General features: G+C 38.4%; 1 pseudogene; it reads right to left on the bottom strand.

The window, feature by feature from the left end:
* Positions 1-37,864: 37,864 nt before the first annotated feature.
* Positions 37,865-120,891, bottom strand: LOC118834296 (annotated as a pseudogene).
* Between the last annotated feature and the right edge of the window lie 23,288 nt (positions 120,892-144,179).

Below are 144,179 nucleotides of genomic sequence, written 5' to 3'. Positions count from 1 at the left end.
ATTAATTAAGTTGGGACATTTTTTTTTAGTGTTTTAGAATGCTAAACTATTTAACTGTCTTTGATTAAGTCTTACTAGGTACAAAACCCCAGGCCCAAAGCCCTAATTAGTAGATGCTAAGCAAATGTGGGTGTGGAGCCCCTGGGGCCCTAAGGGGAGTTGCTAAGACCAGAACCAAAAGTATGCTCCTAAGTTCTGGTCACTCAGATGACATTTGATGATGTCCAAAGACTGTATAAAAAGAGAGAACAGAGCTATTTGCTAGAGGCTCTCACTCCTGGAGTAGTGTTGGCGTGGGACTCTGGGCAGCTGCTCTAAGAGCCTCCTGGCTTGTCAACCGGGATGTTGATTTTTTTTTTGGTAACTATGAATTGTGATTTGGTCTGTTTATATTGTGTATGTTTGTAATTTGTTTGTATTTGCTCTGAAGTTCAGGCTGCTGGCTTTTCCTCCTGAACTAAGTGAGTTTATATGTATGTGTTGGATTAAAGTAAGATTGTTAACCCCGTAATGTTACTTTCCTTAGTAAAGCAGATCAAAAGAACCTGTGCTGGCAGTGTTCTTGTTGTCGGGCTTGTGTTGGTCTTTCACACCCATGTTAGCTGCTAGCCAAATTGTTGCAACACCATCCTAACCTGGTCTCTTCTTACCTTTCCACTCTTTTTAGACTCTATTGCTTTCCATGTGCTAGATAATCTGATGAGATTGATCTTGCTTTTCCTTGTATGTGACACTTTACCTTTGGATGCCTTGCCTTTTCACATAGATCCTCACCTGCATTCCTAGCTTTCTGGGCTTCTTTCAGGTCCCAGTTAAAAGCCCACCTTTTGCAAGAAGCATGCTCTGGCTGTCCTTAATGCTAGTGCCTATTCTCTGAGATCATCTCCAAATTCTCCTGTCTATATACTGTTTATACTAGTTATTTGCATGGTTTTTCCCTATGGATTATGAGTTCCTCGAGGGTAAGGGCTATTTTTGCCATTTTTTTTTGCCTCAGCACTTAGCGTAATTAGCTTGTCATGTTAGAGGTAATTAATAAATTTTTGTTACCTTGACTTTGTTTTTAAAATCATCATACAAAAATCCACATTTACAAAACAGCGTGGCATAGGGCAAAGCTTAAGTAAGCTTTATGCCAGATGACCTGGGTTCAAGTTCCGTGAACACCATTTATTAGCTGGTAGACCCTGGATTAATCATTTGCTCTCTCTGAGTCTCAGTATTTTCTTTTTCATTTATGGTGAAAAGCATTTGAAATAATGGGAAAATATCATGTAAATGTCTATCATTATTGTTATGATCATTAGATAAAGTAGAGAGATTTTTCATAATATAAATTAAAAAAAATTGATATTAAGAATTCTTTGTATTAATGTATTTATCTCCTCTCCTGTAATAGATAGTAAGCTCCTTGAGGGCAGGAGCTGTGTGATGTATATGCCTGTATATCCCACTGCTGTAACACAGTCATTTTCTGCTTCCACTAATAAGCATTTAATAAATATTAATTGAATGAATGAATAAATGAGGATTCCTTAGTACATTCAAGCGTCTGTGTTTTCTTTGGAATTTTTTTAGGAACTTATTGGTTGTATCAAATGAATCACACTAAAGTGGAATGTAATAAAGGGGAAAAGGGTGGAGGAGTGAAGGACTTTAGCCCCGAGCATCTAAAAATCAAAGAAAAAGACTATGGTATTTTCCTCTCCAAATCTGGCTTTACCCATAGCTCTACTTCCCAACCCCCACCCAAGTGGGAGGAGCTGAGCAAGGGGGTTTTTATGTTAAGTAGGCAGGTGCTCCCTTGCCTTGAGGAGGTATCTTTATAAGTGGCTCATGCATTTCAACTCCTGTTTTCAGATGAAACTTTCTGGCACCTAAATTGGACAGCTAAGAAGGTACTTACTTCCTTGGGTGGTCAGGTAATTTCTCAGTTTCCACTTCTGCTTTTCTCTCAGGGTACACCAAACCATTTTAAAAAAATCACCAAGAGCATTTATACTTTGTAGTATATAGTATGAGCTCCATTAACCAGGATTCTTGAGTGGTTAAGGCCCAACATTGCACTTTGAATAGAAACACAACCCAAGGAAACAAACTCAGGTCATAGATTTAATTATCAAACACACACCTTCCACCCATATCATTGGACACATTTTATGTAATTTTCCATATCCATTGGATACTCATCACTAACATGTTTAATGATGATCCCTGAGGCCTTAATGTACCCATCATCAGAGATATAATAGTATTTGCTGAACTCCACTTACAAAAGCAGGAAAAGGGACTCATACATTTTAGGTAGTCTTTCAGCAAAGATAGCTGAAACACCTTCAGTAAAGAAAGGAGTTGTTTTTTGTTTGATGTTTTATTACTCAATCAACAAAAATTTGTTGAGGAAGCACTTACTGTTTGCCCTGCAGAGGTTTTCAACTAATGGGAAAAGAACATTGAACTTAGAAGTAGAACATCTACGTTTGATTTCTGGTACAGATATTTCTGGCACCTGTTTGACCATGGGCAAATCACCTCACTTCTTGGAACCTCAGTTTCCCCGTCTCATAAAAGGAAATAAGAATACATGGATTATATAGTTCACAGATTTACTGTAGGAGAGATTCTCTGTAGAACTTACAACATTATACCAATATGAGCTATTATTTTCATTCACTTAACCAGAAAATCAGATCAGCCATACCCTCCCCTCCACCCCAAGCATTCTAGGTAATTAAGTCTGTGTTACAAAATACAGTGTTCTGCTGAGTAATTTTCACAGACCCATTAATTTCTTTATCACCTGAAGAATTAATTTAACTTCTGTAATTACGACTTAAGAATTGGTCCTTTTACCAGCGTGGATAGTTTCGATAATTGCTGTGGTCAATCTCCACCTATTCCAGCCAAAAAAAAAAATCATCCACTGGAAGCTAAAGTTCTGGTGATTAGACTCTCTAAGGATAAATAGATTTTTACCTCCATTATAATAATAGAGTCCTTCACTGGGCTTGTATTCAAACTTCTAACTTTGTCAAAAAAGCCAAAACATGGGCTTCATTGATAAAATCTTTTATAATACAGGTCAACTTAGCCTCACAAAGAGACTTTGAAATTTATTGGGGTTACTAATAATTTACACTTTCATAACTCTTTATTGTTTGCACAGAAATTTCCTTTTTAAAATACTGTAAAGTGGGTATTATTATCCAGATGTATGCTGATGAATCATCTGAATTTTTTTAAAGACTCAAGAAAAAACAGAAAAAAAATGAAAACACTAGTATGCATACACACTTTTAAGCTTGATATGCATTAAACTCAATTCTGGATAATCAACAAAACATAAACAAAGCCTTGATTTGTAGCAATTGTGTTGGTTTCTGAGATGTAAGTACTTACAGTGAAAATTTAACAATTGGTTCTCCCAAGCAAACTGGTTAAATCTGGTTCCAACATGCCCCTGCTATTTCTCCCAGTTGGGCAGATAAAACCACTGAGGGCTAGACAACGAAGTGACTCGTCCAGTCAATGTATGAGCTAAGAGTGGGAGCCAAGATTCAAAGTCAGGATTCCATTACCAGTATTTTCCCCACATAAGTCTTTCTAATTTTCCCTTCTTTATGAACTAGGGTTATTTTGTAAAATTGGTGAGCTAAAATTTTAAGATTAATTGGCTTTCTGGGACTAGGCCCATCAAGAAAATACATCATGAGATAACAATAAATTTTTTCAAGAACTTTGAGTTTATGCTATGCGAAGACTGGCTAAAGTAACAGGGGGAATTTAGCGATGAAAAGATTGGGGTTGGGTGGCAGGGAGGGGAGGGGGAGTGGGGAGGCGATGTCATCTGCCTTCAAGTATTTGAAAGGATATCATGTTAAAGTGGGATTAAACTTGTCAAATGACATAAAACATATAAGGTGCTTTGCAAACCTTAAAGGAAAGGAAGGGAGGAGCATTTATTAAGTGCCTGCTATTTGCCAGGAACTATATTAACCACTTTGCAAATATTATCTCATTTGATTGTCACAACAACTCTGTGAAGTAGGCACTATTATTATCTCCAGTTTTACAGTTAAGAAAAATGAAACAGACAGAAGTTAAGTGACTTGCCCAGCATCACACATCTAGTAAGTGTCAAAGGTTAGATTTGACCTCTGGTCTTCCTATGTCCAGACCTAGCACTCTATCCACTATGAACTCATTGTTGTTCAGTCATTTAATCATATCAAACTCTTTGTGACCCCACGGTCCATAGAACACCAAGCCCTTCTATCCTCCACTGTCTCTCAAAGTCTGTCCAAGCCACATTTGCTGTTTCCGTGATACTATTCATCTCATCCCCATTGTCATCATCATTATCATCATCCTTCTGGGGTCCAGAGAATAGAATGAGAAGTAATAAGTGGAAGTTGCCAAAAAGCCAATTGGGGATCTATGTAAATTTTTAAGAATTTTTAAACTAATTATAAAATTATTAATTTACTACAATGTGGAATGGATTGCCAAGAATAAAATGACCATTTGCAGGGCATGTTGTAGAAGGAATGATTTTTCAGGTATTGGCTATACTCAATAGCTTCTGAAATCCTTTCCAGATCTGAGAGTCTAAGGTTTTATTATTGTCATATCTCTTTGTGGTAAGTAGCACTGCAAAAACAGAATACTCTTGACTACTGTGTAGTAGAAAAAGCTTTGAAAGTCCGAAGATGTGGATTCTAGCCCTGGCTTTGCCACTGGGTAGCTATGAAATCTGCAGCAAACAATTGCTCCTTTCTGATTCTCAGGTTCATCTTCTGTAATATGAGGGGGGTCACACAGGATGACCTTTATACCTTGCATACGCTTAATGAATGAAGTTGGATTGTTCCTAATCCCATGTGGGTGAAAATCACTGAGAATAAAGGGAAGAGAAGGTATTCTGGGAGAAAGGCACAAGAAGAGAAGGCTATGCATGGCATTATCAATGTTTAACCATCTTGTTAGAGATAATATTTGTAAATATTTGTGAAGCAATTTTCAGAGTGCATGTCACATAGTAGGTGCTTAATTAATGCTTCCCCTTTATTACATGAATCTTTTGTGCTTCCGCATTATACTACAAATTAAAGCCAAATTTTAAACTGCCTTGTTGGAATTGCTGAAATATAAAATTTAAGTCATAGCTACCCCTAGAAGACTATCAGCTATTTCTTAGAGAGGTCAGATTGTCTTGTTTTTAATTATATCTTCCCTGATAAGAGGCCATGTGGTATAATGGACGGAATGGACCTCAGAACTAGGAAGACCTAGCTTCAAGGCCTGCATTTGCCATAAACTGTGTGATTCTGGGCAAGCCTCTTAAACTCTCAGTATTCTGGGAAACTTTCTAAGACTATGAGTTTCAGAAAAAGGGCTGAACATTTCTTCCCCGGGGGAGTTCTTAGGTCCCATCTCTATTTCCTATATCTCTGCCTGTTTTCCCCAGTAAGTAACAGAATATTGGATGTTTGTGCAGTAAAAGTTTGATGATTGAATGATTCAAATTAACATTGATTTTATAAACCATTCTAATACGCCACAAAAAGGAGTGTGTGTGTGTGTGTGGCGGGGCGGGGGGGGGGGGCGGCATTAGCAGTGGTTCACACAAATGTTCTATCTTTTGTCTTCCTTTATTCACAAATTTTAGAAGTAAGCTTCTATTTTAGTAGAGAAGGGGAAGAGATAGGTAGACAGGGAATTCCAAAGTAACAAACGACCTCTTAATTTCCAAATTCAATATATCAGAATGACCTTTTCCCAATCTTCAAACTCCTTGACTTAAAAAGATTTTTATTGCTATCTTTTGTTTCAAAATACCTAGATTCTCCCCCTCCATTCCTCCTCCTCTCCCTCCCAGAGAACTGTTCTTTATGATTAAGATTTTTAAAAATTAAAAAGAAGAAAAATAGGGGAAAATCAGTAAAACTGATCAATACATGCAAAAGGAAGTCTGACCTTGTATGCAGTGTTCTACATCTGTGGACCCCTCCTTCACAGCTACAAAATCTCAACTTTAAAAAAGAAGTGTTATTGATGCCTTTTGTTTTCATAGTGTATTCTTTTTTGAATATACTATTCCTCACAGCACTACTCAGTTTATCTTACCTTATAATGAACATTACAAAAATTAGTTAAGTAAAACCAACAAATATATCCACTATGCCTGAAGACATCTGTAGCATTCCATACCCATAATCCCTCAGCTCTTCCAGTGAAAGAAATGAGGTACAGTTCTTTTGTCTTCTCTTTTCCAGAGGCAAGATTAGTTATTAAAATTATACAACATTGAGATTTGGGCAGCTAGGTGGTGAAGAGTATGGACTTGAAGTTAGGAAGACTTGGGTTCAATTAGAGCTTCAGATATGTACTAGCTATATGACCCTGGGCAAGTCACTTGTCCTCTCTGTGTGTCAGTTTCCTTTTCTGGAAAAATAGGATAATGATAGCCCCTATATCCCAGGATTGTTCTGAGAATCAATGATACAACATACGTTAAGTGCTTTGCCAACTCTAAAGAGTTGCTAGTTTTCCTTTTCTTTCCTTTTATATTGTTGAAATCATTGTGCCTATTATTTTCCTGATGTCACTCAATGAAATGAGCATCTGTTCATGTCTCCCTATGTTTCTACAAATTCCTCATATTTATCCCTTTAATAATGCAATAATATTTGATTACACTCATGTGTCATGATTTGTTTTGCCATTCTTCCTTGACTTTTATAAAGCCCTTGTAGTATTACAAAATTTGATTTTCTTTCCTCTTTATTTGGTTTCCATGACACTGCTGCCTTCTCATTATCCTACCTGGTTCATCTTTATCCTTTTTCTCCTTTAAATATATGTTCCCAGGCCTCTGTGTTCAATTTTGTTCTTTTTATTCTGTCTGTCCTCTCCTTTAATGATTATAGGCAGTGTCATGACTTCCATAGTAATTTCTATGAAGATATCTTCCAGATCTATACATCCAGACATCCTCTTGCCTCTTAGTTTTTCTTTCCAAATTCCTAGAGGACATCTCCTCCTGAGTGTCCTTCTCATATCTCAAACCCAACTTATCCAAAACAAGACTCATCGTCTTTCCTCCAAGCCTGTCTTTTCTCTCAATTTTCCTCTTTTTGGTTGGTAGCTCCCATCTTCCTGGTTCTCTCTCCCTCACTTTAATTGCCACTCGGACTGTCCTCAAGTCACCACCAAGGTAACGATTGATTTTTGTCCTTTTGTCTCCATACCCACTCCTTCCATCCTAGTTTAATCTCATCCCCATTTACCTGAACTACTGTTGCAGTCTCCTAATTGCAATTCCTACATCTGGTGTCTTCTCTCTCCAGATCCTACTTCAGATATAGCAGCTAGCAGAATAATAAGTCTAGTGCATGGTGCTTGTCATATCACTGTCCACTATCAGAAGCCTTTAGTGTTACCTATTGCCTACAGTAGTCATCATCAAAGTGGAGGCTGGGCCCTCTTCATGAGCAGAGATATCATTACCAGAGGTTGTAATCAACCAATGAGAAGGCAATAAGATGAGTTGAATCCCACCCTCTCTATAACAGCCAGTTGTGGGGTTTGTCTACAACATAATCACATCTTCCTTCCACAGGATTATCTCAAACCCTGCCCCTATCACACACAAACACACTGCCCCTTACCTCCAATGCAAATCCTTACCTCCCCCCTCCCCCCACCTCATTCTGCTAGTTCCCACAGGCCTTGAAGCTCCTCCCTTCCTCCTTCTAACTGGAGAGGGTAGACAGTGGAGAGCTTCTCCTATAACCTCCCTTTAAGGAGGACTCCCGGTCAACCATCTCCCTATTTCCCACTCACTGGACTCCTCCAGACTTTAACATGCTTCTGAGGCAGGTACCCTCCCCTTTTCTCCCCTACCCCAACCCTGTCACTTCTCAGCTTTTTTTCATGTGCTATCTTCCTCCATTAGATTGTGAGGTCATTGAGGACAGACCCTGTCTTTTGCCTTTCTTTGTATTCCTAGTGCTCAGCACTGTGCCTGGCATGTAGTAGACTACTTAATAAATGTTTATTGACTGACTGACTGATAACCACCATTAACCAGCCCTTTCCCTGCTCCTTCCCTGAATATCCAACTCCTTCTTCCTCATCACTTCATGGCTGCAGCAGCCACTCCTCCACACTAAGGACCAGTGATCATTGAACAAGACTCCTGCTGCCCTTTTATTTTGAGCTAGACAGAACTAGTTACAAAGGAGTATGTGAATATAATTTATATATAAAGAGGTATGGGGATAATTTTAAAAATTTGATTGATAGGTGTGCATAAACCAGATGTGGAGACCCCTGTAGATGGGATCAAATGCAAATAACATTCACCAGCTAAAGTCTGGTTCTAACCCTTATTTCTTCTACTTCTGTTCTTTGGCATGGACAATCATTTCCTTTGAATGGTACCACCAGATGTGGAGATAGTAGTCTCTCACCACAATGAAGAGGAAGCATGTTCTTCCCTCTTCAGTGTTCCTGCCCTGGGGAAAAGTCCTAGTGACTCGGATTTACTTACACATCTGGTCTCAGGCAATGTCATTCAGTCTGTAAGTGACTGAGCCAGATTTGAACTTAGGTCCTTTGACCCCAAATTCAGTGCTCTTTTCGTCGTATCTATAATCCCAAGGGAGAACATCCTAACCATCAGAGATATTCAAAAGTAGAATGGGACACCATGCTGGGGAGTGGGTTCTCCATTGCCAGATGTTTTCAAACCAAGTTTGGATAACAACTTCTCGGAAATATTATAGAGATGATTTCTGAATGAGCACTCACCTGTCATTCAGCAAATCTCTTTTAAAAATCCTGCAAATCTTAGTGATTCTTTGTCAAACCCAAGTGTTCTGCTTTCCAATCTGGCACCTTTTCCCTCAGGGCAACATCCTGGGTTTCCTTTGACAGATACACAAAACCAGTAGATTTTTATGGAAAAAAAGGAGAGGTCGGGTAAATCCATGATGTAGGGGAAATACCTTGTAGAGAATTAGGGATGGACAGGGAGAGGTACAATGTTTAAAATTAGCTTTTTAGGGAAAATGGAGATCAAAAGGTATCAGGAAGACTGGGGTGTGTGTGGAGAGAACAAAGATAATATCTAAGATCACCCAGGAACTTGGTAATTGGCTTCCTGGGTTGTAACACCCACAGGGGTGGGAAGGGGTGGAGCTGAGAGGTGGAGGACAAAGCAGCAGTGAGGAAGGACTGCTATTCTTTATTCTGATCCACCCTTCACCCTTTGTCTTCTCTGTCTTTTCTCCCTTTGAATCTCTCTAATCGATTCCTCTACTGGAGGAAGCCTCTTCACTATGGCCCCTGAAGTTTCCCAACCAAGCGTTTCTCCCCCACTGGACCTGGAAGCCCTATGTGAAGGTGACTGCTTTGGGAAACAGCCATTCAGTTCAGGGAGCTGAACTGACACCAGAGAGGCACCGGACCAGAAAAAAGCAATGCTCTCCCCACACTACTCATAATATTATTCTATATTTATTTTATATTTACTCATTTTTGAAAATCGTGTTTGTTCCTGGTTGAATGAAATTTTTGAGAGCAGAGACCATTTTGTGTTTTGTGTTTAGACCTTCAATGCTGAGAATAGTCACTACTACACAGTAAGCACTTAAGAAGTGACGTTAGACTATGTCTTTGTTTCTGGAACTCAAGCAAATATTGACAAAGCTCTCCAGCTTCATCAAGCTGAGTTCCAGTCTCTCCAGTCAGGTCCATAAGATAGGTCTTTGGAATTTCTACATTGAGCATGGTGATCAGCCACAGTTCATAATAACGCATGTTACCAAAAGATTGCTTAGGGGAATTTGAACTAATAACTATTCTGTGTCCAGGGCAAACAACAGATGCTTATGAGAGAGCCAGTGGGAATGTTTAAGGCTTCTTTTTTTTCTTTTAAATTTCTTTTTTGTTTAAATGGGACACTAAATATAGACTGTGCTTTCAAGTTGATTTCTAGAGTAAAACACAGCTTCCTGCTTTCTCTGAAAAGGTCCATGAACTCTTAGCTGGGAGGCCACTCACTTAACCAGGGGGCCCCTAGAACTGTCATTCGTGGGCAATGATTCAGAAGGCAACAGGTCCAACTAGTTTTTCAAGCGACCCTTGTAGCTCTTTCTATGTTACTCACAGAAGGGCCTCTACCACTAGAATAAGGCTTTCCTGACATACCCACACCCACATTCCACATCTTTTCTGTAAATTAACATGCTACATTAGTATATATGCATGTGCCTGCAGATCTCCATTTATATGTACTGGTGAGGTGTTAGGTTTTTTTTTTAATGAGATCATAGAGATTGTTTTACAAATCATCAGTCAAAAAATTTAATTCCCCAGACTTTATCTATGTCATTTACAAAAAATACATCATCACCACCACCATCATCATCATCATCATCATCATATTTACTAGTTTAAAGCCACAGACCAATCTTTGTGAAACTCGACTAGCAAGTTTCCTGCCATTTGGCATTGATCCATCGGTAACTATACTTTTGATCAAGTCTTTTTGGCAATTGTACCAAATTGATTGTACCTATCATATTCATAAGAACATAGATCCAGAATTGGGAAGGACCTCAGAGGCCATCTAACCCAAGCCAAATATTTTACTGATAAGGAAACTGAGGCCAAGTGAGGTTAAACAAATTGAGAATGGGAAAAGAATAAGCATTTATATAATGCCTACTATGTGCCAGGCAGTGTGCTAAGGGTTTCACAATACCATCTCACTTGACCCTCACAACAATTCTGTTAGATAGGTGCTATTATTATCCCTATTTTACAGGAGAGGAAACTGAGACAGACAGAGGCTAAGCAATTTTCCCAGACTTGCCAAGCAAGTTAATGTCTGATGTCGGATTTGAATTCAGAACTTCCTTACTTTAGGCCCAGTGCTCTATTCACTGCATCACCTAACTACTTCTTAGGTCACACAGGTCACACAAGCAGTAAGATGCAAAACCAGTATTTGAGCTTGGTCCTTCTGACTCCAGAGTCAGTTTCCTTACCACATATAGATCATACAGTATCACTCCATCATGTCCACAAGGAAGACATGAATAACTTGGATAGACGATTCGCTGAATTCTAGATATACAATATCAGACCTATTGACTGATATCCAGACCTATTAAACTTATCAAAAAAGGAAATAAGCATGACCTATTCTTGATGAATTCAGGTTGGCCCTTCATCCCTTCCTAAGTGATGACTAACCTTCACTTTAATAACTAGTTACAGAATGTTGTCAGAAATCTAAGTCAAGAAAACAATCATTTATTAAAAGCTTATCATGTGTCAGGCACTGTGCTAAGTATGAAGGATACAAAGAAAGGCAAAAATGAGCCCGTAATCTCAAGTTGTCTCTACTCATCCCCTTCTTTGAAAAATCAATTCTTTCGCCCTTCTCCAGATTTATCCTTTCCTTCCTGTTTTCTATAATATTTCAAAGACAACTGTCAAGGATTCAACAATCACATTTAGTGATGCCTGCATTTTCCTCCAAATTCTGATGAACCACGTATTTAGTAGTACATTCCAAAAATTTTTTCGGTGATATAATTTAAACTAATAACATACTGTCCTTACCTTTTCATTTTGAAAATTAGAATAGCATTTGCCTTTGGTCACCCAGGTGCTAACTCTACTATAATCATGATTTCTCAAAGAATCCTGATAATCAAAATGAGATGATGCTACAATTCTTTAAACACCCTGGAAGGTAATTTGTCTGGACTTGATGACTACATTATTTTAACGACTAGGCACATTTTTAACACCTTATACTCTATCTGGGACTTCAAATTCTTTCTTTAAAATTTTTTTCTACTTTGCAATGTGAATGCTGCTTTCATTGCCGGAAAAAAATGAGAGATAAATATCAAAAAGGTACAAAATGTCCAAGTTAGAAGGACAGATGTCACAAAGTCTAACATGCTGCTTGAATTATGAATCCCCTCTACAACATGTCATGCAAGTGGTCATCCAGCTTAGTCTTGAAGATCACGATTAACAGGAAACTCACTCCCTCATGAGTCAGCTCATTTTACTTTTAAGCATTCTTATTTGTTAACAAAACTACTGTTTATATTGAGAATAAATCTGCTTCCCAGTAACTCCCATCCATTGATCCAAGTTCTGCCCTAGGGAGATCACTGTATGTAGACAGGATCTAAATTAGTTAGAGCCACACTCTTAAATTGTTGCTGGAGAAAATAAAAGTATATAACACAGTACCCTCTAGAGCAAAAAACTTTTATTAAAACTAGAATACTTGGGCATTCTACATAATGCAGAGTTAAGAATACCAGACCTTAAACTTAGCCTATAGTCTCTGTCATTTCTTTTACAACTTGTATCTTATATAGCTAACATTTATTATAATGCTTACTTTGTCCCAGGCACTTTACTAATTTTGACCTAACAATTACCACCAAGAAAAGAGAAGTTCTCTCCAGCCACCACCACCATTCATATGTAGAACTATTGGTTACAGCAAATGGAGAGATTTTGAATGCTGTAGACAAGTTCACTTTCCAGGGGTGTTCACATAGATGATGAGGTTGATACATGCATTGCAAGAGCTAGCTTAGTGTTTTGGAGCCTCTGAAGTAAAGTGTATGAGAGAAGAGGTATTAAATTGCCTACCAAAAAGAAGGTCTATAAAGCCATTGTGCTGACCTCATTGTTATATGCCTGTGAAACCTGGACAGTCTACCAGCCCTATGCCAAGACCTGAATCACTTCCATTTGAATTGTCTTAGGAAGATTCTAAAGATCACTTGGCAAGATAAGGTACTGGATACTGAGGGCCTTTCTCAAGCTGAACTGCTAAGTATTCAAACTCTAATGCAGAGAGTGTAACAACTATGGGCTGACCATGTTGTTCAAATGTTAAACATACCATTGCCTAAAAGACTATTTTACAGAGAACTCACACAAGGCAAGTACTCACGAGGAGGTCAGAAGACAAAATAAAAAGGCACTCTCAGGGTCTCTCGTAAAAACTTTGGAATTGATTGTGTGATCTGGGAGACACTGGCACAGGACCACCCAGCATGGCATGTCCTTATCAGAGAAGGTGCTGTGCTTTATGAGCAAAGCGGAATTAAAGTAGCTCAAAGGAAACATGAGATACACAAATTCAGAGAATCCACCCCAAATGTTCACATGAACTATTTATGCCTAACCTGTGGTAGAGCATTCTGAGCCCATATTGGTCTATCAGACACAGTTGGACATGCCATAACTGGACTTTAACATAGTGATGTCATTTTGGTCCTCTTTTAGAATGGACAACAACCAACCAACAATTCATTTCAATGGTTATGAAAAATATAATCAATCAAGCAGTGTGGACATTCCCTCAACACTTTCTCAGTTGTGTTGTTATTTTAAACTTTATGTTGTTGTTTATTATTGGATGGTCAATTTTCTGGTAAGGAACCCTTCCAAACTATTTCAGTTTTTGAATGACGGTACCCTACTGCTTCCATACTCAAAATCTCTACCAGATCTCGAACTTGTGGCTTAGCCTGTTAAGAATCTGGGTCACCTCCATATAATAATGAGTCATCAGAGTAAAATTTTAGAAAAATTATACACAGACACACACATATACATACACATGCATGCACATTCATGAACATGCACACACGTGTGTGCACACAAATGTGTATTTTTAATTACAACACAATTTAGTCTATAAAGTGCTGGGCTTAAAATCAGAAGCTATGGATTCAAATTCCCTCTTCTCCATCACTAGCTCTGTCAGTCAATAACAAGTCAGTCAACAAATATTTAATAGGTTAATCAGTCAATCAACATTTATTAAGTGCCTATTATGTTCTAGGCACTATTCTGAATGCTGGGGATATGAAAAGAGTCAAAAGATGGTCCCTGCTCTCAAGGAATTCACAGTCTAAGAAGGGATATGACATGTAAACAAATATGTATCAACAAACTACATACAGCATAAACTGGAGATGATCTCAGGGGGAAGGCAATGGCTAACAACAGGTAGACCAGCAAAGGTGTCTGCTGAAGGATACTGATTAGGATTTATCCATTGATTCATAGACAGATTTGGATATCTGTCACTGGAGGGAGTTCTCACACTAGAAGTTCCCTATGCTGACAAAACCACAGATTTTTCTTGTAGTCATGTATATATACTGACACATAAATGTACATGTATTTATTTCTAGTTCATAGAATAAAATAATATCAGAGTTGAAAAATATAGGTTATTTAGTTCAAATTTTTGACTAAAGCAAGTCATCCTTGATATGTATATAAGCACATATTTATTTTTTTCAACTAGCACGTGGCCAGCATTGAAGTCCAGAAAATTTGTCACATACACAGCAATGCATGGCATACATTTTTATCTTGAAGTAGAAAATAAACTGGAAGCCAGGAGGAATGCATGCCTCAGTAAGTTTAGTAATTGATCCCTGACCTTGCTACAAAGTGCCTCTTTGATGCTTCTGTTCCAACCAAAGCTAATTCCCTTCATCAATGAGCCGGGATAATAAACAGCAGTTATGTCAGTCAAGTAAGGATACATTCTCTCCTGTACATTTGAATTTTTGCTCGACTTGGCATTTTACCAAGTATTGTGAATCAGAATATTTTACTAATCCTTTCTTTCTACCCCCATGGTAACCCAAATCATATTATTTTAAGATTTGAATATTACTTTTCCTCCATCTTTTTTGAAATGAAGAAATCTCAAGGTTTCAGATACAGTCCTGGCAATAGTCTGTTGTTGAAGGCCAGACTAGGTAACTATCCAGAGAGTCAATAGCAGCAGGCTAGCTCTTAGGGGATGAATTCTTTTGGCCATGGTAACCAAAAGAATAAAGGAAACAAATGATGCTCAGTTCAAAAAAATCTCCCTTCTATAATAATGACATGGTTAAAAAAAAGAAATGGACAGAAGATGAAAAAAATCACAGTTTTTAGAGTCTATAAATATGAATCTGACCAGTGTCAGCCCAAACATAGGATCTTCATCCAGTCATCACTGAATTAATTGGGAGATTTGAATCTTATGAATATTGACATTCTGTTTTTGTTTTTTTGGTTTTTTTTTGGCAGGGCAATTGGAGTTAAGTGACTTGCCCAAGGTCACAAAGCTAGTAAGTGTGTCAAGTGTCTGAGGTCGAATTTGAACTCAGGTCCTCTTGGCTCCAGGGCTGGTGCTCTACTCACTGCGCCACCTAGCTGTCCTGACATTCTTACTATAAATGAAGTCAGAAGACATAAGGAAATGCTAGCTAATTGGAAGGGTGATTCCTAGAGAGGCGAATAGTTGTCACGATGGGTTGTATCCTGTGCTCACACACAACCAGAAACATAACTTCATGACACAAGTATTCTTATTGCCTCAAACTACTCATGGTGCTTAGGTACTAACTCAGTTTATTAAAGTTAAAGAGGTAAAGAAATTATGGATCTTCTGAGGAAAATCAACTTGTGTTTTAATACTTGTTTACTTTAGTATAGAGGAGGACAGGGGAAAACTGGTCAGAAAATATTCAGGATTAAGAAATGAAAGCAGCTTTTTTGATTATACGGTCACATATCCATATAAATTCTTGGCTTGGAACTTGGATTGAACCGGACCTCAGGTTGCTGTGACTGCTGTCAAATAATTCAGCTTCTCAGAGCCTCAGTTTCCTCGTCTCAGAAATGAAGCTAATAATATCTGCAGTACTTGCCTTACAAGGTTGTTGTGAAGAAATATTTTTGTGTGTCTTACATGGCTAGATTAAGGTAAGATATTGTTGTTATGTGGTAGAAGGCATGGCATATAGTGAATTCTAAACAACACCAAACAAAAGTAAAAATAATAACATCTTAATAGGCAAGAAATGATTGGGTATTGGCGGGATTCTTTCTGAATCAGTTGTCTTTGTACACTAGGTCATTTTCCTATTTAAAAAGATCAAATAACACCAACTTAAAATAATGTCTTCTATCAGAACTAGATAAAAAAAAAAAAACAAAGAAAAAGAACCCTATTGGTGCAAAACAAAACAAAACCAAAAACAAACCCAAACCAAAAACATAGGTAAGTGGAACATAGACATGACCTACGCATAAACTGCCATTATTCCCCTTGAAGTTTATCTATGATAAACTTGATGCTCTGGAGCATCAAAATTTGGGGTGGTCCAAATGGCAACGGAGAGATGAATGAAGGGTGCAAGTTGGGTAAAGTACGTTACTGACAATGACTTTCCCATAAAGTAGTATGTAGGCTCATTGAGTGCAAGAAATGTTTAGTTTTTGTTTTTGAATTCCCAGTAACTAGAATAGCACTTGATCTATATATCAAGTACTTAATAAATGCAAATTTACTTGAAGAAAGAACATAAGAGATGTCATATAAAAGAGGCATAGTTGGAAAAGGAGATGTAGCAGGCAGCAAAATTGAGGCAGAAGAGCTGGATAGCTCCAGTGCTTCTTTGCCTGTCAAACTTTGTGCCCTTAAAAGACTCATATGAAGGCCTACAACTCCTCTACTAATGCCAACAAGATTTCCTAAATCAATCTGAGCAGAAATGATCTTTCCTTCTTCTGAATGCCTCAAATCCTTACTGGTACATAACATTCTCATGACATAAATATTTTGCTTCTATTGGTAGGCATTTGTATATATGCCTTAAATCTCCTATGCAACTGAAGGAGTTATGAGAGCAGGTATTGTCTTTATATTCCCCCAGAACTCCATTTATTATTAAAATGAATAATAATAGTGAAATAATAGCTTATGTTTATATAACACTTTAGGGCTATCAAATTCCTTTACAAATATCTCCTTTGAGACCTACAATTGACTCATAAATTAGAGAGTGCCAATATGATTTCCATTTTAATTATTAAGAAACCAAGGGCCAGAAAAGATAAGAAACAAGTTCAAGGTTGTGAAATTGGTAAGAAAGAGGTCTGGGGCATTAACTCAGGCTTTCAACTGGAGTGTAATTGGTCTTTCTACTTCACTAGCATAGTACCTGGCACATGGTAATTGCCTAATAAATGTTAATCAATTGATTGATATTGATTGGTTAGATCTTGGCTTCTTTTACAGTACATCATAACTGGATTAGTGCATTTGTATACATCTGAGTCCTGTAGGCAATCCTCCAATATTGAGCCTTGTTTTCATTCATTCATACATACGCATTAATATGTTCCTTTGTTAATTTATCTATTTATTAACCTATTCATAACTCACTTTACTTACTTGTATGCTTACTTATTTACTTATTTATTTGTCTATCCCTCCATTCATTCATTTATCTATTTATTTCTTTATCTATTTGTTCATTATCCATTCATTTGTTTGATTATTTACTTATTGAACTTCTCAGTATAGTATTTCCTTTACTAGGCCAAACTGTTTCTCTGTGAATTCTGAGAACCCACCCAACAACTAATATTACTATATAATCAGCGCCTGCCAAAAAATTCTCATACTTCTCTAACCTCAGGTCTGAAAATCAGTAACCAAAGAGCTATTGATAAGTGATAAAGTTAATAGATTTTTCAAAACTAAAGAACCAGAGAACTTTCATATTTACTTAGCCTGGTTTCAGTGCCTTTCCTGGTGAGACATAGTGCTAATGATAATTTCATCTTAGCCTCTTGGTCATTCTGCAAGTGTCACAAGAAATCATTCTGCTACTAACTGTTAAAAGCAGCAAGCAGGGCTCATGGCAGTTGGGTAACTGTACTTTCTAAATTAATCACATTAAATGAATTTTGATGATAAATAGTAGGATTCTTATCAGCTAATGTTTCACTTAACATCACAGTATATGTTCTTCTTGCCCTGTGGATCACCTACATACATATTCTCCAACTTGAGCATCCACTATCAACTGTGAAGGGTGGGAATAAAATGTCATTAGGGGCCCTGGCAAATAAATGTCTCCCCCAACCCCTAATTGCTTAACTGTACTGGATAAATCTTTAGCAATCCTTCTATCCATCCATCCATCCATCCATCCATACATACATACATACATTCATCCATCTATCCATCCACCCATCCATCTACCCATCCCTGCAAAAGTTAATTAATTCAAGAAACATTTATTCAACACCTGCTAAGTACTATGCTAGGCCTTGGAACATACATAGAAATAAAGTAAAACTGCCAATGCCTCAAGTAGCTTACACTCTCCTGGGAAAAACCATAACACTGATAAGGCCAGATAAAATATATACAGAGTAAATGCAAAGTAACCTTTTTGAGAACAGGGTATAACAACTAACTAGGGGTAATAGGAAAGGCCTCCAATAGCATGTGGCACCCTCAGTTGAATCTTGAAGAGAGCAAAGGATGCTAAAAAGGGGCAGCTAAGTGATGAAATAGATAGAGCACCTGGCCTACAGTCAGGAAGACCTGAGTTCAAATCTGGCCTCAGACATTTACTGGCTGTATGAATCTGGGTAAGACACTTAACCCTGTTTGCCCTAGTTTCCTCATCTGTAAAATGAGCTGGAGAAGGAAATGGCAAACCACTCCATTATTTTTGCCAACAAGACCCCAAAATGGGGTCATGAAGCATCAGATACAACTGAAGATGACTGAACAAAAACAATAAGGATTCTAAGAAGCAATGATTGAGAAGGGATTGCATTCCAAGCTTGGGGAACAGCATATGTAAAGGCATAGGATTCCAGATAGGCCTCAATTCTTTCCAATTGCAAAGTGACTTTTTCTATTTCCTTTTACTCTTAATGTTTTCTTTCCGGGAGTACCTTCAACAAACACTCTTTACATCTTCTAAGTACTTAGTTATTTGCATATTGATTTTCTCATTAGAATATGAGCTCTTTTGGGGGGGGGGGTGAGGTTTTTATCTTTCTTTGTATACCAGACATTGAGGTCTTTTCTCTAAATAAACTGCCAAGCATTTAAACTCTAAAGAAGAGGGCTCAACTATGATGGGCTGGCTGGTTGTTCAAATGCCAAAAAAACTTTTATGGATAACTCACACAGGGCAAGGGCTCACATGGTGGTCAGAAGAAGCAATCCAAGGACACTCAAGGTTTCTCTTAAGAACTTTGGAACTGATTGTGTGACATGGGAGACACTGGCACAGGACTGCCCAATGTGGCCCTCACCAGAGAAGATGCTCTGCTTTATGAGCAAAGCAGAATTGAAGCACCTAAAAAAGAAATATGAGATGCACAAATTTAGAGAATCCATCCCAAATGTTCTCATGGAATATTTGTGCCCAACCTGTAGTACAGCATTCTGAGCTCATGTTGGTCCAATCAGTCACAGTTGGAGGCACTGTCACTTGACTCTAACATGGTGATGTCATTTTGGTCCTCTTCGAGGAAGAAGTACAATAACCAATGTAAACTTAATACAATCCTGACTGACTGGGGGTTCCTCAGCTTGATTCCTATTCTTGACTCCTACTCCAGTGGACTGATCTAGTTTGCCTTCTCTAGGCACCAGCTTCTACTCTACCATGTTAATGTAATGCTTCTGTTCCTAATTTTCTGGTATATTGGTATTTATTATGTGTCTACTCTGTCATTAATTCTGTTAACTGCTTTGGAAGTCTCATCACCTCACTCTCTGCTACTACCCTTTGTTGCTTACTTATGCAATATAGCAACTCAGATGAATACTTAGACCTTCCTGATAACTAGAGCACAGACTCTTCAGATTCTGCCAAGCAGAACAAAAAAAATTCCTTGTTGGAAAAGAAACCAGAAGTCATCTTGTCAAAGATGAAGCTGGGCAGGAATCCCTTCCTCATGACATAGAGGCTGTTAAAAGGCACGTCTCAGGAAACCTCCAAAAGCTTCATTCCCCTGTCTGTCTTGCAGGTGTCAGCAACAGCATTCCCTCCCTGCCCCAGGGAACATAATAGGACAATAGTATATGATATAAATATAGTAGCAATGGTGATACTATACTCAGCACCTTTTCTTCAGTGTGACAGCATCTATCTGAGGAGCCAGGGTTGGACTTTCTTTCACTTTGTCATCCTCAGCCTATAATAAATATGCCCTTCACAACTTCCCTTTATACCATAGGCAGTGGTGAGTATTTGCGGAAGAATGCAAGGCCAAATAAACCTCAGAACATCTGGAGTGCTTCCTGACACCCCCACATACTCGTGTGTGTTGTGTGTGTGTGAGTTCATGTGTGTGTATGTGTGTGTGTGTGTACCTTTCTAGGAAATGACTGAAGACCTATGTTCTCTTATCTTTATCTGTTCTGTCTGACGTTTTAAAATGGTTTTGTGTGTGTGTGTGTGAATTATTTCCAGTACTTTTGAGAGTAGTTAAGATATATGGAAAGAAAACTGTTAGGTTTTCTGTGGCTGTCTGTTTACTTATTCAACTTGGAGGCACCATGGTTTATTGGATAGTGTGGAATCTGAATCAAAAAGACCTGGGTTCAAATCTCAGCTTCCATTCATCTGCTGTGTTTTTCTCCAATATGCTTTTGACTTTGCTAAAGCCTTAGTTTCATTATCTGTCAAATCGCTATAATAATAGCCTGTTGTTGTTCAATCATCTTTTAGTTCTGTCTGACTGTTCGTGATCCCATTTAAGGTTTTATTGGCAGAGATGCTGCCATTTTCTTCTCTAGCTCATTTTACAGAAGAGGAAACTGAGGCAAACAGGGTTAAGTGACTGTGTGTCCAGGGTCACACAGCTAGGAAGTGTCTGAGGCTGGATTTGAACTCAGAAAGATGAGTCTTCCTGATTCCAGCACTCCATCCACTGTGCTACCTAGCTGCTCTTTAACAGTACTAGCATTGACCATTGAAGACTTAGTCAGAGGATCAAATAAGATAGTGTGTACAAAGTGCTTTGCAAACTTTGAAGCACCAAGTATATACTATTATGCACACAGATGGACATTTTTATTTCATAACCCAGACAGAACAGCATTATTAAAAAAAACAAATTCAGAGCAATTGTTGAGTTTTTATGGAAGACATGTTTTCGATAGGTTATATGCCTCCTCTACTTTTTTTCTCTTACCTTCCTAATTACATAATTAACCTGATACATTATTTTTTTACACTGCATTTCAGTGGCTATAAGCTTACCAAAGACAGGGGAAATGTCTTTTTCTTCTTCTTTGGGTTCCCTAGAATGCCTATCACATGTAGGGATGCACTTAATAATTGGTGGTTGCATAAATGAACATCCTTGCATATATATGTTTTTCTGTTACAGTTGCTTGTGGCTAGAGATATCTGCTTTCATACTTCATCCCTGCATCAGATTGCAAGGCCTCTGAACTTGGCAACCATGTTTTCTACTCCTGCTATGATTTCTCACAGTTCATAGCTTATAACACACTTCTCTGAACACTGAGATTCCTCAATAAACATTGTCAGCAGATAGATGTTCCAGGATGAGTACAAGAGATGGAATAATAGCTTATTGCACCTTCAAATTAAAAGGGACCTTTCAGGGCCTTCTGGTTCATCCTCTTCCTTAATGGAGGAAATCCTTCTAAAAGATGCCTGAATACTGATCAGTCAGCCCCATGATTGAATAAAGGATGTCAGGGCTGTCCAAAATACAGCCCATGAGCTGCATGAGGCCCACAGTGCAATTTTATGTGGTCTGCCTGTGGGTTTTAATTTTCATGAGTGAAAAAATAAAATAATCATTTGTGTGGAATGCGTATTAGATTTTTTAATTCCATCACTAATAAATAATCTCATTGATGTTAATTTTGTTTAGTGTTTTTAAGCAGTATTATAGACACAACATATCATATGGAATTTTCAATCGATCTGTGGGATGCATTTTATCTGTATGATGCAGACTAGTCAGTATGCACCTACCTTTATACTGTTGTACTGTCACTTTGTTGTTTTGTGTTTGCTTTTGCTCTTCACGCCTTTGCCTGTCATATGGATGACTTGAGTTCTCCCACTTTCTATTAGTGTACTGTATTTTTTATTCTGGGTGTGGCCCTTGAATAATTATTTTATTTTGATGCAGCTGTAAGAGAACCTAAGGTTGGACAGCCCTGAAGTAAGTGATAGTTAACAACTGTTCAAGGCAGCCCTTCTTTTTTTTACTGGTTCTTAATTAAATTTAGTTGTAAAAAGATCTTTCTTATACAGATTCAAAATCTGCCTCCATATCACTTTCACCCTTTAACCCTAGTTTAACCTTCAAGAAGCAGAGAAAACATGTTTATCAATAAGAAACACTTTATACCTTTTATATTAAGTACTACGCTTCATCCAAATCTTTTCTCCAGAAGCAATCGTTTATCATTTGAGGATGCCAGTGGAGAGTTTTGGTTTGTTTTGGGTGTGTGTCCTAAGTACTAAGGATACAAATTAAAGCAGAAAACAATCTTGGCTTTCAAGGATGACAGTTTAATGACAGAGACCACATGCAACCACCTATTTACAAACAATTGGAGAGAATTTCAAAGGGAAGAAACTCAGAGTTAAGGAGGATTGTTTAAGGCTTTTTGCAAAAGCTTGAACTTGAAGGAAGTTGGGGAAGTCAGGAGGTAGAGTGGAGGATGGATATATTCAGCACAGTGGGGCAGCAAGTAAAAATACACAAAACTAGGAGACAGAGTGTCCTATGTGAGGAAGAGCAAGGAGGTCAGGGTCATTGGATGTTAGGGTATGTGGAAGGGAGTAAGTTAGGAGAAGACTGAAAAAATAGGAAGGGACTATTACAAATAGCTTCGAAAGCCAAACAGTATTTTTTCCTTGATTCAGGAGATAATAATGATCCATTAGTGTATACTGAATAGGGTTGGGGTGACATGGTCAGACCTGCACTTCAAGTATATCAATTTTACAGTTCAGAAGAGGAGAGACTCAAGGCAGGGAGATCAACCATTAGGCCATTTCTATAGTCCAGGCATGAAGTGATAACGGTCATATCATTAACATGGTATATATACATGTATGTATGTATGTGTGTGTGTGTGTGAGAAAGAGAGAGAGAAAGAGAGAGAGAGAGAGAGAGAGAGAGAGAAAGAGAAAGAGTCTCACCTAGGACTTCGTTTTGGACCTAGAGATTAACCCTTGATGAAGAACATCAGGGAAGTTAACTATGTATTCTGATAAGGCCACATTTGGAAATACTTTATTGACTTTTGGGTGTTTACTATCTGTGTGTGACCTTGGGCAATTGATTTAACCTTTATGTCCCCTCAGTTTCTTCATCAGTAAGATAAGTTTGTTGAACTAAATGACTTCTCAGATCTTTTCTAGCTGTAGTTCAATGATTCTTTGATACTTAAGATGCAGTTATCCAACCACCCAGTTGAAGAATTCTAATGATGGAGAATTCTCCACTTTTCTACTAAAAACAACTACACTTTTTGGTAGCTCTGTTGGGCTGAAATTTCCCTTTAAAAATTTTTCTATCCATCACTTTGAGTCTTCTTCTCTGGGTTGAAGCAAAAATAAATCCCATCCATCCACCTTGAGATATTTGAAGACACTTATCATACCTACTGTAAGTCTTCTCTTCTTCTGGCTAAGCAATACCAGGTCCTTCAAAAGATTCTCATGTGGCATGGTTTCTAACCTTCCTCAATTCCAGACTGTATTGTCGGGATGAGTTCAAACTTATCAGTAACACTCTTTCAAAACTGCAGTATACAGAACTGAACATAATACTCTGAATTTGTTTTGATCAGAAAAGACTTCCATTAGACTATCACCATCTTATTCCAGTCAACTACAGCTCTATTCATGCAACCTAAGATAATAATAGCTTTTGTGGCTAAAACCTCACATTGTTGACTCACCTTAAACTTGAATTCCATGAAATACCCTAGGTCTTTTACATATATATTCATGTCTATTCACTTTGATCAAAATGTACAGTTGAATTTTCAAAGCTGTGTTAGACTTCATACTTTATCCTAATTCAAATTCTTATTTTACTTCTATAAGAGGTCTTTAGCAAGAGACTCTTTCCTTTCACAGATACTCAGCATTAGATTCCAAGCTTGTGCCAGATATATATTCTATGTTTCATTCCTTGTTCATTTCTCCAATGGGTGGGGACTTAGATTATGCAAAACAAAGTGAACCAACTGTTTTTGACTTCTGCCTTTAAAAGATAAAGCCAAGATAGCATGTGAAACAACTGAACATGTGCTACGTCAGTGACTTCTGAGGTTCCTTTTCCAACTCTGAGATTCTATGACTCTGTTAGTAAGAGGGAGGCTTCCAGGTGTAGCGGATGGAGCACTGCATCTGATGTCATGAAGAGATCAATCTTAGACATTTAGGAGCTATGTGACTGAGCAAGTCACTGTTTGCCTCAGTTTTCTCACCTGTCAAATAGGGAAAATAGTAGCACTTCCTTTTCAGAGTTGTTGTGAGGACCGAATGAATTAATAATGGTAAAGCACTTAGCACAGTGCCTGGTACCTAATAAGTGATATATAAATATTATCTGTAATTAACTATTATCATTCATTCCCTGACTTTGTACCACCAGAGCCTGCATCCCAACTTTTCTATTGCATGATACAGCACAAAGAGTGTTGAACTGAGTATAAGGGACTTGTTTTCCTGTATTTATTCAACAAGGACTTACTGAGCACTGTATCTCATTGTATTAGGTGCCAAGGATGAAATGATACAAAGACAACAGCAAAATGACAAGACAACAACATAAATAACAAAACAGCCTCTGCCTTGAGGGATCTTATAATCCACTGAGGAGCCTTGGTTCTGTCCACTGAAGTTCTGCACCCTTGGCCAAGTCATTTTTGAACTCTTCAAGTCTCAGTTTCCTCATCTGTAAAATAGATATAACTATCCTTATTCTACCTTCCTATTTGAGAATCAAATGCTCCTTTAGTCCGGGGTTTCTATCTTTGTTCCCTCAATCCCTGGTATTGTATATAATACATGCTTAAAAATATGTTTTTAATAGAATAGAAGAAAATTAGGGGAGATCAAATATGTTAATATGCTCCTAAGATAAAAAAATCTTTAAAATATTTTAATATTTTATGAATTGGAGGAAAAGGTAGACGACATAGAATATAGTACTCAAAGACCTCAACCCTTCCCCATCCCCTCCATCCCTAGAGTGGTGAGAAAGCTAAGATTAGCATTAAAAGCCTTTATTCAGATCATTAAACCATACTACAGAAAACAATTGCATTTCTTTGAACTGGGCTTTTGTGTGTTAGTATTTTCAGAAGCCACAGAGTCTTTTTTTTTTTCATTTAGGAAGTGACGGCCCTTCCTGAAATGTCACCTGCTTGAAAGGTTACATTAGTCGCTTATTGGTCCAGGCTTTTTTTTTTCTTTTTTAGGTGGTGGTGATGGTGGTGGTAGAGAAAGAATGAGGATCTATGCATCCATCTCACTTCCAAGCAATCATCTTGCATACAACAATGGAGTTGTGGTGGAAAGAGCAGGGGTTTTGCAGTCTGAACTCTTAGGTTTGAATCTAATCTCTGCCACCAAATCTGTGTGTAACCTTGAATAAGTAACTGAAGACTGTGTACCTTGGTTTTCTCATTTGTGAAGTTAAAGTATTGAACCAGATGGTCCCCAAGGCTTCTAGTAACTACAAATCCTGTAAGTCCTATGTATATCCTCATGGAGAGAAGTTATAACTCTTTCGAGTTGAAAATTCTGGTATCATACAGGCCCTGGAATTGCTGTATAAGTCACCTGATGGATATTGTCTTATTTATCTATAAAATAGGGGTCATGGACTATTCCAAAACTAAACAGATGTTCATCATTTGAGAACTGAGACACTACTAGTTGTCTGTAGTGCCTGTTATTATGGAGGATGCAACTCTTGCTATCTTGTTTTCTCTGTCTACTGGAACAATGATTTTGCGTCAGTCAGCATAGTTATTAAGCATTTATTAAACACCTACTATATACCAGATACTATGGTGGATGCTGGGGATACAAAGAAAGGCAAAAGGCAGGCCTTGCTGTCAAGAAGCTCAGTCTAATAAGGGGAAACAACATGAAAACAAACAAGATATGAACAGGATGTTCATATATATGAACAAGATATGAATAGGCTAAATTGGACATAATTAACAGATGGAAGCCATTAGCACTAACTGGAATCAGAGAAGGCTTCCTACGGAAAGTGAGGTTTTAGCTGGGATTGAAGGAGGCCAGAGGAAGTCAAGAAGAAGAAAAGAGGAGAAAGAGAATTACAGACACGGGGGATCGCCAATAAAACGGCACAGAATGGGGAGATGGTGTATCTTCTGTGAGGCCAGAGTCACTGGACTGTAGACTATGTGGTGGGGAGTGAGGTGGAAAGAGGCTGGTTGGGTAGGAGGGGGCCAGGTTTAAAGGACTTTGAAAGCCTAACAGGATTTTATATTTGATCATATATATGATAGGGAACCAATGGACTTTACTGAATATATGTGTGTGATATGGTCAGACTTTTGTTTTAGGGAGAATAATCTGATAGCTCAGTGGATAGACTGGAGTGGGGAAGAGACTTGAGACAGGTAGACGAACTAGCAGGTTATTACAATAAATAGTCCAAGCAAAACATGGTGGTGGCCTGCACCAGGGAAATGACAGTGTCAGAAGAAAAAAGGAGTATGTATGTGAAATGTAATGAAGGTAAAATTGACAGTCTTTAACCATAGATTGGACATATATGAGAGAAAATGAGGAAGGCCTTTCTCATCCAGAAGGCAAGGAAAATAGAAAGCAACATCTTTCCAAGTCTAACCCTAACAGATCTAGCTTGAAGAGAGTAGAAGTCTGAAGCCCATGAGAAAATATTGAATGGTTTAGTCTCTAGGAGAGATGCCTAAACCAAGGTGCTAAGTTCCCACATTTAGACCTGAAGAATAGTAGAAACAAATTCCAAGAGGCTGAAGCATTCATCCCTATGACTTTGTCAAATTATATCCACCAATGGAGAATACAAGAAAACATCTGAGAATGAAGTTAAGAAGGACAAAGTGATGGTGATATGTAGAACTAGGCTTAGTTTTGAAGACCATTCATTGAAGATTGTAAATTTCTTTTGTAATTTGTTATTGTATCCCCTCTTTGAGGTAATGTGATGTTGTGGTCAGAGTGTTAGGCCTGGAGTCAGAAAGATGTGAGTTTAGTCATGCCTCAAATACTTATTCACTGTGTGACCCTGAGCAAGTCACTTAAATTCCTTGGTCTCAGTTTTCTCATCTGTAAAATGGGGGGCTTAGACAGGATAACCTCAAGGGCTCTTCCAGCTTAAAGTCTGTTATTATATGATCACAAGTTGCAGACAAGGTACTGACCAGCACTGGCACTAGCAGTTTTTCATATCAATTAAATCATAGGTACAATCTAAAATAATGAAAATAATAACAATCATCATTATCATCATCATCCATAATGATCCATCAGGACAAAGGAAAATAACTATGTTCTCTCTTGAGTCCTAATCCAGGACATGAGAAACCCCATTCAGACAAGACAATAGTTGCAGAAAGATACCAACCAGAAAAAGGGCCAGGGAAAGAAGCTCGGTGATTTGCAGGTGGAAGAAGGAGGAGACCCCATGGGATTGCAAGAACCCCATTCTCCAAACACCACAGATATGCATAGAGATTTCCCTCTAGAGAATTCATTATCATAACCAAAAGTCATCTATATTTCTATGCTTCCGGGACCTGTCACTTAGTTGGGTGTGGGTACTCCCTCTGCTATGCAGATGACAGATTCTGCGTAATTTAATCTTGCTATGGTCAAAAGATGAATCACCCTGTGGTGAATTTGGTGGTGAACCCCTACAGGCTTATTAAAGCCTATTTTCAACAATGCACATGAAATCATTCCATCCCTGAGACCATATAAGCAGAGCCTTGCTGGCTTAGTAGAAGCTGACAGGTACAATGCTCTGCTGGCTTAGTACCTGAGCTTCCAGGACACCTGTCTCACAGGATGAGTTCATGAGGATGATCCTCATACAACATAAAAACTTATTCAGTATTGTTTCATGCATATGCATAAGGAGCAAAGGCTCTATCCAGGCATCACTAGATGTGTTTGTGCCTTTTATAAGTGTTAGAATCTCAATTCCAACACTAGCTATGTAACCTTTAGTAGGTCACTTTTCCTCATCTGTAAAATGAGGGAATTTGCACCAGATGATCTCTAAGATCCATTCCAGTCTATGCAAAAGAACAGATGCAAGTGGCATAGATTGCCAGAGTTAGGAGAGATGTTACAATGTGAAAGCTAGAAACTTAGTCAACAGTCAACAAGTATTTATTAAGCATCAACTATGTGCTATCAACCATACTAAGTGCTAGGGAGACCAAGAAAGGCAAAAAATAGTCCTTGTTCTCAACAAGCTCTCAATCTAATGGGGGTGACACCATGAAAAAACCTGTACAAATAAGCCATGTGGAAGATAAATTGGAGGTAATCAATAGAAGGATGGCATGGGCGTTAAGGGGTACCAGGAAAGGTTTCTTATAGAAGGTTAGATTTGCTGGGAGTTGAAGGAAACAAGAGAAGCCAAGAGGCAGAGATAAGGAAGAGCATTCCATGAATAAGGGACAGCCAGTGAAAAATGCCTGGAATTGATGGATGGAGTATGTTGTTGAATTAACAGCAAGGAGGTCAGAGATTAGTGTTATTAAATTGTGAAATAAATGGGTAAGTTGGCAAAATAAGGTTTAAAAATATTGGAAAAGAAGGAGGAGGTCAGGTCATGAAGAACTTTATACAGGAATTTGGAGATTACTTAGCCTACTTCCTCTTACTTAACACATGAGGAATTGAGACCCAGAATGTTTTAAGTATAAGTATTAATAGTAGAAGTTAGGTGTTTTACATCTCAGGCATGTTCTCCAATCACTACATTTGAATACCTCCCCTTCTTGCATTCCCATTTTTGAGTGGCTTAGAAAGAAGTGGACATGAACTAGGGTATATAGAAATCAAGACAGAACACTACTTAGTGCAGGGATAGAGTATTAAACTACAAGTCAGGAAGACCTAAATTTGAATCCTGCTTCAGGCACTTCCTAAGCTGTGTGACAATAGGCAAGTAATTTAACCTCTTTCAGCCTCAGTTTCCACATCTGTAAAAGGGAAATAATAATAGTATCTACCTCACAAGGTTGTTGTAAGGATAAGATGAGAAAACATAGGTAATGTGCTTTGACAACCTTGAAGTGCTACATAAATGCTAATTATTCCAATGAAAACAAATAAGCAAGGAAAGACTAATTAAGCATTCACTATGTGTCAAGCACTTATGCTAAATGTTGTGGATACAAAGGCAAAATTGAGCCATCTCTCTGGAATTTAAATTCTGATAGAGAAACTAACATATACACATGTAAACATATAGATAATATATACAAGATGGACATGAGGTCATTTGGAGAAAAGAGTGCACTCAGGCAAATGATTAGGAAATACAAATTAAAGCACAGCTAGCTCTTGGTGCCTGTGGGACAATGATAAGATGTTGGCTTGAAATTCATAAAAATGTAAAACTAATATTTTGTATTTCTCTTTCCTCAAGCATCAGTCACATCTGCCTCTAGACCTCTCATGGCAGAGCGTTTTTGTTGTTGTTTTGTAGACGTCTGGCTGTTTCCATTGTGCACGTTGCCTAGAATGAAGATGTACCCATGACTGCTAAATGGAGTTGGGTCAGTGTTATCAAAAGGCTGAGGGACAGCCCACAGCTCAAGTTCAGTACTTTTATCCATTGAATATTAAAAGAACCAGAAGGTCCCCAGACTTTTGGGTTGATTACCATGGAAAGACACTGTGAAGCGTCACGGTGAGAAGCAGGTTGCAACTGCATCATTGGAGAGAATAGATGTGCTGATAAGACAAATCCATTGAAGCATTAAATTAAGAAAAAGTGGTACTGCCCTTCATTTCCCCTTTTTACTTACTTTTTTTTGGAGGGGAGGATAAAGGGGAAGCTACTAGTGAACAATGGGGCACTAAAATGCTGAGTAGAATGGATGAGAAGAAAGCAAGAGATCTGAGTGGTCTGGATGAGCTAGATAAATAGTTTTGCAGGAGGTAAAAGTTGCCCTACTAAGCCTTCTAGAGCCAAAGGATTAAAATGACAGTAATAACAGGCTGAGGATTTGGTGTAGGTGTTTCCTGCCCAAATCACCCCTCCTGGACACTGCCTATTCCACAAACTGTGAGACTCAGTATATCTGCCAAGGAATTACTTATAACTTAGATGAATTTGACTTAGTACAAGATGCATTGCTCCATGATGTAGTGAGATTTCCATCACTGAAGTTGTTCAAGTGAAGACTGAAGGACCACTTGGGAATGTTGGAGGAACAGTGCATTCCTACATGGCAAGAGCAGGGAAACCTGTGGCCTTGAGGCCACATGTGGCCTTCTAGGTCCTTGAGTGTGACCTTTTAACTGAGTCCAAGTTTTACAGAACAAATTCTTTAATTAAGGGGATTTGTTCTGGAAGTTTGGATTCAGTCAAAGGATCGCCTTTGAGGACCAAGAGGGCCACATATGGCTTGAGGCTACAGGTTCCCCACCCCTGCTCTATGGCATGAAAAATTGGACTAAATGACTTCTGTGATCCTTCCAACTAGATACTATAAATAGAATGACTTAAGAAGGCATTAACTGCAAGTATTTGAAACTAGACATGAAACCTTTTCTCTAATTAGGGCTTGGATCTATATTTGTTTTTAAGTGTAAGATGGCATTTTCCATTCCTTTCTCAGAAATAAGGTTTCCAGGACAATTTGTCAGAGACAGTGGGAGGTGAAGCAAAGTCATTTACCCAGAGACTGCCAAGGTGCTCTCCCATTGCCTTAGAAACTCCAGGAGTGAGTCACCACCATGCAGATAGACACATACCATACTCTTCATACTTCTTCCCTCCCCAGCCCTAAACTGACTTTAAAAGGTCTGCTTAGAAATGAGTACTAATAACAATACTTTGAATGTTTTCTAATGCTTTATTTTTGAGGTTTTTTGAGGTAATTTGAATTACATCATAAGAGAGTTAGTCATGCTGTAGACCCCCAGATTGAAATCCTAGCACACCTTCCCTAAGTATTTTTGCCAATGTACTTGGAGAATTTGTGGTTAGTTGTAGAGGAATAATAGAAATACAAGGAACTATTCTTGACTGAATCCTTATCTACTGAAAATCCAGTTATGGTTCCTGTCCAGAGTTGGTATAGGGCCTTAATATATCTTTCTTTCTCTGATATAGAATGAGCTATAGATGATCAATTGAAAGAATTGGGAATATTTAACCTAAAGAAAAGAAGACTTGAGATAAAGCTTGAGAGAAGATTTTGAAGGGTGTTCACATATAATAAATGGATGAAAGAAGGAATGAATAAAAAAAGAAATCTTTATTAACCACTTTTCTGTGTGCAAACCATAGTAGAAGAAGGATTGAATTGTTATGCTTGAGGTCACAGATCAGAATTAGAAACAATCAATGAAAAGTTAAAGAGACAGATTTTGGTTGGATGTAAGAAAAACCTTTATAATCTCAAAGTAGGATAGGTTACATCAGAAAGCAGTGAATCTCCCTTCCCTGGAGGCCTTTGAGTGAAGGCTGGATGTTGCTTTGTTAAGGATGATGAATTGAGGGAAATTTAGGTAAGGAGAAGGAAGAGGCCAGCAGCTGCCGTTTCTATTGTTCTCTATGGTTTACAAAGTAGTTTGCACACATTATCTCATTTTATCCTCACTGAGACTTTAAAAGGCATAGGATCATATGTATTAAAAGCTAGATATGACTTCCTTCCAGTGGATCATCTGTTCTATTGTCCTCATTTCACAAATAAAGACATTGAGGCCCCCAAAGTTCTCTAATATCAGAGAGGTAAAAAGTAGCAGAGCCAGTATTGAAACTCTAAGCTCATTGCACCAAACTGCCTCTGTGAAGAAGTGTTATGATTTTAGCCATTTTGTAGATGAGTAAACAGGCTGAGAGAAGCTGTGACTCACCCAGGAATGCACTGCTACTAAGTATCTGAGGTGGAATTCAAACTCACATCTTCCTGAGTCACTTCAGTGACTTGTGTGGTTCCTACCTACACTGGGATTCTGAGGTAGAAATAAAAAGAGAACCATTTGCTGAGTTCATTTATCATGCTATGCTACTGGCCAAATGAGCAGCAACTCAGTGTCATAGGACTAGGGAGAAGGTTGACCAGAAGGATCAATAGCAGGGATGCAGGAGAACAATATAGATCTAAGCCAAGCAAGGAGTTAAGTTCAACTAAATCAGGGGAAGCAAGAAAGACCAGGGAAGCTATCTCCAGTTTTGCTAAAAACCAGTGAATAAAGTCCCAGGCCTGAAGTCAGGAAGACTCATCTTCACGAGTTTGATCTGGCCTCAGACACTTACTAGCTGTGTGACTCTGGGCAAGTGGCTTAACCTTGTTTGCCTCAGTTCTCATTTGTAAAATGAGCTGGAGAAGGAAATGGCAAACCATGCCATATCTCTGCCAAGAAAACCCCATATGGAGTCATGCAGAGTCAGGCATGACTGAAATAACAAATTCAACATGTAGAATTGTATTACCATATCATAGAGTTAGAGTTGGAAGGGACCTTCAAGGTTATCTAGTTCAACTCATTTTTATTGTTGATAAAACTGTTAACAGCAGCTCAAAATCATATAGTTCCTTAAGTCTTACAAAGTTCTTTATAAATAAGTTATATAATATATGTTAACTCACTTGATCTTCACATATATCCTGTGATTTAGATGTCAGTATTGTTCCCGTTTTACAGACAAGAAAACTGAAGCTCATAGGGATTACATTCCTTCACTATGTTCACACAACTTTAAACCCAGGTCTTTCTCACACCTGCCACCTCAGAGGATTCAATTTAAGTAATAAAGTAGCCCAGATGACAGAACAGAGGTCTGAGCCTAGATTTTCTGATTCCAAATCTAGAACTCTTGCAAAATTTCCATATTTCCTCTTTATGATATCATTTCAGAATCTGTAATAGTTATTTTATTATTGTTGATGTTTGTAGTAAAATACCCAAGTGAGTATTCATTAATAGCCCTCTTTAAATATTTAAATGAGTGGTTCTCAAACTTTTTTGATCTCAGAACCCTTTACACTTTTAAAAATTATTGAAGTCCCCTTCAAAAAGCTTTAGTTTGTGTGGGCTTCATCAATATTTATCATATTAGAAATTAAAACTGATAAAATTTTTAAAAATTTTTAATTAAATAATAATAAACCTATTACATGTTAATATAAACTATATTTTTATGAAAATAGATATATTTTCCAAAATAAAAAGATTAGTGAGAATAATGGCATTATTTATTTATTTTTCCTTTTTTTTATTTAATATTTTGAGTTTTCAGCATTGATTTTCACAGGAGTTTGAATTACAAATTTTCTCCCCATTTCTACCCTCCCCACCACTCCAAGATGTCATATATTCTGATTGCCCCATTCCCCAGTCAGCCCTCCCTTCTGTCACCCCACTCCCTGCCATCCCCTTTTCCCTTAGTTTCTTGTAGGGCAAGATAGATTTCTATGCCCCATTGCCTGTATATCTTATTTCCTAGTTGCATGCAAAAACTTTTTTTTTGAACATCTGCTTTTAAAACTTTGAGTTCCAAATTCTCTCCCCTCTTCCCTCCCCACCCACCCTCCCTAAGAAGTCAAGCAATTCAACATAGGCCACATGTGTATCATTATGTAAAACCCTTCTGCAATACTCATGTTGTGAACAACTAACTATATTTTGCTCCTTCCTATCCTATTTCCCTTTATTCAATTTTCTCCCTTGACCCTGTCCCTTTTTGAAAGTGTTTGTTTTTGATTACCTCTTCCCCCTATCAGCCCTCCCTTCTATCATCCCCCCCTTTTTTTATCTCCTTCCTCCTTCTTTTCTGAGGGTAAGATACCCAATTGAGTGTGTATGTTATTCCTTCCTCAGGTCAAATCCTATGAGAACAAGATTAACTCATTCCCCCTCACCTGCCCCCTCTTCCCTTCCTAGAGAACTGCTTTTTTTGCCACTTTTATGTGAGATGATTTACCCCATCCTATCTCTCCCTTTCTCCCTCTCTCAATATATTCCTCTCTCATCCCTTAATTTGATTTTAAATTTTTAGATATCTTCCCTTCAAATTCAACTCATCCTGTGCCCTCTGTGTGTGTGTGTGTGTGTGTATGTATATATATATATATGTGTGTGTATGTATGTATGTATGTATGTATATTCCCTTCAGCTACCCTAATACTGAGGTCTCATGAATTATGCACATCATCTTTCCATGTAGGAATGTAAACAAAACAGTTCAACTTTAGTAAGTCCCTTATGATTTCTCTTTCTTGTTTACCTTTTCATGCTTCTCTTGATTCTTGTGTTTGAAAGTCTGATTTTCTATTTAGCTCTGGTCTTTCATCAAGAATGCTTGAAAGTCCTCTATTTCATTGAAAATCCATATTTTGCCCTGAAGTATTATACTCAGTTTTGCTGGGTAGGTGATTCTTTGTTTTAATCCTAGCTCCTTTGACCTCCAGAATATCATATTGTAAACCCTTCAATCCCTTAGTGTGGAAGCTGCTTCATCTTGTGTTATCCTGATTGTGTTTACACAATACTTGAATTGCTTCTTTCTGGCTGCTTGCAATATTTTCCCCTCGATCTAGGAGCTCTGGAATTTGTTGACAATATTCCTAGGAGTTTTCTTTTTGGGATCTTTTTCAGGAGGTGATGGGTGGATTCTTTCAACTTCTATTTTACCCTCTGGCTCTAGAATATCAGGGCAGTTCTCCTTGATAATTTCTTGAAAGATGATATCTAGGCTCTTTTTTTGATCATGGCTTTCAGGTAGTCCAATTATTTTTAAATTATCTCTCCTGGATCTATTTTCCAGGTCAGTGGTTTTTCCAATGAGATATTTGACATTGTCTTCCATTTTTTCATTCCTTTGGTTCTGTTTTATAATATCCTGATTTCTCATAAAGTCACTAGCTTCCACTTGCTCCAATCTAATTTTTAAAGTAGTATTTTCTTCAGTGGTCTTTTGGACCTCCTTTTCCATTTGGCTAATTCTGCCTTTCAAGGCATTCTTCTCCTCATTGGCTTTTTGGAGCTCTTTTGCCATTTGAGTTAGTCTATTTTTTAAGGTGTTGTTTTCTTCAGTGTATTTTTCAGTATGTTTTTGGGTCTCCTTTAGCAAGTCATTGACTTGTTTTTCATGGTTTTCTCGCATCCTTCTCATTTCTCTTCCCAATTTTTCCTCTACTTCTCTAACTTGCTTTTCCAAATCCTTTTTGAGCTCTTCCATGGGCTGAGACCAGTTCATGTTTGTCATGGAGGCTTTTGATGTAGGCTCTTTGACTTTGTTGACTTTTTCTGGTGGTATGTTTTGGTCTTCTTTGTCACCAAAGAAAGATTCCAAAGTCTGAATCTGAATATGAGTCCATTTTTGCTGCCTGGACATGTTCCCTACCAACTACTTGACCCTTGAGATTTTTGTGGGTGTATAACTGCTTTTAGAGTAGAGAGTACTTTGTCCCAAGCTTGAGGGGCTGTGCTGTTGTTTTCAGAATTTTTTCTGCACAGCAAGCTCTGCCACACCAGCACTACTCCTTCCCCAAGAACTGCCAACCTCGGACCATGACTCAGATCTGAGCAGGTTCTGCACTCCAGCTCTGATCTGCCACTTAATTCCTTCCACTGGGTAGGCCTGGGTCCAGAAGCAACTGCAGCTGTAGTTTTGTAGCTGCACCACCTCCACTGCCCCCAGGGCAGTGGCCAAACTGTGAACTCTTTTCACTCTTTCCACGCAGTTTTTTCCCACTAACCTTCTCCATTCTCTTTGGTGTTTGTGGGTTGAGAAGTCTGGTAACTGTCACAGCTCACTGATTCAGGGCACTAGGACCTGCTCCTCCTGGCTCCCCATCTGGTTGGTCTAGGTGCAGCCCACTCCACTCCCAGCTCCGTGAGATAGACCTTATGCAGTGACAATCCAGGCTTTCCTGGGCTGGAGCCCTGTTTCCCTCTGCTATTCCATGGGTTCTGCAGTTCTAGAATTCATTCAGAGTCATTTTTATAGGTGTTTGGAGGGTCCTGGGGGAGATCTTTAGGCCAGTCCCTGCTTTCCAGCCGTTATGTTGGCTCTGCCCCCTTATTTCATTTATTTTTGCAAATCTTTTTAATGCCTGGTTTGATGGAAGGTACATTCTTGTGTCTACTTCCAAATTTACTCTATTAAGATATGTTGTCATGGTTGAAGTATATGAAGAAAGTGCAGGCTCACATAGATATGTAGTTGGAAAAGCAATGAGTTTTAAAGCAAATAGCTTCTCAATATTTTATGGTAATAGTTTTGACTTTGTGGATTCCCTGTGTAAGAGTCTTTGATCCCATGCTATGAGAAGTACTGGTGTAGAGCATCTTAATAAGCAACACAAAGACACATCAACTTTAGAAACTTACTCCCCTTGTTTATACTAACATTTCTCACAATTATGTCCATCATCACCTGTGCCATTCCATTTCACATTGATTCAGCTTGTCTTACAATGTCCAAGCCTAGATATCTGAAAAAAGATTCAGGATGTGCCATTGTTATGTTCAACCACTCTTCCATTCAACAACTATTAATCCATAAGCATCTTCTATGGGCAAAGAACTGTGCTAACAGTACTAAGATGAAATTTTCGGGGTACCTTTTTGCACTTCAGAAAAACTAAGCTAAAGTTTGGAAGGGTCAGAAGACCTTGAAATGTACAGAAGTGGTACGGTGGATAGATTATTGGAGCCTGGAGTCAGGGAGATCTGAGTTCAAATCCAGCATCAGACACTGTGATGATAATTTTGATATCACCTATTCAAATTAATCAGCAACTATTCAGTTCTTTGTGATTTCATGGGTAACAGTGATTGTATTCGTGAATTAAGCAGAATAGGATTAAGTTTAAGTTATCTGTTGAGAGCACCTTGGAAGTGTTTAGTTGTCCTTATCACTAATCAATGTAGATCCATCAGCACTGAGTGGTTGAGATGCATTGTAGGTTGACCCATAAATAGCCTTCAAGGCATCATAAAAGCACTTTGGATTGTTAGTGTTAGCATAAAATTGAATTTCATCAGCCTTCTTACTGAGCCAAGAATCCTGTACCTCTCTAAGCTTTGCTTACACTTTACTTTTGATGGAATTAAATTATGCTTTCTTAGAGTTGTTTGAACTATCCTGCTGATAAACCCTGTGGAGTTCTTGTTTTTCATTGAACAGCTTCTGAATTTCCCCAACATTTTCATCAAACCAGTCTTGATGTTTGTGAGTATTCTGACCAAGGTGAGCAAACGCAGGGCTGTAGACCACATCTCCGAAAGTTGGCCATTGCTTTCCTGTTTCACTGTTGCCTTAGTGTGCTGTCTCAACTTTCCTTCCAAGTTAGTAACAAACTGTTAACACATGGAAAAGTGTTCTAATGTGTTGGCATTCATTCTTCTGGTGGTCATTTTGCCTTGGGACTGCTGCTTTTGTTGAATGTGAATATATAGTTTGGAGAAGATAAGTCTATAATTGGTCCAGCACTCTATACCACACATTGCCTTCATTACTCTCACATCCTGTTTGTCCCTTCTCCTAACAATTGCGTAATCTATTAAATGCCAATTTGCTGTGAGGGTGCATCCATGAAGTTTTATTGCATTTAGGTAAACGAAACACTGTTGGTGTTGAGAAGGTCATGAGATACAGAAGTCTTCAGTAGTAAGTGACCATTGCTGTTGCTGTTCCAACTCCACTCCTCCCAGGACCCCCTGCCATGTCTGGTAGTCTGAGCCTACTCTATAAGCTTGTTCTCTTTTGGCACACTGATGATAAGGGTCTTCAGGTCTTCATAAATTTTTTCTTTGACCTCATCAGAATTTGTCTTGGTGGGAGCACAGGCACTGATGATGGTGGTGTTACATTTTCCTGCAAGTGACAATTGCATTTTCATGAGTCTATCATTCACTGCTTTTGAAAGGCATACAAGTTTGTCCACTAGGTTAGTTTTGATTAGAAAAGCTATACCAGCTTTACATGCTCCCCTTCAGTGTGGCCACTCCAGAAAAATGTATATCCACCCCTGAATTCAGTAAAGTGGCCTTCATTTGCCTTGTTTCACTCAGTGATGCTATTTGGATGGGATACTTGCTAAGTTCTCCCACAGCAAGAGCTGTTCTTCTTTCAGGTCTACTGAATTTTGTGTTGTCTATAAGTGTGTGCACATTCCATGTGCTGATGGTGAGTGAAATCACGTTTGCAAAAGTTTTTGTATGCTTTTTTGTGTTTTGACCACAGGCTGGGATCCCCACTTGTCATGGTAATCAGGCCAGAGTTGGGTAAGCAGACTATTTTTAGGGCACCTTTTCTAGTCCCTTCCTCACAGCAGGAGGTGAGCAGTATGATCTTTAAAAGGCTGCTCAGACACTCAAGGACTGCCGAATCACACTTCTACTTCCAGTGAGAAGATGACCTTATGCCCTGGGTTGCCTGTGTACAGGGTTGTGGCTAAAGCTCCCATTGTATCTGTACCTGCTGCTTTGTCATTTACCTGTTGCTATAGGACTTTGAGTTAGGTAAAAATGGTAAAATGGTATGAGTGATGTCTTTTGATTTGTGCATAAATTATATTTAAGTGAGGTAGAATTGCACAAATTCAACAGCCTCACTCTCTTCCAGAGTCATCATAGTCCATTGGCAGGACAGAGTCAAGATGACTGCTGATGGCTTGAGATGCAGTGGATGACCTTGGTCTCTTCTATGTCTAACCAAGCTATAAGCACTCTACAATGCCTGCTTCAGCTGTCTTCGGGGCCATTGGAACAAATCTGCCCATTCCACCAGGGGAAGTCTTCACATGCTTGAAGTAGATACTCCCTTAACTCACTGACAGGTTTGAGACCTTAGTTAATCTCAACCTAGTTTAGCAGATCTACTGAAATGGTTTGCTGGGGTGTGGCCACTGTGGAGCTTTTTGGAACAGTGAGAATTAGGTGAATCAGGTGGACAGCAAAGTAGCTCTGAAAGCAGTCTGAAAAGGGCTTGGGAGCCCTCATACCACAGGTACTAGTCTTCCCTAAATACACATTATACCCTACTAGGATCTTATGACTTATGGAAGGCCCTGAGATGTTGTTAAAAGAGTCTTAGGACTGATGGAGTATAGTCTCTGGGAGCCCCCTTGAAGTCTCCTTGAATCTTCCCACTTGATATGGAGTTTGCCTGAGGCCATAAGCCCTTCATTACCTTAGGCCCAAATCTCTTATTACTCTTAACCCAGCCTAGCCCTCCATTGTCTGTTACCTCTGGATTGCCTCTGGCAATTTCCCACCCTCCTAAATCCCATTTTTTGATTCCTGAAGTCTGACCTCTAGTCATCCCAGTCCCATCAAGATGGACCTTAGACTCCTTCTCAAGACTCTCCCTAAAACCCTCATCCCATCACCCCAGAACCACCCCTAGATCCCTCCCACAGTCTTTCTGTGTATAAGATCCATCTTGCCTCCATGAAGATGATCAGATTCAATCTAGTTGAGCAGATTGAATCTGGCCCACTTGTCAATGTGAGCGTTACAAATGGTGAGATTTCTTAAGACCTCCCCCAATATGGCCAATCTTTTATAAATTTTTCTCTTTGGCTATAAGAAGGCTTGGGCTGAATTCATTTGAGCAGGACCTGGCACATCTGTATTTTAGGGTCCTGAGCACCCCTAAACCCCAAACCTCAACATATGGTTCCCTGACCATGACAGAACCTTTGGAAAGTCCCAGCTGAGATAACCTAGAGTTGGTAGCCTGTAGAAGCGAAAGGCCTGTTGACAAAGTGGTTATGATTGATGGACATGCCCCTCAACCAATCATAGAGTCTTCTCCAATCCTGGTATTAACTAATAATGAAATTGTATTGCCTTATTCTATTTTTAGTGCGCTCTCAATCTGTGTAAATACTGTGTACCCTTAAGCAGTAGGGGTCCCTGATCATGAGGAAGATCTTGGACCCAATTAATTTGGGACCCTGGTCTCCCAAATAAATTGATTAATCATGCTTGGAGCTCTCAATGACTTTTGTTACAGATTGGAATTTTCTGGCCCATAACGCTTATGAGCTGTGAAACCCAGAGGTTTGCTTCATTTTCCTCACCTGTAAAATGTGGATAATAAAAGTAGTCACCTCACAAAGTTATTTCGAGGATCAAATGAGATAATAATTGTAAAGCACTTGCCTGGCTCTATTCTATATGAGTGCTTTTTCCCTTCTACTTCCCTCCTTAATGGGTAAACCCTTTCCATTGTCAAGGAAATACTGCAGACTTTAGAAAGTGTCAGAGGTTTAAATAACTCAATTGCATGTGAAAAGGTCAACTGAGACAATGGAGCCCCTAGAGCTTAGATTGCCTCTATACCTCTGTCACCAACCAGGCTTCTGCAGGAGACCTCAGGAAATCTATCTGGCTTATTACCACAAGTAAGAGTGAGGTCTTTCCTTGAGGGAACCTATGCAGAACACTGGAAAGTTTATCAAACAAAGAGGGGTTAGACCTTTCCTACCTCCTTCCTGAAGATGACCAATTTCAGATATTAAACACCAAGGAATAAAAGCTTCTGCCAATTCTAGCAAATATCTATTGCTCTTGATGAAAAAAATACTTATACCACTCTAGCTGAAAAGAGTTCTGTAGCTCATAGCAAAGGGAAAGGTTATAGGAGGTGAAGATTGTAACTCCCCATCAAAGAGTGAGCCAAGGGAGTCTTGAATAAATTGCTGATGATTGGATATGTACATGTGTGTGGAAAATTAATCCCATAAGAAAAATACTATATTTAGTCAGGTGACCTAGGCCATATCCCTACTACTTGCTACCTATTTTGCCTTGGGCAAGTCATATCCTTTCTAGATTTTCATTTCTTCTTCTGTAAAATGAAGTATTTGAACTAGATGACTTTTATGTTCCATTTTTTCCTCTAAATCTTATTATCCTATGCATGAAAGTATAGGAGGAAAGAGAGACTTAAGACAGGATACTCCAGTGGGAGGCTATCCCAATAATTCAAATTGGTAGAAATGAGGAATTGCGTTAGTAATGGTGGAAACAAAATCCAAGGTATGGATTCAAAAGCATGAAAGAATCACAGAATCTCAGAGTTGGACGGGACCTCATAAATCACATAGACCAACCCATAACCAAACAAAAACTCACTGAACAAAAATCAGTAGGATGAAAATTATGGGAATCCCTGGATAAAGGGATCTGGGGTCATCATAAAATGTATAATTGGGAAAGGAAAGAATTCTAGCTATAGTTTGATATGTACCTTATATTTTAAGTGAGTATATTTAAATAGGTTATAAGAAAGAACGTGAAAAAGACAGATTTCCTAGCCTGGGGGAAAAATAATAACAAAAGAAAGAAAATGGAGTCTGAAAACTATGGGCAATAATTTTGACTTTGGCTCTTAGTAAAATTCTAGAAAATTTTATTAAAGAGAAGGTTAAATATCTAGAAATAGAAACAGTGATTAAAAAAAGCCAGCATGGCTTCATCAAGAACAGGTCATGCCAGGATAATCTCAAAAAAAAAAAACCCCAACAATCTTAATAGCATACTAGATGAGAGAAGTGCTGACACATACCTTAACTTAGTTCATAGGACCCTAGATTTATAGCTGGAAAAAAAAAAACTTGGACACTCTCCAGTCTAGTACCATCATTTTTACAAATAAGAAAACCAAGATTTTGTAAGGTTAAGTGACTTGCTCAAGATCACAGAGAGAATAAGTAGAAGAGCTGGAATTCAGTCTTAGGTCCACTGACTCCAAGTCCTGCATTTTCCATTCACCATGAGACTCTCAAGCTATTCTTGTGGACAAACTCAAGATATGGGCTACACAATTACACATCTGGGTGGATTGAGAACTTTCAATAACTAGACTGAAAGTCATTCGTAGTTTGTCAGCAGCCTGGATGGAGGGCACCTGTGGTATGTCTCAGGGATCTGTGGTTGGTACTGTGTGGTTTTAACATTTTTGTGAATGATTTGGATTGGCAGGTGGCATATTTACCAAACTTTCAAAGATTCGTAACATCCATTTGCAAAAATAGCTTGACTGATTTAGGGGTGTATTTTATGGTTCTTACATTAAGTCAAGAAAAAGACATAATGAATTTTTTATTAAGGGTCCACATATACCAATTTACTTGAACACTGAAACCTGATTTTAGACATTTTTTTTTTGCATCATGGGCAAACCAGCTGATGAGCAGTGCAGCACAGAGTAGTGAATTTGGAGTCAATAAGGCCTGAGTTAGAATTCTGCCTCACAAATATATTAGTTGTATGCCCAAGAATAGGTTCCTAAATCTCCTTGAGCCTCTGCTTCCTTAAGTATAAAATGAGATTAATTTCATAGGGTTGTTCTGAGGCTCAAAATCAGATAATGTACATGGCAGGCCTTGAATTATTCTTCAAATGACAGCTAATATGGCTCAAAAAAGAGTAGTTACTCTGCACATATACTCAATCTATGGAAGGACACCACTGAGAAGGGCCCTTTCAGCTACACGCTGGTCATTGAAAACCTGGGACCACATATTATCAAAGGCAGTTCTTGTATTGATGCTAACTGATTCTGGTCATCGTCTCATGTTTCTAGCTCCCTTTCTCAGTCACCAGCATGGTTTCTCTAAGTCATTTTATTGGGATTGGCTGTTCAGTTCACTTCACTTCAACCTTTGTGTCTGTTCTTAACTTCCCTTCACACCCCTTGCCACCACTTGGTTTTGGTGGCTCAGATGAGTTTAAATGTCCATAGACAGAATAGAACATTGGCGTCTCTCAAAGGTGTCCACTCTCTCAAAGCACAGAAATACAGAATTTCCTTTAGTTTGAACACCAAGGAAGAACCCATAGTGAGTCACAATGACTTTTGCGTGAGTAACAGGAGGAGCTAATAGCTCTGTGGGTTTGGAATAGTCTCTGAGTTTTCCAGTAAAATTTCCAATTTGATATAGCATCTGAAATGCACCTTTATGATGCTCCAAAAATCATAAGTACCAGTGAAACTCATACTGTCTTTTGTATATGCTCCCAATCACCACCCTATAGACATGATCAAGGCCACTGACCCCAGGATGCCAGCTGGTTTCCCTTGCCTTTGCATTCTTGTTTCCTACGCTGACAGTGCATATGCTGTATTGAGGGGGCATGTGGTGCTCCCCACTGCTTCCATATGGTTCTGTTTACCAGAAATCTTGACATCTAGTTAAGTAGCCAATAACAGTTTAGAAATATGAAAGCTTGTATCAATGGACCAGGAAATCAATCCCTTGTGTTCAATACCACTATAATCTCTCCTGTGATGAGCATCTGCCTGATTACAGTGTATGATTGGATGTACCCCCAAGAATTTAGCTCCTTCTAGAGCTTACCTGCCCTATATGGCTCATAGGATAACAGGGTTACAGATTTAGAGGAGAATGTGTCTGTATAAAAGCCACCTGGTTCCACCCTCTCATTTACAGGAAAACAAGGCCCAGAGAGATTAATTACTTACCCAAGGTCACAGAGTTAGCCTGAGACAGATCTGAGATAGAATTTGAACCTAGATCTTCCGGACTTTAAATTCAGCCTTTTATCCATTTTGCTACATTCCCTTTTAACAGATTGACTCTAAGTAACCTTACTAAGAGTAGAATCCCCGGAACAAAACCAAACCAAAACAACAAACAAACAAACAAACCCATCTCCTCCCAGTTTATGAATTACTCCTTAGATTAAAAGTTACCTGGAAAATGTCTTGGACGCAAGTTTAGAACAATGACCCGCAGGTGGTAAGTGCCTAGTAATTGCTTCTTGACTGAGTGGCACCCATGCTGCAATGGATAAATACTAGCCTTGTAGTTAGCAAGCCTGGCTCTTTTGTTCTAATTTGTCACTTGTTAATTGTCTGACCTTGGACCAGTCACTCAAATTCTTTTAGCCTTGGCTTCCTTATCTGAAAAAAAAAAGAGAGAATCATAATGATAGCATACATACTAATCTCTAAGTCATTGTGAGCAAAGCACTTTGCAAATATGAAATCACTATTGAAATGTGAGGTCTTATCATTATTATCATATTAGAATGTAATGTTATATACATCATTTTATTATTATATTATCATTTTATTATTAATAAGAATTTATTACACATTCTAAAAGGAGGGGAATTTTGATAGACAGTTAATTTGATCCTCAATTCTCAGGGCTTTCCTCCTTTAATACTCAAAGGTAGGGGTGGGACAAAACTGGCAAAACCTTCCACTATCCTTTGACTCCACTTGAAAAGATTCACAAGACCATGCTATTGAGTAGCATGCAATCTAATTCAACAAAGATTTATTATTCACCAAGCATGGGCAAGGTCCTAGGGACTCAAAGACAAAAGGAAACATTCCTAGTCTTATTCCTAATAATGTTGCAGAGGCACCCTGCATTTCTGACTAACTCCTGTTTTCTTGGCTGCTGGCTACCAGCATGGTTCCATTAAGCCATCTTGATGGGATAGGCTGTTGCGTTCACCTCATTTTGACCTGAATAATGTCTTTGTGTCTGTTCTTAATGTCCTAGCCCACCCCTCCCTCATCCCAGTTTTGGTGGCTCAGATCCTTATATCCTTTTCTCCCCAAGCCAGCTGCTTCCAGAAATCCCAGCTAGGAGAGATCATTAACTTTTTAAAGCCACATAGAGGCCACTGAATACAATGAAGCTTAGTGTCCCTACACCCTCTCTCTTTTGGTGGTCTCATCAACTCTGGAGAGTTCAATTATCGTTTCTATGCAGAAGACTACCATATCTACTAACCCAGCCCTAATCTCTCTCCTGAACTCTAGTTCCCCTAGAGTCAACTGCCTATGGACTTTTCCTATTGGAATTCAAACTTAACATATCCAAAGCAGAATTCATTAACTTTTTCCCCAAAACCTTTCCCTCTTCTTAATTTTCCCTATTTCTGTTTGAGGGCAAAAATCCTTCCCATCAGTCAGGTTCAAAATCCTAGAATTACCCGAGGATTATTCTTATTCTTTCATCCTCCATATTCAAATAATCACCAAGTTTTGTTAATTCTATTTCTATAGCATGGGGCATCATCCCCTTCCCTCTACTAATAGGCTACTTATTACCATAACTTATTGTCCAGGCCCTCATCACCTCACATCTGGACTGTTGTAGTAGCCTCCTAACTGGTCTCTCTACATCTAGTCTCTCCTCTCTCCAATATATTTTCTGCAGGGAAATTCCTAAAGTAAAATCCAACCAGGTCATTTCCCTACAGGAAAAACAATATTAAAATATTTAGCATTTATATAGCCCTTTAACGATTACAAGTACTTTACAGGTGTTTGGCAGCAAGGTGGCCCAGTGGATAGAACACTCAGCATGGAATCAGGAATACCTGGATTTATACTAGGACTCAGAATTTGCTAGGTGTAAGAATCTGGGCAAGTCACTTCACCCTGTTTGCCTCAGTGTCCTCATCAGTAAAATGATCTGGAGAAAGAAATGGCAAACTACTCCAGTATCTTTGCCAAGAAAACCCCAAGTGGGCTCTCACAAAGAGTTGGAAATAACTGAGCAACATTACAGGTGTTGCCTCTAACCCAATGAGATAACTACTATTTTTTTTTCAATTTTACAGATGAGGAAACTGAGACTGAGAGGTTGTGACTTACCCAGGATGAGTCATCTAGTAGGTGCCTAAGGCAAGAATTGAACCCGGCTTTTGCTGACTCCAAGTCTAGATGGGTTTCCACTGTAACACCTTGTAGACAAACAATTCTAGCAGCTTCCTATTTTCTCTAGAGAACAAATACAAACTCCTACATTTGGCATTCAAAGATCTTCGCGCTCTGGCTCCAGCCTACCTTTCTAGACTTAATACACACTGACAAAATGGGCTATTTAATGTTCCTTGTATATAATAACATCACTGGCTTCAGTTTTTTTGCATGGGCTATCTCCCATTCCTGGAATACTGTTCTTCCTCATCTTTGTGTCAAAACCTCCTTAGTTGCCTTCAAAATTCAGCACCAATGCTACCTCCAGGGTGAGGCTTTTCTGGTTCACCAAGCAGCTAGTACTTTCCCCTTCTCCACCCTAACTTGCTTTATGATAATTTTGCTTTAATTATGTCTACATTTTCTACTTGTTTGTAGTTGTATATGGTCTCTCCCCTTGCTGCTTTTTGATTGATTGACTGACTCAGAAAAGCCTTTACCAAAATCAAAAGAAAAAAAAAAGAATGAAAGAAAGAAAAAAGGAATCTGGGGTAAAGAATGTTCTTGTTATTCATTATTATTGAAAGTGCTAGCTGATGACTCCCCATGAAAATGAAGGAAAAAAAAGCTCTAAGGGTAGTTAGAAAGTAGCTAAATCATTTCCAGTAAAACCATTGATAGGAAACAGATAGAAGACATCTTACAAATACTTAACTTAAATGAAATAGGGAATTTAGCACAGCGGTGGAGGCTCTGGGAAATTGTCTGTACATTTCAAGAAACACTGGTGCTTATTTACAGAGCTATAGAAAGCCAGGCATCTGTCAAAGTATTGAAGAAAATCAAAATTGGTGCTGATTCTCAGTGACAGAAAAATGTGATCCTGGTAATTATGGCATAATTATGATGCACTAAACCTAATTTGAGTAGCCAGATAAAAGAAAGCCTGGAAAACTATCTGGAGGAGAAGAAACAAAATCCATCAACTTTTCAAGGCTAATGGAACCACAGGAAATAACAGGATTGGGCTATAGAAAACCAATCATCCTTGACAAGCTCAATTCCCTTTGTATTGTTTGGATAGAAATATTAAATTTGCAGATGAAAGAAGATATAAGAAGTGTTTTCAAAATGTTTGACTCCAAGTCTAAGGTGGCTATTCTGGGTGTTTTATCTTGTTACCTCTCTAGACATCAATATTCTTAAGGCCTATACTTAAAATATATTTTTCTGCATATTATTTGTTACCCATGCACTTACATTACTATGGAACAAAACCAATGGAGAAAATGAGTTTTGTGATCCTTAAGAGAGGAAAGCTTTATTTTGCACATCAAAGAGAATATCCTGACTGTGAGAACTGATTGACAGGAGAGTAGGTTACCAAGGGAACTTGCAAATCTCCTTCTTTGTAGACCCTTTAAAAAACAGCAGAGATGCTTATCTGGTTGGGGTGATCACAGAATTTTAGGGTTGGAAGGGACCTCAGCGGACATCTAATCCAATCCATATCTTAAAAAAGATTCCCCCTTTCACAATACCTAGGCTCTTTTGGAAGCTCTCCAGTGAGAAGAAACCTGCTGTCTTTTAAAGTAGTAGGTTCCATTTGAGAATGTTCTTATTATTAGAAACTTATTCTTCATATAATTATGTTTTTGTCTATTTCATTAAGTATTTCCCAAATATATTTAAAGTTTTTCAAAAATATTCATTAAAAAATTGAATTCCAAATTCTCTCCCTCCCTCTTGCCTTTCTCCCATTCATTGGGAAGGCAAGTAATATATCAATTATGAATGTGAAGTCATGAAAAACAAAGTTCTATGTGAGCCATTTTCAAAAATCACACAAAAAGCAAAAAAAAAAAATAAAATGGGAAAAAAGAATGCTTCAATATGCACTCAGAGTTCATTAGTTCTCTCTCTGGAGGTGGATCCTCTGGAATTGTCTTGGATGATTGTCTTGATCAGAATAGCTAAGTTGTTCACAGTTGATCATCATTGCAATATTGCTGTTATTGTGTACAATTGTTCTGCTCACTTCACTTTGCATCAGTTCACATAAGTCTTCCCAGGTTTTTCTCAAACCATCTTGCTCATCATTTCTTTTAGCACAATCACATTCCGTCATAATCACAAACCTTAGCTTGTTCAGCTATCCCCCAACTGATGGGCAGTCTCTCAATTTCCTATTCTTTGTCACCACAAAAAGAGTTCATATGTATATATATATATATCTTGTATATAGTATATATTGGTGCTTTCCTTTTTTCTTTGGCTTCTTTGGGATATAGACATAGTAGTGTATTATTAAACCAAAGAGTATGTACAGTTTTATAGCCCTTTGGACCTAGTTTCAAATTGTTCTCCAGAATGATTGGACCAGTTCATAAATATATCAACAATGCATTATTGTCCCAATTTTTCTGCATCTCTTCCAGCATTTGTTCTCTTCCTTTTCTGTCATTTTAGCCAATCTGATAAGTGTGAGGTGGTACTTCAGAGTTGTTTTAATTTGTACTTTTCTAATCAATAATGATTTAGAGCATTTTTTCATTTGATTAATGATAGTTTGATTTCTTCTTTTGAAAAATGTCTAGTCATGCACATTGTTCATTTATCAATTGAAGAATAGCTCTTATTTTTTATAAATTTGACTCAGTACCCTATAAATTTGAGAAATAAAGACTCCATCAGACAAATTTGCTATAAATTGCCAACCCTCCATTTCCTGCTTTCTTTCTAATTTTGGCTACACTGGTTTTCTTTTTTAATTTCATATAATTAAAATTAGCCATTTTACTTCTTGTAATCCTTGTATCTCTAGTTTGTTATGAACTCTTCCCTTCTCTCTAGATATAACAGGTAACTTTTACCATGTTCCCCTAATTTACTTATGATATCACCCTTTATGTCTAAATTATTTATCCATTTTCATCTTTTTTTTGTATGTAGTGTGAGATGTTGCTCTATGACTAATTTTTGCCAAACCATTTTGCAATTTTCTCAGCAATTTTTGTCAAATGATGTATTCTTGCCCCCAAAACTTGGATCTTTGGGTTTATCAAACACTAGATTACTTTGGTCATTTACTACTGTATATTGTATTTACTCTATTTCACTGATTTACAGCTCTATTTCTTAGTCAATACCAGATTGTTTTGATGATTCCCACTGTAATGTAGTCCACATTTTGTAATTCCCACTTGTAATCTAGTTTGAAATCTCATACTGCTAGACCACTTCCTTCATATTTTTTCTTGATTCATTTGACATGCCTGATATTTCATTTTTCCAGATAAATGTTGTTGTTATTATTAGGCTTTATAATTTTTTTCGTAATTTGACTGGTATACCACTAAGTAAATTAATTTTTTTGTAAATAGTATTTTTTCCAATTATATGTAAAGATAGTTTTCAACATTCATTTTTTATAAGGTTTTGAGTTCCGAATTATTCTCTCTTTCCCTACCCCCCTCCCCAAGATGGCAAGCAATCTGATATAGGTTATACATGTGCAACCATGTTAAATGTATTTCTACATGAGTCATGTTGTGAATGAAGAAACAGAACAAAAGGGAAAAACCATGAAAAAAGAAAAGAAAAAAAGGTGAAAATAGTTATGCTTTGATCTACATTCAGACTCTATAGTTCTTTCTCTGGATGTGGATAGCATTTTCCATCATGAGTCTTTCAGGATTATCTTGGATCATTGCATTTCTGAGAATAGCTAAGTCTATCATGCTATCAGAGTTAATCATTGTACAATGTTTGCCAAGCTGTTAATTGCTTTTTCATAATTTTCTTGAATTGCTTTGAATTCTTTTCCCATTTTCTTCCCTACTACTCTCACTCGATTTTGAAAATCACTCTTTAGCTCTTCCAAGAATTCTTGCTGGACTTGTGTCTAATTCACTTTTTTTTTCCTTTGAGGCTTTGTTTGTAGCTATTTTGACAGGATGGTCTTCTCTTGAGTTTATCTTGATCTTCTCTGTCACCATAGTAGTTTTTATTTTCAGATTTGTTTTTTAGTGTTTGATCATTTTTTCCAGCTTATTTTCTGACTTTGAACTTTATATTAAATTTGGACTTTGTACTCAGGATGAAGATAGAGGTGAGTCCTGTCCCAGGCTTCTGGATTTTATTTTTTTACTGATGTTTTCAGAGCTAGTTATGAGACTTTGAAAATTTTCAGTGCTTCCAAAGTCATGTGACGTTGGGAGAGGTATTGTCATTTTTCTTTGTCTGTGCTCTGTTTCTTACTGATTAAGGTCCCTTGACCCCTTAGGATTTAAATACTGCTCCTCAGAGACCCTGATCTCTGAGGCTAAGAATACTGCTCCTCAGGAACTAGAAGTACTTTTCTCTATCCTTGAATTGTGACTGAAAAGTGGGTATAGGCAATGGAGTTTCCAAACAGCATCCTAGTCCCATGTCCAGTGCTAGCAGGAGTCCCCTATAATCTCTTTTTGACCACTTGTTTGATCCCCTTCTCACCTCTGACCTAACAACTATAGGAACTGCTGCTTTTTTCATTGCCACTACCTAGTCCCACCACTGATATTGCATCTGCATGGGCTCTGGGCCAGCCACCACCCCTGTGATCTTTCCTTCTGACCTCCTAAGGTGTTTTGGGCTAGAATATCTTACTGTGACCCCTTGTTGGCACTTCCACTCCAGAATTCTATTTGAAACACTATTTTAAAGTTATTTGGAGGGCAATATTAGAAGGGCTCATGTAAAGCCAATCAGTAAGTGAAAAGATCTTTCCCACCCATTGAATAGGGTTCAAGTGGGGCCAACAAAGAGATGCATGATTAGAGAGAGACCCACACCCTTTCACTAATTAGGTATGAAACCCCAGGCTGGTTAGCAGACTAGTTTGTGAGTTTGAAAGAGGTGGGAAGCCCTCAGAGCCCTAAGGGGAGTTGCTAAGACCAGAGCCAATGGTATGTGCCTGAGTTCTAGTCAATCAGATGATGGCTAAGGACTATAAAAAGAGAGAACAGAGCTTGGAAATAGCAGAAGCTGCAGAAACTGAGAAGCAGAGGACTAGAAGCGAGAAGCTGAAGAAACCAAGAAACAGAAAGCAGCAGGATTCAGGAGCCCAGGGCCAACTTCTAGAGTGTACATAACAGAAAGTGCTGAACACAAGAAGGAGTTTTGGAAATTGGAGTCAGCAGAGCCTCAGGAGAGAGAGTGCTGAGCAGGAACTTAGGATTTGTTAGTGATTTTCTTATAGGAAGGCCCTAGCATTGAGGGGAAGTACAAGTATGGTCTGGCTTGCTGCTATAATATTTTGTTGTAATCTCCTTGTTATGATAGTGAGGTGGGCTTATTGGTTTTGGAATGTTGTTGCCACCATATTGAATTGGGGGCATTGGTCCTTGGGTCTGATCCTTTGGAGTCTAAATAAATGTTATACTTTCCTCTGCCTTCTACCTAGAGAATTCATTATATTCTGTGATTCTGAACCATTCAGGCATTCTCATAGGCTTCTTCAAGGTCATGAATTTTGCCTTAATAATATAGCTCAGCTATATTGCTTCCTCCACTCTTCCATCTTGGCTCTGACCCAGAAGTCTTCTATCATGACTTTATTATGTTTCCATGGTAAGCATATTACTTTTCTCTAAAATGTTCTATTTTTTCTTTCTTTCTGGGTTTTCTGTAGTATATTACAGAGAAAAATAGCACTTATTCATTTGTATTTCTTCATTGCCAAACAAACATTCTCTACCACACTCCTCCTCCATTATTGGATTTTACCACATGACTATATCTTCTTAATTAAAATGTGTTTCTCACCTCCTACTTCTATCACTTTTCCCATCCTGCTTCTTTTAAATATATTACCTACCTGAAGCCATATTCCATTCATGGATCTTATCTCACCAAGTTTCTAGGCCTTTTGAAAATTTCGGTAGATAATTTTTAGAATGGATCTGTGATTTCATCCATGTAGGAAAATCCTCATCAGAACATTTGCTCTATAAATGAAGACTTGAAACTTAACTACTACTTAAAGTCTTAAATATTTGCCTAGATGTCTGAGAAGTGAAGTGATTTAGTCAGGATCATACAGCTAGCATGTATCAGAGGCAGGATTTGAATCCAGCCCTTCTCAACTCTGACATTAAAGCTCTCTATTAACTATGCCATATTTTGTTCTAATATTCTTTTATATTTTATCTTTACTTTTTCCTTTACTTCACTTTCTTCAATCTTCTAATCTATTGAATTAGGTCATATTCCTCTTCTCCTTCTATAGATACCCCTACCACATTGAAGCCATTTTATGATTGTTATCATCATCATCATCATCACCGCCATCACCATTATCATCATCATCACCATCATCATCAACACTATTATGGAACACTTGATTGTACCTAATACCTGGAAAATGGAGATGCCTTCTTTCAAATCCTTTTCCTCATCTTTATGGGACATTATCATACTTCAAATTGAACTCTGAAAGCAATTACTTGGCTTTGGAAGAAATACAAATATCAAATCAACCCTCTAAATGAGTAGTTCTTGTACATTTTAGTCATCAAGATCCCTTTATACTCTTAAAAATTATCAAGGATCCCCTCTCTAATATTCTGTGTGGGTTATGTTGACATTTATTCTATTAGACATCTCTTTGTATTTTTGTGATATTTTGAACTCACAGACCCCCTAAAAGGATCTTTAGTACTCCTTAAACCAAACCTTGGGGACCCTGTTGCTCTAAGATTACTGTAGCACTGAACTTATCTTCCATACAAGATCTCTTTAAATTGAAAGGGATGTTTCAGGTCATCTAGACCCCTCATTTTATAGATAAGGAAATGGATTTGAGTGGAATCATGAGAATTTATGTTCATTTGGATACAACCTTTAATGAAGCTGACTATTTTCCCCCTTTTCATATAGTAGTGGCCTAAGGAAAAAAGGGTATTCCATTAAAATATGCCTTCTGTGGACTTATCTCTCTGTTCTTTCCATTTCACATATTTTTGGAGGTGCTGTTTCTGTTATTATCTATCAAAACCAATACTCAGGAAAATTTTGATATACCTCTTCATGTTAAAGTAAAGCATATTGCTCTTGCAATCAGAAAACTTAGGTTTGAATCCAGGCTTTAGCACTTCTACCTATGTGATGCTGGATGAATCACTTCTCTCTGACTCTCAATGATCTCATCGGGACAAAGGAGCTCATAATTCACTCCCTATCTCACAGCCTTGTTAGGAGGAGAACAACTTGTCAGTCTTAAAGAACTATAGAAATATGAGTCCTTGCTACCATTAACTCAGCCAACATAAGGTGAAGGTGTAAGAGGATGACAGCTACTAAAAATATTACCTCTTCTTGGGATTTTCACCTTGGGCTTTTAACAGGGAATAGAGAAATATCTCAAAGGAAGCATCTTATCTCTAATGATGGAATCCCCAGCAGAGAATATGGTTGGGATGTAAGGAAAGCCCAGGAACCTTCTCTAGAATATCAATAGGTGGTCACCTATTCATAAATTTAGCCATCATCCTGGGGGAGACTAGAAGAGCTTAAACAAAAAGTAACATGGTGAGTAGCCTTCTAGCAACATTTATCAGTTATTCAAAGTATATGAAATACTAATCTCTGACACAGATAAAAATATACATATGATAATTTATTAGAGGACAGAAAGATGAATATGGAGTCAGGGTTCAAAACCTTAAAGGTGAAACTTACTGGTTATGTGAGTCAATCCTTTGACCTTCCTGTAAAAAGGAAATTTGTTGGATGTGGGGTGGATTGTTATGTGGAAAGTGTTTTGTCAATCTTAAAGGGTCATATAAAATTAAGTATATAAATGCCTTTGAAAATTTTAATGTCTTAGATGAATGAGTATAACAGAGACTTCTACAAACATAGGCTTTGCAAGATCATAAAGGCCCAAGGATGGGACTACGGGATGGCCTGCTTTATATTTTTCAGGGATGATGCCTGTTCTAGACCCCAGACACAGACTTTTGGGTTATTCTGTGAATGAGGCCATCAGAATATCCAGGTGGGGATTTCCAAAGGTTTCTGAAACCTAAAGAGTCCAATAAGTCTCTGGGTTTCTTATATTGTGGAGTCAGCAGCTTATTCTGGACTGTGCCCAGGATTGGTTTTCCCCACCCAACATATTCCTCCAAACTTGACTGAGTGGACTAGACCCTGGATTTTCTTAAAGTTGATTTCCTACTCCTTGTTGTACATATTGACTACCATCTGGTAAGTACTATTCCTGGTACAGATTTCTAGTATAGATTTCATGTTGAGGAATCTTATGAGATCATTGAAGAAAGCTAGAATAGGACTAGATTATGAAAGGCCTTGACTGTCTGTCAAAGGACTTTGAACTTTATTTGTTAGTGCCTCTGACATGTGGGCCTCATGTGGCCAATATAAGGAATGTTCTAAACTAAAAGAGTAACAAATACAAATGTAAAGATAGTTCCTGCCCTCAAAGACATTACATTATAAACCAGAAATTCACCCCAAACGAATCCACTTTTGGCTAGAAGTTTGGATCAATTTACCTAGTATTTACTAGCTTACATCTCAATATGGAGTTGAGGCAAGGAAAATGAATTGAGGCTAGGTGACTTGTGACATCTATAGATCTATAGATCTAGCCCATCAATGTAAGTCTAGATGTTTATGAAATCTTTCATTCATTTGTTGAATAACATTGTTGTTGTTTTTTTTAATGTCACAGAGAACTGTTCTAGGTGCTGGGCTGCATATAAAGTTTATATACAGTCTCTGACCTCATGACTTTTATAGTCCAGTGTGTTTGTGAGGGAGAGGTCAGAGAAAACACATAACTATATGTAACATTGATACTTTTCATATATCACATCATGTCATGTCATGTGTTATATTAATAATATAATATGGTAGTCACACTAATATGTTATATTAATCATGTTATAGGATAGAAGTTGAAAATGAACATTACACAGGGGGCAAAACTAGGGCATATCCAAGGGCAGAGATTAGTTCACTTACATTATAGTATAGATTTCATGTTGAGGAATCATATGAGATCATTGTAGAAAGCTAGAATAGGACTGGATTGTGGAAGGCTTTGACTGTCTGTCAAAGGACTTTGAACTTTATTTGTTAGGCACTAGAAAACCACTGAAGAGTTCTGAGTAGAGAAGTGACAGGATCAACTCTATCTCTAAGAAAGATTATTCACTGTGTCAATGGTATGAAGAGGAGATGGCAGAAAGTCTGTCTTACACCATCATCTGTAAACCTAACATCATCATTTTATTAAAATAAATAAGTCCAAGGACAATAATAAGGATGAGGTTCAGAGGGAAACACAAATGTCAGTTGACAAGCATCTATCAAGCACCTACTGTATGCCAAACACTGTGGTTAGCATTGGGAATCTAAAAAAAAATTTAAAAGGCCAAAAAGCATGATCCATTCTAATGGAAGAGATAACATTCAAACATCTATCTATCTATCTATCTATCTATCTATCTATCTATCTATCTGTTTCTCTACATCTACATCTCTCTCTATTTATCATCTCTCTATCTTTCTGTCTATCTAAATATCTATTTCTCTCCCTATCTCTCTATTACCTGTCTAGAACTATCTATCTATCTATCTATCTATCTATCTATCTATCTGTCTATCGAAATATCTATTTCTCTCTCTATCTCTCTATTACCTGTCTAGAACTATCTATCTATCTATCCATCTATCTATCTATCTGTCTATCTAAATACCTATTTCCCTATATCTACATCCATATCTCTATCTATCTATCTATCTATCTATCTATCTATCTATCTATCTGTCTGTCTGTTTGTCTGTCTACCTACATTTAGTCTGAATGGGACATAATCTCAGAGGGAAAGCATTAGCTCTGAGAAGATGGAAGATGCACCTCCTGCATAAGATAAGATTCAAACCAAGTCTTGAAAGAAGCCAGGAAATCCAGGAGAAAGAGATGAGGGAAGAGAACCTATTAGGTATGGGGGGCAGCCAGTGAAATGCAGGGAGTCTGGAGATGGAGTATCAGATACAAAGAAGATCAAGGAGGCCAGTGTCACTGGGACATGGAGCACATGGAAGAGAGTAAAGGAAAAGTAAAGGAAAATTGGACAGCATTGGAATTAAGATACTAAAGTTGTTTGTATGTGTATGTGTGTGTGTGTGTGTGTGTGTGTGTGTGTGTGTGTGTGTGTGCATATGTATGTGAAAGAGAGAGAGTGTGACCTGGTGAGTACTGAACAAACCTCTAAGTCAGGACAACTAGGTACAAGTTCTATCTTTGACATGCACTGATTATCTTTCAATTACTCAGTCCCAGATAATTCTTTAAGACTACAAACCATAGAATGAGAGTTTATCTGAATTTGTGGAGTGAGAGTGCTTAGTGAGAGAGCCTTACACAGATGAGACATTTTCCACAGGTCTGGGAAAAATATGTGTGTGTGTAGCCAGAATGGACTTTGTTTTCTTTGAATGACTCAGCTCGCCTCGTTGAGCTTCCCTGGATGCTGGGGCTTGCTCTTCCGGGGCAGGACCAGAGCTTCCTGTGTGATGAGTCATGGCACTGGCTGAGGGGAGGTGTGTTAACGTGGTCTACGCTGGGGGAGGGGCCAAGTCAAGAACCAATCGGCCCTGGTCGTTCAGGCGGCGCTTGATGATGTCAAAAACTCTATAAGAGGGGAGAGGACAGCTTGAAGATCCTCCTTTCCTTTTCCGGTTGGAGCCAGAGACACCTACAGCCGAAGCTGAGCTGCCGGTAGCAGAGCTGACTAGAGGCTAGTGGGTAATCTTCTTACCGTAGAGGGGAAGCATGTATACGATTTTGCCTTATACCATCTCGCTTCTCTGTGGCCTCCTGGTTACTCTTATAAGGCGGACTTATTGGGCCTGGAAGCTTTTGATGAAAATATCAAAATGGGGACGCTGGTTTGTGGGCTTGTTATTGTGGAGTGTAAATACATGCTTTAGTTCTCCTGCCTTCTGCCTAGAGAATTCCTTATATCCTGCGGTTCCGGACCTTTTAGGCACATATGAGATTCTCTTTGAAATCATAAATTCTGCCTTCCTAATATATTTGGCGACGAGGTGGATGGGATCGCTAGATATAAGATCTCTGTTCAGAAGCAGAAGAACTTCAGAGGAAGAGATGAATATCCCAGGGTGGGAGGATCCATTTTATTCCTCCTTAGCAAAGGAATTGGCTAAAAAAGCCGGACCCTGTGAAAACTGGGAACCAAGGCTACAGAGAGGAGATCCTAAGGATTTGGAAAGGTGTTTACAAGAGGTTGGGATTCAGTCAGGGGCATCACTATCTAGGCAAAGCTGGATAGTGTTATCAGCCTACTGGCTAGTATATGAAAGATTGAGATTAAGTGAAAGAGATGGGGGCACTCCTACCCCATAGCAAGAACGGGAATCTCAGATAGCAGGAGAACAAATTGCTGCTCAAGAACCCGCTGACCCAGATGAGAACTTTTCTATTAATGTGGCTAGGAGCAACAGGAGGCCAAATAAGCCAAGAGTGCATCCCAACTCAGCCCACACCAAGCCTGACTGCCTGCTTTGTCCTTGCCATGGTGGCAGGGGAAGCGAGTGGGGGGAAAGTGAGACAGTGTTAGGGGCTGAGACAGAAAACGCTACTAGGGTTCAGGACATCCCTCGCACAGAGAATGGGAGATGGTTAAATACTCAGACAAGCGTTCGTCCCGTAGAGAGGAGGAGGACAGAAACCAGAGGTGGCAATTTAGTTACGAGGGAATTTCAGGAAGATTTCTCACCACAAGAGGTCGCAGATATTTTGAGTAGATTCAGCCAAAGAGTAGGAGAACCATTAATATCTTGGATGGTAAGGCTCAGTGATCAAGGGGCCGGTGGAATATTAGTAGATAAGAGGGACTGTATGAGATTCATAGGTATCAGCCACAATCCTCTAGTTCAGCAAGCTTTTAGGGAACATCATCAGCGAGGAGATGATGCTAGCAGGACTACTCTGTTGGCATTAGCTGCTGCAGGATGCAATAAGAGATATACTAATGATTCTATGTGGCCCACTGAGCACAGACCCTGGTATTCACTTAAAGATTGTATCATGAGACTGAAGGAGGAGGTAATGAAGACTGCTATTATGACAGGAACTGCAGACAAATATTACAATGATCCCATAGGAATCCCTCATAGGAATTTAATCATTAGGACAGCTCCCCCTGCTTATAAACAATTAATTTTGAATCTGTTACTTGGGGAAGTAGGGAGCCATCTTACAGAGGTGATAAATAAGATTTTACAGTTACATGACTTAGGAGACTGGGGAAGGGACAGATCTCCTCGAGAGAGAAGGGTGAACAGCCAGCAAACTTGGCGCCAAAATGGAGTGACAAGAAAAGAAATGTTCACTGCTCTATTGAGAGCAGGGGTAGGTTTTGAAATGATAGATGGCATTCCAACCAATGAATTGTACAGGATGTACCGAGATAAAGGACTCGATAACAGGAGAGATAGGGAAATAAGAACTGCTCCTGCAAATGCTACAGATGGTGAACCTTTATACCCAAGTGAATCACATGCCAGGGAATACTAGGAAACAGGCCAGGCCCCAGCCCAAATTAAGGAAATACGTAAGCTGGATTGCAGACCTCACATTAACTTGACCATATATTGGAAAAATGGGTCAAGTACAGTAACTAGGGCATTAATAGACACTGGGGCTGAGGCCACCCTTATCTATGGGAATCCAGACAAATTCAGCCATGGAACTCCTATTACCATCACAGGACTAGGAGGGACTGAAATATCAGCCAGACAAGTTAAATTGATGATGAAAATTGGACAGTTGCCCAAGAAAGAATATAGTGTGGTTATTGTGCCTATTTCTGAATACATCATTGGAATAGACATTTTGAAGGGTATGACCTTAAATTTACCTGAAGGGAAATACCAATTTGCTGTGAGGAAAATAGGCATTAATGCAGTCTTAGTGGGGAAAATCAAGATGGATCCAATCACTTTGCCCGAACCTTCTGAAGTAATTACTTTGAGGCAATATCATGTGCCAGGTGGGCAAGATGAAATTGCCAACACTATAAGAGAATGAGTTGAGGCAGGAGTGTTAGTCCCTACAACTACTCAATGGAACAACCCTGTCTGGCCAGCCCGAAAGTCAGATGGGACATGGAGGATGACAGTAGATTATAGACAGCTGAACAAAGTGACTCCTCCCTTGTATGCTGCTGTTCCAGACACGGTTACTTTAATAGAGAGAATACAAAAACATGAAGGGACTTGGTATGCAGTTATTGATTTGGCCAATGCCTTCTTTATGATCCCAATAGACCCCAAGCAATGGAACCAGTTTGCTTTTACTTGGCAAGGCCGACAGTATACATTTACACGCCTGCCACAAGGATATATTCATAGCCCAACTATTTGCCTCAGGATTGTAGCTGAGCATTTGGATGAATTGAAGCTACCTGGTGTACAGCTTACACATTACATAGATGACATCATGATACAGGGAAAGAATATAAAAGAAGTGGAGGAGAGTTTAGCATTATTAACTGACCATATGAAAAGCAAAGGATGGGAAATCAACCCCGCAAAGGTTCAGGGGCCAGCTCAAACTGTAAAATTCTTGGGGATACAGTGGAATAGAGGACTGCGAGAAATTCTCCCACAAGCTCGACAAAAAATTCAGGATTTTCCCACCCCTACTAATAAGAAAGAGGCCCAAAAGTTCATAGGGCTATTTGGTTATTGGAGACACCACATCCCACATTTGGGACAGATTTTAAAACCCTTGTATAAAGTCACCAGAAAGAAATATGAATTCGATTGGGGCCTTGAACAAAGTAGAGCTTTTGAGGAAGCAAAGGCTGCTATACAATTAGCTCTGGACTTATGGCCTATGCAAAATGGGCCAGTGGAGTTACAAGTGACTGTACAAGATGACTATGCAAATTGGAGTCTGTGGCAGAAACAACAGAGCTGAAGTGTACCTTTAGGCTTTTGGTCAAGGAAACTGCCCTCATCTGGAGTGCAGTATACACCTTTTGAGAAGCAGCTGTTAGCTGCATATTGGGCTTTAGTAGAAACTGAGCAACTAACCCTGGGTCATGAAGTGATATTAAGGCCTGGAATTCCAATTATGACTTGGGTAATGAGTACCCCAGCTTCTCACAGAATTGGACATGCACAAGAGGCGAGCATAGTCAAATGGAAGTGGTATATTCAGAATAGGTCCAGAGCAGGCAAAAGTGGAGTTTCTGCTTTACATGAATCGGTGGCGAACATTGGCACTGAGAGAAATGAAAAACCCATTGAATCTAAGCAACAGATGGTGTCATCCTTAGTGAAATGGAATAATGGGTATGACGGACTAAGTGTAGAACAGAAGAAACACGCTTGGTTTACTGACGGGACAGCAAAATATTTAGGACAGAAGAGACATTAGAAAGCAGTAGCCTATAACCCCTATACTAGGTGAACTCTGGAAAGTTCTGGGATAGGGGGAAGTAGCCAATATGCTGAACTGATGGCAGTACATCAGGCCATCAGAATGGAGAAGGGAGGACAGTGTCATATATTTACTGATTCATGGGCGGTAGCTAATGGATTAGCTACTTGGATGCCTATATGGAGGAATGAGAATTGGGAGATTCATGGCAAACAAGTTTGGGGTAAAGAGTTATGGGAAAATATATGGGACATGTCTTTGGTTATGGATTTGTCAGTTTTTCATGTTGATGCTCACGCGACCCTGACCACACCAGAGCGTGAGTACAATGCACATGCGGATCGACTAGCAAAGATTGCCACTGAATGTATTGTCCCTACTCCAACTCCAACTGATGACTTAGCCTTAGCGAGATGGGTCCACCAGACTGCTGGCCATTTAGGGGTCCAGGCCACCCACCGATGGGCACAAGATCGAGGTATCAGTATCTCTCATGCGTTGTTAAAACAAATAACAGAGGGGTGTTGTATATGCCAATTAGAAAAAGAACGAACTCTTCCTAGGATAGTAACTGGAGAAATAGCAAGGGGAAAAGTTCCAGCCCAAATTTGGCAGACAGATTATATTGGCCCACTACCCCAGGATAAAGGATGTAAATATGTATGTACGTGTGTTGACACCTATTCAGGTGTCCTAGTGGCTTGTCCTTATAAGGATGCAACTCAGAAAAACACCTGTAAAACCCTAGATATTGTAAGTTTATACTATGGAACCCCAATGCAGATTCAAAGTGACAATGGGTCACATTTCAAGGGCAAAGAAGTGAAAAGATATTGTGTGTTGAATAATATAGAATGGATATATCATATTCCATATTACCCACAAGCATCTGGGCTGATTGAAAGAATGAATGGATTGTTGAAAGAACAGCTGAGAAAATTAAGCTCTAATAATTCATATCTACATTGGAAGGATAATTTGTCTATTGCCTTACGTAATTTGAATAATAGGCCCTTAGGGGGGAGTACACCTCTAGCCAGAATGATGACCCCAAATTTGCAGATTAGAGAATAGCAAACACGTGAGATCCAAAATATTGAATTTTGGACTGTGAGGGAAGATGTCCCCCTACCATGTCCAGGAACACCTGGTTCGGCAGGATATGATTTACATTGTATAGAGAATTTTAGGTTGAATAGGAAAGAGATAAGAAAAACCCCTACTGGAGTATGTATGAGAATCCCCAAGAATCATTTTGGACGGATATTACCTAAACCAGGATTAGCAGCTCAAGGAGTACATGTATTGGCTGGAGTGATAGATTCGAATTATCAAAAAGAAATTGTTGTGACACTCCAGAATTTGGGTGAAAAACCTGTACAATTTGGTAGGAATGATAGGATAGTTCAAGTGATTATTATCCCCTGTGAAAAAATACTCTTTGTGAAAACTGACCCTCCTCCCAGAATAACTACTAGAGGGGCAAAAGGGGCTTGCTCCATTGATAGAATAAAGTTGGGAGCTAAGGTATGGATAAAACGGAAGCCAGATGATATTCCAAAGGCTGCAGAAGTCATAGCCCATGGGAAGAACAACACTGTAACAGTTGTCTATTCAGGGGAAGATAATTACCAAATCGTGCCCCTGAACCATATATTTTACCGTGAATAGGGGTATAATATTAGATTCACAGACCCCACAGGTATGGCTGATGCTGGTAATTGACACAAGCCACTCAGAGGGAAGGTGACTTTGTGTGATTAACGGATGAAAGCTTGTAAATCTGGGGAAAGTCTGGGAGGACAATCCTAGTCTATCTAGGATGGGATCCTCCTGGTTTCCCTTGTACATCTGGGGAAAGGCTGGGAGGACAATCCTAGTCTATCTAGGATGGGATCCTCCTGGTTTCCCTTGTACATCTGGGGAAAGGCTGGGAGGACAATCCTGGTCTCCATCTAGGGTAGAATCTTCTTGGCTTAGTTTCCTCATTGTGTTCTGTTTAAAAAGAAACATTTCCCATCTGAGTTTGGCTCTGATATTGGATCTCTGCATAACTGAAATTTCAACTAAACTGGAGATGATTTTATTTGAAGGATAATAGCCCACACTTGCCTACTCTTTTTGTTCTCTGTTTTAGTTAACCTTGTCGCTAGTTCTGTCTCCTGCAGGTTTAAGCACCCTGCAGTTTCCGGTGACTACCTAAGCACGTAGCATTCTTGGAATTCCTGCCAGCTCACTAAAGAACTGAACTCTGGAATTGGACTCTTTGGGGCAGGGACACCTCTACATTCAATTTCAGCAAGAAGAAGCTATGGAAAATGAGACCTTCACCCCTTACCCCAAGATTTTGAGCCCCAATTGTTTGAGGGGGGGATGATGATAGTATTCTGTGTACTTATTTTGTGTTATCCTTGCTATATTGTTTTATTGTTATGATATTATTGATCCTATGTAATGGATACGAAGATCTAGGGGTGGACATTTGAATTATTAATAATTACTTTGAGATGATTGATTGAAGAGATTATCTGGCTGGGATCTAGGGGTGGATCACATTTGAATCGTAAACCAATATTTGGGAATGTCACTGAATGATATGTTTTGCTTTATTGTGAATGATATATTTTAGTTTCCTGCATAATTGGATCACAATGTTCTAGGATATATAATTTAATTTGAATTATGATTGGATTGTGCATCCTAGAACATTGTGAGGGGTGGAGTGTAGCCAGAATGGACTTTGTTTTCTTTGAATGACTCAGCTCGCCTCGTTGAGCTTCCCTGGATGCTGGGGCTTGCTCTTCCGGGGCAGGACCAGAGCTTCCTGTGTGATGAGTCATGGCACTGGCTGAGGGGAGGTGTGTTAACGTGGTCTACGCTGGGGGAGGGGCCAAGTCAAGAACCAATCGGCCCTGGTCGTTCAGGCGGTGCTTGATGATGTCAAAAACTCTATAAGAGGGGAGAGGACAGCTTGAAGATCCTCCTTTCCTTTTCCGGTTGGAGCCAGAGACACCTACAGCCGAAGCTGAGCTGCGGGTAGCAGAGCTGACTAGAGGCTAGTGGGTAATCTTCTTACTGTAGAGGGGAAGCATGTATACGATTTTGCCTTATACCATCTCGCTTCTCTGTGGCCTCCTGGTTACTCTTATAAGGCGGACTTATTGGGCCTGGAAGCTTTTGATGAAAATATCAAAATGGGGACGCTGGTTTGTGGGCTTGTTATTGTGGAGTGTAAATACATGCTTTAGTTCTCCTGCCTTCTGCCTAGAGAATTCCTTATATCCTGCAGTTCCGGACCTTTTAGGCACATATGAGATTCTCTTTGAAATCATAAATTCTGCCTTCCTAATATAGTGTGCATGTGTGTGTGTGTTTATACACACACATATACACATGTATGTGTGTATGTATGTATAGATTTATATACATATGTATGTGTATATATATGCATAATGAGAGATATGCAATTTATACATGTTAACTCCTTGTAATATTTCTTTGACATGAGAGGAAAATAACAAATATTATTTCCATTTTCTAGAAGAGGAAGTTGATATGGACAGAAGAAACTTGTTCAATGTCTCACAGCTATTTAGTAACGAAGCTGGAACTTGAACTCGGGTATTCTGGGTTGTAGGCCAGTGCTCTACTGACTTCTTCATTTGTCCATATCTAAAAATACTGGACCCACAGTTAGTGAGGTTGAAGGGATCTCAATGAGCATCTCTTCCAAACCATACTCACAGTTCCTACTAACCATTGTCATTTAGACAGATCAGGAAGGTAGGTAGACAGGTTGTCCAGACAACAAGCATTTATTAAGTCCTAACTATGTGCCAGGCACTGTGTTAAGCTCTGCAGATACAAATATAAGAGAAAAAGAAAAGATAGTTCTTGCCCCTAGGGACCTTAAATTCCAAGGGGAGAAGTCAACACATAAAAGGGAGTCCCAAAGAGGAGGTGAGGGAGAGGATACCTGTGGTGGAGGAGGGGTGTTGACAAAATCTAGAGAGTCAGTCAGAAGCACATTTGGGAGGGGAGGCCTGAAGGGCCTGTCCTGGAGGCCCTGAAAGAAAACACTAATGGGAAAAGGGGGCCAACATGGCAGAGAAATATTCCAGGTCAAGAGCCCAGATCCTGAGGGAGGTCCTAGAATGAGAAGACAGCCAAATCATGATGATAAAGTCCGTCGAGTCAGAGAAGCACAGTCAGGAGTGAAACGAGACCTAGGAACATGCACGATAGGTGGAGAAATATCATTGTCATCACCTTTATTGTTATTCTCCACATCTTTTTATCTTTCTTATCTGCATAATTTTCATCCCCATCATGATCATTTTTAGTTTCATCCAAAAGGGAGCATCTTCTATGTTTAGGGTATCGTGTGAGTTACTATTGATACAAAAAACTGTAAATGCTCATTGTCTTAAAGGATAAGACAGATAAATATCAAAGCAAGATACCATATGCTAATACAAAATGAGTGGTGTGCAAAATAATGATAAATGCAGAGCTGTAATAAAACTGGGGCATTTGGGAGTATTCCCCTCCTTGGTCATCTCTTATCTCCAGCTAGAAGTTTCCTCTACCTATCCTCCCCTTCACTGTTCACATATGGGTGGGGGATTTCTCATAAATTACAGCATGAGCTATAGCATCTTATTAACATTTGAAGGTCAGAGGATCTCTATGAATCTTTAAGACACTGAGTTGATGCTTTACAAATATGATCTCATTTGATCCTCATGATAACTTTGTGAAGCAGGAACAACAGTTATGCTTATCCCCATATTACAGGGGGGAAACTATAGTCTCAGAAAACTGAGTCTCAGGCAGTTGAAGCACTTTACATATGTAGACATAATTGGTAAGTATTGCAGCCAGGCTTTAAACCAACATATTCCTGAATCCAACTCCAGAACTCTGTCCAATTAGTTATGCTCTCTTTCTGTGACAAAAACTTACGTGCAATGTACAAACCCACACACATAAATATTATATTTATATAAAATCAGTATGCCAATTCACATATGTATAAATTCAATGTTAACTATTGTTAGGCTGATTGTAATACTAGCAAGTAATTCACTTTGAGTTTTTCTCCTTTTCTCCAATCAAATAAATCCACTAGGACCAAGGAGGTATTTATAAAATGCTTTCTTTTTTGTTGTTGTTGTTGCTGTTCTAAGAAACTGTGTTTCTGGGTTTTGCTTTCTTTCATTTCTCATCATGAAAAGACTGTTCCCCAGAGCCATAGAAATATAAGAAAGGACATCCTTTAAAATTTTACTGATTTTTCCACTTCTGTGTTTTTTCTTCCTTCAGGCTAGTGATTTCATCCTCAAAAATAAATGCATTGAATATTAGATGATATGGGGGGAGGGAAGTACAGAATGGCTATTATTGGTGTGACAAATGTGGATCTTAGTTCTTAAGAAAAGTTAGGTATGAAAAAAATAGTTCCCAAGTGGGACAGAAAATGTTAAGATCCACAAACCCTCAAAAAATGGCTGATATCGTTTCCTTTTTGAAATAACACTGACTTCACTGGCAAAAAATTGCTGCTGGAAAAGTATGGCTGATTTGGATGGAAATTTTAGAAATTTGAGCCTAGGAAACTCCTTGGCTAGGGTTTGTCCATGATGCAATTTTATTAGATGGGTTTGGGCTTTCCTTGTCTCTTGGGAAAGAAGCTCACTTACTGTCTCCTACACTGGCATTGCTGAAAAAAGAAAAGGTATCTTTTCTCTAAGCCAGAGAATTCAAAATATCCTTTAAAAAAAGGAAGTGCTCTCCCTCCCTCCCTCTCCTATCCCTCCTCCCTTTATTCTACTCTTTTCTTCCTGGCCTTCTCCTTGGCTTCACTTCAAAAGCAGTCTGGAAATACACAATGCCTTATGATTCTAAAATTATCATTTATAAGCAAATTCAATTTGACCAAAGATTGTTAAGCACCTACTATGTGCATGACAAAACAAAGACTGAAAAAGGACATAGAAGCTTACATTCTGGTATTCCTCCTCCTCCTCCTCCTCCTCTTCCTCCTCTTACTGACTAACCTTTTTATAGAGCTTTAAGGTTTGCAATACACTTTACGAATGTCATCGCATATTATCCTTACAGCAGCCCTGGGAGAGAGGTACCATTATTATTCCTGTTTTACAGGTCACAATAGATTACAATATACAGAAAACTGAGGCAGACAGAAGTAAGTGACAACTAGTATCTGAGGCTGGATTTGAACTTGTCTTCCTGACTTCAGGCCCAAAGTTCTACCTAGCTGTAATACATATGAATACATATACATGTACATATATATATATGTATATGTGCATAATTTATATAAAATATACATATAATATGTAAATTATGTATGTATAACATATATAATATGAATTATATGTAAATATGTTATAGAATATAGTATAATATATAATAGATATAAATTATATATGTATTCATTGCTGTGGATATACATACTTTAAAGCTCTATCCTGGTCTCTCTTCTCTTTTGTTCCTATGCTTTGTCCTTCTATTGGTGATCATATCACTTCCTTGGATTTAGCTATCAATTCCATGAGATCACTATCAGATCTGTATTTCCACCCCTACTCACTCTTATGGGCTCATCTCACATGCCAACTGCTTGTTGGACACACTCAACAAGAAGCTCTATAAATATCTCAAACTCATCATGTCCAAAAGTGTAATGATTTCTTTGCTCCCACCCTGTATCAGTAAGGCAAGATTCATGATATCGATGGTGAACATGATTATGTCTGTATCATTTGGACTCACAAAATATGAGACTCTATATAGAAGGCAGAAGAAGCAAAACATTTATTCAGATGCCAGACGATCAAATTCCAAAACCAATAGTTTCAATTTGACAGCAACAATTGTATCCCAAAATCAGTAAGTTCACTTCAATGTAACAGCAAGGAAATTAAAACACAATATCACAAATACAGGTTGGCCATCCTGTAACTTTCCCCTCTGCTAGTGCCTAACTATTTGTTTGCCTGTGTCCTCTCCTCCCATGGTTCTGAAAGCCCTTCCAGTTCTCCCTCTTCCTGTCTCTGCATCTCTCTGTCTTTCCATTTCTGTGTTTCTGCAGTCCTCTCTCTCAGTCCTCCCAGTTCTCTCCTCCTCCTCCTCCTCCTCCTCCGCCCGTGCTGCCGCCACCGCCACCACTGCTGCTTTAAGGCTACCTTCAGGGTATACATATACACTCATTTTATGGCCTGAGGGCTTCACATCTAATCCTCAAAAGGGTGTGGACCTAGGGCTTAGTACCTAATCAGGAAAAGGGTGTGGGCTTTCCTACAAGTAAGCCTCCCCTAATCAAGCTTCCCTTAACTAGCTCTACCTGAGTCCCATTAAATGGGCTGAGAAGATCTTTAATCACATTAACACTATACTCCTGCAACCCAATTCTATTCCAAAGTTTTCTATTTCTGCTGAGGCTAGCAGTATTCTTCCACTCATCTAGGTCTGTAACCTCATTGTCAACTTGCTACTCTCCCTTTGGCCCCCAGTCTATCATTTACCAAGTCTTGTTGATTCCAAATTCACAATATCCCTCAAATCTCTTCCCTTTTCTCTATTCACATGGCTACCACCCTAGTTCAGGTTCTCAACATCTCTTGTCTTGACTGTTGCATTGGCCTTGGAATTGGTGTCCCTGGCTACAGGCTTCTCTCTTTCCTCTCTAAGACATCTTCCATACAGTTGCAAAAGTGATGTTTCCAGGATGCAGTTTTATCCATTTGAGTTCTCCACTTTAAAATTTCCAGCAGCTCCCATGTGACATTTAAAATCTTTTTGGTCTGGCTCCATCCTTCTTTTCTATGATTATTATACATTATTCTCTTCTCTATATGGTACAGTCTTGGCTCACTTGCTCTTTCCTATAAATGACATATTATATCCCATCTCCATGTCTTTTCATAGGTTCTTTTACATGCCTGGAGGATGTACCCTCCTCACCTCCACCTTGTAGAATCCTTACCTTCCTTTAAAGCTTAGATCAACTGTCTATATAAGGCCTATTCTGATCCCTCTATTTTCTAGAGCCCTTTCCCATAGAAATTACACATCTACCAATACACACACACACACACACACACACACACACACACAGCTTTGTACATATTTTGTATTTACTTGACCATGTCCTTGTTGATTCTTCTTAATATTCCTTCTTTCCCCCAAACAGTACCAAGTTCCTTCCTGGCAAGGACTGTTTCTTTCCTCCCTCCCCTCTTTCTTTCTCTCTTTCTTTCTTTCTTTCTTTCTTTCTTTCTTTCTTTCTTTCTTTTTTTTCTTTCTTTCTTTTCTTCTTCCCCTCTTTCTTTCTTTTTTTCTTTCTTTCTTTCTACCTACCTACCTACCTACCTACCTTTGTATCCTCAGCACGCAGCAGAGTTACTGGTATGTAGCTGTGTGGGTGAATGAATGATACAATCAGATTGTACGGGAAGCTCTAGGCTAAATCTGAAATACATATTCATCCTCACTAAGCCTCCCCTATTCTAGGCTTTAGAGCAGCACAAACCCATGGACAATGAACTTAGATAACTAGACAATATGTCACAATCTCCATAAGCATAACACAAGGAAAATACATCTACTAGTCCTGTCATATGAGTATGCCCTACCCTGGTGTCTACTCTTGAGCCCTCTTTTGTCATCAAAATATAGGCTTGTTTAGTCATAGACAGAACAACTTTTTCCCCCTCTTCCCAGCACTTCCTTAAATATTCTGAGTAGTGATAGAGCTAGGTAGAAATATCAATGTAATCAGTACTTAGCATAGTCCTGACATAGTGAGAAATTCATGGGAAGGTTTTAGTGCATTCTTTGTGTGGCACCTTGCTTTTTCCCATCTGTTTCAACAATCAGGCTAGCAGCTTCTGTGGGGGTGTAAGATCCACCCACAGCCAGCACCCAGAAAGCTGCCAACAGCACAGGTTCTTTTGATCTGTTTAACTAAGGAAAGCAAGGTGAAAGGCTTGACAAGCTTACTTTAATTCAGCACACAAATATCATTCACCTAGTTCAGGGGAAAAAGCCAGCACCCTCAACTTCAGAGAAAAATACAAACAAATTACAAACATCAACAGACAGACCCAACACAGTTCATATTTACCAACATCTAGGTTCAGCCCGGGAGCTGAGAACAAGGGCTGACCCAGAGTCACTCTCACCACCACTGCTGTGGGGAAGTGGGACTCTTTGGGCAGGGACAGCTCTACATCCAATTTCAGCAAGAAGAAGCTATGGAAAATCAGACCTTCACCCCTTACCCCAAGATTCTGAGCCCCAATCGTTTGAGTGGGGGTGAATGATGATACTGTTCTGTGTACTTATTTTGCACTATCCTTGCTGTATTGTTTTATTGTTATGGTATTATTGACACCCATTTCCTATGTAATGGATATAAAGATCTAGGGGTGGACATTTGAATTGTAAACAAGTATTTTGGAAATGATTGAAGAAATTATCTTGCTGGGACCTAGGGGTGGGTCATGTTTGTATCATAAACAAATATTTGAGAATGTCACTGAATGATATGTTTTGCTTTGTTGTGAATGATGTTTTAGTTTCCTGTGTAATTGGATCACAGTGTATAATATGTCAATGTATGTTCTAGGATACATGGCTGATTAGATTATGTATCCTAGAATAAAAGGTGGAGTGTGTTGGTAAGCAAAATGGGCTCCTTAGCACTTAGTTCAACAAGTGCCCTTGAAGAGTTTGGCTTTTGTTTATTTTGAGTAATTCAGTGTATTTTATTGAGTCTTACTAAGTGCTAAGCCCTAGGCCCAAACCCCTATTAGGTGTAAAACCTATGTGGGTATGGATTGGTAACTAAGGTGGGGCCCAAGGTGGGCTAACTCAGGGGAGGGCCTAGTTTACAAATGAGTTTAAGTGATAGGTTTGGGACATCAGAGGCTCTTAGGCCACGTGGGCTTAAGTCGCCTCTTTGTGACGATTTTAGGTCACACGGGTGAGTTGCATGTGTGACTCACCCCTGACACTGAAAAAGATATAAAACCAGGGGTTGGCCTTTTCCTCTTTGGAGCTCTCTTACCCACAGCCGTGGTGGCATGTGTGACTCTGGGCCAGCCCTTGTTCTGAGCTCCCGGGCTGAACCTAGATGTTGGTAACTATGAATTTGTATTTGGTCTGTCTGTTGATGTTTGTAATTTGTTTGTAATTTGCTCTGAAGTTCAGTGTGCTGGTCTCTTCCCCTGAACTAAGGGAATGATATTTGTATGCTGAATTAAGGTAAGCTTGTCAACTCCTTTAACCTTGCTTTCCTTATTAAAGCAGATCAAAAGAACCTGTGCTTTTTGCAGCATGCTGGTAGCTTTCTGGGTGCTGGCTATTGGTGGATTTTACACCCCCACAAAAGCTGCTAGCTGGATTGTTGAAACATCACCATACCAGGAGTCAGATTAATGATTATATAATGCAATGGTGTCAAAAATAAAATAGAAATGGGTCTCCACTGGCTAAATATTGACTTAGAAAACCATGAATTAACACTGTCTATATTGCATTGTGTTTTTTATTTATTTTGTTAAATATTTCTCAATTATATTTTAATATAATTCTTCTGTACTGGGAAATTTTGTGGGCTTACTGCAGAATATGGCTCAAATTTCATACATCTGGTAGTCTAATATTCTTTACTTGGGGCCTGTGAGCTATTTTTTAAAAAAAATTTCAACAATTGTATTTCAACATACTGGTTTGTGAGCCTATGTATTATTTTGCATTTAAAATATTATTTTGAGAAGGCCAGAGGTACCACTAGACTGATAAAGAGCTCCATGACACACAAACACACAAAGATAATAAACCCTACCCTAAGGAAGGAAATGGTTAGCTCAAGTCCACATAGCTAATTCAGAACAGAAATTATGTCTTCTGTCTTCTTGTCTAGGACTTTTTATGTTACATTAGAGCCTGAGCTCCTTACTAGTCAAATGAATGAACAGATCTAAGAAGACTGCTTGCTTTAATCCTAATCCAAGGTTATATGTAGAATATTGCCCCCACTTGCCAATTTCCAATGCAAAATGATAACATGAGCCTCAAATCTCTGGGTGTCTTGAACTCCCCAGAGAGTATTCTTGCAGTAAGAGAAAGCTCCCTAGCAGTTATATAATACGGTGTCCTGATGAGGCATAAAATCTCATGTAATTATTTAATCACATCTACATTTTAAGAGCCAGTAATTTTTTTAATAGGATCACGACTGTGTTTATGAAAATGTTTACCCTCAAACTCACCTTATTCAAATGGAAAGCATATTACAATCCTCAGAAGAAAATATCAGGAAACGATGGGTACAACAATTCTGGAAAGAAATTTGAAATTATACACAAAAATGTTACTAAATGATGTGTGGCCTTTGACTGAACTATACAACTGCTAGGCTTATAGCCAAAAAAGCTTTAAGAAAAAGGTAAAAATCTTATGTACAAAAGCCTTTCTTTGTCTCTTTGAAATAATCTATTTACTTTTTTCTTTCAGTACAATAATATTCCATCATACTCATATACCAGAAGTCCTTCAGCCATTTCTCAATTGATGGGCATTTCCTTAGTTTTTTGTCACCATAGAAAGAGCTGAAAATACACACACACACACACACACACACACACACACACACACACACACACCTGCTCCTATATATCACGGTGTTGAGAAAGAGAGTATATATATGTATGCCTGTGTATATGTATGTACATGGATATCTATCTATATCTTTTCCTCTCTATTAAATGCAGGTTCTTTAAGGGCAAAGTCTTGGTCATATCCATCTTAATAACCCTAGAGTCTAATAGTGTATAATGTACATATCAGGTCCTTAATAACAAGTAAATAAATCTAAGTAAATGATATTCTATATTTGACATTCATTTGTAAGAGCATGATAAGGGGAACTATGAGTAAAAGATACCAAGAAGAGAGGAGTCCTGTAGTTCATTAGTAAGTTCAATCTAGGTCCTTGATAGGATTCAAATTTGCTTCTTACCTATGTCAACTTGAGTGAGTCACAACATCTTTGAGCTTCTGCTTTTGCATCTGTAAAATGGAGGGGATATCTCTATGGTCCTCTCCGATTCTGGATTTTTATTCATATAAACTGTGATCCTATATATGTATGTATATATATATTATATTATATATATAAAAGCACATGTACAATCATGTATGTGTATATGTATTCATGCAGTATGTGTTATATATACATATGTGTATTCATATATATATATATATATATATATATATATATACACAAAATATGGAGAGAGAGAGAGAGAGAGAGAGAGAGAGAGAGAGAGAGAGAGAGAGAATGTGCTAAGAAGTTTAGGTTAGGGTAACGTGACATGTACCAAATTAAAGTCAAAGAAATACCAGAGATACATTAGAGTTGAAGGCAAATCTATAGAATAGTGGCAATTTCAAAACATCTTTTGTTTAGCATTGGATTATTGAGAAACATATTTTTTTCAAGCCTGTCTTTCCCAGAAAAGTCTGATAGTATTTTTTGTCTGACAGTTTTTAACTGGCACTGACAGATGAGGGGAGAGACCACATTTTTATTTTTGTTTTTGTTATCGTCATCATCATCATCACCGCCATTATTAATAATAATCCTTTTATGTCCCCAAGAAGCTAGCACAGTGCTTTGCACATATTAGGTACTTATTAAATATTTGTTGTATTGAACCGTAAAAATACACTTCTTATCAAACTTGACAATTTCCTCAGGCAGAAATTATGTGTTACTTTGATAAGAAACTACTCCTTGTCCTCTTTGGAATTGCTTATAAGACTAGCATAGTGTTGGGCATAGAGTGGATGGAACCTCAAGAAAAATTTGTCGTCTTGACTCTTGTCAGCTCAACCTGTTTTGGAAAGAAAAATGTAAATCACTTTCTAATATGTTTCTAAAGTATTGCACAGCTCTATTTGAAAGTTAGAGACCACTGCTATTTACTTGGTTTTTAACAGCTTCATAAATCTAGTGAAGTAAAATCTGCTATCCCAAATCAGGGCAGACTCTGCTAAGCTCACTAAAATTATGGCAGTTGTATTGACATAAATAGGTACTATTATGGCCTCTGTTTTTTAGAATGAATTGTGTGGATGACAAACTGTTCTATCTCATGTTTCATAGAGTTGTAGATAACACCTCATGGGCTCAGAGGCTTTCAGAGTGGTAAATGACAAACAATCCTTCAGTCTCTACACACAACAATTGTTTCTTAAGGATTCCTTACTATTTCCTGAATTTTGTTCCTTGAGATTTAAAGTAAGGAAATTCTCAAAGAAGCACTCAGACAAGAGCTTTAAACAGTTGACTCTGAGGCTAGGGTTCATCATTGTCCACTTCCTAATATCATAAGCTCAGCCTGGATTTCCTTTTTCTTCTTCCTTCCCACGAACATACAAGGACTAATGGGATCTACTTCTCCTTATAATGGGAATCATTTTTCTAGGGAATGTCTAGACAGATTATGCCTTCCTGGAATTAGTTCTGAGGGACAAGAAACCCAGGGTAACCAGAGAAACTCATAGAGGGTAATACTGGATAGGACTCCAAAACAATTATCTGCCAACTTGTTTATGTTTATGCCCATAAAATCACACAGCTTCTCTTAGTCAAGATATGCGTTTCAGTTCAAAATCAGATCTCCAACCCAGTTACCATGCCACAGTTTCTTATAGGCTAAGAAGACCAGTTTTGGGAAGGAGCATAAAGCTCAAGTCTACTATTGAGAACATAGTCCAGCTACATCGACTCCATTGTTTGTTTTCTCCAACTTGTTTGTGTGTTCACACTATCTCAGCCTTGGCATCTTTGGCAGCTGACTCAACTACTTGGTTGAACTTCTCTATGTGTTAGATGTCAAATTCATGAAAGGTAGGAGAGTGTGAAAGTAGGTGGGTGGCAGTAACAAGGATTCTGCCTGGTTAGTTTAAGGAATTTTAAACAAATGGCTACACAAAGAAGCAAAGATCTGAAGATTCAAAAGGTTTAATGATCTGAAGATTTAGAAAAGGAAACAACCATACACACCATAGATGAATATTCTTTTACTGATGTTAGTTTTGGAAACTGGTGCCTGCCATTATCACTTCATGCCTACATTACTGTTCTAACCTTCTGATTGGTCTCCCCACCTCAAGTCTTTCTACTCAGTTTCCAAAGTGATCTTCCTTAGTGAGAGTAATCTCACTATGTCACATTCCCCTCACCCTTTCCCAGTTCAATAAGCTACAGTGGGTCCCTATTAACTCCAGGATCAGATATCAAATTCTCTTTTTGGCTTTTAATGTCCTTTACAACATGGACCCTTCCTACATTTTAGTCTTTTTAGCCCTTACTCCCTTTCATATAGTCTATCATCCCACAATACTGATCTTTTTAACTACTATTCCTTGCATGCTTCATCTCCTAAATCCTTTGCTTTTCATTGGCAATACCCATGTCTGAAAAAATAACTAGTCCAATTCACTAATGTTACAGAGGGGGAAATTGAGGCTTGGAGCGCTTAAGCCTGAGGTTATTTTAAACTAAGAAGAAAAGCTGGGATTTAGTCCAGTGTCCCCTGATTTTAAATTCAATGCCTTGTATGCTCCATGTTGAAGACAGACCTTGAGATATTCAAAAGATCAAACACCTTAAAGTTCATTAAAAGAGGGACACATCTCCATGCCTAGCTATCTCTTTAAATTTATTTACCACCACCACGCCCTACCAAAAAACTTCAGAATAACTTTAATTAGTGAAACTCACCTTCCAGCCATAGTACAGCATGATCCAACTCTTTCCAGCTTTCCAGTCTATTTGACTTGATCTCTGCTTTCACCTATTTCTCTTGTCAAGATTTTCACATTGTTCTGACTTAGGTGAGCTTAAAGCACACTCCTACCTGCCTCCTTTGGCTATCTAGTGATTCTCTGGTAATCATGACTTAGAATGAATTCACTTCTAGCTGCCCACAGCTTTTTCTTTCCATACACAAATAATTGTGACCTCTCCCCATTTAATGTCAATAGAGTGAGATAAAAATCAGTCACATATGCAGTTATTCTGTCCTTCTCTTCTTCTCTGGACAAGAGAAAAACACATTTTAAAAATAAAAATTCTGGTCATTTGTTCCCATTTCCAGCTATGAAAGGGAGGGCATCACCACTTGGAGGAAACATTCTAGGTCATCTTGGCCAACGCTTGATGAGGAAACTAAGGCCCAGGGAGGTGATATAATGTCCCTAAGGTTACAAAGATAACAAAGCAGGGGTTAAATCCTAAGTCTGTTACTTCAAATTCAGTTCTGTTTCCAGTATATTCTAGCTTAGAGGTATAGCTCTTTTTCCTTTCATTGCCATCATACAGAAAGTCTGAGCCCCAAATGCCAGCATAGTTACAGAATGTTGGTGGGAGTTCCAGTAGGCAAGGTTTATGTTTGCATGTAAGAATAGTTTACAGCTTATATAGAATTCTGGGCAAGAAGCATTGACTCACCCTTGTGAGTAACTTCATGTGTAGTATTACTATCTACTAGATTCTGGGGCTCCAATTCCTCTGTATCTCCCCCATTAACACTGACTCAGACTCATGCTCCCACTCTGATAGATTTTCAAATACGATCAAACTTCCAGAGAGATGCTCTTGTCAAATGAATGAGTGACACCTTTCCAACTGTTCCTGGATTTGTTCATGCTAATCTGTAAAAGATAGAAGATTGTTGACCCATCATCCAGCTTGGAATAGAGCGCTCTCCTAGATGTTGATTGAACTGGGCTTTTTGGGAAGCAATCATGAAATGAACCTGGTTTGAAGCAGTAAGACATATGTACCAAGAGTTTAAAGGACTTCTGGCCTTTCAGAAAACAAAAACATTTATCTTAGATTTTAAAGGACAACAACTGAATTACAAAATGCTTTAAATTTTAAGACAGGAAATAAAAGAAATATAATTACAGATAAGAGGTTGTCGATGAGGTGCACGTTCATACCATCATCTGAACATACTCAAATGAATTAGGTTGCTCAGTCTCATCTCGTGTTTCTTCATAGACTTTAAATGGCTCATTCCAGGCTGGTATATAGGCAGCTAGGGAGCACCGGATAGAGCATGGAACCTGGAGTAAGGAAGATCTGAGTTCAAATATGACCTCAGACACTTACTGTGTGATCCTAGCAAAGTCACCTAACCCTTCTGTTTCCTCAATTGCATAATGTTAATGATAATACCTACCTCCCAGCATTGTTGTAAGTATCAAATGAGGTAATATTTGTAAAGTGCTTTGCAAACTTTAAAGCATTATACAATTGCTACTTTGTTCTTATTATTATTGCTCGTACCCATTTAGGTTTGAGACTGGAATAAAATGAGACACATAATCAATCTAAAAATCAGTAAAAGGAAGTTTACATAATCTTAGAAAAATAGGGGCATTTAGAGCAGGGAAGTGATGCTTATTTGAGATGTAGCCTTGATTCAGTGGAGCACAGCTTTTTGGTGCTGGTGTTGGTCGTATTTTAAGTCTATGGTCATAAAACTGAGAAGTAGACTTCTCGTCCTCCTATCCTGACTGTTTTTGCATGTGGGAAACCAGGAAAGTAAGTCAATGACTCAGATCTTAATCACCTAAAGAATAAAATCCTAAGGACAATTTTAGACCTTTAAGGAAAAACTAGTCTAGCCTACATGTATAGTACCTGGCACATAGTGGGTACTTAATAAATGTTTATTGACTGACTGACTGAGATGGAGCAAGGCCTTAGGGTAATGGTCCTCCCACATTAGCCAATAAAAAAAATAATTCTCAAAATGAACCTTCTGGTTGGAATGGATAATGCAGCTTTAGGAACCACTTAAATGACATGGGAAAGCAATGTCTGGATCAATTCAATAAATGCTTCTTGATTTGGCTTAGATGAATAGGAGAGTCATCATCTTTTTTCATAACCATTGATATCATCACCATCATTCTCAGCATCAGTAACATTATATTTGATAGATGTGAGCTTCTCCAGAGTAGGGACGATTTTGTTTGCTTGTTTTGCCTTTCTTTGTATTCCCATCACTTAGCACAGTGCTTGGTTGACTGCCAATGGACTTTGCATTAATTATCTCATTTGGCCTCCATGACAATCCTGTGAGCTAGGTATTGCAAGCATCACTTATTTCCCATATTTTACAGATGAGAAAATAGCATCAGAGATGTAAAACATGTAGCTCCAAATCACACAGCCAGTGAGATATAGAACTCAGGTCAGTTCTATTGGTACAGCTGTAGATTGCCCAATCTAAATCCCTAATCTACCATATTAGAAATCGACAGCATCCTTAAAAGAGTCATCTGGCCTTTGTTTAATTCTGATGATCTCATTTCCTTGTAGGGACTGCATCTTCCACTGCCCAACAGCTACAGCTCTATTAATTGCAATATAAACAAAAATTTCTCTCCCTTTTACTTCTACCCATTTGGTCCTAGTGCTGCTTTTTGGAGATAACACAAAAGGAGTATGTTTCCTTGACATAAGCCCTTCAGATATTTGGAGAGAGTGAACACATCTCCTACTAAGCCTTCTGTTCTTCAGAATTCAAGGGAAACTACTGAATGAAGAAATATTAAGGATAGAGAGCCAAAGCAATTAGAAACCTATCTTTTTAGATGTCTCTTTTTTCCCATTTGGGAAATCCAGTAAGTGACTGGAGTGAGTGAAGTTGATTCAGAAGAAAATGGGCAGGTTTAGTATCAAATAACCACTTTTTAAAGGATACCAAAACTCACCTCACTGAGTGGGGCAAATGAGGTATTTCCTCCTTTTGTTCAAGCTCAGATGTACATTTGGGTGTCCAGTTTCTTCTCTACCTCTACTTCAGCCTGTGTTCTGATCTTTAGATCTTATTGATTCCTCATCACTGACCTACCTTTCCAGTATTTGAAAATCCATTCTGGGAGCCAGTATGGAGTCAGAGGACCTGTGTTGGAATCTTGGGTCTGCTCTCTACCAATTGCATAAACTTAAATGGCATGACCTCTGTGTACCTCAGTTTCCTTGTTTGTAAAATGATAGGGTTGGATTAAATGGCTCTTGAGGTCTATTCCAGATATAGATAGATAGAAAGTCCTATAACTCTATTAACTGATTTTCTTTATCTTGTCCTAAACAAACAAGAGCTGAAAAATGTCAGTAATTACAAAAACTGTAGGGAGAGTTTTGTTTTTTCTTTTCCTTGCCTCAAGTAGGAGAAGCAAGTGGGAAGGGAAATAGGTATCATTTGAAAGTTAAACTTATTTGGTTACAAGAGTGTTTGAAGGGCACCAAGCTACCAAAGGCTGAGATGAGGTAGTGAATCAGCTGTCAAACATAGAATTCAGAGTCTAGGGAATCTACTAGAGATTAGGAAGCCAAGATTCACGGAGTGCCAGGAGGGTGACATTGTATCTGACTCATGCAGCTTCCCAGGAGTCTGGTTCTTTTTATTGTGGTTCCATAGGTACTATTCTCCTGCTTGGCACTGAGGTCCTGCCTTGGTCTGAGCCACACCTCCTTCTGGCTCAGTCTCTTCTGCTGAGTTATGGGGTTGCAGGCTATTGCTCTCTAAGATCTATTTTTTTTCTTCAAGCTATTTATATACTTAAATTTTATCACTATGGACAGCAGCCCTGCAGCCAATCCAATTATTAGACTGCAGTGAGGGCCATCAGCTGGGCTATTTGTCTGGTCCTATCCTGACCCCACTACTAGGAAGAAGCTTAAAGATATAATAAAAAAGAAATGAGCAAAAAAGAAATTCCAGCTTTATTAGGTAGGCAAAAACCCCGCTCAACATTTGGGTGTGGTCTTAAAATAATAAGTAGCTATTTTTAAGGATCACATGCTTACTACCTTGCCTACTTCCAGACCTAGTCCTTTTCCCAAATCACTCACATTATATGTACTATTCTTGGCCCCTAAACAAAACCTTCATAGTTCTTTTAAAATCCCAGTTCATGCCAGATTTCTCCATTCAAAAATACATCATACACAAACACCCACACATAAACACCCTCTCTAGGAAAATCCATGTTGCCAAAACCCTTATAAAATGTGCCCACTTTGACCTCAGAAAAGATATGCTCTTTTTAAGACTCTGACATACTGGAAAGAGGACTGAACTAAGAGTCATGATAGAGGTAGACAGGTAGTGCAGTGGATAGAGCACAGGACTTGGAGTCACAAAACCCTGAATTCGAATCTTACCTCAGACATTTACTATCTGTGTGACCCTAAGCAAGTCCCTTAACCTTTGCCTATTTCAGTTTCCCCATCTATAAAATGAAGGGAGCTGACTTAGTAGCTTCCATGTTCACTTCCAGATCTCAGTCTACGATTCTATGACCTGAATTTGAATCCTGACTTCCCATGTGCTTCCTGTATCATATAATTTCTCCATGACTTATTTTCTTCATCTGCAAAATGCAGAAATTGTATTCCATAACCTTTGAAGTCATTTCTAGTACTAAGCCTATGATTTTAAAATTTGATGGTTTAACCAATCACTGTCAAGACTTTTTTTTTTTTCATTATAATGATAGTTAGAAATACCATTTCATCAGTTTGCATTTGGGACAATTAAAAATTGTTGGGAAGATTTTCCTTATCTCCAATTGAAATCTGTATTTTTGCAACCTGTGCCAGACACTCATTGTATCCTCAAGGGCTAAGGAGAACAATCCCTCATCCATGTGACAGCTCTTCAAATTCTTAAAGATAGGTATCATACCTTCCCTAAGTCTTTTCCTCCCCAGGTTGAGCATCCTCAGTTTTTTCAATTAATATTTGTATGATATGGTCTCCACTCTCCTCCTAGTCTTGGTCGCCTTCATCTGGACTCACTCTTGCCTATGAATTTCCCTGTCAAAACATGGCACTCAGAATTGGATACAATATACCAGATGTAGTCTGACTAGGACGTATTAGGATGGAACTGTTAGCTTTATTTTGGAAATTGTGATTCTTCTCACATAATATTGCATTTGATGCTTACTCTAATCTCAACCCATAAGGCAATGCAATCACTATTACCTCCCCACTCCCACCCATTTTACAGGAAATAAAATTGAATGTAACATAAATTGAGACTAATTTATAAATTTGTGTTCAGTTCTAGGTGTCAAATTTGGGGAAAAAAAGAAGACGAAGATGAGAAATGAAACCATGTCACTACTTGTAAGAACTGGCCATGCTTAGCCCAGGGAACAGAAGCGAAGACAGGGGCTTCCATTATTTGAAAGGTTGTCGTATGAAAGTGGGACCATGCTTTCCCACAGAGGGCAAAACAAAGAGGAGGAAGATTTTAAAGTTGCACAAGTAGATTCCAGTTGACTTAATGTTAGGGAAAACTTTTTGGCAATCAGAACTTTACAAAAGTGAAATTTGAGAAGGCAGTGAGTTCTGTGGAAGACCCTCAAACCTACTGTCTTCTAGGGCCCTGGAACCTCTGAAAAGGGAAGATCAGACTGTTGTCAAGGAGGCAGATGCCACTTATCATGGAATCAACCCAAACTCCCAATGTCAGAGAACTCACTTGCCTCTCACACGGTTAGGGATGTTGTAGTGGGACTCCCTGTTGGGGAGAGGAGATTATATTAGATGGCCCATTAAGTTTCTTCCAAATCTGACTTTATGAATTGCCTTTCTAGTATATTAAATAGCCAGGTTTAGAACCCAAGTCTTTTGAAATAAAAACACTATACCACACTGCCTCCTTATGGCCTTTATAGCTATTTCAGGATTTACTACAACCAGGGAAGGAGGGAAATTGAGCTGATAAGTAGAAAGGTAGCAGCTGGTGCATCAAAGACATTAAAAAAAAAATCAAAGAAAGTTCAGGACTCTGAGCTGCTAGTCCCTTAACTGGCTATTAGGCTGTGCCTCTAAATCTATATTGATAGGAAGAAGAACAAGAGAGTTCTATGACATCTTTGTGCCAAAGCAGTGATGCTTTAAAGACTCTGGTTACCTGGATACCTTTTTGTGTGTGACTATCCTTTTTCATGGTGCTATTTGGGTCCAGATGAAAGTCCAAAGCTTTGGGCTATACTTGAGTTCTTAGGCACACACACACACACACACACACACACACACACACACACACACACACACACACACACACACACACACACACACACGCACACACGCACACCACACACACACACACACACACACACACACACACATTGAGTCTGGGTTGATCCCATGATTAATGGCAATTGCCTCTGACAACAGAACCTGAAGTTTTTTTTTTTTTCCCAAAGGTTGCAGAATATGGGCAGGCAGTAGGTTTGGGGGCATGGGTCTTCCAATTTGAGCAGTATTTAGGGGTTTTTCTACCTCCCCACTGTGGACTCTGTTCCGTCTTACTTTTCTATTTCTTCTTCAGATTTGGTACTAGTATTAAACCCAATGGGGGAGAAAAATAATCTGGACAGAGATTCAAGGGGGAAGGTTAATTCAAGGTAATGTTAAAAGGGGGGTAGATCAGGTTAGGTAACAGGTAGAGTGGGAAGTAACAAATCACATGGTAATTTGAGGAACAAAGAGAACAAAGAACAGTTAAGTGTAAGGAACATTGGGATCTTCGTCTTAATTATACTGTCTATGGGGAAAGTGACAAGAAAAAGACAACAGTTGCTGAGAAGTTCACAATTACCTATGGGAGACAGTGTCTGAAAAGGACTGTCTTTCCTGAAATACCTTCCTGAAGAGTAAAAAATCAAGACTGTTTTGAATTTAGGCGTCTTGGCTCGTCTCGCTGACTTCCTTCTTCTCTCTAAAACTTCAATGCATTCAGGTGGGCAGGGAAGTAGACATAGATGGCCTCCTTTTCTCCCTCCTTCCCCCTCCCTGTCTCTTCTCAAACTTTTGAGAAAGTCACCGCATGGCACAAAGAATAAAAGCTGACAGTGGGGAAACTTGGCTTTGAAACCCGACCTCCAGTGGCTGTTCAACCTTGGCTTGTGTTAGGACCTCAGCCTCAGTTTCCTCATCTGTAAAATGGGGAGATGAAGTACAGAATTAAGCAGTTAGATATGAAAGGGACTACACAGAACATCTAGTCCATCCCTCTCATTTCGACAGATGAAGAAACCGAGATCTAGTGAGGTGAAGAGATGTGCTTTAAATCACACAGATTAATAAGCAGGAGAGCCAGTAGCTGAATCCAGATAGTTTGATTCCAAGTTCAGCTTTCTTTCCATTGTGCCAGTCTACCTCTGGACAAGAGCTGTCGGAGGCCAATTAGATCAGCCAGTCATCGTGTTTTATAGATGAGGTCACTGAGGATCGAGAGGTGAGATGATTAAGGTCATTAATCTAGTTAATTTCAGACTCAGGACTAGATCCCAGAACATGGGCTACCAGGCTAGCATTAATCTATTTCCCACTTCATCAATTCAATTTTTTAAAAATACGAATAAGCCTTTACTTTGTGCTAGACATTTGTGAGAGGGTGCATCATCTAGTGGGAGAGAGGACTTGTCTCTGAGCCAGGCAGATCTGGGTTCAAGTCACATTTCTGATAAATACCGACTGTGTGACCCTGGACAAATTATCAAACTTATCAGTGCTCTAAGCACTTAAACTCTTAATACTAAAAGTTAAAAGGAATTTGCTGACCCACACTAATACTAAAAGTTTGCTTATCTGGCAGTTAATAATACCAATGAAATCATAGTTCCAGGCCCTATCCCTAGATGCTAGGAAACAGGATGCAAAATCAGTAAAAGTCAAACCATCTTTGCCCTCAAAGGGCTTATACTCTCTAGAGTAGATTGGTAAGGGTAGGGAAGTAGTAAAAACCCATTTACTTCTTCCCCATCTCATTTACTTTGTGAATAATAGTGTGGTGCCTTTTTGTAACTAGGTATGGCAATATCAGAGCTGGATTGTATAGAAAAAGCTCTGAGTGGGGATAGGGCCACCACACAAGTAGTGGGGTGAGAATTCCATAATGGAAGCCATTGGAAACACAAGAAAGACATAATAATCTGCATGTCAGCTGGAGTTAGTTCTGGTGAATAGAATCAAGTCCATCCCTTTCTCCACTGTGTATAACATTAAAAAACTCTCTTAAGAGTTTCACAATCACTGCATGCTTTGCACTGAAGTCACTGGTGGCCTTTTAACTCCCCAGTCACTTTCCAATGAATTCTTTGATCCCCCACAAAATCTACCGACAGTCAGCCACTAATTGCTTCCAAGTGGTTTTAGGCTTGCCAAGAGTCTGGGGGGTGGGGTGTTTCAGTCTTACAACAGGTCTTTGCATTTATATGTTGACTTCCTTCCAAATGCCTCAAAGCTCTTTACCAACACAAATGTTCACAACCCAGCAAAACCTGGAAGATATCACACAGGAATGAAAGACAGGGATCCGAGTTCAACTCCCAGCCTGGGAGCTGAATCACTGTATGAGCTCATGAACATCCCTTAACTTTTCTGGGACTTGGTTATGCTACTTTAGGCAAATTAATATCTATTCCCATTTATGGTAAAACAAGGGAAAATATGCAGAGAACCCTAAGGCCATTGGAGGAAAGCTACTGCATAAATCAGATCACTTTAGAGTGGAACATAAGGGATCATGTAGTCCATTCCTCTCATTTTGAAGATGAGGGAGTAGAAGTTCATAGAATATAAGGGACTTTCTTAAGGTCATATATTTAGGAGCGGAGCCAAGCCTCAAATTCAGAATGCCTTACACACACATACGTACATATATATACATATATATGTGTGTGTGTGTGTGTGTGTGTGTGTGTGTGTGAGTGTGTGTATACACACACACATATATATATACATACATATTGCAGACATTATTTTTTCTACTTTTTAGCCTATCAAAATGAACTTCTGAGTAATACTTGTGGGCCATTCCCTACAGAGCTTGGGAGTCTTACTCAGAGAGCTCGATGAGATAGTATTTTCTAGTGAACATTATCAGGTACTTATGCATCCATCTCCAGTCATCCTGATCTAGACCTAAATGGCTGCAGAGAAGAGAGTGAGGCTGGTAAATTTGCATGGACCTTCCTGACTTAAATCCAATTCACTTGCAAGTCATGACATCTCCTTCCTGATGTCATGGCCCTCTTCAAAAACAAAGGACAAACAACAACCCGTGAGTAGTAGTAGCTGTCCTACTGGGGACCCAACTGTCTAATTCCCATTGGGCAATGCAGCTCCTCCTTCCTTCCTTCCCTTCTTCCCTCTTTTTCCTCCTTTCCTTCCTCCCCCTCTGTCCATATAGGGAATCATAACTTTACCTGCAGGTGCTCTGCCCAAAGGAATATAAGTTTTTATCACTGAAAACTAACAAGATATCTTGGGGTTTAAAGGCTAGATTTCTTTTTTATGGATGATGCCTTAAACCCAAATTACTCTGGCTCTCATTGATTGGCCAACAATAGGCCCCAGACCAAGCCTCTCTTGGTCATTGTTTGGATTCTTATGACTCAGAGTGAGTATAAATAACAATTGTTTCTGCTTTGGCCAGAAACCCTGAGGTTCTTCCCTTCCCTGACTGATTTTTTTTTACTAGGTAAAAGAGGCCATTCTTTGCCTCCTTTTTACCTACCCTTAATCACTGAAAGAGTGTTACCTCAGACAAACTGGGACCTAGGAAAGACCTTAGCTTAAAAAGTCCAAGGCCCCCCCATTACATCTGGAGCCATCCTGACCTATATCTTACCACTGGACCCAGCTGGCTGTAGAGGAGAGAGTGAGGCTGGTGACTTTGCACAGCCCTCCCTCACTTAAATCCAATTCACTTGCAAATCATGACATCTCCTTCTAATGGTCCTCTTTGAGAATAAAGGACAAACAACATTTCGTACTTACATTGACTGAAGCTATGCAATCTCTTTCTAGCTTAAAATCTGTGAGTGAATATTTAGTGTCTAAATAGCAAACAATGAAAGAGAAGATAGTAAGATGGGCCTTACAGACCCAATGAATGTATTTCATATAAAGCATTAATCCAGATCCTTTTTCAAAGAGAATTATTCTGGATCTAGTTTTCCTGGCTATTGTCTTTGAAGTCTCCAGTCCTAATTTCTCCAATCCATATCAGCCTCAAATCATCTTCCTTTTCTTTGAACTGCTCTTCTCCCATACCATACAATTTAGCATTTACATGTTCTCTATTTGTGAATTCTTCAAGTAATCGTCTATTACACTGTGAACTCTTGTAGGGTAGGCATCACACCTTATTGATGCTTGTGTGTATCTGGCTAGCAGCCAGCACATTGCCTAGTAGAACAAAGTTGGTGTTTAGAAAATGAGTATTGAATGTTGATCCTAAAGATGATAACACTTCTTAGCTTCAAGGAATTTTGGTAATGTACATTATTATGCCAAGTGTAGGGGTACATGCTTATCACACCTACTACTAGGGGAGGCTGAGGTTGATGGATCACTTTAGTTCAGGAATTCTGAACTGCAGTAAGATTAAATAAAGCTCGTTAGATGGCACACAAAGTCTGATCATAACATAGTAAGTCCTCAGGAATGAAGGGTCACCAAGTTGTCCAAGGAGAGGTAAATCTGCCTAGGTTAGAAAAAATAGAGCATATTAAAGCTTTACCAATTAGCATTGGGATCAAGTCTGTGAGTGGGTGTTGTACTTCTAGCCTGGGCAAGCTGAAGACACTCAGTTTCCAAACAAAGGGGAGGCATATTAGAATTAAGATTAAGAGACATAACCCACGAATTTTTGTGCCTGGGGTGAAATGGGCAGGAGAGTAGGATAAAGAGCCACAAGGGCTGGGTCTGGGATAAAGGAAGTGTGCCCCAGGAAGACCTTCTAAATTAAGGTATCCAGGTACAAAACCCCATTTGCTCCATCCTAGTTAAATTTACAATATTATTTATCCCATATCTGTTACAGGACTCAGGACAGCACTTAGCACATAGTGCTTGATAAAAACTTGTCAGTCAATTACTAGAAAAGAATTAGGTATGGAAATTCTTACTAGTCTCTTCCCCTTGAATTATTTACCAGAAATGCAGAATTTTTAAAAATCCTTATTTCAAAAAATCAGCATGTATCAGATAGACTTTTTCATATTCATCTCCTTGGAAACTTTTATCTTCCTGGCCCTGTGAGTGAGGAAGAAACATCTCAGGAAATTACATAACCTGAACTTCCAACTTTTCCAAGATTTAAGAGTAACTGGGAAAGCATTTGCTTGGGTGTGGAAATCAACAAGGCTGGGAAGAATAGGGAATTCACAAATATGAGTCCTGGGAGGTGATGAGATGACTAAGAGACTTATTGAGAGACAGATCTAAAATAACATCATGGATAGAAGAAGCATTGTGGTATTGAACATTCAAACCTCTAATTGGAAATGACATCTTCGATGATGGGAGGCAAACAAGAAAAAGAAAATCATCAAGGAGAGACATGGCAGGGAGAAGAATGGATCCAGAGGAATATTCTGAGCTAAACACAGAGAAAGACTAAAATACAAACTCTAGCCAATCACTTAAGGGTCATGAAACCATTTTAATGATGGTGCTAACAGAGGTCAAGGAAAGGGAAGAATAGAATTCGAGAGTGCAACTTGTCAACAAAATGTATTGCATCCTATCTTCCACCTAGATGGAAAAATACACATTACAAAACTTAGAAAGAATGAAATTCATTTTTGTAATAATGAATTCTTGTTGCATTGTACCTGGTGTTTTTAGAATTAGGTGCTCGTCTACATGAAAAGGACTTCAAAGGCTCTCTGGGTCATGCTCAAAGGATCTCTTCCATCTCTCTGATATAGTGCTTGAAACATCATGAAATCACTGAATGTTAGAACTGGAAGGTAGCTGATAGATAACCTCTAATATCTTTATTTTAAGCAGTTAGGTCACATAGTAGCTAGAACTCTCAACTCAGAATCAGGAAGAGTGGTTCAGAACCTGCCCCAGACACTTACTATCTGACCCTTGACAAATCATTTAACTTCTGTTTGCCTCAGTTTCCTCATCTGTAAAATGAGGACAACAATGTCCTCTAGTACCCAAGGTCATTATGAGGAAATGTGATAGTGTAGCTGTATCTTCTACAATGTGGGGGTTAGTGGCACCCTTGCCGTCTGGAAAATCCACATAAAATTTTTTGGCTCTGCCCTTCCTACCAGAGAGAAAGTCTGATTTTTTTCTTTTATGGGTGTTTACAGTAATTTATTGTAAAATTTGAGTTAAGAATTTGGTCATAATCTTGTATAATGTTCTCCTGGTTCTGCTCCCATCACTCAGCATTAGCTAATTTCTTTCCGGGTTATAATGAAGTCTGTCTGCTCCTCATTTCTTATAGCACAATAGTATTCCATTACATTCACATACCATGATTTGTTTAGCCATTCCCCAATTGACAGGCATCCTCTTGATTTCCAATTCTTGGCCACCACAAAAACAGCTGCTATAAATATTTTCATACATACTGGTCCATTTCCCACTTGTGTGATCTCTTTGGGATACAGCCTTAGAAGTGGTGTTGCTGGGCCAAAGGGTATGCATATATTCATAGCCCTTTAGGCATAGTTCCAAATTGCTCTCCAAAATAGTTGATCAGTTCACAACTCCACCAACAATGTAACAATGTTCCAATTTTCCCACATCCTCTCCAGCATTTATCATTTTCCTGTTTTGTCATGTCAGACAATCCAACAGGAGAGATGTGGTACCTAAGAGTTGTTTTGATTTGCATTTCTCTAATCAATAGGGATGTAGAGCATTTTTTCATATGAATATAGATATCTTTAATTTCTTCCTCTGAAAACGGCCTGTTCATATCCTTGCACCATTTCTCAATTGGGGAATGACTTGTATTCCTATAAATTTGACTCAGCTCCCTGTATATTTTAGATATGAAGCCTTTATCAGAGACATTGGTTGTAAAGATTCTTTCCCAATTTTCTCCTTCCCTCCTAATCTTTGTTGCATTGGCTTTGTTTGTACAAACCCTTTTTAATTTAACATAATCAAAATTATCCATTTTGGATTTTGTAATGCTCACTGTCTCTTGTTTGGTCATGAATTTTCCCTTCTCCATAAATCTGACAGGTAAACTATTCCTTGCTTTTCCAAATTGCTTATAGTATATTCCCAAGTCAAGAACCCATTTTGACTTTATTTTGGTATATAGTATCAGACATTGGTCTATGCCCAATATCTGCCATACTATTTTCCAGTTTTCCCAGCAGTTTTTGTGAAATAGTGAATTCTTCACACAGAAGCTGTAAGGACTAACTTTGGTAGACTTGGCTCTCCTCATCAATGTAAGGTTCAAACACAGTTCCAAAAGACTCATGATAAAAAAGCCTATCCATGTCCAGAGAAAGAATTATGGAGTCTGAATGCAGCTTGAGGCAAACTATTTTCTCTCTTTTTATCTTCCTTTTTTGGTTTCGTTTCTTCTTCCTCATGATTCATTCCATTGGTTATAATTCTTCTTTACAACTGGTCTATTATGTAAATAAGTTCAATGTGAAGGTATATGTAGAACCCATTTTGGATTACATGCTGTCTTGCGGGAGATGGAGGAGAAGGAGGGAGAGAAAGTCTGGAACTCCAACTTGTGGAACTGAGTGTTGTAAACTAAAAATAAAAAAATAAATTAAAAAAAGAATTTGGTCATAGGTTATATTATATGAACTATATATATTTTATGCATTTATGAATTTCTAAACTTTTTCTGTGTCATCTGCTAACCTTTGTCATCTGTGGCTTCCACAGAACTCCCCTCAAATTCCCATTTAATTTCTTATACTGACCTGTGATGTATCAAAACCATGATGGGGAAAATCATTACATGGAAGTGACTGGCATAATGCCTGGCACAAACTAGGTGCTATATAAGAAGTGATAGTTGTTTATGATTATGATTATTATCTTCCTGACTCAGCCATTTGTTAGCTGTGTGACCCTGGGCAAGTCACTAATGCTCTTTGAGGCCTAATTTCATTTATGAAATGAGGACAATCATAGCACCTACATAAGGGTTGTTGTGAGGTTCAAATGAATTAACATGTATAAAGTCCTTTGTAAAACTTCCAATTCTGCAAAAATACTAGCTATTATTATTATTTTATATAATTAAACTGAGGCCCAGAAAGTAAAATAGCTGTCATTTGTGTGATGCTTTGAGGTTAGTCAAGTATTTTTCTCAGACCAACCAACTGAAGGAGGTAGTTCACATATTGTTACCTCCACTTTACAGATGAAGAAACTGTAGATCTGAGAGGTTAAGTGATTTCTCCATGGTCACACAACTGGTGCCCAGGTCCTTTGGCTCATAATTTTTTTTCTTTTCCTTTTTTTCCCACTGCAATGCTCTGTGTTTTTTTCTTCTTTTTTTGATATTAAACCACTTCATTCCTCACTTTCAAAACCCAAATTACAGCCGGGGGAATTAAATTACTATAGATTAACAATCCCATCACTGAAAGGGCTCTGAGGGACTGATTCAAGTACATTTTAATGGGGGTAGGACAAGGAAGGATTAGTAGGCATTGAAGAATAGAAGGGTTTAGAGAACTTTATGCTATTCTGGAAAAGGCAATTCCAGTTTGGATGCTCCAGTGAGTGCCTCAGGTATCAGTACTCAGAGTGTGGATGCTGTATCCTTTGGAGCAGGGTACAGGAAGACAATTAAGGCAAGTTTTACTTATATCACAATTTTCCCACAAGGCAGGGCTACATTCAATTATTTGACAGACCAATTGATTTCTGTATTTGTCCTTGAGTCATGAGGGGTATCCATATTAATTAATGAAACCATTTGGGGAGAGAAGTTATTGATCAGTGTTGACAGTGAGAGCAAGCCTGGGAAGCATTATGAAAGCATTTGACTAGAATGGGGTGGGGAATCTGAGGCCTTGAGTCCACATATAGCCTTCTAGGTCCTTGGGTGTGGCATTTTGACTGAGTTCAAGTTTTATAGAACAAATCCTTTTATTAAGGAGACTTGTTCTGTGAAATTTGGATTCAGGCAAAGGGCCAGACTTGAGGACCTAGAGGGCCACATATGGCCTTGAGAGCTGCAGGTTCTCCACCCCTGGCCAGATCAGCGAGGTGAAATATTTTGAGAGAGGAAGAGCGGTTGTCAGTCCTACCTTGATCATGATTAGGCAACCCTCTGAAAAGGAAAAGGACTATCTCTTAAAACTCAAGAGTCTGGGTCCAAGTTGGAAGGAAGAGAAGCTTAAGTTGGAAAAAAAAAAAGTGAAGCCACCAGTGTTTCAGTGAAACATCAAAATTCCAATGTAAAGGAACTGATTTTGGAAAACTCAAGATCTAGTCATAAATATTAAGGAGCAGATAACAATGTGTTTAACTGTAAAAATGCAACCACTTTATTAGTCTTCAGGCAGCCGTAAAAAAAAGTTGAGCTAGTTCTAAGTCATGTAATGAATAAGATGGTGGACTAGACATTTTCTCCGGTCCTCATGACCTCTCAAATCTCTTTAAAATTGGGAGTATCCACAGGAGATAAAGCAATTTTTCCTGCCTCCATGGTCTAGAACACCAAGAACCCTCATGAGCCTACAATCCAATGAAATGACAGACAAAAAGGCTCATCCCTAATTTCTAACAGGCTCACTCAGCACCCTCTCCCCACATTCCAGCAGGGTGGTACATGACAACAAGAATCTTCCCAGAGAACTTAATTTTACCTTTACCATCATCCCCAGTGGCATGGAAAACCAAAAAGTAGAAGCTTATTCTCTCTGGGAAATCAGAATGTCAGCAACCAGAGAAGTAAGGAGCAGAGAGAACTGGGAGAGGGATCCTGTGTGGTTGTCTTGTTCTCTATTAAGCCTGCAGGAAAGAGCTGGTTGTTTGTTGGTGTTTAGTAGCTGTCTCTCTGACTGAAAACACAAACAAACAAACAAAAACAAAACAAAATGAACCAAAATATCCCTGACAGACTTTTAATTTTAGTCTGCATTACTAACATTTTCTCCAACACTTTCTTAAGTCTAAACAATCAACAAAAGAATAAATCAAGCTCCAATTTATAGCATTTTGGTATTTTTGATGTGTAAATGTTCACACTGAAAATTCAATGATCAGTTTTAGGAAGCCAATAAGTTAGCTTCAGTGTAGGTCTGCAAAGAACTCAACATTCAGCTGGGGCCATTTTTTTTTTCACCTCATCAGTAACTTGGGACAAAGACTAAGGTTAATATAAAATGAATTGCCCAGTAGTGAAGCATGAATTGCCTCCTGTGGGAGGAGGCTGGGATGACTTTGAAGTCGGAAGGAGTCAGAAAATGCAAAATAGTGGAGTAAAAGGGGGAAAAAGACTATAAATACCAAAGATCCCAGGAGGAGTAAAACTCAGTTAATTTGAGCAGAGTCAGATAAACTAACAAGGAATATACCAATGGCAGAAGAGAATGTGACATCCCATATCAGGCAAAAGAGTCCAGGCACCTAAAAAGAAATATTACAAGATAAAGAAAAGAACATGGTGAGGTAGGGTACCCTATGGATTCCCCAGGGATCATAAATTCATATCAGTACATTTCTGAATGATTTAAAAGAGAAATAACAAATGCAATTTATTCTTGGCACAAAAGAAATAATTGGCCAGATAGAAAGACTTGAATTCACGGTAGCTTCTCAAAACAGAAACATAAGAGAAAAATTAATTATGAATACAAATATACAGGAGTCTTAATGGACAGTTTGGAAGAAGAGAGAAAACAAAAACAAAAGAAATGAAAACATGATTCCTGTACAGGCAAAAACACATTGATTTTGAAGATAGCATGTATAGAGAAAGCTTAAGAATCATAGATGTCCCGGAAGAACATGACTAGTCAAAAACTTGAACCACATAATACAATAAATAATACAAGAAAACTTAGAACTTTTGAACACAGAAAGGAAAGTGTCAATCGAGAGGATAAACAAATCAATTCCTGAAAAAAAAATCACAGAAAAGTTTGAGAGAAAAGGAGTTTGAATGAGTACAGGAAAGAGTCTGAATTGAGAAGGAACATAGCTTCCAATGACAAGTATGTAAGATGTGTCAGGCTGGAGATGGGAAGGCTCCAGTGAGCTCTATGGAACTGAAGAAGAGAAACACAGGCAGAGGCAAGCAATATGAAAAGCAGGCACCATTACTACAACAGTGAGGCTGTATGGACAAATCAGTTTCTTTGTTACTAAAAAAAAAAAACCCTAAGAGCATAGAGTGTACGGTGTTAATTCCATATTTCTCTATTTGCTGATGAGAACCTGAAGTCTTTTCCCTCTGGCCTATTGGAAAATCTTTCTCTTTTTTTGCACTTAGTAGTATTTTTTTTCCAATTACATGTGAAGATAGTTTTCTACATTCATTTTTGTAGGATTTTGAGTTCCAAATTTTTCTCCCTCCATCCCTTACCTCCACTCTACCTAAGACAACAAGCAATCTAATACAAGTTATGCATGTATAATAACCGTGTTAAAGTATATTTCCACATTAGTCATGTTGTGAAAGAAGAATCAGAACAAAAGGGAAAAACCATGACAAAGAAAAAAAAGTGAAAATACTATGCTTCCATCTGCATTCAGACTCCATAGTTTTTTCCTCTGGATATGGATAGCATTTTCCATCACCAATTTTGGAATCATCTTGGATCATTGTATGGGTGAGAAGAGCTAAATCAGTCATAGATGATCATCACGGAATGTTGCTGTTACCATGTGCAATGTTTTCCTGGTTCTGTTCACTTTGCTCAGCATCAGTTCATCTTTCCATGTTGTTTGTTTCCTGAAATTTGCCTGCTCATCATTTCTTATAGAACAATAGTATTCCATTACATTTATATACTACAACTTGCTTAGTCATTCCCCAATTGATGGGCATCCCCTCGATTTTCAATTCTTTGTCATCACAAAAAGAGCTGCTATAAATATTTTTTTACACGTGGGAGCTTTTGCCTTTTCTATGATTTCTTCAGGATATAAACCTAGTATTGACATGGATGAATCAAAGGGTATGCACAGTTTTATAGCCTTGTGGATATAGTTCCAAATTGCTTTCCAAAATGGTTGGATTAGTTCACAACTCCACCAATAATGCATTAGTGTTCCAATTTTCCCACATCTTCTCCAAAATTTATCGTTTTCCTTTTCTGTCATTTTAATTAATCTGATTGGTATGAAGTTGTTTCAATTTGCATTTCTCTAATCAATCATGATTTCAAGCATTTTTATATGATTATAGATAGCTTTAATTTTTATCTGAAAAGTACCTTTTCATATCCTTTGACCATTTATTAATTGAAGAATGACTTGTATTCTCATAAATTTGATTCAATTCTCTATATAGTTGAGAAATGAGGCCTTTGTCAGAAACACTGGCTGTAAAAATTTTTCCCAGCTTTCTGCTTTCCTTCTAATCTTGGTTGCATTGGTTTTGTTTGTGCAAAAACTTTTCAATTTAATGTAATCAAAATTATCCATTTTATATTTCATAATGTTCTCTATCCCTTGTTTGGTCATAAATGCTTCCTTTTTCCATAGATCTTGCAAGTAAACTATTCCTTGCTCTCCTAATTAATTTGCTTATGGTATCACCCTTTATGTCTAAATCATGTATCCATTTCAATTTAATATTTGTATAAGGTGTCAGATGTTGGTCTATACCCAGTTTCTGCCATGTTATTTTTCAGTTTTCCCAGCAGTTTTTATCAAATAGAGAGTTCTTATCCCAGAAGCTGCAGTCTTTGGGTTTATCAAACAGTAGATGCATCTTGTGGAACCACAGGTGAGAGCTGGGTGGAACAAATGGACACCAAAGGTGGAAAGTAGCCCTGCAAAGGGCTCAGCAGCCATCACACCAGAGGTACCAGTCTTCCCTGAACACATCCTGAGATGCAACAAAGTATGGATCAATTCTCTGCTGCTTGTGTTAATTTTGGCCTAACAATTAACACCAAGAAAATACAGGTGCTCCATCAGCTACCACCACACCATCCATACATGGAGCCATCAGTTATACAGCAAATGGAGAAGTTTTGAATGCTGTGGATAAGTTCACTTACCTTGGTAGTGTACTTTCCAGGGATGTACACATTGATGATAAGGTTGACACATGCATTGCCAGAGCTAGCTCAGTGTTTGGGAGGCTCCAAAGGAAAATATGGGAGACAAGAGGTATTAGACTGATTACCATACTGAAGGTCTACAGAGCTGCAGTATTGACCTCATTGTTGTACGCCTGTGAAACCTGGACAGTCTACCAGCACCATGCCAGGAAACTAAATTGTTTCCATTTCAATTGTCTTAGGAAGATTCTGAAGATCACCTGGCAGGATAAGGTACCAGACACTGAGGTCCTTGCTCAAACTAAGCTGCCAAGCATTCAAACTCTGCTTCAGAGAGTGCAGCTCTGATGGGCAAAATGTATGCTTGCTAAAAAGACTATGTTATGGAGAACTCACACATGGCAAGCATTCACAGGGTGGTCAGAAGAAGTGATACAAGGACACTCTCAAAGTTTCTCTCAAGAACTTTGGAATTGACTGTGTGACATGGGAGACATTGGCACAGGACTGCTCGGCATGGTGTTCCCACATCAGAGAAGGTGCTGTGCTCTATGGGCAAAGCAGAGTTGAGACAGCTCAAAGGAAATGCAGGATGAACAAGTTTGGAATTTTTGCCCCGAATGTTCACCTGGACTATTTGTGCCTGACCTGTGGTAGAGCATTCTGAGTTCATATTGGCCTGATCAGCCACAGTCAGAAACAGTGAAACTTGACTCTAGCATAGTGATGTCATTTTGGTCCTCTTTGAGAACAAAGGACAATAACCAACCAACCAACCAGATGTGTCTTGTGTATCTAACCTATTCCACCGATCCACCATTCTATTTCTTAGCCAGTATCAAATAGTTTTGATGATTGTTGTTTTATAATATCGTTTTAGATCTAGTATGGCTAGGCCACTTGCCTTTGCAGAAAATCTCTTTCTTAAGTTTTGTTTGTTGTTATTTTGTTTCAAATATCTATTTTGTTTCATAAAAAAAGATTTTTAGCGCAGGCATTTGCTAGTTTGGATGTACTTATTCTGATTGTGTTTGTAAAGAGGAAATTCAAGAGGAAACATCTTAGGAGAAGAGAAGGAGAAATTAAAAATTGAGTTATTTTGTAGGAATGTTGCCTCTGGCTAGGGACTTGGAGCAAAAAAAAAGGTAGATTTGTGTGTGTTTGTGTGTGTGTGTGTGTGTGTGTGTGTGTGTGCGCGTGTGCGTGTGTGTGTGTGTGTGTGTGTGTGCGTGTGTGTGTAAGTGTATGTGTTACCAATTCCCAGAAAAGAAAGAGAATGCCTTTACTAGGAAACTCACCTAGGCAATCTAGTAGGATAAGGATGAATAAAAAAAAATGAATAACCTTAACATACCATCCCACCAGCATTCCGATACTCTACCAGAAAGATGTCTCTGATTGCGAGAAGTCAGTGTTCAAGCTAAATTAGCAAGCATATAATACAAAGATTTCTATGGAGTTGAATGATTGTTTAACTAAGCCTTATTCCCCAAGACTTCTTGTGCCAGTTCGTGGTCTTTACACTTGGTTACGGACATGATGTGTCAAGGCTCCTTATGCTTCATCTGCCTATATGAAACCCAAGATCTGACCTTTAGTCCACCAACAGGAAAAGAACGAGGATGAGATATTTCAGATTGCCCCTGTGAAAAAAGGGGTAGGTATCTCTGTAAATATTTTAAGAGAAAGGAGGTACTTCTCTCTATTTTTGAGATTATATGCAGTCAGTTCCTGTAAGATTGTATTTTGAGTTACGTAATACTCTCCACTGGGGAAGATATGGTGGTTAATTATCAAAGTAATTTAATTCATCAACTCTTTCTTAAATGCCTGCAATGTACAAGGCAATATGCTAGGTGCTGGGAATACAAAGACAGAAATGAAATTATCTCTGCTCTCAATGCATTTGGATACTACCAGAGGGATACTATATATATGAAGGGAAGTAAATATGGTATCATTTGACATGGGAGAAAATACTCTCATTTTGGGCAGTAAGAGGAAATGAGAAGAGGCCTCTTAAGAAGTGGCAACTGGTTTGCTCCATCAAGAAAGATAGGGATTGTAAGAGACAGATATGACGTCCAGAGAGCCCGTCTATGCCAATCCCATATTGGTATATAATGTTATTAGAGAAAAGGTTATCATTTGGGGGAATTATTTGGGCAAGTAAGACAAAAGCAAGCAGGACACTAGGGAGCTTTAGATGCCATCATGGTAGTTGAATTGACCCAGGTAAATGTTATATAGTACAGTTTAACTCATCAAGCTGTCAGGAGGGCAGAATTATTTTAGCTGATCTTCTCTACAATTGAAATATACTTTCATTAAGCACAGTGATACAGAAACACAATGGAGTACAAAGAGCCATGTTAAGTCATCAAGCATTGATTAAACACCTACTATGTACTAGGTATTATGCTAAGTGCAGAATCTAGAGCCATAATAATTGTTTTAATCTTGGGCACTCTTACTAACTGTGGGACCATGGAAGGATCACATAATTTCTCCAAGTTTTGATTTCCTCAACTGTAAAAAGGAGACAATCATATTTGTACCATTTACCTTATTAAATTGTAAGATTATAATGGTCTGGGTGATGAATGGGAGTTGCTATTATTATTATTGTCTCTGTGTGCTCTCTTCTCTTGTAAATAAATTCTAGACAAAAGCATATTTGTGGTCTAGAAACATGTGCTTGAGGGCAAAAGAAGGAAAGAGTGGCTGGTAGTCCAGGCCAGGACACTCCATCATAGTGGCAGTGGGTGCCACTTGAACACTCAGGGCTATACTATAGGGCAATGAACTAAAAAGGCCTTTAGAGATTATCTACTTTGAGGCAGTGGGAAATCACAACTTACTGAGAATTGGTCAAGGAGAGTGTTGTAAAGTGAAAATTGTTGGCTAGGCTTTGGAATGGACTAGATTGTTGCTGGTGTCCTTTCCTAATCTGATTATTATAACCGATTCACATTAATGTGTGAGTGATTTGGCAGCATAAAGTTGTAAGATTTTTGTAGCTAAAAGAAAGCCTTAAACAGCCACTAATCCAACTACCTAATTTTAGAAATTAGGAAACTAAGACCCAGTGAGAGAAAATAATTTTTAGAGCTCACATAATGAACCTTGATTAAGAACTAGATCTACAGTGTCTCTGTGAGTTCATTGCTTGGTCATATTGTTTTGGATAGATGGCAAACTCCTTGAGAACTAGGCTGTTTTCACCTTTTTTCTTCCTTTTTGTATTCTCAGTATGTAATACAATGCCTGACACATAACTGGCATTAAATAAATGCTTGATGATCTATTGTTTCTAAGTATTTAAAGAATTGTGTGTAGAAGGGTTTAAATTCATTCTGTTTGGCCCCTGAGAGAAGAACTAGTTAGTGACAGTGGGCAGAAGTTGTAGAGGGGCAGATTTCAGTGTGATCTAGGGTGAAAATCCTAACAGTTGGAGTAATCTTTCTGTGAAATGGACTGCCTTGGGAGGTAACAGGTTCCTTCTAATTCTAAGGCTTCACATAAAACATAGATGGCCAAATATCAAATATGTTTGGGAGGAAATTATTTTTTGAGTATGGGCAAGATAAGAGAAGGGCTTTTAATTCAGAATATTTTATTTTTAATATAAGATTTTATTGATATCTTTTGCTTTACATCTCTATAGTTTTCCCAGTACCCCTCTGCCTCCTCCTACTAGAGAGCCATCCTATATATCAAATTGTAATTTTTAAGTCAAAAAAGAAATAAAAACAGCATGACTATTCAATCATTAAAAACATCTGAAAGCTCACACCAAATGTAATGCTTGTAGACTTCCACTTCTGCGAAGGGAATGAGGTGGGTGTGTTTTCTCATGCCTCTTCTTTCATGACATGCTTGTTCTTTATAATTTTATAACATTCATTTTCATATTGTGGTCTGTGGTTTTTCTTTTGATTTAAGTTGTTGTAGTCTTTGTGCACATTCCTTTCTTGGCTTTGCTTACTTCACTCTGCATCAGTTTATGTAGATCTTTCTATACTTCTCTATATTCATCAATTTCATAATTCCTGATAGCACCTAATATTCCATTTCATTCATGTACCATAATTTTTTCTCCATTTCCCCAACTGATGAATATCTACTTTGTTTCCAGTTCTTTGCTATCTAAGAAAGTGCTGCTGAAAATATTTTGGTGGAATTGGTAACTTTATTCTTTCTGATTGCCTCCTTGGGATATAAGTCTAATAATAGAATCTATGGGTCAAAAGGCATGGATATGTTGGTCACTTTATTTGAACAATTTCATATTGCTTTCACATCAGTTGTACTGATTCATAGCTCTACCAACCACACACCAATATACCTTTATTCCTACAACCTCCTCAACATTGACTATTGTCATCTTTTGTCATCTTTACCAATTTGTAGGGCATAAGGTGAGCAATCAGGTTGTCTTGATGTTCATTTCTCCTGTTATTAGTGATTTGGAGCATTATTTCATGTGTTAATAATTTGCAATTATTCTTTTAAAAGTGTTTGTCTATACCCTTTGACTACTTATATATTAATGAGGTTATCTACTGCATCCTTGGCCATCAGCAGTCTTCCTCACTTTAGTTTTGTCGCTGGACTTCGATGACCCTGGGAGAGAGACTGAGGCTGATGATTTTGTGTGTGTAACTCTGCCTCACTTAAATATAATCCATGTGCAAGATAAGACATTACCCATAATTCATTATTTTACACCCATATCATTTTGTCATTGGTCATCTTCAAAAACAAAGCATGAACAATAATGAGGAATATGTTATATAATAATTTCATTATTAATATAGTATATACATGCACATATATCTCTATATCTATTTCATGAATATAGCATATTTATATATAATATGTTTGTCAATAAGGATATAGGTATCTGTCAGTTTTTTTTACATATTTGCAATACCAAAACTTAGAGAAATCTGATATAAAGCTGTTTTTTTCCTCATCTGACTGCTTCCATTCTTATCTTGTGTACATTAATTTTGTCTGTATGGAAACTTTTCAGTTTCATGTAATTGAAGTTGTCTATTTCATCTTTTGTAATTGTTTTTGTTCCTTGTTTGGATAAGAATGCATCTCTTACCCATAGCTTTAATATTAAGATAATATTCCCATTTACACTGTATTATGGAATATGGTCTTTATTAGACTAATTTCTGTCAGGCTGCTTTCCAGTTTTTCCAGCAGTTTTTATCAAATAGAAATTTCTTTCCTAAATAATTTGTTTTCTACTGTATCTATCCCTAAGTTACTGAATTCTGATGTAAGTGATTCCCCCTTGACTAGCCTGTTCCATTGATCTATCTCTCTATTTTTTTAACCAATATCAAATGGGTTTGATAACTGCTGTTTCATAATAGTTTAAGGTGTGGAAGTGCTATTCTCCTTTTATCCCTGCCTCTTTTCATTCCCCCCCTTGATATTCTAGATCTGTTTTACCCCCAAATGAATTGTTATTGTTTTATCAAGTTCTATAAAAGTACCCCTTTGATAATTTGGTTGGTATAGCATTAAAAGTGTAAATTACCTTTGGTACTATTGTCATTTTTATTATATTGTCACAGCCTAGCCTTGAGCACTGAATAATCCTCTAGCTGTTTAAGCTGTTCTTGGTTTCTTGAAGGAGGGCTTTGTAATTGAATGTCTACAAGTCTTTTGTGTGCTTTATAAGATTGATCCCTATCTATTTTTCATGATATTAAAGCTTCCAAGGTATATGCTTTGTGTTGCTTCTTCTAAATGGTTTCTATGTTATTGCTGTACACCCTGGCTCACCACCCCAAACCCCCACCTCTTTTTTTTTTTACAAAGCAAAGCAATCATATTGAAATACAATTATCACAATATATTAAAAATAAAACAAACAACAGGAAAAACAAAAGATCAGAGACTCTGGCCTAAGAATGCCTAGAATAGATGGTGCTGAAGTCCCTTCCAAAAGAGATTCTGGGATTTTTGCCAGACGGGGCAGAATACTGACACTGGAAAAGGAGACTGTGGTGAGCAAAAAAACCAAGACATTGAGGAAACCAATATAATCTTGTCTCAAAATCAGACACAGTACAGGTATAGTTAACAAGGTAGGAACTGGGTAACAGGGTGGGACTGAAAGGAAGTACTGGGGTTACAGAATCTTCTAACATAGCAGCAAACTACGGAAAAACAACAGAAAAAAGTTGAAAGTTAACTCTTAGGTTGATGTCAGTGATTGTTGGTGTTGATATGACTTGGTCTGAGCTCAACTGTGAGCTTGAAGGGCTTTCTCTTTTTTATTGTTACTTTGTGGTATGATCTGTTTTCCTTGTAAATGAGAAAGACCCCTCAAGAAGTGTACTGATCCAGGATTCGAGAGCCCTGGCTTCTACCTCTGCTTTGCAAATAATTTGCTGTGGCACCATAGGGAGGCAGCTTCCTTCCTCTTGGCCTCTATTTCCTTAACCTTAAAAGGAGGGGGAGTGAATATGGATGAACTATAAGGTCCCCTCTTGCCACTAAATATCTATGATCTAAGACATTGGTTCAGCTCTTCCTGTTAACCGAGAAATCAGGTTTTGACCTGATTTCTTTTGAGAAACACAGTTCCCTTTCTGCACTTCTGATTAAATAGAACATAAAAAAATACAACTGAATACTATCGTCTGAACTGATCACCTCTGGTGCTTACTACCTATATGACTTTGGATGAATCATTTACCTAATATCACTGTCTCATTTCGTTCAACTGTAAAATCAGTATGTTTCACTAGAAGCCTTTTGAGATCTCTTCAAGCTCTAAATCTATGATCCTATGAATGCTCTGTCCAAATCTCTCATTTTTCAAGGGAGAAAACAGAGAACTAGAGAGGTAAGGTGACTTAATTAAGGTCATATGAGGAGTAAATTGTGGACTTGGGATTTGAACTGAAGCCTATAGACTCCTAGTTCCTTTGTCGAATAATGGGGCCAGGAAATGGTAGTATGAATTCAATGTCCTGAATACTGACCTGGAGGATGTCTTTTTTGTTTGCTTATTTCCAACTATTTTTGTGGTTTGTGCTTATGGTTATTATTTTCAAAGTGTGTTGAGTGCTTCTATAGGAACTAGTTTCAGCCTAAAAATAAATTGTAGTATCTCTCTGGTAAGTGGAATGAAGCATTTCCTGCAATCAAAAAAATAATAATAATTAATAATAATAACCCTCATCATAATCACAACAATTTGTATAGTGATTTAAGTTTTTCAAAATCCTTTACAAATATTATCTCCTTTTATACTTATGACAATTCTGGGAGGTTGGATATCATTATGCCTAATTTTGCAGATGAGGAAAATGAGATAGATAGAGGTTAAGCGAGTTGTTCAGGGGCACATAGCTAGTAAGCTGGTGTTGACCTCTGGTTGGTGTTGACCTCTGATCTTCCCGATTCCCAGTTCAGTTCTTTATCCACTGCAAGATTTCAGCTTGAATGAAGCTTCTCAAATCTACCAGTGACCCCTTCTTCATAAAATCAAAGCACCAAATTGTTGCTATAGAGAAACCTTATTTGATATATGTTAAGGACATAAGAGTTCTTCTGATTTTCTTTTAAGATTTGAAGGTAAGAGAAAGCAAAGTGACTTGGCCAAGGTCACACAGCAGGTCCAAGTCTATACCAGTAGTGACATTTTGGTCTGCTGAATCCAAATTAGTTAACTTTTTGTGGCACCAGGAAGCATCTCAGTTATAGCTAGGACTGTTTTTGTCTAGCAGGCTCATCTCCTGAACTACATTGGTCTTGTTCATAGTTATCAATTCCATCTAATTATATCCTGTTTCCATAATTAAAGCTCAATTCTTATGTTTATCCAGGAATTCCATACCTTTATTTATAACCTTTGAAAAAAAGCTTCACTTCCTCATATATCTTCATTCAACCAGTCGTTGCTATATTTAACTGACAGTTTATGTTCATCGGTATCAGAGACTTTCTTTCCTACTTTTCGCATAGGTAAAATAAGAGGAGTTGGACCAGATGATCCCCAAAGTCTTTTCCAGCTCTAATATCTAAGACCTCGCTATTCTGCATTATATGATTCCTCCTCCACTTAACTTTTCTGTGTTCTGAGGCCTCTTTGAGGCCTAGTATTCTATAAGTCTAGGCTGAAGTACAGAGTCATCTTATCTAATTCTCTCCTTCTCTGTTATTTCCCAGTTTTCTTGGCCATCAGGCATGTGGAGAATTGAATCTGTTGAGGCTAAAGAGCCTAAGGTCTCAAAGACCGGGCATCTCAAGCTTTTTTTGGCGGGGGGGGGCAGTGGTAATGCAAGCTTGTTATTATTGCAGTGACCTGGAAAGACCTTTAAGATTCAAATCTCTCTCAAGGAAGTGAAGATGAAGAATAAAAATCCTTTTTAGGGACAGCATTACACATGAGGAGCCTCTCAAAGACTTTTAAATATTCATCCTATAAGTCTTCTCTTCTTAAGAATAAGCAACATCGACTCCTTCAAATAATCCTCTTAATATCTTGGATGTTCTCTATTGTGCGTTCTCCATTTTATGGATGTTCTTTGTAAATTACAGAAAGAACTCCAGATTTTGTGTCAAGGGAACTGAAATCTAGCCCCTCATCTTTTATTAATTTGATGTTTGACTTTGGGCTATTCACTGCAAGTCTTGTTCCTGTGGGATAGGTAGAGAGTTGGAAGGGCCTTTGGAGGTAATTAAATCCAACTTTCTTATTTTACTGACAAGGAATCTGATGTCTAGAGAGTGAAATGATTTGTCTGTGGATACATAGCTGATTATGGGGCATAAATGAGATTTGAATTCAACTACTTTGGTGCTAAATCCAGTCCTCTTTATCTTTGCCATGATGTTCTCAGTTCCCTCAGCTGTAAAATGAGGAAATTAAGTTCCTTGATCTTTAAGACTGCTTTTCTTTCTAAAATTCTGTGACCCTTGGATGCTATTTTTGGTATCATTGTTGAATAATAGCTTACATTTGGGTAAAATTTGCAACTTATAAAGAACGATGCAAACCTTGTCCCTCTAGGATTTCTAGTTTCTAAACCCAGACATGATCTTCCAGTAGAAGAGAAGAAAGACAATATGGAGGCCACCAGGACAAGTCCCTAGAGGCGCTGGTCCAATCTCATATATTGAATCTATGTTTGGCAAGATTCTGAGGTATTATAAACCTGACTTTATCTACCTCAGAAGTCAACAGCATTATGAGAAGAAGCAAGGACTAGAACCTGAGACTGTTGATCAAGATCCAACTAAACTTCTAAACTAAACTACTAAATGAGTCTTTCAGTGCTTAGCTAGTCTGACCTTCAGACGGCAGCCATATCTATCTGTGAAATGGGGATATTACTACCCTCATTATCTACTTCACAGAGTTGTTGTATGAATCCTATGGAAAACATTAGATATATGAATTGGATGCAAAAAAGAACATTACAGGGCAAATCATGGGATCTTAAGAGCAGAAATAGGACTCCGAGGCTGTCTGGTACAAACTTAACTAAAACTAGATTTCTCTTTGCAAAATCCTTGACATGTGGGAATGATAATCCTCTGATCAATGCACGTTTAAAATCTAAGTGAGGGGACCTTGGTTGCTTACAGAAATATGACTATTTCAATTAGAACTTATTCATCTTCAGGGTTTTTGCTTGTAGCCCCTTTTCTCCTTCCAGACATGCCAATATGCCACAGGCAAGCATTAATATTAATCTTTCCTCTACAGGAAACTGAACCTCAGTTTTCTCATCTGTAAAATGGGGGTAAAATACTTAAACTTATACTTACAAAGTACTTACCATAAAGGGATGTTGTGAAGATTAAATGAAATATGTGTATTCATACATGAAAACATACATATATACAAGAGTGCTATATTATTATAGTGACTATGTAGTGATAATGATACTTCTGATGTTGTCATTATTGGTAACAGTAAACCCAGAGTATTTCAGCACACTCAACCCATACTCAGTAGGTGCTCATGTTTGTGAGTCAGTGTGTTGCAGGCAAAAGTATGCTGGATTTAGAGCCAGAGGATCTGGGTTCAATCCTGCCTCTCCTACCTGTTTTTTAGCTATGTGGTCTTGCTCAAGTCAGTCCATCTCAGTGGGCCAGGTGTGGTAGGACATTTATAATCTTTGATACTGGGAAGGCTGAGGCTTCTAGATTGTCTGAACTCAGAAATTCTGATCTGCAGTGAAGCCTGAAACTAACATGATGAGGTCCCAAGAGCACAGGGGTGGGAGGACCAGGCTGCCTAAGGAGGGGAGAGCCAGGCCAGGTCAGAGATTCTGTGCTGTCTAGCAATGAGATCAGTCCCCTTGAGTGGCCACTGAAGTTTCAGCCTAGGTGAATTAGGGATACTGATTCTCAAAACAAAAAGAACAAGCCCAAAACAGCTCTATGGGCATTAGTTTCCTCATTTATAAAATGAAAGGAATAGACTAGATGACCTCTAAGGAAAACTCCATCTCCAAATCAGTGATCCTAAGTGAACAAGACACTTGCTGAGATAGCTGGGATTACTCTCTATACTACTCTGACACTGTGTATGTGTTTCTTGTCTGTTGCCATTTAGTGCCTTCTTGTAGGCATGTGGTTTGGGCATTACTTCTCAAGACTGCAGTTCATCAAGAAGGTTTTCTTCATGAGTTGCATGTTTATACTAGCTCACCTGGAAGGTTCTTTCTAACTCAAGGATTTAGAGAACAACATAAGCACATTATATATTAGTGGGAAGCACATTAGTGAAATCTATTTTCCTGGGATTTTCTTTCAATTTAATTAGAGACAGAAGACAGTAAATGCTTTCAAACTTAAGGAGTGGGAGAGATAACTCCACTAATGTAGTCAGGAAAGACTTCATTGAGGAGGTAAAATCTAAGCTGTAGTCCAAAGGATGAAGAAAATTTTGAGCGACATGTAGGGAAGATGATAAGCAGAAAGGGAATTCTAGATTGGGGAAAGTAATACATAGAAATAAAACAAACACATGTTTAGGAGATGTTGAATAAGCTGATTTGACAGAAATAATGGGAGGAAATCTGGATACTTGATCAGGCATAGGGTGGATCTTTAAAGTGCCTTTTGTCTTTGGGATTCTGGCAATAAGTAAATCATGTATTGCAATAGCTGGAAATTAGACTGAAATGCAGGTTGGACTAGATTGTAGGGGCCTTAAATGTTATTGTCTAGCCCATCACCTGCCACTCCTTTCAGGGAGCTCTTCTCTATTCCATTATTTGGTAGTGTCTTCCTCTTTCAGATTAATTTCATCTGTGCACACACATACACATATACATGTATGTGTATATACATGATTTCCATATATATCTATTTACTTATTACCTTGTCCATTAAAATGGACACAACAGTATGAAATGTCTTCTTGGAAAACAGGGGCTGTTTTTCCTTTCTTTGTACCCCTCAAAATCCCTCTCCCCTGGTGCTTAGCACAGTACCTGGCATGTAGTAAGCAATTAGCAAATACTTGTTGACTGACTGACTTTTGGGGCAGCTAGATGACATAGTGGAATAGAGAGTTAGACCTGGAGGCAGGAAGAATGGAGGTCAAATTCAGGCTTAGACACTTACTTAGACACATACTAGTTATGTGTTCCTGAAGAATTAACTCAATATCTGTCTGTCTCAGTTTCCTCATCTGTAAAATGGGTGTACTAATAGCACCTACCTCCCAGGATTGTTATGATGATCAACTGAGATAATATTTGTAAAGTGCTTGGCACATATTAAGCACTATATAAATGTTAGTTATTGTTACTTTTATCATCATCATCATCACCATCACCATCATCATCATCACCGCTTGTCAAACTTTTCCATCTATTTTATCCATGAAGCTTTCCCTGATTAACAAGAGAGAGAATAACTTTTTCATTAAGTCGGACTCTGAAGACATATTGATCTTCCATTGTCACACTGCTAAAATACCTTCCCTTTTGGCATAGACCAAAAAGGTCAATAGAAATGTTTAGGGTTTTTTAGGGGAAGGAAGAATCCTACATTGCATACAATTTAGGCTATATGACCTCTCCACATCTCAGATTCTATAATTCTATATTATTTGAATGTATGTGATAGTTGAACTCATGTAAGCAAGGCTCAGGATAGGTGCATTGTACAGAGTGCTGGGCCTTGGAGTCAGGAGGACCTGAATTCAAATAAGTCCTTAGACACTTACTAGCTCTATGACACTGGAAAAGACACTTCATCCTGTTTGCTTCACTGTCCTCATTTGTAAAATGAGTTGGGAGTATGAAATGGCAAATCACTCTAGTATCTTTGCCAAGAAAACCTCAAAGGGGATCATGAAGTGCTGGACATGACTAATGAACAGAAAAAAAAATATCATACCCAATCCAACTCTGACATGTGGAGTGACTTTATGATTTAGAATTTGTAGTACAATCCCTAATTAGTCTGAGGGTGACCTAGGAGGAGTGAAAGTGGACTATAGTTTGGGTTAGCTGTTACTAGGGGAAGTATAGATTTATTCTTGTAATCTGAAAAGGCATGCATCCTGGTTCTCAAAATATATCATATTTTCTACCTAATTTCCATGTTTCTATAATTTAATGAAATCAGAACAACTAAGTAAAAATAGCAGAATGTTTAATTATAATATAAAATTTAAGGGAAAATATAAATGAATATACATACCTGGGCACAGTTGGTTGCTTTTCATCACCAACCTTTAGTGCTTATTTATCATTGTTTGAATTGTGGTAGTTCAAGAATGATTCCTTGGGAATTACCAAAAGCAAAAAAAGGCAATTAAAAAGGCAGAAACCCAAACTGGTAAGGAATGGAGCTGTGAAGCCTCTGTAATAAAAGCATAAGAAGCAACTTGGTTACTCTGTTCAAAAACATGAAGGGGAAAGTGATTATTTTCCATGCACATAGAAGATGTAACAGACTTGAGTTCTAAATAGAAGTGATGTTCCTGGGACCTACAGAATCATAGATTTAAAGTTAGATGGGTCCCAGCTACTATACAAATTATGAATGCCATCTCATTTATTCTAAGAAGTGACCATTCAGCCTTTGCTTGATGACCTCCCGTGAAAGGCAATTAGGTAACCTATGAGACAGCCTGATGACTTATGAAGAGTCTTTTGTTTGTTTGTTTAGTTTGGTTTTAAATATCTTGGTTGGGCAAAAAGTAGAACTTTTTGTGTGTCAGAGTGATAAAGCACTGAGTTACCAAGGTATACTGAAGGGTCTTTCAGCTGAGGTATCCTGAAGAAGACAATGATCCCAACTCTCTGTCCTGTGTGTTTCACCCGTCACTTGTCCGAGGAGAGGGGAGGCTGGATGTGATGATGTTTTAAGACTTCTTGCATTTCTGTGTTTTGTCTCTATGACTGTGACCTTGAAGCCGCTTCTGGACAAACACTTGAGAGAATGTTCTTTCCCCTTCAGCAAACAAATTAATGTTATGTATCATATAATATGATACGATATGATATGACACGATATATGATATGATATGATACATGATACATGATACATGTTATATGATATGATATAATAATACATACTACATAGTAATATATTACATGATATATAATAACATATATTATATATGCCAATATATAATACATGTTTTTATACTTTTTTGTGTGTGCCAGAAGTCCTATTCATGGCCAGAGTGGGAATAGAAGAAAAGCATTTTAGGGGGAAGAACATGAGGGTGTAAGATCATAGATCTATAATTTAGAGGGACCACAGAGACTGTCTAGAGCAACCACTTCATTTTGCAAATGAGGAAACTGAGACCCAAGGAATGACATCCAAAGTTAGGGAAGGTCTGGGATTTGAATCCAGATCTTCTGTCTCTACTGACATTATCATTTCTCTCTGGTCAAGTGGGAGATAGGGATGGAAAATAGCCACTGGGTGTTACTAGGCAGACCACTGTGGGTGCTGCTTTCTCCCTTCCCTTTAATTTGGATTGTCAGTACTATAGGCCACCCTATTCCTGGGAATTTGCTCTTTAGAAGAGAAACAGAGGGTAAAGATGAAGAAATGAAAAGTGAATATGAAGTGTCATCCATGTGTAAGGATAGGGCTATTTTGGGATGAGTAGTTGTATGGTAAGGCAGCATAGAGTAGGAAGGGAGGAAATAAGCATTTATTAAGTATCCATTAAGTGGCAAGTGCTGTACTAAGTGCTTTACAAACCTTATCTCAATCCTTGGGAGTAGGTGCTATTATAATTCCCATTTTTATGTTAAGGGAATTGAGGCAAATAGTGATTAAGTGATTTATCCAGGGTCACACAGTTAGTAAGTGTCTGATTTGACACTTTTGTCTAGATTTGAATTCAGATCCTCTTGCTTCTAGGTTTAGTGTGTTAACTGTTGGGCTATTAGAGGAACTAGGAACTAGGTAGAACTTTGCTACTTACTGTGTTATACGGCTTTGGACAAGTCACTTAACCTTCCTGCCTCAGTTTGCTCATCTGTAAATACAAGGGTAATAACGCTCACAAGCACATACCTTGAGGAGTTGTGAGAATTAAATGAGATGTTTGTCAAATGCTATATAGATGCAAGTTACTTTTTTCTCTCTCCAGCAATGGAAATTTTGGGCACTAGGCATGAGTCTTAGCATCAAAGAAAACTCAAGAAAGCATGGTCATTGCGGCATTACTTTTTTTTTACACGCACACTCTAGTTACTACAATTGCCCTTTTTTTGCAGGGCAGTTGTCTATATTATTTTTAGTCATGTCTTAAGGATCTGGTTTCCCTTCCAGTGAAATGGATGATCCCTCAGTTATTGACCTACGGTAGCTTTGTAAGAGACCCAGCAAGTCCTCAGAATGACTCAGGACTGTGGTTTAGCTGTCATATTTGGGAAGATGGAATGGCTGAAGGCAAAGCTCAATTGCCTGGGAGAATTCACTCTGCATACCAGACCGCTGAATAAAACACAGAATCAACTACTCAGTGTTTAGGGTAATTACAAAGAGAGGTAGATGAGTCAGATCGAGATTCAAAGTACAGATTGGTTTGACGCAACCCTCTTCCTTTCACAGAACACCAGTGTCAACACGCCACACTCTGGTGGGTTGCTATACTGAATCTACTAGATTTTGTAGTGTCCTTCCTTTAAGGTAGAGTTAATATTAACTAGCTGAGAGTTGTTATAAAGATGACATTATTAAAAAAAATGTCAGGTGACCTGAACTAGTCAAAAATGAATTTAAACCCTAAGTGTTGAAGAAGACTTTAGAAGACCTCATCAAACTTCCTGCACAATGCAGGAATCTTTAATATATTATCTCAGATAAGTGGTCATCTAGTCATTGTCATTTTTTTTCATAGACTTTCTGATATCTTAAGAGGCAGCAGTTTCATTTTCTTTCTAATAATAAGCGGAGATTGGCCTCCATGTAATTTTCACTGATTGATTTACTCTCTGCAGCTACCAGGATGTATTTAATCCTTCTTCCTCATTAGAATTCTTCAAATACATGAAGACAGCAATCATAGTCCCTCATTGCTGTCTTCTCACAGTCTCTAAATCTTATAAACTCCTCTCAAAGTATTCTTGGATCTTCATGACACATAGTTTTGAATTCCACTACACTTGGCCATCTTTGTATGTCCACAGGATTGCCACATGCCTCTTAAAATGCCATGCCTAGAATTGGATTGAATACTCCAAAGTAGGGCAGAGATCACCTAAAGGATTTCGAATTATTATTCCTTCCCTCCAAAGCTTCAGGGATTTTGCATCTGGAAGTAAATTGGATAAGAACAATGGTGCAGTGGGGATAATTCCTCAAAGACTTGGAGGCATAAATGGACATGTTAACATCAATTTCCTTGGAATGTATCACCCCTTCATCCAATAGAATTAACTGCCTCTAAATTTTGCATATCATTCATTTAGCATTCCAATGATCTTACCAATGTTGAAAAGTAGTGTGTTTCCTGCTATTGAATATACTTTTGTTAAATTTTACATTATTTGCAGATGGATCAAATTAATAATTACATATAATTTTCAATGAATAGTCATAAGAGGTTGAATACTGTTTCTGGGCCTCTTAGGGGAAGTGGGAATGGAATGAAAAAAAATGCAAACATATGTAGTGCTGAAAGTATATCTAGAGATGGAGAAACAAATGAACAAATGTAAAATTGATCACTGGCTAAGAGAATGGGAAACTTAATGGGATACTCAAGAAAGCAGCTTTTTTTCCCACTTTTTTCTTGAATTTTCTGTGCCCAAGAATGCTTCAAACAATAAACTTGATGTTTAGATTCTAGACAGCCTTCCTAGAATCCTGGGATGTGGTTCAGGAGAGCCTCTAAATATATGTACACCAAAGAATCATAGATTCAGAGCTCTTCTCCCTCAGAAATACTTCGCTTGGTGATCTCATCAGTTCTCAGGGATTTGATTACCATTTCTATAATCTACTGATACTACCATAAACTCTCCACTCACCTTCAATCTTGCATCTGCAACTGCCTTTCAGAAACTCAACATGCTGGAAACACAATTTATTATTTTCCCCCTAAAACTTCCTTGCCTTCTACCTTCCCTGTTGCTGTAGAGGGCAACACCACATCTCCCCAGTTCCTCAGTCTCACAATCTAGGTGTCATCCTTGATTCCTCACTATCTCTTTGCCACTCATATCCAATCTGTTGTTAAAACCTACTAATTTCACCTTTGAAAGACCTCTCAATATCTTTTACTATTTCTCTCCTCTCACACTGCCATCACTCTGTAGGCTCTTCTTACCACATGCATGAACTATTGCAATAGCCTACTGGTAATTCTTCCTGCCTTAAGTCTCTCCCCACTCCAATCCAATTTTCATTCAGTCACCAAAATGTTTTTCCCAGGACACAGACTTGACCATGTCATTCCCCTTATCAATAAACTCCAGTGGCTCCCCATCACCTGCCGAATCTAATACAAAATTCTCTCTTTGACACTCAAAGCCCTTCATACCCTGCCCCGCCCCGCCCATACCTTTCCAGTTTTCTTACATCTTACTTCCTGCCATGTACTCTTTGATTCACTGACACTGGTCTCTTTGCTGTTTCTTGAGCAAGACATTTCATCTCTTGGCTCCAGACTTTTTTTGCTCATTCCCCAGACCTGGAATATTCTCATCCCTAATATCTGTCTTCCCTGGTTTTCTTTAAGTCCCAACTAAAATACCATCTACTATAGGATGCCTTTGCTACATCCTTTTAATTTGAGAGCCTCCCCTCTCTTAATTATTTCTTATTTATCCTATATATAATTTGTACTGGCTTTTGCCTCTTTTTGTGCCCCCAGCACTTAGCACAGTACCCATTACAAAGTAGGTACTCAATAAATATTTATTGACTGACTAATTGGAAGGGATCCCCAAGACCATCTAGATCAACTGTTATTTTACAGATGAGAAACTGAAGCCAAAAGAAGTAAAGTGATATATATCTAAAGCTTCTTGGACAGTAAGTGTCTGAAACAGAAATTAAACCCAAATCTATTGATTCTTACTCCTTTGTACTCTCTGGCCTTGGGGCTTCGCCAAAGGGAAGCACTCAATTAAAAAAAAAAACAAAAAGACAACACCCTCTAAAGAAAAACCCAACAACTTCCTTTCAGTAAAAATGTCATTATTCCTATTACAAGCCTCTCCGTATTTCTTATATCCTTATTACCAATACACATTAACTGATCATCAGTTGAGTCTCCTGGCACTTGACAAATCTGAGATCCATAACTTTCTTTCAGTAATTCATGGCAACAGAACAAAAGAAAGAAATAGTAGAACTTTTTTGGAGGAGGGAATGGATAAATTCTGTAGGTATGATGAAGTCTTGGCTAGGAAAACAGATGAGACCAGGAATTTAGGGATGATAGAAATGAAAATAACAATCACATCTATGTAGGACTTTAAAATTTTCAAAATACTTTCCTCTTCCTAGGAGGAGAAAACAGGACCTTTTGATAAGGCAACAACTATTTGTCCTCCAAGAAATGATGCTATATATCCACAATTTTTGTCAGTTGAAAGAGGACCCAGAAAAGTGATTAGAGGAAGAGACAAGTAGTGTTGGTTACTGCTTGTTGATGGGTTACTAAATTAATTCGTAATCATGTTGATAATAACAACAGAAAGATATGTAACTTAAACAATGACTTCTTTTTTTTACATCAGTAATTGTCTGCCATCCCTTTTGTCATGCAGGCTTGAATGAATTACATTACCTCTTCTAACAGTGTAGACAACATGCCACACTCACAGTCCCTCACACCTCTACAAGCAAGGGTTTGGGGGAGGTTTTATTGGTCATTGTAAAACGAAATGGTTCATTTTAATTAATCTAAGTCCAGCTGCCTTTTACTATTTTCATTTACATTATTACAATCATTATGTAAATTATTATCTGGGGTTTTCTTCCATCTAATCACTTCAAACAAATCTTCCTATGTTTCTTTGAATACTTCTTAATGTTACTTATTTTTGCACAGTAAGTATTCCATTATATTCATATGCCCCAATTTGTTATGCTATTTACTAATATATGGAAACCCACTTTATGTCAGCTTTTTTTGGGTATATTTTGCTACCAAGAAGAATATTGCTATGAATATTTTGGTATATGTGGGACCTGCCTTTCTGTCATTGACCCTTCAAGTGTACACACCCAGTAGTACAGTCTCTGGGTGAAAAATAATTAGCAATTCATTGGCTTTTCTCGCATCATTCTGAACTGTTTCTGAGAATGGTTGGACAAATTCACAGCTCTACCAATAACATATTAGGGGGTACCTTTCTCCCCATAGTATTCTCAAATATTGACTTTTCCCCCATTTTGTCCTCTTTGACAATTTGATGGATGTGAGATAAAGCCCTATAGCAGTTTTAAGTTGTATTGACAAGGCGTCATGGTGAAGAAGAAAGGATAGTTCATTTGAAGTTATACAACTTGGATTAAAACCTACTTCTGTCACTTATCACCTATGTGACCATTGAAAAATCACTCAATTTCCCTGGTTCTTAATATCCTCATCTGGAAAATGAGGAGATCAGAATAGGTGGCTGCTAAAGTCTCTTCCACCTCTAAATGTCTGATTTTATTGTTAGCAATTCAGGACATGTTTTCCCATGGTGGCAGAGCATTTATATTTCCTCTTCAAAAAACTACTCATATCTATGGACCACTTATCCACTGACCATAATCTGGAAGATGGCTCTTGGCTTTTAATATTTGTGTGGCCTTTCATATTTCTTGGATATCAGGCTATGTTGAAAGATAACTAGTTCAATTTTTTTTCATTCAATGGCTTCTCTTTTTATTCTAGCTGCATTGATTTTGTTCAGGCAAAAGCTTTTACATTTTATATATTTAAAGTTTTATCCATTTCATCTTTGATGAGCATCTCTATCCCCTATTTCCTTAAGAAATTATCAAATTCATAGATCTGATATGTGCCACTTTCTGTTCTCTGTTTTTCCCTACTCCTTTTTAAAGATGTCACCTTTGATATTTAGATTATAACCTTTTATATTTAGGTTATATTTCTGGGGTTATTGTGGTATATTAAGTAAAGTGACAACCTGTTGATCTATATTTGCCTATTTGTTTTGTAATTTTGTAATTTTCAGTGCATCTAGGTAGCAGAGTGGATAGAGTGGCAGGACTGGAGTCAGGAAGACTATCTTCCTAAGTTCAAATATGGCCTCAGACATTTATTAGCTGTGTGACCCTCTGCAATTCACTTAATCCTATTTGCCTTAGTTTTCTCATCTGTAAAATGAATTGGAGAAGGAAATGGCAAACTACTCAAGTTTCTTTGTTAAGAAAACTCCAAATGAGGTCACAAAGAGTCAGACATGACTGAAATGACAAAACAACAACAAGAAATGCCAACAACATTCTCATTTTCTTTGCAGTTCTTACAATATAGGGAGTCCTTTTCTCAGGGGTTTGTGGTTCTTTGATTTACCAAACTTACAGTTGCTGTTTTAACTGCTTTTTTGCCTTGTTTAGTTAGTCTGGTCACAATGATAAACTCTTTTATTTGTAAGCAGTTGATAATTGCCACTTTAGAATACCTGCAAATGTTTTTCTTACACAGATTTTTTTGGTATTTCCCCTGAGTTTATAGACATTTGCGTTTTTCAAAATGAATTTTGTCTAGTTCTATAAAGTAACTTTGTAGTTTGTTTGGTATGGCATTACATTTGTAAATGAATTTAAGTAGTATTACTATTTTTATTTTACTTGTTTCATGCAACCATGAATGTCTAAATGTCTTATTCTTCCTTTATTTCTTTAAATAGTATCTTGTAGTTTTTGTGTATGTATGAGTTCTACTTGTATCTTGGTTAGTTAGAAGCCAATTATTTGATATACATTATAACAGTTTTGAATATGATTTCAGTTTTAATCTCTTCCTCTCTGATTTTCCTAGTTATGTATCAATAGACAGTGTGCTAGACATGAAAAATGGAAGATCTGAGCTCAAATCCAGACTCAGATAAATTTATTAGCTATGTGTGTCCCTGAGCAACTCAATTCCTGTCTGCCTCAGTTTCTTCTTCTATAAAAATGGAGATTACTTATAGCAGCTACCTCCAAGAGTTGTTGTGAGGATCAACTTAGATATTCTTTATAACGTGATTTGTAAACCTCAAAGCACTAAATAAGTGCTATTGTTTATTGCTGTTGTTGTTCAATATAGAGAAGTTCTGGTAACTTTTACTATTTTATTTTGTATCCTTTTCTTTTACTGAAGCATTATTTTTTATTGTTTTTAAATCCCTTGGGTTGTTCATGTAAAGCATATATCTCCAGAAAATAGAGGTAATTTTGCTTCCTATTTTTCTCAACAGAAGAAGAAAGAGAAGTGATGTCCAGTACAGATGACTTGGAAAGAAGTGGTTGAGGAGTTGAAAAATAAATCATAAACCTTGAATGGAAGCATGGTATTAGTTGCTATGGGGAACTTTCATTATCTGGACAAGAATTGGAGTTCTTTCTGCACAAAGCAAAGCAATTGTTAATTTCTTGACTTTTCTTAATGATAATTTCATCCTTCAAAAGACAAAAGAATCAATGAGGAGACCTTCTATTCCTGATGAATCTTACTGACAATGAGAAACTGGTTTCTGGGGCTGGAGAGAATGGGAACCTGGGCAAGCTTGGAATAATCTGACAAGCACACTACATTTAAAGAAATCAGATTTCAAAGTGTTCAAAGAAAAGATGGGCAAGATTATGTGGAGGAAAATCTACAGGTCAAGTCATTCCAGGAGGGTTAGGAAACTCTCATGTCTGAGATTCTGGCGATGAAAAAAGAAAAAAAATGATAAGAAGGACAAGGGACTACAGACGAATCTACCAGATAATATGGATGTACTAGTCATTTATGGATGGTGCTTCCTATGAAAAAAAGATAAGGAGGTTGTGGTAGACCACAAGTTCAATATTAGATAATGACATGATAGCCCAAACATGAAATTTAGTGAAATATTTGGCTGCATTAAAAAAATAATTTTCAGGACTAGGAAAGTAATAGAGCCAATTTACTATATCTTATTCAGATTTTATCTGGAGTATTATGTTCATTTCTTTTCACTACATTTTGGAAGTCCTTGGTAGATTAGAGAAAATGTCAATGAAGCCAATAGGATAGTGAGAATCATCAAGATTATGCTATGTAGACATCAGTTGAAAGAACTTGGGCTGTTTAGTCTTAAGAAAGGAGTTATGGAGGATAAAATAGTTATCTTCAAGGATGTAAAATGCTCTCTTGTGGAACAAGGGTTAAACTGGGTATATTTAGATCTTGAGGGCAGAAGTAGGCCTAAAAAGTAGATAAGGCAAAATGGAAATTTTATTCTTCCTCACTTCCTAGCAATTAGAGTTATCCAAAAGAAGAACATGCTGCTTTGGAAATTAGTATATTTCCCTTTACTTAATGTCTCTAAGACTTGTTGAATACATTGGGATAAGCTTCTTGTATTTATAATATTAGAAGGCATATGGGATCGTCTAGGATTCTGTGATTAGATAAGGGGAGACAAGAAGGTTGTAAGCATCTCCTGACCATTGATTGCTTAGACCTTTTGACCCCTGACATAAGAATACTAAAGAATCATTTTTAAAAGACCCCAATGTTCTTTCCAAAGACACAACCACTACTGACCTTGTTCCACCATTGCCTTTTGGTTCGCCTCAAACTTCAAGCAGTCTGCCAAGTAGTGAAGAACACTCTGAAAGTTCCAAACACAAACACAGATATAGAAGCATAAGAAAGACCACCTGGCCAGTAAGACAGCCTAGAACTGTACTACAAGTCACAGTCAGCCTCATCTGGCTTTAGTTCTCCTTTTCCTTTAGATAGAAGCAATTTTACAGCTCTTCAATATAAAGATCTATTTAGAGATCATCCCAGAAGCCTAGGCTTTACTTCCTTTTTGCATGCTGCCTCCACCAATGTCAGAGTCTGAGAGAGACTGATTCCCTCTTTAGGATTACTGTCAGGACTCACTGCTCTATAGCTTTCAAATCTTGCCTCACCTCCTTTCTTAATAGTAATGTCAGAGGGGATATGCTTTAGGAAAAATAAACTACCTGTACTATTTTCCGATATGTTTTGGGTATCTGATCTGTTCCTTGCACTCTATCTTTCACTCTATCTCTCAACTCTCAACATGTCTTTTCACTGCTGCAATGCAATTCCAGCCCCCTGGCTTCCCTGGCCATAGTCAGCTAAAATCCAGCCTTTATAAGGGACCTTTCCTGCCCTTGCCCCACTGCTGGTCCCTTCCCTCTCAGATTCCCTCCCATTTACACTGCATTATCAATCAATAAGCATTTATTAAGCATCTACTATGTGCAGGCACTGTGCTAAATGCTAGTGATAGATACAAAAAGAGGCAAAAGACAATCTTTGCCCTCAAGGAGCTTGCAATCTAATGGGGGAGACAACATGCAAACAAATATAGACAAAGTAAGCCATATAACAAAAAATAGGAAATAATTAACAGAAAGGAGGCATTGAAATTAAGAGAGGTTAAGAAATTCTTACTGTAGAAGATGCGATTTTATTTGGGACTTAAAGGAAGCCAGGGAAGAAAGTAGGCAGAGGTTAGAAGGGAGAACATTCCAGGCATGGAGGACAGCCAAAGAGAATTCCAGGAGCTGAGAGACAGTGTGTCTTGTTCATGGATACATGTGTAATCTCCATAGGGTTGTTTGCTTGCTGTCTCTCCATAAGAATGTCAGCTCTTTGAGATCAGGGACTGCCTTTCTTTGAATGTCCTTAATACATTGCACAGTACATGGTGCTTAAGAAGAGCTTAATAAATGTTTATTTCTTGACTTGACTGAATGTTTAGCCAATTTACATCTGAAAACCACCAGAACCAAAAGAAGTCATTACTCCTTTCTGTCCACGCCTGCCCCCAGACATCTCAGCCTATTATGAGACTGGCCCTTGAAGTATTATCTCTCCCTATATGAGTCAGATCTCTTTCTGTGTTGAAATTTCTTCCCTTTGGTCCATTTCAGTCATTTCTTGTTTTAGAACATAGGCTCCCAGAGGGCAGTGGCTGTCTATTTAGCTCACTTTATACTTTTCTCATTTCCTGTTGGGTCATCTTCACAGAGCCAATTCCCACAACACTAGGACCAGAAGGCAGTATTTATGAGACTGGCTGCTTGCTGTTCCTTCTCTCCCTGTTTTAACAATGCCCAAAGGTCAGGTTCCCCAACAGTCCACCAGACAAGTGTTCCAGTGCCCTGTGGGAAGTGAGAACCAAAGCCTAACCAAGTGGGTATGCATCTGTGAGGTTAATTAGTACTGTTTAATGGAGAGGAAGGTCATGTACAAGCCAGAATCAAGGCCTAGTTCTCCAGTTTTTCTCTCTAGTATTAATAAGAGGAATATTTCACTAGAGGATATAATGATTTGACTTGATAGAAAACACATTTTTCAGGGTAAAATTCTATAAAAAGACTTCAACCATCCCATTCAAACCACTGAACTTGAAACAAAAATACCACGGATATGCTTAAAACATGCTTCTTACTCAGCAGTATGCTATTCTCCCTTCCTTCCACAGAGACCAAAGGGACAATATGTTCTTGACAGCCTGAGAAGTGTCTTACCATTCTGCAACTTGCAAAAACAGTGCCAAATGCATGGCTTTCAGAAGAAAGAAATTATGGGGAAAATTTTCACACGTCTTTCCCTCTCTTGAATAAATTCTCAGTATGACAAGCCTGCAGGAGAGTGGGAATTAAAGCTGTAAAGTTCCTTTTGAATCATTTCAATCCAAGAAACACTTATTAAATGCCTACGAAGTAATAATATGGTATTATATTAGGCACTAGGAGTATAAAGACAAAAAGAAAAAAAAAAACATGGCTTCTGCCTTCAAGGAACTTGTATTTAAATAAAGGCTACACCATTCATACATATAAATGTGGCATTTGTGACCTTGCCTTTCACCAACCCCAAACCAGAACCCTCTAGCTGTATAACTTGAATGCTAGTTTCCTTAAGTATACAGAAAGGCAGTGTGTCACCATGTTAACTATCCACCAAGGGAGTACAATGTGTGAATATCCCATTGGGTGGCTCTCTACTTGAGACATACCAGCTTTGTCAATTTCTGGTGCATATTGTTGTGGGTAGAGGCTACTTAGTCTGCACCTACTGACTACTCCCCTAACCACCAAACCCGGGTTTGGGGTAGTGCTAAGCAGTTTCAATGAGCCCTCACTAGCCAGGTATAAAAAATAATATTTTCAAAATATTAAAATATTTGTATTTATTTAGCTTATGGATTCTCACTGTGTCTGCCCTCTCCCTTCTGAGGAGACAGTTTGGTGGCAGAGTAGATAGAGCATTGGGCCTGGAGTCAGGAAGACTTGAGCTCAAATACAGCCTCAGACACTCAATACACACTCAGACACTCAGACTCGTATGTGACTATGGACTAGTCACTTACCCTCTTTGTGTCTCATTTGTTTGAACTTTAAAATGGGGATGATAATAACGGTCAGTCACCAAATATTTATTATTTGTTATTTCTTTTTCAGAAAATTGATTTTTAATGATAAATTACAACTCAGACACAGGGCGGGTAATGGGACAAGAGCTGGATTGTCTGTGGGCTTGCATTACATTGATGGTCTCAGGGGCTGGGGCTCCAGACCCAGTGCTAAGTCTTGCCAAGAGGCTCTCAGCCTTGGGTACTGGCGATCTGGAAGGGTAGCAGGGCCTTTTGTTGCAGGGGAAGCAGTAGTGTTGCTGCTGTTGCTGCTGCTGCTTCTTGGTGGCAGCCTTGCTGGCCAGGTCCTTGGCCTTCTCTGTAGCTGCCACAGCAGTTTCCTTCACCTTCTCAGTTGCTTCCTTAGCTGTTTCAACAAGTGTCTTAGAAGGAGCTTTACCTTGCAGCCTGGCCAAGATGTACTCAAAGCCTTTGATGGTCTTGGTCACATTACTTTTGAATCTAGCTAGGCCAAACTCCTGCACAGGTCTCGAGACCCCAAACAAACTGGAGGAGACCCAGGCCTCCCGTCGGATATCGGTCCAGCCACTGTTTTCAGGGTTCACACAGTAAACACATCTTTCCTCCACCATCAGCCGGGCATGGTTGATGTTCCAGGTGAAAGTGGTCCCGGTCTGGTTCTGTGGGTCCACGATAGAGTCCTCGAGGATGTACACCGAGTAAGCTACATCAGCAGGAAAGAAGCGCTCCGCCCGCATCCAGTTGGTCTTCGTTAGAAGCCGCCTGGACAGCAGCTTCTGATCAGGAGTTACCTCCCGGTGCACGAAGTCCTCCGTCAGCACACGCTTGCTGTAGGGGTTGGTTTAACGCAGCCAGAAGGCAGCAAACACTTGGTCCCAGGAACACCGCAGCACGCTCTGCCCCAGGAAATACTTCACCCTCGTCCCGGCGGGGGTCGGGGTCGGGGCAGTGTCAGGGGGCGAACCGCATGGGGAGTAGGGTCGCCAGGCCCCCGCTCTCCCCTACCGTCCCAAAGCCGCCATCGCCGCCGCCTCCCCCGCTACCGCCGCTGTCGCCGCCGCTGCCATGAGGGGGTGTCCGGCCGCTCTTACTTGTTATTTCTGTTATTTATTATTAAATATTTATTATGTGTCAAGTACTGTGCAAAGTGCTAGGGGTACAAAGGAAGGCAAAAAACAGTTCCTGCCTTTTAGGTGCTTACAATGTAATGAGAGAGAAAACATCACTAAAAACAATTCTTTATAAAAAACTATATAAGGACAATTTAGAAGTAATCAACATAAAAAAGTTACTAGATAATGAGGGATTTGTGAGGTTTACTGCAGAAGGTAGGGATTTACCTGGGACTTGAAAGACATGAGGGAAGTCAGGAGATGGAGTAGAGGCGATAGAGCTTTCCATGCTTAGGGGACAGCTTGTCCTCCCAAAGGTTTAACTGTAGCCAGAGTACACCTGATTTTCTGTACCTGTTGCTTATGTGGAAGAAAAGGGAAAAGTGTCCAATTCCATATCAGGTTCATGAACTAGAAATAAGGAAAAATGAGGAAGATAGTATGAAAAATCAATTTCTATCTTTCTGTCTCTTTCTCCCACCTCCATCTCCAGGTTTTGGAGAAGGTAGAGAAGAAAGGGAGTCTGAATAGTTAATTCAAATGTAATTCAAGTCCCAAATCCCATTGGTGTAGAATTCTGTCCTCATTGGTGGAGATAAATGCCCTGCACTTGCCTTAGGAATAGAGGCAGAATTGGCGAGAGAGCAAGAAATAAGAGAGGTCTTCAGTCTCCTTAAGCTTTTGGACTTGCTTTGAGTTTCTTCTGGTATTTTGGAATGTCATGAGTCTCTTGGGGTTCTGGAGTTTCCACTTCTAGGGCTTCTGGCTTCCAGAGTCAATCAAGAAGATAGAAGATGCCAACCTCACTTCAAGTTGCAGAAGGAAAAGACTCTGAGAAGAAGCAAACTTAAGAGGAACAGGCAGTCTCAATTACACCCCTATCCCAAACTTACTACATCAGAGACTTTGAGGATTTTTCCCTTCGTGAAGTCTAGGACCTTCTCTTGATTGATCTGAGTTACTTCATCCTCCATGAGAGAATGTCTTCATCCTGTATTTTCTGTTATATATTCTCTCTGATTTCTGTTGGCTGTTAACTTGGATAAAAGGATTTCTCTGCTACTGGCTTTGTGTATTGGTTGTGGAACCAGTATTCGGTTGAAGGAAGTCAAGCCTTAGATATAAAGCTTGGGGTCCTGCTCCTCTGCTTCCTGCATTAAAGAAACAGTGATCAGAAGTCAGCTTGAAATTGAAAACCATATTCCCCAGACAAATAATGTTTGAGGGCATATATAAAAGTAATTCTATTCTAGTCACCCCTTTCCCGTAGGACAACAGAGTGGCCAAGCTACTGGATCTAACTTCCTGCTCCTCCTCCTGACAGGAAATAACATTTCCCTTGTATGAAGAAATTGTCCCATAATAATGGACTTTGGGACTTGGGTTCTACTTACATTTGCTATAAAGCCCATGACTCTTAATTGCTCTGTGTCTCATATTGTCAAAAGTAAAAGGGGCATTATGTGATAATACATAGATGTATTATTCTCTAATAATTTCATAACTATAAATCTTGTTCACTCTTTTAAAATATTTATAAAAAACTGTTTTGTGATCTATGTCAGGCGTTACAAGATAATAAAACATAAATAAAAACTGGTTCGTAACTTGAAAGAGCTAATAATTAAGCAATAATCAAGGTGAAGCAACAAACATTTGTTAACTGCTAATTATATGCCAGGCACTGAGAATAAAAATAAAAGCAAAAAGAAAGATAATCCTTGCCCTTAAGGAGTTCAAATTCTAATGAAGGAAACTGACTTATATAAGGGAGCTGAAAAGGGGAGGAGAGTGGAGCAGGTACTCATTTGGAGGACATGGTGGCAAAGTCCATAAACACAGAAAGACAGTAGGGAGAGAAATGAAATATGGCTGGCCTGGGCCCATCTCTAAAATGTAAACCCCAGAATGAACTCACTGATGAGAGAAGGAAGCTAGTATGGTGGAGGGATATTCCAAGGTGAAATGTAACTAAATTATTTTGGCAAAGTCAGTAGAATCAGAAGCAGAGAAGTGTATCAGTAGGGCAAGATTCATGACCTTGAGGATGACCATGAACATGCCTGTGTAGTTTGGAATCACAAAGTATGAAAAATTCTCTAGGTAGAAGGCAAAGGAAGTATAACATTTATTTAGACACCAGAGGATCAGACCCCAAGACCAATAACTCCAATTCAATACAGCAGTAATTACATTCCAAAACCAGTAAGTCTACTTCAATGTAGCAACAAGGAAATTATAACACAATATTATAGCAAGGAAACAAGTCATCCTGTAACCTTCTCCCCTGCTGAGACCTTCCTGTAAACACTCACAAATCCTAACTGTCTGCTTGCCTCTGTTTTCTCCTCCCTCAATTCTCTGGTCTCTGAAGCTCCCTGGTTTCCACTCTCTGCTCCACACTCTTTCTGTAGGTTTGTCGTCTTGGAGTTTTTACTTCTCCTCCTTGGGCTGGATTCTGAATTCTCACTTCTCAATGGCTACCTTCTGGGTATATATACTCTTTTTAGGGCCAAGAGCTTCATGCCCAATCAGCAAAAGCGTATAGGCCTGAGGCTTAGCATCTGCTTAGCAAAAGGGTATGGGACAGATCTTTAATCACTGATAGGCATCACAAAGTTGTAGGCCTGCCTCTAATCAGGCCTCCTTTAACTGGCCCCACCTGAGGCCAGTTGAATGGGTGGGAAAGATCTTTAATCACATCATCACCACAAGAAGAGAGGGGAGTAAAGCATAGTCCTTAGATATACACACATAGTATAATTTAGAACATATAACTGTAATAAGGGGAACAAAGTATTATGAGATCAGATGAAGTAGAGATGACTCCCAGCTTAGAGAAGGGGTGGGAGTGGGGGACCAGGAAAGGCATCATGAAAAAGTTTGCATTTGACCTGATTCTTGTAGAATGGACAATTAGTCAATATGAAGAAATGCGAGTCAGGAAGGACTTCCCAAGCTCAGGGAGTGGTAAAGTGAGTAAAGAAGGAATGTGGGAAAACATAGGATGAATTAAGGGGATGTTAATGTTTTTTAGTTTGTCTATGATGTAGTAAAAGGAAGATTGTGCCAGACTGTGAAAGGTCTTTAATATCAGGCAAAGGAGTTTGCACTTGAATCATTAGATGATGGGGAGTTGGAGAGGATTTTTAAAGGGTCGTCCCAATGTTTGATCATTTAGATAAAGAAATAGTGATGACTGGGAGCCAACATGGTATAACATGAAGGCAGAATTCACGATTTCGAAGTAAAACATGAATTTGCCTGAATGGTTCAGGATCGGGGGATATAAGGAATTCTCTAAATGGAAGGCAGAGGAATTAAAGCATTTATACAAGCTCTAAAGTAGCAGACCCACAGACCAATGCCTTGGCCAAAACCTTCCAGGCCCAATAAGTCTACCTCACAATAGTAACCAGGAAGTTACAGAGAAACCTTATGTCAGTAAGCCAAATCATACTCGTACTTCCCCCAATGCTAGGGCTCTCCGATAAGAAGATTACCTACTGGCCTCAAGCCTTGCTCACCACTCTCCGGTCTGCACTCAGGTCAGTCCTGCTCTCAGTAGTGCCTGTTGCTTTAGCTTCTTCTGCTTCGGCTTCTGCTGGCTCTGCTTTCGCCGTTCCTCCTTCACCTGCTTCCACCACGTCTCCCTCTCCAAAATGTGTTCTCTTTTTTTGTACAGTCATTAAATGTCATCCAATTGACTAGAATGTCATCTGAGTGACCAGAACTTCGATGCCTACTATTTGCTCTGGTCTTAGCAACTTCCCTTGGGACCCTGGGAGCTTCACACCCACATCAGCTTAGAACCTAGTAGCTAGGGGTTTGGGCCTACTTGGGAGTGAAGATATAATCAGACTTCCCTTCATTGGCCCCACCTGAATCCTATTCAAATGGTGGGGGGTTGGGGGGAAGACCTTCTCTTGTACTGATTGCCTTTACATATGGCTTCATGAATGACAGGGCCACACTATGTTCATTTCATTTTCTTGTAGGTGAGAAAGTTGGTGTAGCTCAAGGGAATATTACAGGCATAATATTTTTTATCTTCATCATCACCATCCTCGTCGCTCACATTCATAAAGAGCTTTAAGGTTTGAAAAATTCTTCATATTCCTATTCAACCCGACCTAGGTCCTACCTATATTTCAATAAAGCATTTGACAAAGTATTTTATGATATTTTGGGGAACAAGATAAAGAGATGTTGGATAGCTGATAGTGCAGTCATGTAGATTCTAACCTGGTTGAATGACTGGTCCCAAAGATTACTTATTTATTGATGGGCTTATGACAGTTTGGAAGGAGGTTGTTAGGGGAGTACTTGGCCTTGTGATTTTTAACCTTTTTTTAAACCAATGACTTAAATAAAGTCCCTGATGACATGCTTGTATGGTCTGAAAATGGAATAGTACTGGGAAAGATAAACAAAATTTTGGATGGTAGAGTCAATATTCAAAACAAATGGCAAAGCATAATAACATCAATTTTAATAAACATAAATTCCTTTATGTTGCTTTAAAAAGTAAACTTTTAAGTATCATATGTGGACATGTATTTAGATAGCAGCTCATCTAAAAATACTTGGGGATTTTAGTGTACTGCAAACTTAACATAATTTTTTTAAAAATCAACATAATTATTTTAATTTAACAAAAATCTATTTTCTCTCCTTCCCCTGCACCCCTTGCCTCCACTGAAAAACAAGGCCCTTATAAAAATTTTGAATAGTCAATGAAAATAAATTATTTAATTAGTCATGTCCAAAACATATACATCTCATTCTGTTCCCTGACTCTATCATTTTTCTGTCAGAAGATAAGTAACATGCTTTATTATGAGTCTAATGGAATTATGTTTGGTCATTACATTGATCTCAATTCTTAAGTCTCCCAAAGATGTTTGTCTTTACAATGTTGTGTCATTACATAAAAAAATTCCTTGTTCTTTCACTTAATCTGTATCAGTTCATACAACCCTTCCCAGGTTTCTTGGAAATTAGCCCTTTCATCATTACTCAGGGCACAAAAGTATTCCATTATAATCAAGCTTTACCTAGCTATTCTGCAATGGATGGGCATCCCTTTAACTTTGAGATCTTGTCATCTTAAAAAGAGCTGTTATAAATACATTTGTACATCTAGATCCTTCTTTTTCTTTGATATGTTTGGATTGTAGGTGTAGTAGTGTTACCACTGGGTCAAAGGGTACACACAAGTTTAGTAACTTTGGGGGCATAGTTCTAAAGTCCTTTCCAGAATGGCTAGACCAATTCATATCTCCATCAATATCGAATTAGTATGCCTATATTCCAACAGCCCCTCCAACATTGGTCATTCTCCTTTTGGGTCAATTTTGCCAGTCTTATGGGTCAAGGATACAATCTCAGAGTTTTTTTAATATGAATTTCTCCAAGTTCAATACAAATCAACAGGACATTATGGCTTCCTCCCTCCTTACCACCTTCTCGCCTGAAGCCTGTAAAGCTGTTGTGATCATTGACTGCATTAAAAGAGGCAATATCCAGAGTGAGGTAAGGGATAGATACATCACAGCTTTATATTCTTCTTACCTTAAAAGATAATTCTGCTTCTCTAGCCCTAAACCTCTGATTGATTAATTCTAATTGAAAACTCCATTTTGAGAAAGTGCCCAGGTCAGCCATGCTCACATCATTCCTCTCTTGACTCATTAGCATTTTCCACCTTCTCTCTGTGCCCTTACCCAACAGAGCTTCAACTCCCTTTTCTGTATCTTTCTCTGTTAGAATGTAAGCTCCTTGAGTTTAGAAACTTTTCTTTTTGCTTGGTTATATTCTCAGTGCTTAGCACAGTGCCTGGAACATACTAAGTGCTTAAGAAATCATGTTTTGTTTTGTTTTGTTTTTTTCTGGTGGTTGTTCTTGTTAGTCATCTTGTACTTGAACTGATTATTACTTTTGTGTAGAGAGCACTTGAGGAGGAACTCCCTCTCCTAAACCAGGTCAGCACATTCTATGGAATCCATAATCTTAGAGAATGTCCTGGGAGACTGAGAGAATAAGAGACTTCTTTGAAGTCTCATGGACAGGATGTGAAAGAGGCAGGATCATGTCCAAATTGTCCTGACTTCAAGGCCAGCTCTCTATTCACTACAGGCACAACACATCTCATATCCTTTCCAAGGAGGACAGTGATCCATTTAAAATCTTAAAAAGTATTGAACACCTCTAACAAGGTACAAATGCACTTACCCAAGTCTGAAAGAGGTATGTTTTACCTCTCAGGCTTCTATTTTACCTGCCCCCTTATGCCAGCAATTTAATCAAATGAGATGGAGTGTGGTGGGGGGCAGAGTAGGGAGTCAATCAGTCAGGCCTAGGTGACCCCCATTCACTACTATTACATGAGCATTTTATGATTTAGAACTGAGAGAACATTTGTGTATTATCCAGACCAATCACCTCATCTAATAAATGTGGACACAATTCCCATAGAGCTTACTCAAGTACAAAGTAGCAGTACAGCTGATTTTATATTTCTTGGAGGACACCGAATTGGTAGAATCCCTAGCAAAGGGGATTCTGAACAGCGAAATTAATAGCTAAAAGCCAGGACCAGCTGAGCCTTAAAAGAATTGGATTCTAGTCCCTGTCACTTTCCAAACCTTAGTTTCCACAACCTCAAAATAGAGATAATAACACTTGTACTTACTGGTCTCCCAGGACTTTCTGAGGAATGTGTACTGTAAGATTTGAATTAGCCTGGAAAGACTTATCCTTGGTGACATTACTGGAGCTCCTCTATAGATCAACAAGTACATGGTGACTTAGGACTTGGGACTTTGGGGGATGACAAACTTCCTGGATATATCTGGACATGCGGGAGCCCAGTTTTAAACTAAATTGTATTTTGGTCTTCTTCTTCCCTGTAACACTGGAAGGGAGCTATTAATATCAGTTTAAAGGAGCAACAACTTCTGGATGCTGGCTCATTCATCCTTTGACCCTCCAGGTGGCATCATATGATTTCAGGACTTCCAATAAAGAGTGAGGGATGGGCTGATCTTTTTCCACTTCAGAATCATGGCAACCTAACCCAAATGGCCTCTACGGTAGACTCAACCAAGTAAGCTTGTTCCTTGACTATTTTTCTTTCATTTTATTTATTTGTTCTTAAATTTTCCCAGTCTGAAATCAGAAATGAATATCTATTCTGAAAAGAGAATGAATATCTGTCCTGAGATAGCTATGTAAAGGCATGGTGGCATTCTTGTGAATCTGAGTTCCAAAGGTCTTTGGTCCTTTAGTTCATAGCTAAATGCCTGCAAAGGGAGGAGTCCTGGGTAACTTCACCAGCAGTCTTGGAGAAGATGATCACCAACAGGAGGATTATCCCAAGCAAACCTGGCTTACTTTTACCAAGATATTTGTAACGTAAAGTTGTTTAGGCAATGAAGTACCTAGGTGAAGTAGACAATGCCTCATCAAGAATTCCATGCACTGTTTTATGTTTAGATTATTTTAAATATCAAAATCTGAGCTGGGCATAACTGTAGTCATGATCACTGCTTGTTTAGTTTCAATCAGATCGGTCATTGTGAGAGTTTTTTTTTAACATTCCCATGGAGGAAATAAATATCTCCTGCGTACCTCATTAACATAATGCATTAGGTTCTTTTCTATTTGTTCCTTTTATAGAAACAATAGACACGAATCTGAACCTAACCTATAACAGAGAGTCTTGGTAGGGAGAGAAGGTGGATACAATGACCTAGCCTCTTGGCTCTAGCACTGATTTTTCGATGGCAAATATAGAAGGAAGCAAATACTAATTCACTTCAACTGCACCACATGCTTTGAATCATGCTCCCATGAGGAGATACATGTTATCTCTCAGCCACTGACAATCATTTGTGATCCTCCCATGTAATAATGGAATGCATTTTTTGATATTGTTCATTTAATTTATTTAATATTTTTAGTTTTCAGCACTTATTTTCACAAGAGTTTGAATTACAAATTTTCTCCCCATTTCTAACCTCCCCCCCATTCCAAGATGGCATGTATGCTGGTTGCCCCATTCCCCAGTCAGCCCTGCCTTCTGTCACCCCACTTCCACCCCCCATCCCCTTTTCCCTTACTTTCCTGTAGGGCAAGATAAGTTTCTATGCCCCGTTGCCTGTATATCTTATTTTCTAGTTGCATGCAAAAACTTTTTTTTGAACATCTGTTTTTAAAACTTTGAGTTCCAAATTCTCTCCCCTCTTCCCTCCCCACCCACACTCCCTAAGAAGGCAAGCAAATTCAGCATAGGCCACACATGTATCATTATGTAAAACCCTTCCACAATACTCATGTTGTGAAAGACTAACTATATTTTGCTCCTTCCTATCCTATCCCCCTTTATTCAATATTCTCCCTTGACCCAGTACCTTTTCGAAAGTGTTTGTTTTTGATTACCTCCTCCCCCTATCTGTCCTCCCTTCTATCATCACCCTCTCCTTTTTTCTCCTTCCTCTTTCTTTCTTATGGGCTAAGATACTCAATTGAGTGTGTATGTTATTCCCCCCTCAGGTCAAAGCTAATGAGAGCAAGATTCACTCATTCCCCCTCACCTGCCCCCTCTTCCCTTCCTACAGAACTTTTTCTTGCCACTTTTATGTGAGATAATTTACCCCATTCTATCTTTCCCTTTCTCCCTCTCTCAATATATTCCTCCTCATCCCTTAATTTTATTATTTTTTAGATATCATCCCTTCATATTCAACTCACCCTGTGCCCTCTGTCTATACATATATATATATATATACATGTATATATGTATGTACGTATGCATGTATGTATGTATGTATGTATGCATATTCCCTTCAGCTACCTTAATACTGAGGTCTCATGAATTATACACATCATCTTTCCATGTAGGAACGTAAACAAAACAGTTCAACTTTAGTAAGTCCCTTATGATTAATCTTTCTTGTTTATCTTTTCATGCTTCTCTTGATTCTTGTTTTTGAAAGTCAAATTTTCTATTCACCTCTGGTCTTTTCACTGAGAAAGCTTGAAAGTCCTCTATTTTATTGAAAATCTGTATTTTGCCTTGGAGCATTATACTCAGTTTTGCTGGGTAGGTGATTCTTGGTTTTAATCCTAGCTCCACTGACCTCCAGAATATCATATTCCAAGCCCTTCCATCCCTCAATGTAGAAGCTGCTAGATCTTGTATTATCCTGATTGTGTTTCCACAACACTCAAATTGTTTCTTTCTGGCTGCTTGCAATATTTTCTCCTTGAACTGGGAGCTCTGGAATTTGGGAACAATATTCTTAGGAGTTTTCTTTTTGGGATCTTTTTGAGGAGGTGATCTGTGGATTCTTTCAATTTCTATTTTACCCTCTGGCTCTAGAATATCAGGGCAGTTCTCCTTGATAATTTCTTGAAAGATGATATCTAGGCTCTTTTTTTGATCATGGCTTTCAGGCAGTCCAATAATTTTTAAATTATCTCTCCTGGATCTATTTTCCAGGTCACTGGTTTTTCCAATGAGATATTTCACATTGTCTTCCATTTTTTCATTCCTTTTGTTCTGTTTTATAGCATCCTGATTTCTCATAAAGTCACTAGCTTCCACTTGCTCCAATCTAAGTTTTAAGGTAGTATTTTCTTCAGGAGGTCTTTTGGACTTCCTATTCCATTTGGCTAATTCTGCCTTTCAGGGCATTCTTCTCCTCATTGGCTTTTTGGAGCTCTTTTGCCATTTGAGTTAGTCTCTTTTTTAAGGTGTTATTTTCTTCGGTATTTTTTTGGGTCTCCTTTAGCAAGTCATTGACTTGTTTTTCATGGTTTTCTCACATCCCTCTCATTTCTCTTCCCACTTTTTCCTCTACTTCTCTAACTTGCTTTTCCAAATCCTTTTTGAGTTCTCCCATGGCCTGAGGCCAATTCACGTTTTTCTTGGAGGCTTTTGATGTAGGCTTTTTGACTTTGTTGACTTCTTCTGGCTGTATGTTTTGGTCTTTTTTGTCACCAAAGAAAGATTCCAAAGTCTGAGTCTGAATCTGAGTCCATTTTCACTGCCTGTTCATGTTCCCTGCCAATACTTGACCCTCGAGTCTTTCACTGGGGTGTGACTGCTTGTAGAGTATAGAGTACTTTGTCCCAAGCTTGAGGGACTGTGCTGTTGTTTTCAGAGCTATTTCTACACAGCAAGCTCTGCCACACCAGTGCACCTCCTCCCCCAAGAACTGCCAACCCGGACCAGACTCAGATCTTAAGCAGGCTCTGCACTCCTGCTCAGATCTTCCACTTAATTCCTCCCACCAGGTGGGCCTGGGACTGGGAGCAACTGTAGCTGTAGCTCTGTAAGCAGCCTCAGAGCTGCATCACCTCCGCTGCCCCTGGGGCAGTGGCAGAACTGCAAACTCCTTTCACTCTGTCCCAGCACCTTTTCCCACTAACCTTCTCTGCTGTCTTTGGTGTTTGTGGGTTGAGAAGTCTGGTAACTGCCACAGACCACTGATTCAGGGTGCTAGGGAATGTTCCGCCCAGCTCCCAGTCTGGTTGGTCTGGATGCATCCCATGCTGGGCTCTGCTGTGCTCCGCTCCCAATTCTGAGTTATAGACTTCACCCCGCAACCATCCAGGCTGTCCTGGGCTGGAGCCCTGCTTCTCTCTGCTATTTCGTGGGTTCTGCAGTTCCAGAATTTGTTCAGATCCATTTTTATAGGTGTTTGGAGGGGGGGGAGCTCAGGCAAGTCCCTGCTTTCCAGCCACCATCTTTAGTCACTTCCAAAGTTTTTATTTATGCAAACTTGAATTGGCATATCAGTCTCATCATTATGACCTCTTTAAAGATATTCCATACAACTGAGTTAGTAGGCCTGCACCTATAGGACACATCACTTCCCTGACCTCATACCCATAACACAGAAACACACATATTACACCTTACACTATTGCTTTACCTCTTCATTCTCTAGCCATTCTTTCTCTGTCTTTTTCCTTGAATTGCAATCTTCATAGAGCTTTCATCCTTTTCCTGTATCACAGAATTTAAAGTTAGAAGCATACCCTCCCCCCACCATAACCATTTATTTTAGCTCATACTTGAAAGTAATTGCCACTCAAGATGAATGTTCCTAAGGCTCTTTCCTCAGCCCTCTCCACTATCCCCTCTTACCAAAATGACACTTCTAATCACGGTGTATATATGTGTGTATACATGTACATTCATATATATGTACATATACATGCACATACATATTCACACACAAATACATTTATATACAATATATCACATCTTAATCAATAGGCAATTTTAATTAATACATTGTTATATTAAATATCAATTAACATGATTTAAAGTAATATATGAACTATATATACTTATATGAATATATATGCATACATATATACATACTTTTTTTTATTCTCTCTTCTAGTCTTTCTCTCTAAAATGAGTATTTGGATTACAAGGTAGAGGATTCTTACAAGGAGCAGAAGGTCCTGTTGTACTGAGGGACGGATTTGCCCAGGAGAATACAAATCCTTCCTTTACCTCACAGATGACCAAAGTTGAGACACGGTTTTTATAAACAGACCCTTGGAACTCTGCAAGGGGATTTGAAAAGTCAAACACACTGGGAGCCATGACTATAAAAGTAAAAATTACATTGCTCCAGCATGAGGCTATTTCAAACACCAGTATCTCTTAGGTGTTATTCTTAGGAGAACAAGACTCTGTATTGACTTTCATTTAGATATACAACTAGATCAGGGAGTCATGCATGAAATTCATTAGCCTGGTAAATATTCCATTACAACACAATCCTGGTTTTCCCCTGAGTCTTATGAAGACATCTGAAACCTCCTTCCCTTAAAGACCAGAAAATGCAACAGAAGTTTATGTCCAGGAATATAGTTGACCTTTACTGCCTCAGTGATATTTGCAGGGTCCAAGTCTTTGGTTTCACAAATTTGGGAATCTGTCTCTTGTGTACCAAATTTGATAAAACATTTAAATGATGAGAAATATGGCATAGTGAGTAGAGAACTGGCCTTAAAGCTGAGGACTTGAAGTCAAGTCCTATCTCTGATACATTTGGCAGTGGAATGCTAGGCAAGCCATGTAACTTTTCAGTGCTCTATGCAACACTCTGATACTGTAAGCTGGGGAGGAAGTGCATTTTATCAGTAGAGAGAGTACCCTAATCTAGAAGTTTCTATGCCAATGAAATCTTGTGTCTAGTACAGGGGTGGGGAACCTGTGGCCTTGAGGCCACATGTGGCCCTCTAGTTCCTCAAGTGTGGCCCTTTGTGAGGAGCTAGAGGGCCACATGTGGCCTTGAGGCCACAGATTCCCCACCCCTCTAGTAAGCAATCTTCCATTAATAGACAAAATATTTTCTTTTTCTTTCTTATTGGGGAGGTGGTCCTCCAAAGTATTTACTCTTTCTCATCAGGCCGTAACTATACTCTTAACACTGTTTAGAATATCTGTATAGTCTATGTTTGCACTAATTAATGTCAAGCACAACTTTCTGGCCTACTTTGATCCATGTTTCAAGGTTTCAAAAGGTTTTACTACCTTCTTTATACCAGAGCTAAATCAGAAGGTTTGGCTTATAAACTGGAACCCATGGTGCAAAATTAAAAAAAAATTCCTGAACCTATAGTTGAAAACACACCAAGATGAGCCAGAGACCTGGTATAAGATAAGAATGTCAAGCAAGGAATTGGAAACATTTCTGCACATTTGGCAGTTCTGTGCATGTGTAGAGTGAAATAACAAAAGGTCAGTAGAATTTCAGTTTCAGATGGCTTGGTCTGTGCTGTTTTTGTCTTTATATCCTCTATTCTTGCCCCTCATAGGCACTTAGTATCGAGAACTCTTTTTTTCTCCGCTTCAGATTATAATCTCCTGGTGGGAAGGAAACTTTTGTTTTTAAAGAAAAGAATTCACTGTGTACAGATTTTAGGGCAATACCTTATGTAAGTGAGCACTTCATTAATTAAGCAATAAATCAACAAGCATTTATTAAGTGCTTATTATGTGTCAAACACTGGGCTAAGAGCTTGAAATACTAAGAAAATAAAAAAAATAGTTCCTGCTCTCAAGGAGCTCAAAATCTAATGAGAGATGTCATGAACTAAACAGTTTGCTATAAGATTTTTACAGAGCAGAAAGAGTGTAATTACAGGGGAAAACACACAAAGCTGGGGAGACCTGGAAAGGCCTCTCGCAGAAAGTGGGATTGGATTTGAGCCTTAAAGGAAGCTAGGGAATCTAAAAGGCAGGGGTAAGGAAGGAGAGCCAAAACATCACTGGGAAATGGAGTATCATGGATGAGGAACAGCAAGTAGGTTAAAGTAACCTTTCTCAGCTTCACTTTCCTCATCCCTAAAATGGAGATAATAGTTAACACCTAGCACACATGACTGTTGTGAGAATCAAATAAGATGATATCTGTAAATTATTTTATAAACTTTAAAACGTTATACAAATAGGTGATGTATTATATAATTTGCTCAGGAAGGTCCCAGAGAGGAAAACTCCTCTAAAAATGCAAATGGGTGTTTTTTCTGCAACTTGAGAACTGCATAGATTACTGAGTATTGAAGAGACTTTCCTGATACCAAAGTCAGTGTGCTAGGATATGTTAGGACATTAACATGGGTCTTTTTGGTTCTAAGGCTAGCTCTCTATCCACTCCCCAACACTGTCTCTCTCTGTTACATAAATGTTAGCTGTTACTAGTATAGCATGTGTACACATATAGAACATATATGCTGATTTAGGTATGAACATTTGTCTTTAAGTAAATAAAAGAATAATTGCCATTTTTGATGGGGAAAGGTCTTTGCTCATATGCAAGATATTTGGAACCTGAAACCACTTCTTTCTTTTATTCTGAGATTAATGAATATGCTCAGGGAGTGTAAAGAATATTAATTGATAATACAAAGTAAAAATAACACCAGTTGCTTTGAAAAGCACTTCTCAAGGCACCACAGTAACAAACAACTGCTCCACATGTCTGTGTTCATTTCAGTACTCCCATTTGGCTTTATGAACCACAGGAAAGTTGAACTGAACTGAATGAACTGAATTATAAAATTTCAGAGTTGGAAGATACCTTAAAGACCATTTAATTTAAGCAGGGTCTATTTCCTCTCATGCCCATTAACTCACTGGTCCTGGAAGCATAATGTTGGTCCACATGGCTATTTAAACATCTCATTTCTACTGTCACTGAGTAACCTCCTCCTCTTTAGGGTTCACTCTACCCAAATCTAGTTCCTAACCCAGCTCCCATTGGTTCTTATCTACTGGCTGCCAGATTTCTTTCTCAATGATTTCATTTCATAGCCTGCAACTTTTTTCTCCACTCTAATACCTGCTGTTGTATGAAGTGATTTCAGAATATATATTGATGTTCCAACAATGGAACCTCTCAGTTTCTCAGTCTCCTCAACTCCCATGTCTCTTCCAATCCACCTCAGAGACCTACAGAGATCAATATAATCTTGAATTTGACAACAGCCACAAGTATGCCACTATCATGATTAAAAGTGTGAAAATTCTTTTGTCTGGCCATGACTTTCTATCATTCCATTTTTATTTGAACCTCATTCTTCCTAAACCTGTTCTTCATCTTCCCCACATTCCCTAGACCTTCTATCCATTAATGCTTTCTCTGGTTATTGCTCTTGCTCTGGGTTGACTTCTCTGTTTTTATAATCTTGACTTCACAATTTGACCAGCTCAAAATTATGTTGTCCACTACTCATTAATTTCTTTTCCCTTTGTCTTACCACCATTCATAAACTGCCAAAATCCGAACCCTGGAATATTCTGTTTTCTTTCTCTGCTCCTAATCAAGTATTGCTGAATACGACTAAAGGAAATCACACAGCTAAGATGACCAGGTCCACTACAAATTTGTATTAATTCATTTCAACTAAGGCCCTCTCAATAATCCTTTTGCCTCTTCCTATCTGATTCTTTATTGTACTCCCACAGTTCCAAACCTCCATTTCTCTCATAGCACCCCTTCAACCTACCCTCTTGGCACATTATCTTGCCTCATACTTTAGTGAGCAAATATAAAGCGTGTGTAACAGCAAGCACTCTGGCACACCTAGGATGGCCTGCTAGCACAGGTTCTTTGATCTGCTTTTCTAAAGGAAAGGCAACTTTTAAAGGGGTCAACAATCTTAATTTAATTACATATAAATAGAAAATACAAGAAGATAAATTAGCACAGAGATTCAACAGACAGGGCTCCAATTGTCTGAACAAAGTAATTCAACCATCTACATATACCACCAGATTGGGGGAGCACCAACATCTGAGTAGTCGGGGGAATCTTGACAAATGACTTCTCAGAGTCCTGTCCAGGGAACCAAAAGTCCTTCTCATGAGTGAACTCCCAAAGGAAAATCTATCCTCAGAATATATATACACTTTCAGGCTAATAGACTCAGAGCCAGAAGGCATTACAACCCTTGTGACTCACTGCCTAATTAGCTTAGTATCAAAAGGTGTGAAAGCTGTCTTGTAAGTAAGTTTTCCTTAAGAAAGCTTACCCTAAGCAAGCTTCCTCTTAGGTAAGTTTCTTCTCCAATGGGCTCTATGTGACTCAGAACGTATCACAGCTGTGAGTTGGGCCAGAGACCAAAGCAGCAAGACATCCTTAGTTGAAATACATGTGTACCTTTAGACCTGGGAACATGGCCCCTCTTCCAGGAAAAAAGGGGATACTTGGTTACATAAGCCTATTAATGGATGGGGAAGATCTTATATTGTATTAACCCTATAGCATGTCTTAAAATTCCTTTTCTCCATATTCTCTACATCTTAAAATTCCTTAATAACATCATTCATTCTCTTTTTATTTACTTCAACTTCCAGGAAGAATTGGCCTTTCTCCTTATCAAAGCAAACACTTCTACATGTTCTTTGATCCAACCTCCAATTTCCTCCAGAAGATTTCATCCATAGCCATCTCTTTTTTTAATCATATATCTCTATCTGTGGATGTTCTTCTGAATGCCTACAAAGATATTTCAGTCTTCTGACTCCTTAAAACACCCTCAATGAAGCTGATCATCTTCTGAAGCTATTGTACTATATTTTTCCTCCTTTTCACAAAATCCTAGAAAAAGCTGCCTTCTTTCATTGCCTTTATTTTTTATTAATTCATTTTTTTTAGTTTACAACACTCAGTTCCACATGTTTTTGAGTTCCAAATTTTCTCCCCCTCTCTCAACTTCCCCTCTCCTCCCAAGATGGCATGAAATCTGATGTAAGTTCTATATAAAACTTCACATTAAACTTCTTTTCCCAATAATCAAATTGTAAAGAAGAATTATAACCAATGAAATGAACCATGAGAAAGATGAAACAAAACAAAAAATAAAATAAAACAAAAGAGAGCAAATAGTTTGCTTCAACCTTCATTCAGATTCCATAATTCTTTCTCTGGTTGTGGACAGTCTTTTCCATCATGAGGGTTTTGGAGTTGTCTTAGAACTTTGCATTGTTGAGAAGAGCCAAGTCTATCAAAGTTAGTCATCACAAAGTACAATGTTCTCCTGGTTCTGCTCCCTTGACTCATCATTGGATCATATAAGACTCTCCAGGTTCTTATGAAGTCCACCTGCTCCTCATTTCTTATAGCACAATAGTATTCCATTACATTAATATACCACAATTTCTTTAGCCATTCCCCAGTTGATGGGCATCTCTTTGATTTCCAATTCATTGCCACCACAAAAAGAGCTGCTACAAATATTTTTGTACATATGATTCCTTTTCTCCCTTGTTATGATCTCTTTGGGATACAGCCGTAGAAGTAGTATTGCTGGGTCAAAGGGTGTGCACATTTTTTTTATTTTTATTTTTTTTCTTCTTTTTATTTATTTAATATATTTAATTTTCAGCATTGATTTTCACAACAGTTTGAATTACAGATTTTCTCCCCGTTTCTACCCTCCTCCCCAACTCCAAGATGACATATATTCTGATTGCTCTGTTCCCCATTCAGCCCTCCCTTCTGTCACCCCACTCCCTTCCCATCCCCTTTTCCCTTCCTTTCTTGTAGGGCAAGATGAATTTCTACACCCTATTGCCTGTGTATCTTATTTTTTAGTTGCATGCAAAAACCTTTTTTTGTTTGTTTTTGAACGTCTGTTTTAAAAACTTTGAGTTCCAAATTCTCTCCCCTCTTCCCTTCCCACCCACCCTCCCTAAGAAGTCAAGCAATTCAACATAGGCCACATGTGTATCATTATGTATAACCCTTCCACAATACTCATGTTGTGAAAGACTAACTGTATTTTGCTCCTTCCTAACCTATCCCCCTTTATTGAATTTTCTCCCTTGACCCTGTCCCCTTTCGAAAGTGTTTGTTTTTGATTACCTCCACCCCCATCTGGCCTCCCTTCTATCATCCTCCCCCTTTATTATCTTCTTCCTTCTTCTTTCCTGTGGGGTAAGATACTCAATTGAGTATGTATGGTATTCCCTCCTTAGGTCAAATCTGATGAGAGCAAGATTCACTTATTCCCTCCTCACCTGCCTTCTCTTCTCTTCCTACAGAACTGCTTTTTCTTGCCACTTTTATGCGAGATAATTTACCCCATTCTATCTCTCCCTATCTCCCTCTCTCCATATATTCCTCTCTCATCCCTTAATTTGATTTTATTTCTTTTAGGTATCTTCTCTTCATCTTCAACTCACCCTGTGCCGCCTGCTCTCTCTCTCTCTCTCTCTCTCTCTCTCTCTCTCTCTCTCTCTCTGTGTATATATATATATATATATATATATATATATATATATATATACACACACACACACACACACATATATATATACATACATATATACATACATACACATTCACTTATACATATATACATAAACATATATATATGTGTGTGTGTGTATACATATATATATATATATGCATATTCCCTTCAGCTACCCTAATACTGAGGTCTCATGAATAATACACATCATCTTTCCATGTAGGAATGTAAACATAACAGTTCAACTTTAGTAAGTCCCTTGCAATTTCTTTTTCTTGTTCTTTTTCTTGATTACCTTTTCATGCTTCTCTCGATTCTTGTGTTTGAAAGTCAAATTTTCTATTCAGCTCTGGTCTTTTCACTGAGAAAGCTTGAAAGTCCTCTATTTTATTGAAAATCCATATTTTGCCTTGGAACATGATACTCAGTTTTGCTGGGTAGGTGATTCTAAGTTTTAATCCTAGCTCCATTGACTTCCGGAATATCGTATTCCAAGCCCTTAGATCTCTTAATGTAGAAGCTGCCAGATTTTGGGTTATTCTGATTGGGTTTCCACAATACTCAAATTGTTTCTTTCTGGCTGCTTGCAGTATTTTCTCCTTGATCTGGGAGCTCTGGAATTTGGCAACAATATTCCTAGGAGATTTCTTTTTGGGATCTACTTGAGGAGGTGATCGATGGATTCTTTCAATTTCTATTTTGCCCTGTGGCTCTAGAATATCAGGGCAGTTCTCCTTGATAATTTCTTGAAAGATGATATCTAGGCTCTTTTTTTGATCATGGCTTTCAGATAGTCCAACAATTTTTCAATTATCTTTTCTGGATCTATTTTCCAGGTCAGTGGTTTTTCCAATGAGATATTTCACATTGTCTTCCATTTTTTCATTCCTTTGGTTCTGTTTTATAATATCTTGATTTCTCATCAAGTCACTAGCTTCCACTTGCTCCAGTCTAATTTTTAAGGTAGTATTTTCTTCAGTGGTCTTTTGGACTTCCTTTTCCATTTGGCTAATTCTGCTTTTCAAGGCATTCTTCTCCTCATTGGCTTTTTGGAGCTCTTTTGCCATTTGAGTTAGTCTATTTTTTAAGGTGTTGTTTTCTTCAGTATATTTTTCAGTATTTTTTTGGGTCTCCTTTAGCAAGTCATTGACTTGTTTTTCATGGTTTTCTTGCATCCTTCTCATTTCTCTTCCCAGTTTTTCCTCTACTTCTCTAACTTGCTTTTCCAAATCCTTTTTGAGCTCTTCCATGGCCTGAGACCAGTTCATGTTTTTCTTGGAGGCTTTTGTTGTAGGCTCTTTGACTTTGTTAACTTCTTCTGTCTGTATGTTTTGGTCTTCTTTGTCACCAACGAAAGAATCCAAAGTCTGAGACTGAATCTGGGTGTGTTTTCGCTGTCTGGCCATATTACCAGCCAACTAACTTGACCCTTGAGTTTTTCAGTGGTGTATGACTGCTTGTAGAGTAAAGAGAACTATGTTCCAAGCTTGGGTGGATGCGCTGCCACACCAGCACTCCTCCTTGCCCAAGAACCCCCACCCAGACTGGACTTAGATCTTCAGCAAGCTCTTCACTCCTGCTCTGATCCGCCACTTAATTCCTCCCACTAGGTGTGTCTGGGGCCGGAAGCAACTGCAGCTCTAGTTCTGTAACTGCCCCACCTCTGCTGCCCCCGGGGTGGTAGCCGAACCATGAACTCCTTCTACTCCCGCAACTTTTCCCACTAACCTTCTCTGTTGTTTTCGGTGTTTGTGCGTTGAGAAGTCTGGTAACTGCTGCAGCTCACTCATTCAGGGTGCTAGGGCATGCTCCACCTGGCTCCTGGTCTGGTTGGTCCATGCCGCTCATGCTGAGCTCTGCTCCGCTCCACTCTGCTCCCAGCTCCATGCGGGATAGACCTCAACCAGAGACCATCCAGGCTGTCCTGGTCTGGAGCCCTGCCTCCCTCTTCTGTTTTGTGGGTTCTGCAATTCTAGAACTGGTTCAGAGCCATTTTTTATAGGTTTTTGGAGGGACTCGGCAGGGAGCTCATGCTAGTCCCTGCTTTCCAGCCAGGGTCTTGGCTCCACCCCCAGTATGCACATTTTTATAGCCTTTTGGGCATAGTTCCAAATTGCCCTCCAGAATGGTTAGATCAGTTCACAACTCCACCAACAATGCAATAGTGTTCCAATTTTCCCACATCTTCTCCAGCATTTATCATTTTCCTGTTTTGACATGTTAGCCAATCTGACAGGAGAGATGTGGTACCTGAGAGTCGTTTTGATTTGCATTTCTCCAATCAATAATGATTTAGAGCATCTTTTCATATGACTATAGATATCTTTAATTTTTTCCTCTGAAAACTGCCTGTTCATATCCTTTCATCATTTATAATTTGGAGAATGACTTATATTCTATAAATTTGACTCAGTTCCCTGTATATTTTAGAGATGAGGCCTTTGTCAGTGACACTGGTTGTAAAAATTCTTTTCCAATTTTCTGCTTCTCTCCTAATCTTGGTTGCATTGGCTTTATACATAAACTTTTCAATTTAAGGTAATTAAAATTATCTATTTTGCATTTTGTAATGCTCTCTATCTCTTCTTTAGTCATAAATTCTTCCCTTGTCCATAAATCTGAAAGGTAAACTATTCCCTTCTCTCCCAAATTGCTTATAGTAAGTACCAGCCTTTATGTTTAAGTCATGAACCCATTTTTACTTTATTTTGGTATATGGAGTAAGATATTGGTCTATGCCCAATTTCTGCCATACTATTTTCCAGTTTTCTCAGCAGTTTTTGTGAAATAGTGAGTTCTTATCCCAGAAGCTGGACTCCTTGGGTTTATCAAAGAGTAGATTATTATATTCATTGACTACTGTGTCTTGTGTACCTAATGTATTCCACTGATCCACCACTCTATTTCTTACTCAGTACCAAATAGTTTTGATGATTTCTGCTTTATAATACAGTTTAATATATGGTTTGGCTAGGCCTCCTTCCCTAGCATTTCTTTTCATTAATTCCTTTGATATTCTGGATCTTTTGTTCTTCCAGATAAATTTTGTTACTATTTTATCTAGCTCTATAAAATAATTTTTGGTAGTTTGATTAGTATGGCACTAAATAAGTGAATTAATTAGGTAAAATTGTCATTTTTATCATATTAGCTTATTATTCCATTTATTTTGTCTTGTTTTACTTCTCATGTCCTTTGAATTCTGACTTCTAACTTTATAACTTGGCTGAAACCGCTCTTTTCAAATTATCAATGCCCACTGAATTGATAAATGTCATGGCTTTTTCTCAGTCCTCATTCTTTTTGACCACACTGTAGTATTTGCCATTGTTCTTTATCTTCTCCAGGATACTCTCCCCTTTTCAGTTTTCATGACGTTGATCTTTTCTGTTGTTGTTGGGGGTAGTGATTCTTCTACCCCTCTGACAGTTCCTTCTCAGTCTCCTTTATCATATTGTCAACCATATCTCATACCCTAGCTGTGATTTTATTCCAAGACTCTAAGCTTGATGCTCTTTTTTCCCTTTTTATAATCTCTTAGTGACTTCATTAGCTTCCATAGGCTAATTTATCATCTCAGATCTATATACTTACTCTGTTGGGTTCCCACACGACCAACTACATACTAGATTTTTTCCAACTGTGTTTAGCATTGGAATATCAAAGACATTTCCAAAATAGAACTTCTTAACTCTTCCCTTAAATCTACCCCTTCCTAAATTCTTTTTTTCTGTCCAGAGCACCACCATCCTTCCAGTATTTGGTTATCCTCAATTCTTCATTCTGCCTTACTTCACATAGGCAGTCATTGTTGAGTCTTTTTGATTCTACCTTACACTGAGATTTTGAGAACATGGGGCCATTTTTCTGAATGAAAGGCCAGATAAGCCGGGAAGAAATGAGAAATTAATTTGGAAAATAAGCTTAGCTGTTTTAGGTATCAAATAGAATATACTTTATTTTTAAGTTCTTGTATTTTTCCTTAGTTCTTTTCCGTACATGAAACTTTGTCCATCAGGGTTTACATCAGGTTAAGAAGGGGCAGAACTAGGGGCTGCTAGGTGGTGCTATAGAGTACTGGCCCTGGAGACAGGAGGACCTGAGTTCAAATATGGCCTCAGGCACTTGACACATGTACTTGCTGTGTAACCTTGGGCAAATCACTTAACCCCAATTGCACTGCAAAAAAAACCAAACAAACAAACAAAAAAAAAAGGTGCAGAACTATCCTACGATACATTAATGCATCTGTCATCTCATTAATAGGAACATTCCCTGCACCAATGTCCTTCACAACTTATTCATATCTTGTTGTCTATGAGATTCTTGTCCCTTTTTATTTTTAAGTTGATCAACTGTTAAGTTGACCATTTAAAATCATTGATCTGTTCTCTTTTTTGTTGATCAAGATGTTTGTACATGTGTATGTGTGTATTTTTTTCTAGCAGCTAATTTGATAAATTCCCACAGTTCTGCTGTATCATTGTTATCATTTTTAAAAATAAAATTAACTACTGATTTTTTATTGGTACTTTGATCCACATATCCTTTAGGACTATTTCATGTAATCTTTATTTACACACAAAACTGTTCTTCAAATATTCCTTATGGACTAACGTTTTATTGTTTGGATGAATAGGGAATGTTTTATGCTCATCTTCATCCTTTATCTCCCAGAAATATCCATTTTAATATGCTCTAAAATACTATAAAGCATGCTTATGAAGTAACTAAAGATACTCTTGATCCAAGGCAAAACTAACCTTTAGAGCTTCCAGAATCTTTTTTCTGTATATTTTCTCCACTCTACTACCTGCTACCCCATGCATGAATGCCCTCTACAACACCAATAACAAGAAGAGAATTTCTACATGAATGCTTCTGATAATAGAGTCTAGCTATATGTGCATATACTCTTCTTCCCATGCACTAAAATTACAAGGAATAATGCAGTCAGCCCTCAACATTTGTACATCTAACTTTCATGACTTCCAGCATTCACGTGTCTTTATTAGTAACCTCATTTTCACTTTTATATTAGTAACCAAGCACATTCATGGCTATGAGGTGTACAGAAAAAAATGAGATGCTCAGTGCATGTAAGCATGTGGAGCAACTGGCATCCTACTCAGCACTTCCCTGGTCTTGTTCACCCTACCATTATAGAAATTTCTCCATGAATTTCTTACGTATTTTCATTGTTTGCTTTTAAAATTCAACTTTTGTGTCGCATTCATGCCCCCAAAAGGATAGTGCAAGTCATTTGAGCTCTAAGGTGATGTTGAGACCCAGTCTCAGAGTCTTCTGACAGTAGCAACTAATGTTCCAGAAACCTCTTCCTTAGTTTTCAGAGGACAGCCAAGGTAAAGAGTTTTTCACAAGTATAGTATACAGCACAATATCCTCACACCAACATCAAAGTGAAAGATAAGATTCAGGTTAAAAAAGTTTTAGTTCTAAGAATTTTATTTACTGTAAAGTATTTATAGTACTGTAGATTTTCATATGCTATGAAAAGTAAATATTGTCTGAAATCAAATTATTTTTAATCAAGATGGTACAAAAGGTCACAGAATTCTAAGAAATTACTAGTGAGAAAAAATGTTTTGCATGTTACCAATTTTATTTTGTGTACTGCATTTTATGGGTTATTTTATGATTCGTTAGGAGAAGTGTATATTATCTGAATTAATGTTTTTTTATAAAGTATCATATGTAGAAAAGCATATTTTTGCACACTTTAATAAAAGATTATTTTTTGGTGGTCATGGGGACCTTACTCTCTAT

The sequence above is a fragment of the Trichosurus vulpecula genome, chromosome 1, assembly GCF_011100635.1.
Source record: "Trichosurus vulpecula isolate mTriVul1 chromosome 1, mTriVul1.pri, whole genome shotgun sequence".
Classification (NCBI taxonomy): domain Eukaryota; kingdom Metazoa; phylum Chordata; class Mammalia; order Diprotodontia; family Phalangeridae; genus Trichosurus; species Trichosurus vulpecula.
The sequence above is the reverse complement of the archived record's forward strand: the minus strand, read 5'-3'. Positions and strand labels throughout refer to the sequence as shown.